Genomic DNA, 111,985 nt, shown 5'->3' on the forward strand with positions numbered 1-111,985 from the left:
AAAGGGGCACCTGAACCCCAGTGTTTATAGCAGCAATATCCATAATAGTCAAACTATGGAAAGAGGTCCATCGACAGATGAATGGATAAAGATGTGGTATATATATACACAATGGAATACTACTCAGCCATCAAAAAAAAAATGAAATCTTGCCATTTGTAATAATATGGATGGAACTAGAGGGTATTATGCTACGCGAAATAAGTCAGACAAAAACAAATACCATTTACTTCACTCGTGGAATTTAAGAAACAAAACAGGATCATGGGGAAGAGAGGAAAAAATAAAATCAGAGAGGGAGACAAACCATAAGAATTTGTCTTAATCATAGGAAACAAACAGGGTTGCTGGAAAGGAGGGGGCGGGGGGGTAGGGGGATGGGGTAACTAGGTGACAGACATTAAGGAGGGCACATGATGTAATGAGCACTGGGTATCCTATAAGACTGATGAGTCACTGACCTGTACCTCTGAAACTAATAATACATTATATGTTAATTAACTGAATTTAAATTAAAAAAAAATAAATGCTCTTGAAGATGCCATATGTTTTCAAAGATACAAAGATAATTTGAAACCTCTGTAAGTCCTGTTTTGTGAAATGGTAGTCATTATAAAAGACCAAACCATAAGAACATTTTGTGCTTTAGGGTAGAAACAATTTGAAAGAGGAGTGAAATAAGCAGAAAAAAAGTAAAACAAACAAACAAACCATTAACTCAGGCAAATGAATATGTTTATTTAAATATTTATACAAAAATGTCCCTAACAGCAGTGGATACACTTTCCCAAATGTGGTTGCTTCCCTTTTGATATTGCACACTAGAAAATATTTACGTTCTTGTTAATTCTCAAAGATAGATTACAATGCTATTTTTTTTAACTATATAACTTGTACTATGTCAACTGTGAATCTTACAAGAATCACAGCATCATCCACCTTATGGCAAGAGAAATTGACAGGTAAGAATGTCATTTTAAAAAGTCAAATAGAGCTTTAAACTAGAATCATTTACATCTTTACCTTATAAAATGTTTCTAACCCATCTTAAAGACTCTTAAAATACATAACTGTATATTTTCTACTTTAAACAAAAATGTTTTGAGTATCAAACAGCATATTGTCTACCTTGTAGATAGCATCCCCATCTAACACTGCCACTGTGTTAGCAACTTGTAAATGACATCAGACTAGAAGCAACACTGCTCCTAAATTGTGTGGGTTTTTTGTTTTGTTTTTATCTTATTAGTTATGACAGCTTTGTCACTAGACTTTTATCTGGAAATAGCATTCATATTATGTAGAAATAATTGTAAAATCTTACCATTTTAGATTCATGAATTACCCTTAGGAAGCAGTTCTTTGGAACATTCCTTAATAATACTAACTTAGTAATATAACTAAATCGGTATAGTTCCTTGACCTGCCTTAATTTGGGGTCATCTGAATTCCGAGTTAAGGAATGATCTATTACCCAAGGCTAGAAATGATTACAAGTAGGACCAAGAGAGGTAACCCTATTTAATTCATAGTAACTACAAATCGTCACTGCAGCCGTTAAAAATAGCCGTATTTTCAACACCGTTCTATTTACAACACTTTATATAATAAATAACTTGCAGCAATATGGTGACACTCCCCAAATTTCTTGAGGTTTCTTGTTACTTTCACTCATGAAGTCCTACCAATTGTGAGTTTACCCAGTGACAAAATGGGATTTGTGAATATTTAGAAATTTTCCATTGTGGCACAAATAGGAAGGCCTGGTCAGCACCGGAGACATGTGGAGCCTGGACGTTTTTTGTTTCCTCACATTAGTACAAAGAACTGTCGGAGTTGAGAAGGCTGAAGGGAGAGGGAAGCTTCTTCTTGACTTGAGGCCTTGCAACCCCAACTGACGGGAGGCACAAGGTGCTGGCCGACTTCTGTCTGTTCTTGTTGGTGCCCCAACTCAAAAAAGAAAGCTTCTTCGAGATTTTCTTGGCTTTATCAGTTTTATCATCATCATCTATGGCTAAACAGATCATGGAGTAGGTTTTCTGCATTCCCACAGAGTATGTTGCACACTTATTATGCTGCACATGGGAAAGACGAAAAACGGTGTTAGAAGTCCTCAAGATAGCTGATAAGTGATTGCAAAGTCTGGGCTCACATTTTGCACTTACAGCATCCTTTTCAAAAGTAAGTTGATATAATTCTGGAACTCAAGTGAATTAACGCTTACCTAGAATTCAGTTCTTAAAAACAAGGACAATTTTTAAGGAATAGACTCAGTAGTAGTAATTTAGGCTAGTAGTAGGACTCGCTTTTTAAGGTTCTTATTCTATTTGTAAAAATAATACTCATGCTCAATAATATGAAAATACATATACTGAAGAGTAGGGCGTCCCTCGCCCTGAAGAGTAGGAAGTCCCTTGACTTCCAAGCCTTTCCCTTGAAGTAAACATGATTTCTATTCCGCTTTTATTTTTTTACTTTAAAAAAAAAATTATTTGAGAGCGAGAGAGAGCATGAGCATGGGGAGAGGGACCAGCAGACTCCCCGCTGAGCACAGACCCTGATGCAGGACTTGATCCCAGGACCCTGGTATTGTGATGGGACCGTGACTGAGCCACCCAGGTGCCCTCTGTTACGCTTTCAGAGATGCTGTTCCTATCCAGGTATTGACGTGTGCATAGGTATACGTCACTGTTTGTCTTTCCCGAAAAGGAAGATGCTCCACACTGGTCTGCCTCTTGCTTTCTTCACTTAATGAACGTACCTTGGATTTCAGTCCATGCCAGTAGGTACAGATCAACTTCATTCTCTTTACAGACAATACGGAATCCGTGGTGAGGATACTAGTAACTTTTTCCCCCTATCTTTTTAAACTGAGGAAATATACATGACCTAAAATTGGCCCTTTTAACCACTGTCAAGGGTACAGTTCAGTGGCATTAAGTACATTCAACTGTTGTACAGCCATCACCACCGTCCACCTCCAGAACTTTCTCATTTTCCCCAGCTGAAACTCTTTGCCCAGTGAGCACTACTATTAACTTTTAAAGGATTGTGTAGGGTTCAAATAGGAAACCTGCAGATACTTGTTTTCTGGAATCTTCCATGTGGGTTACCCCCTGCTTCCAAGGTTTGCCTAACACTGGAGTTGCTTTGTTCACCAAATGTTTACTGAACCAATCTACTATGTTCCAGGCACCAAAACCGGGCCTTTACATATACGTACTATATATCTAAAGTGGTGGGGGACGATAGTCATAATAGAAATCAAGGAATTTGAGAGTTGGGACAATAAAGAAGGGGTATTCACTCTAAACTGTCCCTCTCGAGTCTGGCTCCTTTGGATGAAGATATCCCTTTTCTATAAAACTGCCATTTACTCCCACCATACTCTACAAGACATGCATGCGCACTCCCATTAAAAACAATGATAAATTGTCCTGGATGTAGATTTCATGCCTGCAAACACTTTTCAACCTTAACCTGCTTAAAGTCCATTATAAATCTTTATGACCATTCTCTTATAAATACCCTCGATCCTCTCCCATACTTCAACCAGTGAATGCCAAGTCTAGTTAAACTCCACCCTCTGCCTCCTCCCAGGCCTGTGCCCAAAGGGCTGCACGTTACTGGGGGATATTTACCAAGCTGACTGGTTTCCCTTAAAACGCTAACGCTGACCTCAAACCTCTACTGGGCACCTCATTACCTGGCACTCCTAACGTTACCCTAGTAAATTCATTCCTTCTCTCCTAGATGTCTCCTTGAAGCCCCACACATGTCCTCCTGATAGTACTGTGCTATACTTAATAGCATCTGTCCCTAAAGACAAGTCCTTCTGTGTGCCTGGACCTCACTCCCTCCTCCTGGTATGTCCTCCATCCTGCACGCCTGCCTCCCTGACCTTTACTGTGTTATCGATACCCACACATACCCACACGACTACCACCACCACCCTTGAAAAGCTTCCCTTTTCCCTATGTCCTCCCAGCTCACGCCATGTCTGCTCCCTTCCTGCCACTCCCTTTATTCTTGTCCTCAAGCACCATGTTCCCCACTACCCATTCTCCAAATAATCCAGGCACCCCTCTGACTCACAGCAATAGGGAGCCCGGTTTGAGAGCCGGATACTCATTCCACTTTGTACAAATGAGGACACAATCCTAGGGAGGGTATTAACTTGCTGAAGGCGACACAGCTGGTTTCCAGCAGGCAGGGCCCAATTCCAGGCCTGGGGTCTCTCCACTACATCAGCGATATTCCAAACGTGCCCCATGGAGGAGTGCTGGGGTCCCCCCCACAATCCAAAGACTGTGGTAGCAGATCATCTGTTCAGCTAGGTCCCTGGGCTTTATTCTCATTATCTGGTTTTGTTTGGAGCAAAGGCCCAGCAGTTAAAAACAGTGCTCGGTTGCCACTGTCTCAGCCCTCACTGGGCGACAAGAATAACCCTATCGTGGTTATTATTACACCTCTTGTGAAAGACACGTATCCCATGCTAGGTACCACCTCGCCATCTTCCTGCAGCTCAGAACCAATCCCCGACGCCCATGGTCACCACAGGCGATAAAGCCAGGATTCCTTTTCACGCAATCTGCGTCTAGAAAGTCTTGCTTTCTACCCCTACCTCAGCTCCTTCACGGGTCTGGCTCCAAGTTACTGCAGAACGGAAAGATAAGCCTTTCTCCTTGCACAACCTTGCAAAGCCACACCTTGTGCTGGGCAACACACACACACACACACACACACACACACACACACACACACACACACACCCCACCCCCCACCACGCTTCAGCCCGCTGGTCCTGAGCCCAGCTCTTTTACTTATCCTGCTTTTGGACAAACTTCTTTTGTTTTTGGTTGGGACCCTGATCCCTTGCCCAGCAATTCTATAGATTCTGCCCCTAAAAATTCCATTTCTCAATGATCCCTTCCCCCAAGATGCTCTGTGAGTCCGACTTCATCATCTTTAATTTTTAAATGGAGATATAATTCACATACCTTAAAATTCACCATGTTAATACCACTCCAGAGTTTTGAGTCTATTCGGAGTTGTGCAAGCACCACCACCACCTAATTTCAGAACAATTCTTTCCCCTCCAAAAGGAAACCCTAAACCCATCAGCAGTTAGCCCCCAATTCCCTGACCCCCCAAGGCCCTGGCAACCTCTACTCTACATTGTGCTTCTATGGATTAGCCTGTTCTGAACATTTCTTATCAAAGGACTCACACGATCCATTCACTCTCTAGCCCTCTCTAATCAGAGTTGTTTCCATCTCTCCATGAAAAGTGTCCTTCTGTCCTGCTGTCAAATATAATAAACACAACTCCACCTCTTAACTGTACTTTACACAACCAACTGTTTTCTCTTGGCAGGATTTTCTTCTCTCGATTCCAGAAGCTTCTTTTATCCTCTCTCTCTAAATGCCGCTCCGCAACTTCCTTTGTGCCTACTTCTCTTCTAACTGACCTCCAGTTGCTTGCGGTGTCTCCAGGTTGAGTCCTTGACCCTCAGCCCCTCGTGGGTAATTCCATTTACTCTCTTCACAGTTTTAAATATCTCTGTGTTGGTGATTCTCTGATGTTTATTTCTAGCTCTGACTTCTCCCTTGAACTGAAGATGTGGACATCCGGCTGCCTACTTCACATTACACTTGGGCGTCTAACATCATGTGAAACATTCACGGTACAACTCTGTTTCCTCTCTCCTCTCCCTCCCTTGCCCTCTTCCCCGTCATTACAAAAAATGGTGCCTTCGTTCAAGCCCAAACCCGAGGAGTCATTTTTCTCTCCAGGATGTTTTTTACACAAATCATCTACAAACCTCTGTCAGCTCTACCTCCAAAACTATCTCGGGCGCATGCACCTCTCTCTCCCTCCGCCGTCACCCGCCCTAACGTCAGCTGCTAAGCTCGCTGGCCCGGACACCTGCTCTAGCCAGCTCCTGCTACTGCCGCCCAGCCAGCCTCCAGGCAACAAGACGTAAGACGTCCTTCTGAAATAAACATCATTCCCCTTCTCGAGAGGCTCAATGGCTTCCAAACTCCCACCACTGCCTACGAGGCCCTGCCTCCCTCCCACCTCACTTCCTGTCACTCCCTCCCTGTCACCAGGTTCCAGCTGGAAGGCTTTCTTTCAGATCCTCCCGCAGGAGAATCTTCTTCCTGCTACAGGGACTCTCTGCACCTATTGGTCCCCCTGGCCAGAAGGCTCCTCTTGCGCCTCCTCAAATGGCGGGTTCGTCCCTGTCACTTGTGTCTCAGTACAAGCCCTCTCTAGAGGAGCCTCTCCTGCCTCCAGACGTTCTTTGCTTTTTTGTTTTTTTTTTAAGATTTTATTTATGTATTTGACAGAGAGAGGCAGACACTTAATGACTGAGCCACCCAGACGCCCCCCACCTCCGGACGTTCTGTCACGTTACACGTCGTATTTTCTGTACTGCACTTATCAGAATCACAACCATGTATTTGCGTATTTACTGCCCACTCTATGGGGGCAGGGACCACATCCGACTAGTTGAACCATAGCTCCACCACCGAGGGAGGGCCTGACACACACAGGATGCTCAGTCACTATCTGTTGAATGAATACATGAGTACTGTAATGGAGGAAAGTGTCTAAGGTACCATTCTGTACCATTTCAGTATTTTTTTTTTTTTTACCATGAGTACATATTACTTTTGTAATCAAAAAAGAACTTAATCAGGCAGTGCCTGGGTGGCTCAGTTGGTTGAGCATCTGACTCTTGGTTTCGGCTCAGGTCGTGATCTCAGGGTTGTGAGATCAAGCCCCGTGTCCAGCTCCACGCTCGGCAGGGAGTCTGCTTGGGATTCTCTCCCTCTCCTGCTACTGGTCCCTCTCTCTTTGCCACTCGCTCACTCTCTTGCACTCTCTCTCTCTCTAAAATAAATCTTTAGGGATGCCCGGGTGGCTCAGTCAGTTAAGCATCTGCCTTCAGCTCAGGTCATGATCCCAGAGTCCTGGGATCAAGTTCCGCATCAGGCTCCCTGCTCAGCAGGGAGCCTGCTTCTCCTTCTCCCACTCCCCCTGCTCGTGCTTGCTCTTTCTTTCTCTCTCACTCTCTCAAATAAATAAAGTCTTTAAAAATAAATAAAATCTTTAAAAAACAATCAAAAATATATCAAGTGGTTCTTTCATCTACAGCATTTTTTTTACAGTTTTCGAATGATCGCTGGCCCCAGGTGAGCACATCCCAGCAAGGATGAGCTCAGGAGTCCAGTCGTCAGGTCACCAATGCAGGCATGAGGTGCAGGGCCTGGCACACCCCTGGGGCTGGGCTCACGCCGCCCTCACTCTACACCTCTGTTTTCTGCCGGCCTGTCAGCACTCACCATGGATGAGGTGAAGTCCAGCAGGCTCACGATCTTCATCTCCACGCCATCCCTGCCACAGGCCTTCAGCAGCCTCATGACCTCGCTCACTGTCAGCCACTTGCAATCCACGTCTTGAATGGAAACAATATAATCCCCTTCCTTGGCCCCTGCCAGCTACAAACGTAGGATTTACAGGAAGGTCAGTGTTCTGTTCATTCCATTCCCTGGATCAGTTCCCAAGTACATGAACAAAATCAACAGCACGCGTGAATCCTTTGCTCTTTGGGCAGGTAGCACCCGCAAGAGGCCTTTCAGTCAGACCTTTTACACAAAGGAATCCTAAATTCATTCCTACACCCAGGCAGATTTGTTTGGGTAGCTTTCTTTGTATGTGACGGGTCTGACTGCTTACAAGGCACTGGTGAGTTTTGCTCCTGATCTAGAGAAGCACACGCTTACCGCAGCAGAGCACTGAGGATCCAGGAAGTGAACTTGAACGGGGGAGTTTCCTCTCAAGGTGAACCCCAAGTCTCCTTCTTCTGCAGTGAAGTGAATGCTTCGAGGAGGCGTCCATCTCTTGTTAGCCGAAAACACCGACAGGGGGCCCTTTGGAACAGAGCATCATTACGTGTAGGATCTGAAGGCTGAATCAGGCACTTGAAAGCTACAGGAAATGTCACCTTGTCATCCTTGCAGATCTCACTCGGCCTTGTTCAGAGACCAATGACACCACCAGGGACAATATGTGCTACAGCAGTCATACAAGAACTGCCATTTTCTCTAAAATAGCCAATATATTTTAAAGAAAATGTTTTTTTTTTTTTTTTTAGATTTTTATTTATTTGACAGAAAGAGAGAGAGAGCACAAGCAGAGGGAGTGGGAGAGGGAGAAGCAGATTCCCCACTGAGCAGGGAGCCTGACACGGGGCTCGATCCCAGGACCGTGGGATCATAACCTGAGCTGAAGGCAGACGCTTAACCGACTGGAGCCACCCAGGTGCCCCAAGAAAATATTCTTTAAAAAATCATCTTAGGGGTGCCTGAGTGGCTCAGTTGGTTGAGCATTCAACTCTTAATTTGGGCTCAGGTCATGATCTCAGGGTCCTGGGCTCGAGCCCTGCATCAGGCTGTGCACTCGGCACGAGTCTGCTTCTCCCTCTCCCTCTGCTCCTTCCCCTGCTCCCATGCACGCACTCTCTCTCTCTCAAATAAATAAAATCTTGGGGCACCTGGGTGGCTCAGTCGGTTAAGCGTCTGCCTTCAGCTCAGGTCATGATCCCGCTATCCTGGGATGGAGTCCTGCATCGGGCTCCCTGCTCAGCAGGAAGCCTGCTTCTCCCTTTCCCTCTGTGGCTCCCTCTGCTTGTGCTCTCTCACTCTCTCAAATAAATAAATAAAATCTAAATAAATAAATAAATAAATAAATAAATAAATAAATAAATAAATAAAATCTTTCTTAAAAACCATCTTAATATAAAGTCTCTAATTTAAAAAGTCTAATAATATTATTGGGGTGCCGGGTGACTCAGTCAGTTAAGCGTCTGACTCTTCATCTCTCGGCTCAGGTCTTGATCTCAAAGTCATGTGTTGGGCTCCACAATGGGCATGGAGCCTACTTAAAAAAAAAATCTAAAATGATCTAAAAATAGCCTTTTACATACTTGCAACTTATATGAGCTGTCCCCTTGAGTCACTATGAAATAAGCATTCAACATACCAGCTTCTGGAAGAAGTCTGTCACTGTCACCTTGGAGAACTGTGGCAATATAATTTCAACCTCTTGCTCAGTTTTAGCTGGAAAAGAATATTAAAAGGAAAAGCGTAAATGTTTCTGTAACTGAAAGTGATCCTTGAAAACTTAGGTCTGTCTTCTTTCCGAAGGGAAGAGAAGCAGACCTTTCTCCTGGTCTCTTGGCCTTCCTCTTGGTCTACACAAGTAGTACAGAAGATGGACTGCTGGTCAACCCCCTGGCCCAGTGTCACCTGTACCTTCCATCTGAGTACCTACCATGAGCCATACCTTGCTCTGGGGCTGGGACAGAGTAGTGACAATCAGACACATCCCCTGCCTTCAAGAAGCATACATATATTCTAGCAGACTTCCTTTGGCACTCATGAAACCCGACTAAGAAGTCATCTACATTTCAAGTGTGGCTATTACAGGAGGAAGTACTGTGTCTCTCAGCACAAAGTCCTGCGGGAGAGGAGCTTCCTCTTTTCATCATTCACGTGTGAGATGAGGATTTTAGTGGGGTGTCAGTTTGCCAAGTTGTGTCCACTGAGAGCTTAAATCTCCACCATCCTATTCGTGGGAGGCTCAAGCCAACCCTTACCACGAGGCTAGTCAGCTCCTAACATAGGATCCCAGAAGAGGCTAAGTATACAGGAAGAACAGTATAAAAAGAAAATCTGAGGAAGAAGCCTGATCCTGCCAAGGTAGAACACAGCCCTCTACTTGCAGGATGGCCCTGTGGCTTCTACAAACTGCCGGACACAGTGTTGGGCTCAAACAGGGTGCCCATCCATTCCCAGAGGGGCACCATCAGCCCTGGACAGCCTCGCCAGGAGCCCCGTTCCCCTCCTCCCTCCATGGAAATCGTATCTCTACTTCCTGGCCACAGAGCACACTGTGTGGACAAAGGGGCCAAGGAGGTGCCAGTGTCCATGAAGGAGAATCATGGAGTGCCATTCCTGCCTCCACCTACCAGCCTGGTCACCTGGGGCAAAGAGTCTTGATTTCCCTAAAGCCTGCACTGGCTCATCTCTAAGATGAGGGCAATCCTAGTCCCTCCCTACAGAGTTGGAGGGACAGTTGAATGAGATTCTATCTGTCGTGCTTACTATTGTGCCTGGAAGACCTCAAATGCTCAGTAGATATCCGCCAGCATCACCACAGACAAGCCCAAGGTTCCAGCTTGAGCAGGGCTCTGTTTCTAACAACTGGCCCCTGGAAATTGAGGTGAAACCTCAAGAGACAGGAGAGAGACGTGTAGGAAGTGGGGTGGAAGGAGGTTCCCTTGATTGGGCCACCCCTTCCCCTAACTCCTTAAAAGATCCTAGTCATTCCTTAACTATAAAGTCACCTCTCAGGCCCCCCAACTCCTGCCTCCTGCGGCAGAACCGACAGCCCCCTCCCCAAGGGCAGCAACAACTGTCCCATTCACCTCCATCTTCCTGAACCCCGGATGGTAATTAACATCTTGGAAATGCCTAGGAAGTGCTGGTGGTGCATGATCTCACTGATATGTGGACTCTAAAACAGTCAGGCTCATAGAAGCAGACAGCAGAATGATGGGGTGACAGTGGGGGTGGGGAATGAGGCAATGTTGGTCGAAGGTACAAAGGTTCAGTTGTGCAAGATGAGCACGTTCTAGAGATCTAACACAGCATGGTGACCACAGTTAACAATACTATATCGCCTACTTGAAATCACCAAGAGGATAGATCTTGAGTGTTCTCACCACACACACGCACACATGATAAACTAGGTTTTGAAGGATTTTCACTGCCAAAGTAAAAATTTTCCCCGCACCCCCTGGCTCCACTCTTTCAGCGGAAAATTTACTTCTCATTTCATAATAATAATAATAAAAAAAAATGTTTGTCCTAAAACAAGAAAGAGGGAAAATGTTGGTGCTGAAGGAAGGAGAGAACAGGAATGAGCAAGCATAGGGGAGGGAAGAAGGAAGCATTTGGCTTTAAAACCTTGGAGCTGGAGGTAAAAGGCCGATACAGCTTCAGAATGCATTCCCAGAGGCATAGGGAATCCGGGGGTGGACCAGAGCGGAAGCATCTAGGCAAAGGTAGTTTCTGAGGTCTCCTGACTAGAAGTGATGGCTAGAACCCCAGGAAGGTTATGAAACTTTAAGGAAACCATCCAGAGGAGACAAACCAGCGAGAGCAGACCCCCGAGAATGCCAGGAGGGGGTGGGTGGGATTGGGCGAGAACAGTCAGCCAAGGGGGTGCTGAGGGAGGTGGGGACAGAAACAAGGCGGCAGGGGACACCGAGGGGGGCATGTTGAGGGACAGAGGGGGGGTCACATGCTACCACAAGGTCACTGAGGACAAAGACCATAAAGACGCGCCTGCACTGAGGGAGCAGAGAGAGAACTCAGGGTCTGCCCAAGCCTTCCCAGAGGAGCGGATCAAGGCTGTGCCCCCAGAGAAACGGGGGCGCCCTCTGCACCCGCCACAGGCTCCCAGGTCACTCACAGATAATGTCGGGAGCCTCGATCAAGTTCAGCAGGTCGTCGTCCTCCCGGTGCTGAGCGTCCTTGAGCTGGGAGCGCCGGTGCGCCGCGGACAGCACGTCCTGCAGCACCTCAATGTTGCGGAGCTTCTTACATAGGCTGGCCTCCCTCACGGACTCTTCGTGATGCACCACAGCTCGGCGCACATGCGACTTGCCTGCCCCCAGAAAGCCGACCCCACATGACACGGTGCCCCCACCAACTGCCATGTGAGTACCTCGGGGAGAGCCCAGGTGCCCCAGGACCAGCCCCGAAGGGTGGACCTTCTCTTTTCCGAACGATCTGCTTGGACAGCCTAAGTCCCTCTTAAATCCATGTGCGATATGATCACTCGAGTCTATACAACATTCATTCGGCAAATATTTACCAAGTGTTCTGGGCACTAGAGGTGAAGGAACAAACAAAAACTAGCCTCTGTCGTCATGGAGTTTATGTGCTGGTGGTTGAAGACAGATCATTAACAAGCAAAGAAATCAGCAGTGGATCATGGGGTGATAAGATTAGGGAGAGACATAAAGCCGGGCAGGTAGCAGGTCTAGCAAAAGAAGACTGGGAACAGAAAGTTGTTCTTCCATGACGGGTGATCCAGGAAGGCCTTCCTGAAGGTAACTTTTGAGTAGAGCCCTGAAGGAGGCAAGGGGGAAGCTACAAGGATATCTGACAGAAGGGCTCTCCTGAAAGATGGAACAGCAAGTGGAAAGGCCCTGGGCAGGAGTATGCCTGTGTGTCCCAGGGTTACAAGGAGCTTGGGACTGTGGCCGGAGGGAGTGAGGGCTGGAGCGAAAGGCAGGGAATGAGGCCAGAGAGGAGCAGGGGGCAGACATGTCTCCAGCCTTCTGCCTCGACTCCGGGTGGTATGGGAGCCCATTAGGGTGTGAGGACTGATGTGATGTGACCCATGTGAACTGAGAACAAAGGAATGAAGAAAGAAAGAGGAAAGCCAGGGGGACCAGTTATGAGCTGCGTGACCTCTCTGGGCCTCTGTTTCCTTAACTGTGAAATGGGGATCATATTATGCCTATCTCACAGGGCTGTGTGAGATTGAAGGGAGTCAATATGTGGTAAGTAAGCACTGCATCCGTGTGGCTTGGACCAGGGTGGGGGGTGAGAGGTGGTCGGATCTGGGATGCGCTGTCTAGGTAGAGTCAATGGGATCTGCCAATCATGGGTGGGGTGAGAAAGAAGGCTGAAGGCGGGAGGTGAGTCCTGGGTTCCTGGCCTGCACACCTCTAGGCTGGAGTTGCCATCAGTGAGACTGGGAAGTGCGTGTGGCGGTGAGGAGCAGGTTTGGGTAGTAGAGGAATTCAGGCTCGCACATGGGAAGAGAGATTCTGACACCTGGCAGAGACCAAACCAGGACCACGCATCACCAGCTCTTAGAGGTGTGACAGAAGAACATTAACAAATGTGCCCTTCCACGTTTGGATGACCAAGGGCCATGCCCTGGACCACTAGGGGGTGGGAAGATCGTCAAAGCTCTGGCTCCGCTTTGGGAGGCCCAGGGCCTCAGAGAACCTGCGAGAACAGCCTCAGGAGCCTGTTGAGGCTGCAGACTGTGCCTCACAGTTTCTGATCCAGAGTGGCCAGGATGTCCCAGGATGCCCTACTCTCTGGACCCTGCCCTGGGGACCTGTCTGGGGCTGTCTGTGAGCAGGACCAGCTAGCTGGGCATCGAATGGGGCCTGCAGACAGAGGGAGCGGGACAGCCAAGGCATACCCAGCTGTCGGCGCTGGTGACCATTCTTCAGCGTGGCTAAGGGCGTCAGTCCCTCTGGCATATGGTCGTAAAGCTGGGACAGGCACTTCTCCTGATGATCCTCATCAGCTCCCGGCTTCACTGCAACGAGAGCCACAGGGTAAATCTCTTCTTGTGGACGTGACCACAGACTCTGGAGACAGTGCCTAGGACCCCTCAGAGAGGACACTTGGGATAACAGGTCTCCTTTCAGCCCCTGGACACACCCCCACCATGCAGCTCACAAGTCTTTGTGCACTTGGGGCCAGGCGAACCCTAGGGGCTCGTGGTTTGGCTCTGAGCCCCCACTCTACCTCCTCCAACTCACCCACCTCATGGAACCTCCCAGCATAGCCCAGCCTCAAGCCTCTGGTGGCCTCTGTGCCTGCACCCACCCTCCCTGGCACGCATCCCCTCTCTAGCCTCACCAAACCTCTCCCCGCCACCGCAACACTTCTGGCCTCCCTTCCAGAGTTCGGCTAGTGTTCTTGCTCTAGCTGTCCTTTTCCTCCTTGTTCAGCTGCAAAAGTGCTCCTTAGACTTCAAGGTCCAACTCAAATGTCACCGCCTCTGAGAAGCCTTCCGTGACTACACCAAAGGAGTCCAACTGCTGCCCCATGTGTGTTGCCACCACAACTACTGGTTTATGTGACTTGTCCTGTCTGCTGTGGGGCGACCTTGATTAGAGCTCATGACAACAAGAGTCCCACCTGACCTCAAATCAGAGCCAAGACTAGGGTGAGGAGAGCAAGACACTCACCTAGGGCTGAAAATTTAAGAGGGCACCACCAAACACTCAGCAGTCAGGATACAGGATAGTTTAATACAATTGTCTAAATACCAAAATGTATGCTAAAAAAAAAATGCATGATGAACATCAAAATTCCTCTTTGCTTCAGGCTCTGAGGTGGGTCAGCACAACCTTGTTACTGATTTGCAGTCTTATTTAAAATTTGGATCACCGTGGATTTTTTTCACATTAGCTCTGATTCATTTAAAATATCACATCCAAAGGTTATCTTGAATACTGAGTTTGGGGGCATCCCCTTAGATTCGGTGCCTAGGTGAGTGCCTCACGAGCGCTAGCCCTGGTCCAAGCCGTGGTCTCAATGCCGGGGCGGGGGGAGGGGAGGAAGTCATCTCCTTGGAGATGTCTGCTCCATCCCAGGCAGAATTACACTCCCCCTCATCCTCCATAGCAGGAACGGAGAACCCCTAAATCCTGGGAGCATCTCCAGGGCAGACAGACAGCTGTCACTCAGCTCAGAATGTTCTGGAAGCACAACCCTGACCAAAGCCCCAGAGTCTCCAAGCCCACAAGCCTTACACTGGTGGTCGATGAGAAGGGTGGCCACAAAGTAGTGGGCCAGGGCTCCGTAGTGGTGGGCTTTCACGCAGGCCAAGCTGGCCCAGGAGTAGGGGATGTTCTCCTTCACCGGTGCCTGGCTCATGGCCGTGTGCAGCTGCCGATAGACCTCCCCCACCTGCAACAGAAGGAACGCTGGGGAGGGGGAGCCTGGCCCGGGGATGCTCACGCACCCAGGCTGCAGAAAAAGAGCCCTTTCTTCTATGGAGCAGCCCTGCTGGCGGCCGCTCCACAATCTGGGAGCAGCTCCAAGGCTTCCTAGTTCTTTCAGCATCAGAGTTCACAGCAAGAGTAGGCAACAGTCATGATGCTGGGTTTTCGGCCTAAGCTGCAGATGGAATCAGTGATCCGTATAGGAAACGCCAAAGCTTGCCAAGAAAACGCAAGCTCACACTCGGTCCAGAGCAGGCATGCTGCCCAGGTCACGGGCAAGATGCCGTGGGAAGCCGCTGCTGCTTCCAGGGGGCCCACATCGACACATCCCGCCCACCCCCCAAAAGTCACGGGACCTGGGAGGGCTCACCTTGGCAGCCTCCTGAGCCACCTTCACCAGCATGAAGAACTCGTTCCGGATCCCAGGAAGGCAGATTTTCTCAAATACATTTTCTTGGGCTTGTGCAAGCATCATTTTGACCAGCACGCTGAGCATGGCAGGACTCATGTCGTAACTTGGAGTATGAGTGAACGTCTCCTTCAGGTGATTTAAAACCCCTACAATTGGAAATTTTTTTGCACATTAGTGGGGGGTCATATCGATTTCACCATACTGTTCAAAAGCACAGAGATGGAGAGACGCAAAAATTAAGAACGTGTTCTGGAACGTTGTGAAAAATCTGATTCTCAGTTACCGTAAGATCCAGCAATTCCCTTCCTAGGTATACACCCTGAAGAATTGAAAGCAGACAGAAACCGATGGAAATCGATACTCATACACCCACATTCACGACAGCATTAGTCATAACAGCCCAAATGTCCATCAACGTGTGGTTAAACAATGTGGTGTATACATACAACGGAATCATTTTTCAGCCTTAAAAAGGAAGGAGAGTCTGACACATGCTACAACATGGATGCAGACATTACGCAAAGTGAAATAAGCCAGTCATGTGGGCAAATATTCTGATCTATGAGACAAGGTATCTGAAAGAGTCAAATTCAGGGAGACAAAAAAGTAGCATAGTGGTTGCCAGGGGCAGGGGGCAGGAAGGAATAGTGTTTAATGGGTACAGAGTTTCAGTTTGAAGATTATATTTATTTGAGAGGGAGAGAAAGAGAGAGCACGAGCGTGCATAGGCAGGGGGAGGGGCAGAGGGACAGAGAATCTCAAGCAGACTCCACACTGAGCACGGAGCCTGACACGGGACTCGATCCCACGACCCTGAGAACAGGACCTGACCCGAAACCAAAGGTCGGACGCTGAAGTCGGACGCTGAACCCACTGCACCCCCCAGAGTTTCAGTCCAGGCAGATGACAAAGTTCTGGTGATAAGAGAGTTGCCCGACCACGTGAATGTACTTAATGCCAATGAACTGAACACTCGAATAGGTTACAAACGGTCATTTTCTTTTGTGCATCTTAACAAAAACAAAAACAAAAAAATCAAGATTCTTTTCTAAAACACTTCCATCTGTATCAAGCGAGGAAACCAGCCTGCTCCCTGTTTACTCCTGTCTCACCTGGGCCAACTGTGAGGCATCCCATACATGACCTGGCATTTAATGGAGGTGAAAGCAGAAAGCAGACAGGCTGACGGCGGAAGGGCTCTCCGCGGGACACGCTCCCACTTAACACCTGGGTCATGATGAAATTCAGGGCTTTTCCCCAGGACCTCAGGAAAGACCAACCCAGCTACTCCAATGGAAATTTTCCTGCTGTGGCCCTTAGCTGACTTTTTTATATGTTAGAAAATTAACTGTCACAGTGCTGACTGACAATCAACCAGAGGCTGAAATAAAATCTCTGAGATGAATCCCATCTGACTGGTTCCTCTGGTTTTGTTGCAAAGCCTACACTGCCCCATGGACAGATGGCAGAAGCTGCGGGCTATCTGCTCCTTTCTGGGGTTTGCTCCCGCTCTGTTCTTAAGCTTCATGTTGTCTATGTTGCTGTCATCCTAGAGATGGGTCACCAAGCATGACTGCTTTAGGTTCCTCAGAAAGAAAATGAGCCCAGGAAAGGATGTACGGTAAAAGAAATCCACTCCCACACGGGATCTTAGCATGTTGTTTTATCCCAAGGGATTTTTTTTTTTTTTTAAGATTTTATTTATTTACTTGTCAGAGAGAGCACAAGCAGGGGGAGTGGCAGGCAGAGGGAGAAGCAGGTCCTCCGCTGAGCAGGGAGCCCAGTGTGGGGCTCGATCTCAGGACTCTTAACCGACTGAGACCCCTTGGGCGTCCCCCAAGGGATCAGTCATTTTAACATAAGCTATTTCACAATCAGCCAAAATGACAAATCTCCGGTTCTTCACGGCCTTGCAAAGTGAGACACCCCAAACATCCCCTGCTGGGAGTAACTCCCCAAAGCAGAGTGATGAGGACCAGCACAGAAGGGAACCTGGCGTGCAGCCCGCTCAGGGGATCATGCTGTGGTCTGTGCCGTGTGGCTGCCTTCTCCCACCATTCCCAGTGGCAAGTCGGCCAGCCACAGGCCCTGCTGGAGAGCAATGCAGGACCCTCAGACACCCCCGAGCCAGACCCACCCACTACACCCAGCCTGGCGACCTCCAGTCCTCTATAGGTTGATGCTAAGTGTCACTTGACAGAGGGCTTGGAGGAGAGCCTCAGGCAGGCAAGCTTTCCACAATGAGCACAATATAAACGCAGGATAGTAACATGTAGTGATGAACCAGGCCTGGTGAAAGAGAAAAGAAAGAGCCTACATTTGCACTCTTTGAGAAAAACGTATTCCCCTTCTCCAATACAGTGTTCAAAGGAACAATTCATTCACTGCCATCCCTGGGGCCACTCATTCGGAAAAGATTAATTGTTAACCACGGGGTTCGCTGTGTCCATGGGCCATTAGGGCTTGAGCCGTTAAGCAATTCTCTCGGTGGGAAGGTGCACCAGCACTAGAAACCCGCCTGGCCCTTACAGGCCTGGGAACCCAAGCATGGGCCTGGGGAAAGCCCATGGACCCTCTTCCGCTGCAGAACCCCGTGCCCTGCCCCCCAGTGGGGCCAGGACACTATCCCGACAGCCTTCCTGGAGACACACCTGCGGCTCTCTGAAAGGCGTCCACCGCGCCTTCCAGCCCAGCCTGGGTCCGCCGATTGCATCGGGTCCCAATCTGAGTGTAGAGGGCTCCGATGTTAAACAGAATGCTGGCCTTCTCCAGTAGCAAGTTCTGCTGGCTCACCGGAACCCCGGTGAGCGAGTCATACCTAGTTAAAAGAAATAGGTTTTGAGAACATGAACTATTTGGCTGGTGAAGGCCGCTTTGGGGTGAAAGCGGACAAAATTTACTTCTTGAATAAAATACAAAGATGCACATGCAATGAAGCTTTCATTTCCAAGCAAGCCAATGGGCTGATCACACTAAATAAAGATACCCACAATTTCACACAAAAGGAAGGCTTCTCAACCAACATGTCCTTCCAAAAGTGCATGGACAAAGAAACTGCAACACAACCATACAGTGGAATATCATTTAGCAATAAAAAGAAATGGGTTATAGAGCCGTGAGAAGACATGCAGGAAACTTAAATGCATATTTCTCAGTGAAAGAAGCCACTCCGAAAAAGGCTACATACTTTATGATTCCAACTATCTGGCATTCTGGAAAAGGCAAAACAGTGGAGACAAAAAGAATCAGTAGATGCCAGGGTTGAGGGGAGGAGGAGGGAGAGAGAGGTGGAGAAAAGGGTTGTAGGGCAGTGAAACTACTCTGTGTGATCCTGTAACATGGAAACGGGTCCTTACACATGGTCAAAACCCATCAATGACTACCACCAAGAGTGAACGCCAATGTAAACTATGGACTTTGGGTGATAATGTGTGGGGGTAGGGGATATATGGGAAATCTCTCAATTTTGCTGTGAACCTAAAACTGTTCTAAAAATTAAGGTGTATTAAAAATGTGTTCTCTTGGGGCGTCTGGGTGGCTCAGTCGGTTAAATGTCTCACTCGTGATTTCAGCTCAGGTCATGATCTTGGGGTTGTGAGATTGAGCCCTAAGTCGGGCTCCATGCTAGGCGTGGAGCCTACTTAAGATTCTATTTCTCTCTCTGCCCCCCACCCCACTCTCCCACTCCAAAAATATGTGTGTGTGTGTGTGTGTGTGTGTGTGTGTGTGTGTGTGTCTTCTCCTAAAGGAAACATAGCAATTACGAACCCCTCGTAATTCTTCCTCAAGTCTAAAAGACTCAGGATTTGTTTTAAAGTTCACCCATCAACCAGGAGGTAGACGTGGAGATTCTTCCTAATTCAACACTAAGGAGAAATCACCTTTACCCTTTCGCTCCGAGTAGGCAGCTAAGGCATCTTTAGCAAAAGTCAAGTGCCTATGTTGGCCAAAGCCAAGCATCTGTAGCCACCAGCGGTGGTGAATGTCACTCCGAATATGCCCCTTTCCCCCATGCTAAGTACCCTCAGGGAAGAGGTACCGCATCTCCAAAGTATTTAAACAGCACTAACCTTCGAAAATATCAACTCTGGAGAAGAATCAAATGCCCCGCTTAGGTTTTTAAGAGCTGATCTATTTCTGTTTGCTGCCTTTGTCGTTAGGACAAAACCCGACTCCCACCCCCTGTCCCATCTGGAACAAGAATCTTGCTTCTTGTTAGTTCTACCTCGGAGCCCCCGTGTTTCCCCAACAATAAAATGAGCACACACACAACACACAAAGCCTCTTCTCCTCGGCTCACTTGCTTGGAGAAGCAAGAAGCCACGGTCTGTTGGCGCCTTCTCCCCTTGGATCCCCTTCATACATAAACACCCCTTGATCTATGTGTCTCCAGGCTCTCCTGTAGAAATGGGACCGCTTGAAAGAGGGGGCGGGGTTGCAGAGGAGCCCCAGGGTGCCAGAGGGGAGGGCAGCAGCGGGGGCCTCGAGCACCTACCATGTAAACAAGATCCCCATCTGTCGGGTGGGCGGGAAGAACCGGTTCTCCACAAATCCCAGCTGGATGAAGTAGCTCATAAGCAGTTCAACCCCGGCCTCATCTCGGCTGGGTGTCCGGCAAGCCTGGAGGGAAAGGAACCATGGAAGATGGGGGGGGTGGGGAGTAGGTGAGGATGCAGCTCACGGCCAGCCCAGATGTCACACCTGCTATGTCTGTAGAGCCTGGGCCCCCGCTGCTGCTACCCTGAGCACTAGGAGGGGTGGAGAGGGCTGGGGTAGGCTCAGGAGTCCCTGAATCCAGCCTCAGATGTGCCAGGGGGTGCATCTGTTCCCTGCTGTGGCCAGGCTGAACAGAGGGTTCTGAAAGCACCTCCCCATCGCCTCCAACCACCCTCCATGGCAGCCACCCTCCCCTCCCTCCCCTCCCCTCCCCTGCCCACCACACACAACACCGCACCTGTCTCAGATCCATCAAATCAGCTATCTCGTCTTCATACAGGCAGCTGTCCTCACTGTAATGTTCCAGGATGAAATCCTGTAAGAAAAAGGACATGAGAGGCGTGCCTGGGTGGCTCAGTCGGTTAAGCGGCTGCCTTCGGCTCAGGTCATGATCCCAGGGTCCTGGGATCGAGCCCCGCATTGGGCTCCCTGCTCGGCGGGGAGCCTGCTTCTCCCTCTCCCTCTGCCTGCCTCTCTGCCTACTTGCTCTCTCTCTGTATCTCTCTGCCAAATAAATAAATAAAATCTTTAAAAAAAAAAAAAGAAAAAGGACATGAGATCCTGTAAGGTGTCACTGCAAACCATAAACAGGTAAAACAGGAATGTCTAATGTGCCCCCCTCCCCCTGCTTAAAAAAACATGTAGAGTTCATACAACCAGGAGATTATATGCTACGGTGATTTTCTGGATGGTGGGATTTATTTTCTGAGCTGCATGTATATTTAAAAACGTTCCTTTCGTTGCTTCAGTAAAAAGGAAAAGTTGAAGTTTTTTTTATTTTAAAATGTCTTTGTGGGGGCGCCTGGCTGGCTCGGATGGTAGAGCACATGACTCTTGATCTCAGGGTCATGAGTTCAAGCCCCACGTTGGGCATGGAGCCTACTTTAAAAAAATAAATAAAATATAATGTCTTTGCATCACATTCAAATGACTGTGTAAGTGACAATACGTTGGATAATTGTGGCAAACATCCCAGACACTCAGGAGCTCTGATGTCCATCCTGTGGGCCGCCTTCAGTACCTGGGCACAGGGCCTTCCTAGCAAAGGAAACTACCCTCAGGGACTGCGAGAGGAACCTTTGTGAGAGAAGCTTTGGGCACTTCCACAAATGAAGCACCCGGATCAGACCCCCTAACCGGGTCCCCAGTCCAGCGTTCAATGACGACTCTGTGAGTTCATTCAGGCATATGGCACACACAGATGCGCACCTGCTATGTCCAGGCACTGTTCGTAAGGCCTGGGCTCCATCAGTGAACAAAACAAAGACTTTTCTACAGCTTCTATTCTCACAAGGGAGCACAGACAATAAATGACAGGCATAACAAATAAGTAAATTAGGGACGCCTGGGTGGCTCAGTCGGTTAAGCGTCTGCCTTTGGCTCAGGTTATGATCCCAGAGTCCTGGGATCAAGTCCCCCATCAGGCTCCTTGCTCAATGGGGAGCCTGCTTCTTCCTCTCCCTCTGCCCTCTCCCCCCGCTCATGCTCCGTCTCTCAAATAAAAAAAAACTTAAAAAAAAACCCAAATAAATAAGTAAATTATATTATATATTAGAAGATGGCAAGTATGATGGGGAACAAACAAAAATAAAAATAGCATAAAAGGCATCGAGAGTGGCTTCTTGCATAGCATCTGCCCTAAGTGCTGGCTCTCCCTGGCTACCAGAAAGTGGAGGAAAGACATGTTCAACTGTGTTTTCTCAGGTGTCTGTGCATAGATTCTCATTGCACACTTTCTACACTAAAGCCCCTTCTGTTTTTTGTATGTTCCGTGCATACACACATACACACACACACACACACACACACACAATCACACATCCTTGTCTTATAAAAATGGGGTTCTTTTGGGAATGAATATACACATCTGCTGTGCTTTTCTTTTTAAACTGGCAATGCAGCAAATATTGGCATACGCCATATGACTTTAAAAAATTTTTTTTAAAGATTTATTTTAGAGAAAGAGAGAGCATGTACACACAGGGAGGGGAAGGTGCAGAGGGAGAGGGAGAGAATCTCCAGCAGACTCAGCACTGGGTGCAGAGCCCGACTCGGGGCTCAATACCACCACCTGAGCCAAAATCAAGAGTTGGACGCTTAACCGACTGAGCCACCCAGCCGCCCCTCCATAACACGACTTTTAATGATTATGTAATCCTCTGATGTAATGTGTGTACAACTCATTTATTAAACAAATAAATCGAGCACCTACTATGTGCTAGCCAATATATATCATGATAATCTTTGTTTGAAAATTTTATTTATTTGATAGAGAGAGACATAGCGAGAGAGGGAATACAAGTAGAGGGAGTGGGAGAGGGAGAAGCAGGCTTCCCCCCTCCGCCCCGAGCAGGGAGCCCGAAGCGGGGCTCGATCCCATGACCCTGGGATCATGACCTGAGCCAAAGGCAGATGCTTAATGAATGAGCCACCAAGGCGCCCCTATATCATGATATTCTTAACCTCATCTTGTTAGACATTTAAGTCACTTATATGTTTTCTGTGATTAGAGATTATACCATGATAGTCATCCGCAAGCACACCTCTGATTAGCTCCTCAGCATAAACTCTGAGATGCTTTGCTGGGTCCAAGGATATGCAGAGGCTCCTTCTGTTTTTCAATTTGGTCATTTTACCCAATTTTTCCTTTCATTTTATGATGTTGTCACAGATTTTCTTTACGACTTAAAGTGCTGATGTTTGTAATCAGCTCCTCTACTAATACAAAGATTTGTAAAATTTGAAATGATCTTCCACTAGAATTATGTTATTAGTGATGTTAATAAAGGTGAGAATGATCTGGAGGACAAAGTTCATCTAGGGTTTCTCCGATGACATCCCTGAAAGCAGTGTTAGGGGTCACCACTCAGTTGATGCTCAGGGATGAGAGAAACTGCATCCTTTTCAGGACAGCACATTGTTCTGTCAACTTCTGCTGTGGACACTGGCAAAAATTTTCTTAAAATGAGGAGACAAGTTACACTTAAGGTAAGTTTAAAAAAAACCTTTATGTTAATCTCATAAAAGTCAAAGAGAATTTTAGTAAATTCTAAATGCATTCCTAAGCTAGATTAAACATAAATGTTTAAATATTAAATATGTTATCATACTAAATAGTAGGATAAAAAATGTCTAGCTGAAACCCACTGTAAACATCAGGGATAAGACAAGGATTACATAACATCTATTATATGACACATTTTGAAGTTCTCTAGCCAACAAATTAAGACAAATATTAGAAAGGAATAAACAAAAATAATTTTTTTTGCAAAATAATGGCACATTTACAAAACCTAGAGCACGCCAACTGAAAAACTACTAAAATAATAGGAATTCAGTGAAATGGCCACAAAAGTAATAGATATAAATCAGTAGTCTTCCCCCTTTTTTTTGTTTTAAAGATTTTATTTATTTGACACAGAGAGACACAGCGAGAGAGGGAACACAAGCAAAGCGAGTGGAGAGGGAGAAGCAGGCTTCCCACCAAGCAAGGAGCCCGATGCGGGGCTCAATCCCAGGACCCTGGGATCATGACCTGAGCCAAAGGCAGACGCTTAACGCCTGGGCCATCCAGGTGCCCCAATAGTTCTTCCCTTCTTACATAAGCCATAACCAGTTAGAAAAATATAACTGGGAAACAATAACTTCCCAATTGCACCATCTCAACAAAAGTGCAATATTCCCAGGGATAAAATTAACTGAATTCACTAAGCAGTTAAGTATTAAGCTTTACTGAAAGACATAAATTATTTCATTCTTTCATGTATTCATTAAGGCATTTTTTTTAAATTTCCACTATAGTCAACATACAGTGTTGTATTAGTTTCATTTGTACGGTATAGTGATTCAACAACTCTACACATTACTCAGTGCTCATCATGGTAAGTGTGCTCTTAATCCCCATCACCTGTTTCGCCCCCACCCCCAACCTCCCCTCTGGGAACCAGAAGTTTGTTATCTATGGTTAAGAGTCTGGTATTTCGCTTGTCTCTTTTTTCTTTTCTTTTTCTTTTTTTTTGTTTTCTTTCTTAATTCCGTGTTTCTCTGATTGACTTATCTCACTTAGCATTATAGTCTCCAAATCCACCCAGGTGTTACAAATGGGAAGCATTAAGTCTTTTTTTTTTTTTAATAAGACAGACACAGTCCCTGCCCCGCATAAAACTTGCTATTTGTTGACATATCAACAATTAGAAACATGTTCATAGATGAAAACGTGCAATATGGTAAAGATACAATTTTGTCCTACATAAGCTATGAATCTAATGAAATTTCCATCAAAACCCAAAAGTACTATTTTGGGAAAACTTGACAAAATATGGAAGTAAAAATGTGGGGGAAAAGCCAAGAACATTTGGAAAAGCATGGTCATAAAGGAGCCTTGCCCTAATGTGCTACTAAAACACATAGGGATTAATGAAGGGGAGTAAGTTGGAGGGGGAGACGACCCATGAGAGACGATGGACTCTGAAAAACAAACTGAGGGTTCTGGAGGGGAGGGGGGTGGGGGGATGGGTTAGCCCGGTGATGGGTATTAAAGAGGGCACATTCTGCGTGGAGCACTGGGTGTTATGCACAAACAATGAATCATGGAACACTACATCAAAAACTAATGATGTAATGTATGGTGATTAACATAACAATAAAAATTATTAAAAAAAATAAAACACATAGGGATTAAACAGTGACCAATGGATAGGCAACGAAACCAGGCACGGTTCAGAAACAGATGGAAGTAGACTCGAGAATCAGGTGTCTTAACAAAAGCCAGCATTCTAAAGAAGTGGGAAAGGCCAGAGCACCCAGCAGGTCCAGACAGGAAGAAGGTGGCACCCACAGACACGGCATGCCCGATGTGAATTTAAGGAAAGGACTAATACAGTGGTGTGGTCAGGGTTAAGGGAAACCACAGAGATGGTGCAGAACCTTCGGGGCCATTAGGACCCCAGAGCTAAAGGGTCAAAAAGGAGAAGGAACTTTGAAAACGCGGAGAGATGGCTACCTGAGGTAGGCACCCAAAGTCACCAGGCCCTCCCCTCCAGGAATACAAAAGGAAGCCAGCTGAGCAGCCTGGAGAGTAAATGTCCCTGTCCTCCTAGCTCCTCCAGCCTGTTGTGGCATCCCTGGCACAGAGCAGGATGGACGAGGGTAGATGCGGGGGATGGGGGGAGGCAGTCACAGAGGGAAACGGACACCATCAGCACCACAGATGGCTCCTTTACATAGAGTTCAGGCGAAACTGGCTACCCATTTGGTGAAAATAAAAGATTATAGCCCTATACCTCATATTTTACCCCCAAAACGAACGCCAGATAAATTAAAGATTTGATGCAAAAACATTTGAAACAAGACAGTTGGGAGAAATAATAGCAAAATATTTATGCCATCTTGGCATGCACGGTGCCTTTCTGAACATTGAGGCAGAACTGTAAAGGGAGGGACTAGTAAATTCAACAACATAAAATCTTAGTGGCAAAAATAGATATATTATACTTTTTAAACTGGTTATTGCTTGTATAACAAGTTAAATTAAGGAGAGAATGTACTGAGAGAAATATCTGCAATATATATAACCAAGGAACCAAGGGTTAATATCCTTCACATGTAAAAGAACTCTTATAAGAAATAACAGCAAAACTGTGGAAAAGCAGACGAAGGGCAGAAACAGTCATTCTGAAATCAAGCGAAAGCAGTAAAGGGCAAAGAAACATACACAAGAATGTATCCAACTCTAGTACTGATCAGAGAAATGCAAACCGTAATGTTATTAGTTTGCCTGATTTCACAAAAATCAAAAAGATCCCATAAAAAAGTCCAAATGGTGAATGACAGCCAGCATAACATAAGGTGCAGGAAGACAGGCGGTCACACACAGCGGGTAGGAATGAAGGCAGGACCCCTTCTGGTGGGTAAGTAGGTCATACATATCTCCCACCTACCAAATCCACATCTAGAAATTTATCCAAAGAGAACACTGGGTGAAGTGTGCAGATGCTCAGTGGTGGGCCACGGACGACAACAAGCATTGGGAAGCTGCCGAAAGAATGAGATTAACAGCTACCCTGTTCAGCACCTACCGCCAGCAGATACCACTCAAGCGCTAACAGAGGGCAAGGGATGAGTTACACACCCTCATGAGTCAGGTCCCTGATTAGAGGAAGAGCCCCAGTGTCAAAAGATTAAGTGCTGAGCAGGTTACTGAGCTCAGGAGGGATGGATGGTGGGGCTGGGAGGGATCTTTCCACGTGTTGGTATTTTTCCGAATGTTTTACAATCTTATTCTTAATCAAAATAAATAAATAAATAAAGCTGTCTTTGAAGGCCAAAAAATAAAAAACCTACCCAACCAACTTGAATTCTCTGGAAAGGGAATTTATTTTGATGGTGCCTTTTTTTGAAAAGATGAGAAAGAGAGAGAGAGAGAGAGAGCGAGCGAGCATGTGGGAAAGAATGGAGGGGGCGGGGAGCAGACTCCCTGCTGAGCAGGGAGCACAAAGCAGGGCTCGATCCCAGGACCCCGAGATCATGACCTGAGCTGAAGGCAGACGCTTAACTGACTGAGCCACCCAGGCGCCCCTTGATGGTACCTTTTAATGAAAAAGCACAGCGTGAAGCTTTACTGACCACAAAGTGTCACACGGATGCACAGGGAGGCGCTAGACAAGCCGCACTTGGAGCTGTCCTCACTAAGCTGGCCGAGTTCTCTGGAGCACCTGCCTGGGACTCTCCAGCACACAACGTGGGAAGGAGAAAACAGAACGTCCCCAGATGTTCTCATTTTTGTATGACTGACATTTGAAGAGTCCCTTTTAGGCTAAAATGACATGGTTGGAAGGCTCAGCTGAACAGCACTTGGCCGTGCCCGCAACATGTGATTTTTTTTTTTTTCCACTGAGTTTAATGTGGAATCCAGCACATGACACGTTTGGATCCTTACAGATGCTCATGAAATCTCCAAGCTGCTCCAAGTCTCCCTCTAACACGCATGCACTCTTGCAGCCCTGGCACCAAGCAACAAACGGAATCGTAAAGAAACCACTCCACAGGGGCGCCCAGCTGGCTCACAGTTGGTTAAGCGTCTGCCTTTGGCTCAGGTCATGATCTCGGGGTCCTGGGATTGAGCCCCGTGTTGGGCTCCCTGCTCAGCGGGGAGTCTGCCTCTCCCTCAGCCTGCTGCTCCCCCTACTCGTGCTCTCTCTCTCTGACAAATAAAATCTTTAAAAAAAAAAAAGAAAAGAAAAGAAAAAGAAACCACTCTACAAAAGCCCCTAAAGACGTTTCCACATACGCAAGGACTGTCTTGAGTCTCATAGACATCTGTAAGTTCAGGCAGCCTGGAAATAATCAGCACAAAGCTTGCAGCTCCTGGGTTGTTTTCTACCCAGAAAATCAAATCTCATGTAATCCCGAGTCCTGTGACACTATCAATGTCCCTTCTCAAACTCAAAAAAAACCCCAAATTGACAGGGACCAGGACCTGGATGTAAACAAGGCAGCAGTCAAAAAGGCCCCGAGTGAAAGAGCTTCGGTCAACAGACTTACGGTCTCTGCTCCAGATGGAGGTCAAGTGTAGCAGCTTTGAAAGTACGAACTGATTCCTTTTAAAAGGACTGATTTTATAGTGCCCAACCTGCATGGGGTAATTTTTTTCTTCTCTAAACGAAAAGTAGTCCAAGATGAGTCAACTGACAGGGTTGCTATGCAAAGAAACCTAATACCTGGAAGGAAGCATTTTTCAAGACCCTGGGGTTCCACGCCTGTGCTGGGGGGCTCAGAGTCCAGCGCTACCTCCCACCCCATGTCCCCTTTCTCCTCCTAAATGGATGTTGGAGGTGATTTGTTAAAACTCAGAATGACGGGGCTGGGGAGAGGTGGAAGGGGAGGGCATCCCAGGCACAGGGAGACCTCTCCTGGCCCTGGAGCGGGGGTGAGGTCTCTCTGGGGCCCTGCACCAAAGCACCTGTTCCAATTCCCACCTGAACCCCCCACTGAACTACAGGCCTAGAATGCAGCGCCTGTGACATCGTCAGCATCCAGCCTACAGGCACAGGTGGGCCTACAGGTAGCAGCTGCTTACCAGGGACCCCCACAGTTAAGGAGGCCAGATACTGTAAAAAGCTGTTATTTGGGGGGCACCTGGGTGGCTCAGCCGGTTAAGTGTCTGCCTTTGCCTCAGGTCATGATCCCAGGGTCCTGGGATCGAGCCCCGCATCAGGCTCCCTGCTCGGCAGGGAGTCTGCCTCTCCCTCTGCCTCTGACCCACACCCCTGCTCATGCTCTCGCTCATGCTTGCTCTCTTCTCTCTCAAATAAATAAATGAAATCCTAAAAAAAAAAAAAAAAAGCTGTTATTTTTTTATTTTTATTTATTTATTTTTAAGATTTCATTTATTTATTTGAAATCAACTAACACTCGGCCCACTGAGCCTAAGGCCACTTGCAAGGGACACACAATTCCTAGTTTGTCTTTTTAAACAGTGAGTCTAGTGTCCATTGCTTTGAGATTTACCTTGAGAACGACAGAGAAGTCAACATCCTTGGTTTCCTTCAGGCCAAGCGGAATCAGCGGGACTGTAAATGCCTCCCTATAAGGAACACCGCAAGGTAATGAACATCAGGATCCCGGCCACTCTGCGCCCAGCAGCCCAGCTCAGGGCCCCCCGACCTCCAGACCCCAGTCCCACAAACTCTACTTCATGTTCCATAAAGAGGACTCTGGTTATGTGCCTGTCTCTGTTCTAAGCCCAATCCTAGCACCCTGTGACTTCTGGACTATGCAGCCTAACACATGAGGGCCTACCACCTTGACCTAGGTCCCGATCTCCACCCTTCTTTGAGTAACTATGCTGAGGACTTCCTGTGCCCCAGGGTCTGGGCCTGGGGTGTGCACTGCTCCCCGACCTGGGCACACCCACCCTGCCAGTGGACCTCCTTCATCAGCGCCCATCCCCCACCCTCCTCCCCCATTCCTCACCAGGGCAGGTCCTACCTCTCCTGCGGCCCTCCAATCCTGGGCTCTTGGGGCCCTCCTCTGATGGGGTGTATCCCCCTCTGTGTCCCATCACCTGCACGGGGAAGGCCTTGAGGGCCGGGGCCCCTTTGGACACCTAAATGCACCTAGCTCCACCCGTCATGCCCTGGCCGGCTACTTGCTCCCCACGTGGCTCCCCCCCAACCAACTGACCACTCAATTCCCCCACAGGTCACCCTGGAAGTATGCCCTGAGCCTACATTCTTAGGGACAGGGGCAGGGCCAACAGGGAGTAAAGGGGGCTCGGACTATGTTTTGCAAACAGAGATTTAGCTCCCTGACCTGTAACAGGAGACCTCCTGGGGCCGCTCAGCCCAGCTGGGGAGAAGGCCAGGAATGCTGAGCAGGGTGGCTGGACAATGCAGCTGTAAGCTGAAACTGTCTCTGTGGCCAAGAGAAAACCACGGGCTGCGCTAAAAGCAGGCGAGCTCCAACCGTGGGGGTGCGTGGCTTCCCCAAAGCCTGCAGGGAAAGCTGGACCCTACTGGAAGGGGGAGAGCATGGACCATGCGTCTCTCCTCTGGGCCCCCCAGCACCCTCCTGCCCTCACCCCACTGGGGCTGCAGACAAGGCCTGTTCTCCCCGGGACTGTGGAGAGCAGCCAGGGCACCCCAGCCCCAACCTTGCACTAACGTGAACTCCCTCCATGACCTCCAGCCTCGTGTTTTCTCATCTGCCCAGCCAGACCGTTTCTTCTTGGCCTGCCTCGCAGGAATGTTTAAAGATCAACTGTGCTTAAAAAGAAACAATCTGCTTTGAAAACAGGAAGGGGGCGGAGGCGACCCCAAGGAGTCATTATGAACCTGCACATCTCTCTCCCCACTCTTCCCGATGGCACAGGGGACTGACTGCCCGGCCACCGAGAGCCACTCTGTAATCGCAGAGGAGCATTCGTGCCTGTCTCTGCAGGCTGCCCTCACGACGGACCTCCCCGCACTCCAGGGCGGCAAGTGGGAATATGAAACATCCTCCATTCACCAGCAAAGTTGGGCCCTGCCTCGCTTACTCAAAGAACTTCGACCTTTGGGCAGGACGCTAGAATTTAATACCACAGCGGATATTTGGGGTTCTGATTAGGTGTTCAGAACCACACTGGGAGCCCAAAGGTGAGCGAGCCAGGACACATTGATGTCACAGAAGGAAGAGCAGAGGTTTCATACACTAACGCTTTCCCTCAGGCCTTAAAAAACACCCACGCGCCACACAGAGACTTGGAGACGATCAGGAAAAGCACACTCCAGAGGTGACTCAGGGTTCCCAAACGTCATCCTTTTGTGAATCCACAGGACTGGTTACTGACTGAGTCTCCCCTGGCACTCACGTACCTTTTGAGAAGGCTCACTTCCCCACACAGAGCTTCTCAAAGTTATTTCTCCGTAAAGATGGACTTGTCTTTCAAAGGTAGCTCACCCTGGGGAGGCTTTCTGAGCTTTTCTGAAGGCCCCGCCTCAATACCGTGCCTCCCACAAACACTCCCTAGGGGAGGCTTCTGAATTACGACATTTGTCTCTCAAAGATTTACTGGGGCACGTTTCTGAAGTGTCTCCTCAGGAAACTCGCATGGGTCCCCTTAATATTTGATGTAAACGATCCCTGACGAGCAGTTTATGTGTTTTTGCGTCCTATCCAGAATTCTGGATGACCCAGTCAGGCCCTGTGCATGGTGATGAGGCTGATAGGAAGAAGGGAGGGCAATGTGGGCCCCCACCTGGCAGGCTGGCTCTCCAATCCAACCACAAGGGTGCGTGCAGGGCATCTTTATGATACAGCCATGTGAGAGATGCCGTCTCTTCACCTGGACCCAGTCACACAGCTCTTCCCTAAAACTATGTCGCAAGGGTCCGAGGACAATTGGATACCTTTTTGTCCAACTCCCCAGGTATTTCCAACAAACGTCATCTGTTCATCCCTTGACTCTTGCACCATGCTCAATCCTCAACCTGACAATCCCTCTCTTCCCAAAGCGGGGTTGGCCACATCCTCAGGTCTATCTGAGCACCATCCCCTGATATGGCACGTTTTGAGGCTCAGAAAGTAACTAGAAGAAGCATTGCCCCCACTTACTCTGTGCTCTGGTAGACTCCCACTGAGATGTTGAGCCCCTCCAGCTCTTCCTTGAGCATCTGCAGGTCTGAGTTCACGAAGCTCAGTTCCAGGCGCACCTGCTCCCGTACCTTCTGGTTCGTAGCTACTCTGTTAGAAGAGAAGGGGGGAAAAGTGCCTTCAGCCAAGCTGCCCAGCTGCCAAGGGAGCAAACCTCCCAGGCCCCATAAGGAAGTTCTGAGGGTTCAGTTGCGGATGTGAGGGCCAGATGTGACCAGGTAAGATGTCTCCGAGATGCACCTGGCCTCTCTTGAGCCACTCCTGCCAGTAAATGGACCTCGGATGTAGCTGATAAACTGAGCTGCCAGACATGAATCTTAAGACACCCCTGCAAATGGGGCACCTGGGTGGCTCAGTTGTTAAGCATCTGCCTTCAGCTCAGGTCATGATCCCAGGGTCCTGGGATCAAGCCCCACATGGGGCTCCCTGCTCGGCGGGAAGCCTGCTTCTCCCTCTCCCACTCCCCCTGCTTGTGTTCCCTCTCTCGCTGTGTCTCTCTCTGTCAAATAAATAAATAAAATCTTAAAAAAAAAAAAAAAAAAGACACCCCTGCAAAGAATTAGCTTTGAGAAGAGAAAAGAGAACTGCTCCCAGCCACCCAAAAAGACCGTAAATTATCCCTGGAAAGGAAATGGGTAAGAAAACAGAGGAGGAGGTAATGCTCCTCAGCTCATTTTATGAGGTCTAGTCTTACCCTGACCCAGACCAGAGGAAGACATCACAAGAAAGCAAAACAATAAACCGACATCTTTCATGAATATGTATGCAAAAATCCTCAACAAAATATTAGCAAGCCAAACCCAGCAACATTTAACAAGGATTATATACCACAACCAAGTGGGACTTATCCCAGGATTGCAAGGTTGGTTTAATATCTGAAAATCAATTACTGTAACATACTATATTAATAGGATATAGGATAAAAACCACATGGTCCTCTCAATAGATACAAAAAAAGTCCAACACAGATTCATGATAAAAATTCTCAATAAACTAGGAACAGAAGAGAATTTACAAAACTCCATAAAAAGCATCTACGAAAACCCAAAGCTGGGCACCTGGGTGGCTCAGATGGTTAAGCGTCTGCCTTTGGCTCGGGTTGTGATCCCAGAGTCCTGGGATCGAGTCCCGCATTGGGCTCCCTGCTCCTTGGGAGCCTGCTTCTCCCTCTGCCTCTCTCTCTCTCTCTCTCGCTCATGAATAAATAAATAAAATCTTTAATAAAAAAAAAACCCAAAGCTAACATCATACTAGTGGTGAAAGACATGCTTCTCCATTATGATCAGGAACAAGGCAAAGACATCCATTTTTGCCACTTCTTTTTTTTTTTTTAAAGATTTTATTTATTTATTTGAGAGAGAGAGAATGAGAGAGAGCATGAGAGGGAAGAGGGTCAGAGGGAGAAGCAGACTCCCTGCTGAGCAGGGAGCCCGATGCAGGACTCGATCCCAGGACTCCAGGATCATGACCTGAGCCGAAAGCAGTCGCTTAACCAACTGAGCCACCCATGCGCCCCATTTTTGCCACTTCTAATCACTACTGTACTAGAACTTCAAACCAGTGGCAATAGGTAAACAAAGAAATTAAAGGCATCTGGACTGGAAAGGAAGAAGTAAAACTGTCTTTATTCATAGATGACATAATCTCGTATGTAGAAAATCCCAAGGCATTCACATTCACTAGAACTAATACATTCAGCAAGGTCACAGGATACAATTCAATCCACAAAAATCAATTTTATCTCCACTACCAGCAATGAGCACTCTTAAGACGAAATTAAGAAAACAATTTCACTCACAACAGCATCAAAAAGAGTAAAATATTTTGAAATAAATTTAACAAAAGAAGCATTAGACTTGTACACTGAAAACTACAAAACACTGCATATTAAACAGAGAGACAGTCCGTGTTTACACATTAAACGATTCACTATTGTTAAGGTGTCAATTCTCCCTAATTGATCAATTCAATGCAGTTCCAGTCAAAATCCCACTGAACTTTTTAGTAGAAATTGACAAATTGATCCTAAAATTTATATGGAAATGCAAAGGATCTAGAAGCCAAATAATTTTGAAAAAGAACAAAGTTGGAGGATTTATGCTATCGGATTTTAAAACTTACTATAAATCCACAGCAATCAAGATAATGTAGTACGGACATAAGGATAGGCAATGGAACAGAACAGAATCCAGAAATAAATCCTTACATTTACAGTCAATTGCTTCTGACAAAGGTGACAAGACATTTCAAGGGAGGAAAGACAGTCTTTTCAACAGTGTCCCCAAGATCACCACCACATTCCGTGATCTACTTGGAGGACTCACAGGACTCATAACATAGTTGTACTCATGGCTCTGATTTACTACAGCAAAAGGGAAAGGTACATGGGGTGAGGTCTGGAGGAAACCAGGCACAGGCCGCAAAGGGTCCTCTTTCCCAGGAGAGTCACATGGGATGTGCTGAACTCCTCCAACAGTGTTCTGACAACACATGTAAAATGCTCTCTACTCAGGAAGCTCATTCGAGCCATGGTGGTCTAGGTTTTTACTGGGAACTGGTCAGGTAGGCACTTGTCTCTAGCATGTTCCAAAATTCCAGACTCCCAGAGGGAAAGCAGGTACTCAGCATAAACCACACTGTTTGTGCAAACAGTTCAGGCACAGTGAGCCCCTCTTATCAGTTCTGGAAATGGTGGAAACGATCCTGAAATTAAGTTTCCAGACACCAGCCAAGGGCCAACCTTGCAAGCAGGCTTTCTAAGGATAGCTCTCTCAGGTCTGCTTTGATTAACTCTTTTCTGCACAATCAGCAAAAAACCTCAATCTAAATCTCATCCCATACATAAATATTAAGTCAAAATGGATCAGAGACGGGGCGCCTGGTGGCTCAGTCTGTTGAGCATCTGCCTTTGGCTCAGGTCATGATCTCAGGATCCTGGAATGGAGCTCCGTGTCCAGCTCCCTGCTCACCGGGGAATCTGCTTCTCCCACTCCCTCTGCCCCTCCTCCCCGCCCCGCTGGTGCTCTCTTTCTCATATGAATAAATAAAATCTTTAAAAAAAAATGGATCAGAGACTTCAATATAAGAGCTAAAACTCTACCACTTCTAGAAGAAAATACAGAAGAAAATCTTTACGATCTTGGGCTGGACAAAGTGTTCTTCACTATACACCAAAAGCACAATCCATGAAAGAAAAATCGAATTGGATTCTGTCAAATGTAAAAACTTCTGTGATTCAGAAGACACCATAAAAGAAAAAAAAAAAAAGAAAGAAAGAAAACACAAGCCACAGCCTGGGAGAAAAATATTTGCAAATTATATATCTGATAGAGACTTTGTATCTAGAATATATAAAGAGTTCTGCTGATTAAATAATAAAAAGACATACAATTTTTAACAGGCAAAAGATTTTTTTTTAAATTGAGATGTAACTGACACACATTATATTAGTTTCAGGTATAAAACATAATAATTCCATATTTATATATATTGCAAAATGATCAGCACTATAAATCTAGTTAACAGTCACCACCATAGTTACAGAATTTTTTCTTGCGATAAGACCTTTTAAGACTTACTCTCTTAGCAACTTTAAAATATGCCATACGCTATTATTAACTATAGTCACTATGGAATACATTAAATCCCCACGACTTGTTTATTTTGTAACTGAAAGTTTGTGCCTCTTGACCCCCCTTTACCCATCTTCCAAGCCCCAACTCTGACAAGCATCCATTTGTTCTCTGTATCGATGAGCTTTTTTTTTTTTTAAATAAAGATTCTACATATAAATGGGATCATACGGTATTTCTTTTTCTGACTTATTATCACTTAACACAATGCCCTCGAGGTCCATGCATGTTGTCACAAATGGCAAGACTTCATGCTTCTTTATGGCCAAATAACATTACATGGTATATATACACCGCATCTTCTTTATCACACATTCATCCATGGATGCAGCTTAGGTTGTTTTCCATATCTTGGCCATTGTAAATAATACTTCAATGAACATGGGGGTGTATATAACTTTTCGAGTGAGCGTTTTTGTTTTCCTCAAATAAGGACCCAGAAGTGGAATTGCTGGATCACATGGTAGTTCTAATTTTAGCTTTTTTAAGGGAACTGCATACTGTTTTCCATAGTAGCTGCACCAATTTACATTCCCCACCAACAGTGCACGAGGGTTCCCTTTTCTCCATGTTCTCACCAACACTTATTATTTCTTCTCTTTTTGATAATAGCCATGGTCACAGGTTCAGGTCTCACTGTGGTTTTGATGTGCCGTTCCCACTTGATGAGTGATGTTGAGCATCTTTTCATGTGTCTATTGGCCATCTTTTGTCTTCTTTGGAAAAATGTCTATTCAGATCCTCTGCCCGTTTTTTATTTTTTTAAAAAAGATTTTATTTATTTATTTATTTGAGAGAGAGAATGAGAGGGGTTAGGGTCAGAGGGAGAAGCAGACTCCCCACCAAGCAGGGAGCCCGATGCGGGACTCGATCCCGGGACTCCAGGATCATAATCTGAGCCGAAGGCAGTCGCCCAACCAACTGAGCCACCCAGGTGCCCCTCTGCCCGTTTTTAAATCAGATTATTTTTGTGTTATTGAATTGTACGAGTTCTTTATGTATTTTGATATGAAACCCTCATCAGATAGATGATTTACAAATATTTTCTCCCACTGCCTTTTCATTTTGTTGATGGTCCTCGCTGTGCAGTTTTGCAGTTTGCTGTAGTCCCACGTGTTTATTTTTTTGCTTTTGTTGGTTTTGCTTTTGGTGTCAAATCCAAAAAATCATCACCATGTCCAGGGGCTTACCCCCTGTGTTTCCTTCTAGGACTTTTATGGTTTCGGGTCTCATATTCAAGTCTTTAACCTATTTTGAGTTAATTTTTGTGTGTCATGTAAGACAGTGGCCCAGTTTCATCTTTTATACATGGCTGTCCAGTTTCCCCATCACTAAGACGCTATCCTCTCTCCACTGTATATTCTTGGCTCCTTTGTATTAAGTGATTTGACCATATATGCATGGGTTTATTTCTGTTCTCTCTATTCTGTTTCACTCATCTATGTGTCTGTTTTTATGCCAATACCACACTGTTTTGATTACTATAGCTTGTTATATAGTTTGAAATCAGAAAGCGTGATACCTCCAGCTTTGTTCTTTCTCAAGATTGCTTTGACTATTCAGACTCTTGTGTGGTTCCATGGAAATTTTAGAATTGTTTTATCTATTTTTGAAAAGTGCCATTGGAATTTTGATAGGGATTGCACTGAATTTGTAGACTGCTTTGGCTGTATGGACATTTGAACAATGTTAATTCTTCCGATCCATGAGCATGGGATATCTTTCCATTTATTTGTGCCTTCAATGTCTTTCATCAGTGTCATAGTTTCCAGTGTACAGGTCTTTCATCTCTCTTGTTAAATTTATTCTTAGGTATTTTATTATTTTTGATGCAATTGTAAATGGAATTATTTTAATTTCTCTTTCTGGTAATTTGTTATTGGTATAGAAATAAGACAGATTCCTTATATTGATTGTGTATCCTGCAACTTTCTGAATTCATGAAATGGACAAAGACTTGAATAGACATTTTACTAAAGAATATATATGAATGTCTAATAAGCACACAAAAAGGTATGTCTTGACTCAATATAAGGAAATACAAATTAAAAGCATAATGAGATACCAATACACAACTAGACTGGCTATAATAAAAAAGAAACAGTAACAAGCGTTGGGGAGGATGTAGAGAAACTGGAACTCTCCTCACACACTGCTGAATGAATGTAAATTACACAGCATTTTGGAAAACAGCTGGGTAGTTTCTAAAAATGCTAAATATCCAGGGCACCTGGGTGCCTCTTGATTTTGGCTCAGGTCATGATCTGAGGGTCATGAGACTGAGCCCTGAGTTGGACTCTGTGCTCAGTGGGGAGTCTGCTTGAGGATTCTCCCTCTCCCTCTCCCTCTGCCCCTCCCACCACTTGCTCTCTCTCTCTCTCTAATAAATCTTTTTTAAAAAAATCAATAAAAATGTTACACATAAACTTATCATACAACTGAGTAGCCCACTCCTAGGAATCTGTGACAGAAATGAAAATTTATATCCCAACAAAGGTGTATGTGATGTTTACAGTAGCATTACTCATAATAGGCAAAAAGTGGGGAAAACCCAGATATCCATTAACTGGCAAATTGGATAAGTAAAATGAGATATATCCCTAGAATGGAATGGTGTTAAGCAGTATGAAGGCATGAACTTCACCCAAGTCCTCAAAGCAGAATTTTGGACACCTGCTGGAAGACTTTACAGGTGCTCCCTCATTTTATGGATTAGGAATCATTGCAAAAGTAACACTGGCAATAATAACCAAGTACTGAGCCAGGCCTTGGGGGGCACATGCCCATGAACCATCCCGGCAAGTCCTCAGTCATTCCTCGGACCAGCTACTAGAACTTCCTCCTTTCATGAATGAGGACACCTGAGGTTCATCAGCCAAGAGCTCTAACCAGGGGAAGAAATGGTACATGATCACCTTCCCCGCACCAGCTGATGAAAATCCAGCCACCTGTCACAGGCTCGCTTTTGCTCACCGCCTGTTCACCTTTCCCCCAGAAAGTAAAATGCTAAACCACTTCCCCTACAGTCTGTCCTCTGCACTGGGGCTCTCCTTACCTTGCCACATATTTGAGCTCATCAATTTCTCTCCATGATGTGTTTATATGTATTCTCCCCCTTCTTTCTCTCCTCTGCCCATCACTGAAATCCTTTTCCTTGACCCACAAGCTTATGCCACGCCTCCTCAGAAAAAGCCATGCTTGACCCTGGCTGCAAATAGGACGACACTGGCCCTTTAACTACTCGGTACATCTTCACACATGCACATCTGGGCTTCCCAGCAGGGCAATGAGATATTCGAAGCTCAGTCTGGTGAATATCATTGGTTTGGATTTTGGTGGGGAGGGGCGAAAGCATGATTACCCATAAGAAGTTCATTTTATTTTTACTTTTTTTAAAGATTTTATTTATTTATTTGACAGAGAGAGTGAGAGAGCACAAGCAGGGGGAACAGTAGAGGGAGAGGGAGAAGCAGGCTCCCCGCCAAGCAAGGAACCCGATGCGGGGCTCGATCCCAGGACCCTGAGATCATGACCTGAGCCGAAGGCAGACGCTTAACCATCTGAGCCACCCAGGCGCCCGAAGAAGTTCATTTTATATCACAACACAGTATACACATACACATACATACCCCTAAAACAAAAGTCACACAAACCAAACTTTGCCACACATACAATATATGCCAATATATTTTATTCTACTCTAATAGCGTATTTTTTTAAGAGTAATATATGCAACTCTCCAATTCTGATTCTCTGACACCAACTGGGTGTCCAGCAATTCAATTCAACTCAATTCCTACAGATTAAAGGCTCAGTACCCCAAGACTGCCCCCACGTCAAGTGCCAGTCACAAGGCTGGGGGGGGGGGCACCTGTATTTGTGACCAACCAGCTACAAATCAAGGGTTCCCCCAACACCCTTCTATGATAATTTGCCAGAATGACTCAGAAAACTCAGGAGAACACTTTACTTACATTTACTGTGGTTTATTTTAAAGGACACAACTTAAGAACAGTCAGATGGAATAGATCCACAGGCCAAGGAGGGGTAAAGAGCTTCCATGTTCTCTCCAGGCACATCATCCCCCGCCCCCAGCACCTCGATGTGTTCACCATCCTGGAACCTCCCAAACCTCATTGTGGGGTGTTATATGGAGGTTTCACTATTTCATTATGTAGGCACAATTGATTAAATATTGGCCATTGCCAACTGAACTCAATCTTCAGCCCCCTTCCCCTCCCCGGAAGTCCAGGGGTGGCTCTGTAAGTTCTAATCCTCTCACCACGTTTGGTCTTTCTGGTTAAAAGCCCCATTTTGAAGGCCCTGTCCCCCCATTAGCATACAGAAGACAGGAGATTCCAAGGGTTCTAGGAGCTCTGTGCCAGGAACCAGGCATAGCGTCTTTATTTATTTTTAATTAGGCTCTATGCCCAACGTGGGGCTTCAACTCACAACCCCGAGATTGAGTCCCACACTCTACCAACTGAGCCGGCCAGGCACCCCCAAATATTTATTTTTTATAATACCACAGCAACGCCATGAATTGATTTTATCACACACCACAATCACAATCTGCCGCTTGTAAAATCTGCACCACAGAGATGTTTCTGAGAAGGTGACTGATTCACTAGCTGATAATGTCCACAAGGACACGAGGAAAGAAACTGGGAAAAGCTTCTTCTTTGCAACTGGTTTGCCTTTGTCTGAACCAACAGGTATGAAATGTGTTCCGAGTCACAGTCCCGTCTTCATACTGCCTGCCAGGAAGCTCAGAAACAAACTGTGGCCCATGTCTAACAAAGGATACAGAAGTTACAATGGAGAACAAGACCTTTGCCTTCTATTTCTTTCTCTTTCTCCCGGAAATTGGCATCGTCTTTTCCACATGGTGGGGGCTCAGCAAATTTCAGTTGATGTAAGAACAAATGGCAGTAAAGACCACTCTCTAGAAGCAATGGCGGGGGTTGGGAGGGACTGGTTCTCTGCAACAGAGTGGATTCAACTTAAATATAACAACTTACACCCTTGCCCAAATATCTGTAGAGCCTCCAAATAGACCAACTTGATTTTTCCACCTCTATATATTGATTTGCCACTTCTCTTCCCTCTTGACTTGGCAATTTGAGATTTAGGATTGGCAACAAATCAATGAGCTGCTCTTTGGACATGGACCTCTGTGTGGGTCACTCTGGAAAAAGGTAGTGGCCAGGTGGGGCTTCAGGGTCAGTCTCCACAATGCTAACCTTTGGGTACAAAGACGAATGGGAAACCAACCCTCGAGTGTGAGCTGTTTCTAGTACAGAGAATGATTTTTCACAGACTCACTGGTGGAAGGGGGCTTCTCAAAGAAGGTAAATCAACTGAATATGATGTATGTGCCCAGGCTGGGAGAATAGCCTGGGGTAACATATAAAAATAGAATCAGGTGACCCAAATTAGGAATTAAAACCAGAGCCTCAGTCTCCTCAGTACTGGTGCTCTGCATCTGGGCTGCCTTTCCAAACGACAACAAATTGTTTCTATGGGCCTCCTTGGAAGAACATGGCTTTTTTTCTCATGTTCCCTTGTTTGCAAACCTCCTCCGAGAAGCTTATGGCCCAATGACTGATGTTATAGCCCTTGAGGCCAACCAGGATGAGGGAGAAGGGTGTTTCAGCCCAGAGTCTCCAACTTAGATTCTCCACAGCCTCCCTCTGGCCTGGACCTCCAAGGAAAGGCTTCTTCCCTTGGGTTTTTCACAGAGTATGCACACACTTGCAAATGTCAAGAATGAGAAGGTGTCCCACTGACTCTATGACTGATCAGCCCAACAAGCGTGAATGGGGATGGAAGGCCGCATTCAATTATTTCCTGAGGGTACTGACGCATTCTTTCCCTGAATTTGGAGCTGCTGAGACCTCTTCTACCTTAAGAAGCTCCTACGTGGTAATGGCTTACTTCTTTGCTCCAAGTCCAAAATTTCTTTAACATCCAGTGTTTTGTCTTAAAGATGCAGGTGAATTTTGAATGTTGATGCATATACCTCCATTTGCTTTAGTGTAACTTTTTCCTTCCAAGTCTTTCGGTAAAATTGCCCCCTTCCCCCGCAACCAGGAACAGGCATGTTGAAAAGCACCAAAGACTTGCACCAGCTTCGGAGACCTTATTGGAACAGTTTGACCTTAACCCATCTGACCCCAAATCCTGCAAGTACCACCTGGTGGCCTCCTGTGGTCACCCAGCGAGGGCAGCAGATCAGCCGGTCTGGCAAGACATCTGCTCCCAGTGTAGCCAGTGTAGGAAGGGAGGCCTCAGGGTTGCTGTGAGCCCCAAAGGCCAAGGAGGGCTCACACACCACACAGCACAGACACACACCAGTCTCCCTCAGAACTGACGGTGTGAGCAGCCACTAACCTCGAGTCACTCTTATTACAGCTGACACTACCCTTGGTCACCCCCGGCCCAGAGCTTCATGACCCTCTGGAGCAGAGGTTACAAACTGGAGGTCAAGGGGGGCTTGTTTACTTGGTCCTTAGGGTGTTACTCCCCCCCATTCAACTATGCGCCAATATTTAAAATTCAACTCTCAGAAGATTCAAAAAAAAAAAAGGAGAGAAAAAAGTCAGATCCCTATCTTCTGCTAAAAAAAAAAAATCTGCAGACCTGGCAACCCTCATCCTCCCCTCCATCTGAGGCACACTGCAGGTGGCCCCTCCAGAGAGAGCATGTGCTCTGCACTTCGCCACTGTCCCCACCACTCCCTAATGCCTCACAGCACCAGGCCCAGCCCCTCCGGTCTTTCCCGAGCCCACCCAGCCCCTGTAAGCCTCAGAGGGGGCCAGCCCTGCTCTAAAAGGTACCAGTACAAGAGGGGAACCTGAGCCCAAAGACGTTAAACGCCCTGCCCTTATGCAAAGGCCCAGTTAGTGAAAATGGAACAACATGGCAACACACTTTAAATTTCACAAAGACCATCTCTGTTTCAGAGAAACAGCGGCACGTTTCCACTCCAGCTTTACTCAAGGGAGGGCAGGGTGCTAGGAAAAGAGAATATTGTCCTTGCTTAGCCTGGAAAAGTACATTTAAAATATCTGATCCCTTTCCAGTCAAACTCCAGGAAGCTCACAGACTCTTAGCAGATCTGGCTCAGAGGAGGAGAAGACCTTGAAGGGGTACAAAGCTTGGCTCCTCACAGGGCCTGCCCAGCCCCCTACCAATGCAGGTAAGCACTGGGACCCGGGCACTCTTGCATTTGGGGGACATCTTCCCAAATGCTCTTTTTTTAAAAGATTTTATTTATGTGAGAAAGAGAGAGAATGTGAGTAAGGAGGGGCTGAGGGAGAGATAATCTGAAGCAGATTCCACAATGAGCATGGAGCCCAAAGTGGGGCTCGATCCCACGACTGCGAGACCATGACCCGAGCCGAAACCAAGAGTCGGACGCTGAACCAACCCAGCCACCTAGGCACCCCCCCTCACACGCTCTATCTTTATCTGAGGGCCATGGAGGGACATCCGAGAACCTGAAAGCAGACAGGCGCACAGACCTCGGCAGCAGGGACAGCCACCTAATCAGCCACCCAGCGACAACCACGGGGCCAGAGCCGGACTTGGCTGAACGCCTTATTTGTTTTCGGGAAACCGTTGGTGCTGCTGGAGTCAGATTAATAAATACCTTTAGGGTTGTCTCTCACAACATTCTCCAGAAAGGGCCACTATGAACTTTTAGGTCACTGCGAAAATCATTAACAAGCCCACCCTACCCCTCCCCCCACCACCAGCTCCCTAACGGCCAACCTGACAATGAACTTGAACCACCGGGCCTTGGAGCCTGTTTGCTGCTATCGTTAAAAGAGCAAGACAGAGGGGCGCCTGGGTGGCTCAGTCGTTAAGCGTCTGCCTTCAGCTCAGGTCATGATCCCAGGGTCCTGGGATCGAGCCCTGCATCGGGCTCTCTGCTCCACAGGAAGCCTGCTTCTCCCTCTCCCATCTCCCCCTGCTTGTGTTCCCTCTCTCACTGTGTCTCTGTCAAATAAATAAATAAAATCTTAAAAAAAAAAAAAAAAGCAAGACAGACAAAACCACCCCGGTTCCCGCCTTAGAAACACCAAGGCCCCTGGTCAGAGGGGGCCTCCCTGACTGGCCTGTTTCTAAGGCTGTGCCACGCGGTCACATTTCCCTTTCATCGACACCCTAGAAAACATCACCTCTGACATCACTGGACTTATCTGCTCTGCATTTAAGGTCCCCCCACAGGAGATCAAGCATCCAGAAAGCAGGGCCTGCAGCCTTCTCCTCTTGCACCCCAAACACAGCCTGTCACTTCCTAGGTGCTCAGCAAATCCATTTATGGGGTGAATGAACGGCCCAATCCACTGCAGTCCGCTCCTGGGGAGCCACAGAGGCAAGGCTGCCCGCCTGCCTCCTTAGCCGCACCAAAGTGTCAACCAAAACCAGCCACCACAAATCACACCGGGGGGGGGGGGGGGATATGCCTGCAGCCTTCCCAGCACGGCAAGCTCAGCTGGCCCAGGGCCGCCGATCCCAAAATGGGGGCTTCTCCCAAGCTACACCGGATGCATGAGGTCCACTATACCGTGGATCTGACCGTCCCCAGCTCCAGACTTCTCTGGGGACAAAGACACTGCCAGACATTTTAAATGACCGACTCTTTTTTTTTTTTTTAAACCTGCCAGACAATTTTAAAAGGTGAAATGTCGTGGGGCGTCTGGCTAGTTCAGGCAGGGGAGCTTGTGACTCTTGATCGCAGGGTTCTGAGTCCAAGCCCCACGTTGGGTGTAGAGATTACTTAAAAATAAATAAGTAAATAAACTTAAAAAAAAAATAAAATAAGGGTGAAATGTTATAATGGCTTCGCCGTCCCCTCCAGTCACAACCTAGCTTCTACCCTGTTAAAGAAGTAGCCAGAGAAGAGGTTTCCAGAACCCTGGCCACGCCAGGACTTGTGTTCTCTGCTAGCCCACGTACATCAATGCCGACACAAGGCACTGTTGTTCCTGAGCTGGTGGCAGGTTTAGGTGGTTGGTGATACTATCCTCCAGGCCTTTGCAGGATCTCACAATAAAAATGAATAAAAGTAATTCAGGCACTTCGTAAAAGAACATCCAGACACCAGAGGAAGTAACATGACAAGTAAGAGTCACCTCCACCCCCATCCCTGATCTTGCCCCGCCCCCCCCCCCCCCGAGCTGACTCTAACAGCTTCTTTCTGGAAAAAGTCTCTGCGTGCACAAAAGCAAACATACCAATCCTTTAAACACATATGCAGGGCATGGTGTCCTGCATCTCCCTGTTCCCGCACTTAGTATCTCAGACATCTTTCCTAGGAAGCAGACACAGAAGGATTCACAAATGAAGCTGCCCTAAGTTTATGCCTCCTACCTTTACTGGGTGCTCAGGGGAGCAGCCCCTGTGGCGGAGCTGATCATGCTACTGGGCCGTATCTGACCATCAGAGTATCGCAGCTCTGTTACAAACACCTGGTTTGGTGTATTTGCTTTTCCCAACAGTCTCAGAGCAGCCTCTGGGCTCTCCAGGCCTCCAACGGTGCAGCTGACCCACTGGGAACACCCAGTATCCATATCCTGCCAGGTTTCCGGGTTCCCTCCAGGTTTGTGGGTTCCAGGCCCCTGCGAGCGCCCCATGTCTCTTTCTGAGACTGCAGGAGGCATCTCTCTCACTTGGCCGGGCAGCAGGCACAGTGTTGACCACCCAGTGCAGAAGGCGGCATGCAGCTGACAAGAGTTACCCCCAAACTCTGAAGGAAGAAGAAAAGCTACCCTCTATAAACAAGAGGAAGCTGACACACCTGTCTGGCATTGCACCAAAAGGTGTGGGGAGGGCTTAGAGCTGCCTGTGACACAGGTAAAGCTTCACTGAGTTCTAAGCTTGATAAGTATTTTCCCACCAGAGCCCCAAGGCCATGGGGCTGCACTGGGTCCTCTCTTTAGAGGGATGGACACTGGCAACAGAAATGGCCCATTCCCGAACAAATAATCCTAAAATTTGTATGGAACCAGAAGAGGCCCCGAACAGCCAGAGGAATGTTGAAAAAGAAAAGCAAAGCTGGCGGCATCACAATTCCGGACTTACAGCTCTATTACAAAGCTGTCATCATCAAGACAGTATGGTACTGGCACAAAAACAGACACATAGATCGATGGAACGGAATAGAGAGCCCAGAAATAGACCCTCAACTCTATGGTCAACTAATCTATGACAAAGCAGGAAAGAATGTCCAATGGAAAAAAGACAGTCTCTTCAACAAATGGTGTTGGGAAAATTGGACAGCCACATGCAGAAGAATGAAACTGGACCATTTCCTTACACCACACACAAAAATAGACTCCAAATGGTTGAAAGACCTAAACGGGAGACAGGAGTCCATCAAAATCCTAAAGGAGAACACAGGCAGCAACCTCTTCGACCTCAGCCGCAGCAACGTCTTCCTAGAAACATCGCCAAAGGCAAGGGAAGCAAGGGCAAAAATGAACTATTGGGACTTCATCAAGATGAAAAGCTTTTGCACAGCAAAAGAAACAGTCCACAAAACCAAAGGACAACTGACAGAATGGGAGAAAATATTTGCAAACGACATATCAGATAAAGGGCTAGTATCCAAAATCTATAAAGAACTTACCAAACTCAACACCCAAAGAACAAATAATCCAATCAAGAAATGGGCATATGACATGAACAGACATTTTTTCAAAGAAGACATCCAAATGGCCAACAGACACATGAAGAAGTGCTCAACATCGCTTGGCATCAGGGAAATCCAAATCAAAACCTCAATGAGATACCACCTCACACCCGTCAGAATGGCTCAAATTAACAAGTCAGGAAACGACAGATGTTGGCGGGGATGCGGAGAAAGGGGAACCCTCCTACACTGTTGGTGGGAATGCAAGCTGGTGCAGCCACTCTGGAAAACGGTATGGAGGTTCCTCAAACAGTTGAAAATAGAGCTACCATACGATCCAGCAATTGCACTCCTGGGTATTTACCCCAAAGATACAAATGTAGGGATCCGAAGGGGTACGTGCATCCCGATGTTTATAGCAGCAATGTCCACAATAGCCAAACTGTGGAAAGAGCCAAGATGTCCATCGACAGATGAATGGATAAGGAAGAAGTGGTATATGTACACAATGGAATATTATGCAGCCATCAAAAGGAATGAGATCTTGCCATTTGCAACGACGTGGATGTAACTGGAGGGTGTTACGCTGAGTGAAATAAGTCAGTCAGAGAAAGACATGTATCATATGACCTCACTGATATGAGGAATTCTTAATCTCAGGAAACAAACTGAGGGTTGCTGGAGTGGTGGGGGGTGGGAGGGATGGGGGGGCTGGGTGATAGACATTGGGGAGGGTATGTGCTATGGTGAGCGCTGTGAATTGTGCAAGACTGTTGAATCACAGATCTGTACTTCTGAAACAAATAATGCAATATATGTTAAGAAAAAAAAAAGAAGATAGCAGGAAGGGAAGAATGAAGGGGAGTAAGTCGGAGGAGGAGACGAACCATGAGAGACGATGGACTCTGAAAAACAAACTGAGGTTCTAGAGGGGAGGGGGGTGGGGGGATGGGTTAGCCTGGTGACGGGTATTAAAGAGGGCACGTTCTGCGTGGAGCACTGGGTGTTATGCACAAACAATGAATCATGGAACACTACATCAAAAACTAATGATGTAATGTATGGTGATTAACATAACAATAAAAAATTATAAAAAAAAAAAAAAAAGAAATGTCCCATTCCTTCCCTCCTGCCTTCTTCTCCTTTATACATCCGTTACCAAGCAGTGATTCTAGACCGGGCATAGTTTCTCCACTAGGCAACAGAGAAAACAGACACGTCCCATAGAAAGCAGGGAAAACAAACAGGAATGTGATCATTGGCTTCCCCCATCTCCAATCACACAAACAGGCTGGGTAAAATACTTGTCCTGAACATAATCAAGCTCTAGGCAAGGAAGGGCCTGCTCCAGGCACCAGCAACAAGGAGGGGACCCCCAAAGTTAAAAAAAACCCAAGAGCTAGAGAGGAAGCCGGGCAGGCCTGAGAGTTTCGGGACGGACAGGCCCCAGGAAAGGCTGGCTCCCCACCGAGGCAATGGAGCCAGCAGTCACTCACTTCAGGAGGTTTTCTGCTCCCGTTCTCATCCGCACAGCTTTCAGGATCTGCTGGTTCAAGGCAGCCCTCTGATTCTGCAGTCGGCTCCGGCCAGTTTGTGCAAGAGGATTGCAACCCTAAGGGAAAATGAGAGATGACCCTTCAGAGGTCAGCCACTCTAAACATGACGACAACGTTGAATATAACAGAAATGCTTTAAAAACTAACCTGTTCTGAAAATAAAAGTAACATCAAAATGGGAAATACACAAAATATCGAGAAGTATCAAAAGAAAACAAAAGTCACTCATAACAATGCAACTCCAAAACAGCCACTGTACGGTGGTTTTCTCCCTGCCCGTGTGTTTTACACGCTTATTGTCATTTTTCATATTAGTGCAGTGTTGGGAGTTCCCAAGACCAGCCCCACATTCAGATTCACTAAGACTCACAGGACTCAGCATATAACTGCACTGACAGCTATATGACGGCAACTTCGTAAGGATACAGAGCTGGATCACAAGGGGGAAAGACATGGGTAGGTTCTAGAGCAATCCACCAGCAGCCTCCCTTATGCTTTCCCCCTCCCATGAAGGGTCACACAGAGCATATCCTTCCCCCAGCAACAAAAACGCAGCCACGTGTGTATGATGTCACCGCCCAGGTTGGCCCATTAGAAAATCAACACCCAGGGTTTTTATTGGGGACTGATCACAAAGGCACCCCCTGCCTAGCACGTAACCAAATTCTAGACTCCAAGAAAGCAGGTGTTCCTCATAAACCACGTGGTCTGTGCCATCGGTCTGGGGGCGGTGAGCTAACCTTATCAGTTAGGGGATGAAGGGAACACTCCAAGAGCCAGGTTCCCAGGTGCCAGGGAGAGGCCAACCTTTGCAAGCAGACCTTCCCAAGAATAGCAGCCTCAAGCCTGCTATATTAACCCTTTCCTGCACAGTGGCACGTACAGTATATCAAAATTTCTCACGTAATACTCTAACATTAAACTTTCCTTTATTACGAAATGTTTCTCAAAACCATGATTTTAATGACTGAATACTATGGCCTTTTAAAAAAAAAACGATTTACCATTTCCTTATAGTGGGACATTTAGATTGCTTCCAAGTATCTGCTATTAGATATAATTACTTGATGCATATTTGTAAGCATGAATCTTTATAAACCTCTACTTTTTTCTTTAAGGTCCATATCTAGGGCAAAGGTATAGCCCTAGAAACTTCAAGACCTCCAGGTCACTAGCCTAATTACCCTCCAAGAGAGAAAGGCAATCCCTACCCCTTGTCCTCTCCCCCTTAGCCTTAGGCAACCACAAATCTACTTTGTCTGTATAGATTTGCTTACTCTGGATATTTCATGCAAGTGGAATTATACAAAATATGGTCTTTTGGGATGGGCCTCCTTCACTTAGCATGATTTTTCAAGGTTTATCCATCTTGGAGCAGGTATCAGTAATATACTTCTTTTTGTCCTGGACTAATACCCCATTATAAGTACATACCACATTGGGGCACCTGGGTGGCTCAGTTGGTTAAGTGTCTGCCTTTGGCTCAGGTCATGATCCCAGGACCCTGGGATGGAGTCCCATATTGGGCTCCCTGCTCAGCGGGGAGCCTGCTTCTCCCTCACCCTCTGCTGCTCCCCCTGCTTGTGCTCTCTCATGCTGTCAAATGGATGAATAAAATCTTAAAAAAAAAAAAAGGAATGTAGGACATTAATTTATCCATTCATCAGCTGATGGACATTTGGGAGTGTTTTCACTTTTTGGCTATTATGAATAAGGCTGCTTATCTGTGTACACATTTTTATGTGGATGTTTTTATGTTTTCCTTTCTCTCGGGTATATATCGAGGAGTGGAACTATTGTGCCATATGGTTAATCCTGGGTCTAACCAACTGAGGAACTGTCAAACTATTTTCCAAAGTGGCTATACGATTTTACATTCCCACCAACGGTATATGAGGGTTCCAATTTATCCATATCCTTGACAATACTAGTTATTATTTTTTTTAATAGACAATCTAATGTGTGTGAGATCTCATTATGGTTTGGATTTGCATTTCCCTGATGGTTAATGATGTTTAACATCTTTTCACGTGCTTATTGGCCCTTCGTGTATCTTCCTTGGAGAAATATCGATTCAGATATTGGCCCATTTTAAACCGAGTTGTCTTTATTTTTGAATTGAAAAGTATTCTTTTTATTTATCTTAGAGAGAGAGCAGGGGCGAGGGGCAGAAGGAGAGAGAAACCCAAGCAGACTCCGTGCTGAGCACGGAGCCCCACGCAGGGCTCGATCTCATGACCTGAGCTGAAACCAAGAGTCAGCACTTACCCAACTGCGCCACCCAGGCGCTGCCTGAAAAGTATTATTTTTAATCTTTGCCAAGTTGATATGCAAAAACAGGTATCCTGTTCTTCCAATTTGCATTTATTATTGGTAAACTTTTTTTTTCATAAATTATTGATCACATGAATTTCTTTTTCAGTGAATTGTCTTGTGTCGTCTGTTCATTATTTCCTAGAGCATTTGGACTGCAATGTTTCATTCTGAAAAGTTTAAGAACAGAATGAAAGTTTCATTTTAACCTACCGGTGTGCTTCCCACCGTCAGGTAAGAAGCCATGGGATCTGAGTGAGGGCTCCATTCCTTTGTGAAGCTTATCTTTAGATTCTGCCCACTGAGGGGGGCTGCGGTTACACCCCGGGGGGTGGCTGGTGGGCAGCACTCCGTTTAGAGATGTCCTTTCTCTGCAACTGCATCCCTGCCATTCAACTCGGCCCCACCTCTGCCCAAGCCATGCCCGTGGCCTCCACCCCAAGGAGGGAGAAGTTATTCAGAGCCCTAATCTTCTCAGGGATTCCCCGTATCAGTGGCCTTTGGACCAGTGGGTCAGAAACGAGTTAAGTTCCTCCTTCCACAAAGTTTTCTCATTCTTACTTGCCAGCAGGTCACCACCCACCTGCCCCCAGCAGCATCCCCAAGTTCCAATTACACATATATTCATAATCTGAATTGGAATGGTCTTACAGCTAACATCTTTCCAACCACTCAATGATCTCTGATTTAAAATAAAAATCAGGAAACTATCTTTTTGCAGATAGAAGACTGACATGTCTTTTAATGTGAAGCTAAATGAATATTAAAGTTCTAAAATAATGGCCCTCCTTTTCCTTTATGCTTTCCAAAATTACTATGAAGGGATGGTCTGATCTGACTCAAAATCACATGCTTCAACCCAAGCTGTGTTCCATTTTACAGAAAGGCTTTAATAACAAATTCCTTTATGTACATTCCCGGAGCTAAGATAAGCAGCCATTCCAGCTCACAGGTAAGAACTTTTTCCTGCTCCTATACTTTACCCAACTTCTGGCTGGCCCACAGATGCGGAGTCAGGTTTCTAGATAAGACAGAGGAATGCCTAGGATTAGATATGATTGAGTAATTGGAACCAAAACGACATTACTTCTTACTGACAGGTAGGAATGCTGGGCCAGCTGGAAACACTAGGAGCCCACAAGACTACATGGAAGCTTCTGGGAGCCCCGTGAGGCAAATCTGGGCAAGACTGCTATAAAGACCCCCTGGCATCTCCAGAGGCTGCTAGCTGTCCACTGGCCCCCACCAGTGGTTCTCTGCTGCTGGGAACCCACAGTCCTCACTCATGCCTTCCTTCTTGGTGGGTTCATAACAGGATGTTGAGTGACTGCAAACTGGAGGGGTTGTGCCAGGGCCCCAAGCAGCACCTGTCACACCTGCCTAGCCTGGGAACCAGGAATGGTGTGTTGGCGGGGGGGGGCGTTGCTGAACCATCCTGGCCTCGAGGGTCACAGTCCTACAGTGAAGTGAGTCTTTCCACCACACAGAGTCTGTTGGTTCCCTTCCCAGACTAAGGTGGGGGCAACTCCAACAGGGTTAAAATGCTGGAAGGATGGTCCCACAGCCAACACCCAGAAGAGCAAGTACACTAAGTAAAGCCTCAACTTCATCACATGGTGTGTCCCATGAGTCAGACCGCTGGTGTGGACCCTGGGACATTAGCCGAGATCCCAGTGACACCTCGGCTTCACCATATGGGATGTCCCATGAGTCAGCCTGCCGGTGTGGATGCTGGGACAGCAGCTGCGATCCCCCAGTTCTGAGGCTTGCTGGTCAAGTGAGTTACTCAAGATCCTCCGGGCACGGAGGGCGGGGCCAGGACTGAAGCCCATGTCCCTGCTTGCTGCCACTCTAAGGTGAGCCGTGAAGCAGCCAGCAGCAGGAATACGGGGGGGGGGGGGGGGGTGTGGAGGGGGGTGCCAGGACAGCTTGGCTGCGACCCCCAGACACCCCTCCCATGCTTCCCGGCTGAGCTGCCCAGCAACACTGAGCATCCTTTGGTCACAGTGACCTGTCCCATTCTGCCACTCTCCCACCTCACAGCCCTTGACAGTCAAGGGTGGTAACTCAATGCTCCCCCATCTCCTTTCCAAGAGGAAAAACACTGACTTCATGCCTACTCAGTAGGAAATTGAAGGCCCCTGGCCCCTGAGAGGGAGTGACCCTGACTCAGAGTGAGCACCTGACATAGGATAATCAGAACCCATCAGGAAAACATCTTCATTTTCCCCTACTGGCCTTTACCATCGGTGGGGAGTGTCTCCCCAGAAATGAAAACCAATCCAGGGGAACACAGCTGAGAAATTGTTCGTAGCAGCATTTGAGCCCTAGATCAAGCCAGACCTGGAACGATTCCTCCGGACTGCTGTTACAGGAGCCAATGCATTCCCTTTCGTGCCGAAGCTACTTTTTAAATTGAGGTATAAATTACACATAGTAAAACATACAGATTCTAAATATACAGTTCGATGAGTTTGGACAAATGTATAAACCTCTGTAACCACTACTCCAATCAAAAAGAACATTTTCATCACCCCCCAGGCCACCAACACTCTGGTTTCTATCACCACAGACTTCTGCCTGTCCTAGAACTTCAGATAAATGGAATCATATAGTACAGACTCTTCTGTGTCTGGCTTACTGTGCTTCAATATTATGCTTTGAGATTCACCCATACGGTTGCACTCATCAGTGGCCTGCTCCTTCTCATTGCTAGAATTCCATTGTAGGGATGCGCCACAGTGTGTTTATGTGTCATTTTGGATTGGATTTTTCTGGCATCTGCAATTAATTCTTTCATGAGTCCTAATTAGAATAAGTTCACCTCGAGTGAAAACTCCCTTTGTCAACATCTCCCTGGTGTGCCCTTTGCGCCTAGTCCCATCACTCAGCTGGGAAACAAGTATTTAAAAGCAATACCCAGGCGCAAACTGGAGGCACTTAATTTGCCAGGAAGGAAAAGCTACTCAGCCTACACCTTGCAGAGACAGACCTGAGGAAGGCAGAAAGGCCAGGCCACCCAGACGGCAGATGCAGAGGGAATGGAACCGTCTTTCCCTCCCCACACCCCTCCCCAACCACCCCCCCCACACCCTGCACTCAGGTCAGTGCCTGGCACCTGGCTCCCCTCACCCCAGAAAACCAGCACAGCTCTTCTTCCACACAGCCAAAGAGAAAGCTTACACACGGAGATGTTTCTGCAGCAAACTGAAGGCAGAGTGTGAACCCAGGGTCTCCAGGTCCAGCGTGAGACTGGGGGCAGGGTCGCCTATCTAGAGCTCCCCTCACACAGCATGTGGGAAAGAGGGTGCTTTTTGCCGCTCCTGTAGCACAAAGATACTTTCTCTGCTTCTGTCACTCCTTCCTAGTTATGCAATCCCCACTCAACCACCCAACTCTGGAAAACAGAACTGTCTGTGAGTTAGCCAGAAGCTGTCACCCTGAAAACACTGAAATAGCAGGTAATATCGTGCAATACGCACACACATCTAATTTAACTTTTCACCATGCTGGGATTCGGGGCAGGCTGGATGATGAACAGAATCTAGCTTTTCTGTATCCATAAAAAGTAAAGCGTAAGTCCGGCATTTTTCAAGAGCCCTCCTGCCCTTCCGGGATCTCTGCCGGGCATGGGGGCTGTACATCAAAGAGCACCTGCTCTACTTCGGCATCCCCAACCATTCACACAGGGCGGGGGAGACAAGGGGGGACACAATATGAAATCAACACTTTGCCATAATCTTTAACTAAAGGCTGCCTTCAGTCACTTCTACGAATCTTTACCATCACCTTCTGTGTACCACTCACAGTTGTTTTTCATTGTGTTGAATGAGTAACAAAGCTTTTACAAACCCCAAAATTTCCATGAATCAGATATATTTCCAGTTCCAACTAATGACCTGCTTATTTCAACTGGGAGGATTCACTCAGCCACAGTTAACGGTTCTTGTCTACAGAGCGCGTCTGTGCGGGGTAAGGGCTGGTATATGTGTGTGAATTTGTACACTTCTGTAATTACCTTTTTTTAAAGTTTATTTTAGTAATCGCTACACCCAACGTGGGGCTCGAACGCACGACTCCAAGATAAGAGTCATTCGTTCCTCCGACCCTGAGCCAGCCAGGTGCCCCTGTAATTACTTTTTTCTGGAATTACAATAATTCATGTTACTTTTATAATACAAATAATATCGGAGAAAAAGAAACTACTTCTGAAGTTCTCGATCACCTCTGCCCTTTCCTCTTCTTACAACCCAGTCAAAACCTGGGACTTGCTAAGGGCATACAGCCATAGTGAAGCGTGGATCTGACTGGAAAGGCCAGAAGGACTCACATCTCTCCCCCTGTCCCTGGTGCTGCAGGCAGATCTCGCTCCTGGCCGGTGCCCCTTGCTGCCCACTTTGCCACCCTATCCTGTGGCTGGGCTGCCCCTGCCATCCCACTGTCCCCTGCAGCGACCTCCAATGCAGCCTTTCTGTCACAAGACTCTGGCACCTGACCCAGAGAAGGAAGTGGTGAGGAGGCTAAGGCCAATGCCTCGTATCAACAGGTGGTGTCATGGGATCCATCCAAATAGCCCCACGAAGCAAGGGACATTTACAGTGTCACAGCTAGCCCATCACGCTGACTCTCCTCTGAGTCACCCTGGAAATTCTGTTTCTGCCAGGCAACTCCTCCTGGCCAGGATCCCACAGTGTGAAGAGTTATTTGTCATACACAGCCTCTGGACTGCTAGTGTGCGCCCGTGCAGCCAGGCAGGTGCTCCCCAAGGCCATGATCAACCTGGAGCCAGCCTGGCCTTTAGGACCTGGCTTAGACCATGGTGGTGTACCGGGTAGGGAGAGGGCAGCATCACCAACTTTCACACCCCTCTTCCCTCCCTCCCCATCTGGGAGAGGATTCAGGGCTCCAAGGGGATGGGTCCAGACACCTGGAGGGACGTTATCACTACCCAATAAAACTGAAGCTGATGGAGACCCCAGGACCCACACTGTGCTCTGTGGACCTAGCCCAAAAGGAAGCATCCCCACACACAAGTGTGCTCATAATTATATGATGTGCGTACGTGTCTAACACAGAATTACACTTCACTAAGATGAATGGTGCAGAGCGGGAACTAGGAGTTTCTAGGTAAAAAAAAAAAAAAAAAAAGAATTCTTCCTTCTCTGCTGGAGCCTTGAGGAAGCCCAGAGAAAACGGGTACCATAAACCAGGACACGGTGAACCTTGGGGCCCTGGCCCGCCTGGAGGTTTCTGTGGACAAGAAACAACTTCTCCTCCAGCTCTGGGGTAAAAACAATGGAGCTAAATTCATTTCGGGTCATTAGTATTCCCAAAGGATGAAGAGGCAGAGATAAGGACAGACAATACTGCACTTTGTCCTGATTCAATCCTTCCACACTCTGCTAAGACCTTTCATGGAGGGCCCTTTCAACAGCCCTGGGGAAGGGCTTTCTCGAGTTTTTCTCCAGCTCGTTTTCTCTTGGCCACAGACAGGATTTTCCTGCAGGTTTTAGGACAACAGCAGCCAGAGATCTCTGGAGACAGGACCTGCTCTAAGGATGTGGTGCCCCAGAAACTTACATTCCTCTGCATTAACTAGAACACGCCTTCTTCCATTCTCCCACTCTCTTCCATCAAGACGAGCATGAAAATCTGTTTGGGAAAAAGAAGCTCCCTTTCCACTGGTCTTTCTTTTAAGAAAGTAACGTATGGTTATAGAACTTGTGCCTCTATGTAAAGATATTGATGTAAAGGGAAAAAAGGAAAAACCAGTAAGAAGCCAGAGAAGAGAGAAACACATTGCAATAGACCAGAAAGTTTTCTGTGGGTTTTGTTTGTTTTTAATTCAGAGACCCCCCCCCCCCACTCCACCCCAGCTGCCAGCCCCAGGAGGCCAGAGTCTATACTGGTGGCCTGGGGCCAAGCTGTGTCCGTGTCCTCGGGCTCCATACAGCCAAGAGCTATGTGACCCCAAGAAGACCCTGATTTACTGGGGACCTCCCTTTCTGCCAATGATTGCCTTGTACATTCGGGGTCTAGGCCCTGCCGGCAGAGTGAACTTTTGGGCAATTTGTTTGCATTTTGTATGCAAGTCACACAAAACACAGTTGAAGCTCTGAATATGGACTACGGACCCCCCCCCCCCCGACAAGCCCCTCCCAAACACACTTTTTTGCTCTCTGCTCTAAAGCAAAGAAGCGGATTCCTATTCAAGCCTGGCCTGAGCTATCTATCTGGACAAAGCGCTGACTCCCAGCACTGCCCGCACCCCAGGACATGAGGCCCACCGCGATCAGCCACAGAAGCCAGAAGCCACACTGAGCGAGAGTCGAGTCTGCCCCAGCATCTGACAGGGGTCAGGCTCAGAGCTGTCACTCAATAAATGCTTTTTGAATGAATGGAGCAGAATGCCATTTTTGAGGAAAAAAAGGAAGGAGAGAAAAGACAGAATAAAGAACATTCGGATGAAAGAGAAGCCTGATTTCAGTAGCAATTAATTTGATGCTCTGAGTGTGTACAAAATTTCCCAAGCCCAAAGATGGGATGGAGGAGCTCACCCTGGGGGCATCTCCAGTCTCAGGGGTTCTTGGGTACTGCCCCTGGTTGGCTCATCCACCCCGGATGTGCAGCAGCTGTCTCCAACTTTTCTTTCTTTCTTTCTTTCTCTTTCTTTCTTTCTTTCTTTCCTTCTTTCCTTCCTTCCTTCCCTCCTTTCTCCCCTGAATCTTCAACCGTGCCCTCTGCCCCAAACTTCTTTTCCCACACAGCTTTAAAAAGGCTCTAGACTTCCTCACTCTGAAATGAACTTGCCTTCTCTCTCCTCTAATCTCCCGACTATCACCTTCTCTGCCCTTCTCCCCTCTGCACCCCACTACATTGGCTTTTGCCCCTGACTACCCACTTATTAGCTAACAACCCCCTAAAGAACTAAATCCAGTATTTTCCAGCGCTCCTCTGACTTGTCAACCCCACCTCTCCACGGAAAAGACTCTTCTCTCAGCTTCCTTTTTTTTTTTTTAAGATTTTATTTATTTATTTGATAGAGAAAGACACAGCGAGAGAGGGAACACAAGCAGGGGGAGTGGGAGAGGGAGAAGCAGGCTTCCCGCTGAGCAGGGAGCTCGATGTGGGACTTGATCCCAGGACTCTGAGATCATGACCTGAGCCGAAGGCAGACGCTTAACGACTGAGCCACCCAGGCGCCCTTCTCTCGGCTTCCTTGACACTGCAGCCCTTCTGGCTTGCTTCCCATCCCTCTGCTTGTCCCTTAAGTGGATGTATTATTCCCTTCTGTCTTGGGCCCCCTCACAACACCCCAGATGCCTCCCAACTGGTGCACCCCCAAAGCCGCATCTCCAGCCAGGGTGCTCTCATGCCTGTCAGGTCTGTAGAGTGGACTCCCCCGTGAGACCACCACTTGGATATGTCATGGGGGCCTCAAATCCACCTGCCCTACACCAGGATCCAGGTTCCCCCGCCTGGTGCCTGCGGGGTCAGGTGCCTGCCCATCCACCCAGACATCTCAGGCAGATAGTTTGGATTCCTGTCATCAGCACCTTCCCCACCACATCCCGTCTGTTAGCTCTTCCCATCCCCGCTGACACTGCTGTTGCTCATCATTCTGACCTCCTCACTAGGATCCCTGTCTCGAGGCTGGACCCCCGGTTTGAGTTCAGGGTGCAGGCTGGTGGTTAGGATGGGTGGTGAGGCTGTGTTTACACAGCACTTTATAACTGACTGGAAAGTCCTCGATGGTATCAGAGCAGGCAGGGCAGAGATGATGGAAATTTCAGGGAGCTAAACCCCCATCCTCCCTGGCCTCTCCCCCAGCCCCCATTCACAGATCACTCAGCTTTCTGGGACATGAATCTTTCACATCTGGTCCTTCTTGAAACACTCGAATGGGTCCCTGAGGTTCCCTGGTTCCTTAGCAGGATGCATGGCTCCGAACAGCCTCGTTCCCACTTAAGGCTGCACACCCTCGAGGGTTCCAATTCATGCCCTTGCCCATGCTGTTCCCTCTACCTGAAGCACTCTTCCTACTCTTTTCACCTGTATAACATCTACCTTTCATTCAGGGAGCATTTGTTTTAGGTCAAACTGGCTCAGATCACAAATTGAGAAGGGGTTCAACGTCAACACCTTTTAATATTCTGGTACAAAAAACATTTTGGGGGCTGGTATGATGTAGCACAAAGATCATTACAAGATCTCCTTTTCAAAAGAGATGTTTCTAATTGTAAACCAGTGTTTCATCTTATTTTGCACCCACGATTCTCCTAATGACCACCAGAGAAACTGCATCTAAAAACACCCAACCTTGCATCCTTTCCCAGCTCCCCTGCCAACCAGGCCATCCCCTCTCTTTCAAGCTGTGCTCATCCTCCCCTGGAAAACCTGTTCTGGAAGACTTGGGGATGGAACCCTCACAGGTGTTCCCCTCCCTCTGTCATTTCCCCCAAATGCTGCTGTGGGTCCAGACTTCCACCTGTTGAGAAAAGAAACGATTCGGGGGGGGGGGAAATGAAGTCCCAGGAAGAGACAGCAACTTGCTGAACACTACACAGGAATTTTGTCAGGGTGGCAGTCAGGTTCTGGGGCCTTAGGCCCAAGATCTAGGGATTCCCAGGCCCCACCTCCTTCTGCATTTCCACGGCCTGTGATCCTCTGTCCCAAATGCCACACATAATTAGAAGTTATAATCCTGTAATTCCATGATGACATCTTTAAACTTAAATATACTTTAAAACTACTCTTTTTTTTTAATGCTAAAAGCAATTTAACCAAAAAGTATTTTTCCCACTCTAACCTCACCTGTTTCTAGTTCCCTTCCTGTCCTGCACATCCCGTGGGGCCACTGCTCCTCACCCAAGAGGAAAAGCCCAAAGCCTGTGTCAGGTGAAAGAAGGAAAGATTCCAAGTTCGTTTGCCGACTGGATCGTTAGGCTTTTTAACAATTAAGGATTGTCTCGTGGGAAACAGTTTCACTTCCCTATTTATAATTAGGCACTCCGCCTGCTGTCCTATAAGCTATAAAAACAAAACAAAACAAAAAAAACCACAACAATCTCTCAACCTACCCAGTCAAAGCTGGCCAACCTCCAAAGGCTATTTTTAGACTCGCTAGAACCTCCAAGGAGGCAGGGTGGAAAGTGTCACCGTGTCTCTGGGTTCGAAAGCATCTTTGTACTGCAGGCCTGGCCACCTGCGGGCATCTCCGCGCCCCCACCCTGCGGGCTGTGGTCGCTTTTGAGGGACTGGGCTGCCGGGCTGTTATCCCAGCGGGCGGGTGGCGCGGGGTGTGCCGAGGCGGGCAAGGACGTACCAATCTCCCGCGGAGCCCGCACTCTTTGCAGGTCTCTCCAACAAACAGATAAATCCGCTCTGGCATAAAATGAGCAGGGGCGAGGCCGCGCCCCCAAGTCTGCTGCGCGTACTCCCTCCCAGGCGACTCGGGGCAGAAAAGGGGGCAACGCCCGAGGTCACCTCCCACCGACAAATCTCCCCTGCCTTCTAAAAGGCGAAGAAGCGGACACTTGGAAGCGTCTGGAAGCAAGAGGAGAACGCCAAGCCACCTGGAGTGATCCCACTAACTCCACCCGCGCCCCGACCAGCGCTCGGGTTCAAGGTGGGCTCCGGTCCCAACGTGCCGCAAGGCCGCGGGAGCCCCCAAAACTAGGCATTGATCCCTTCCCCAGTCGCGCGGGATCGCCGGCCGGAGCGGCCACGGGCACCCCTCCTTGCCCCCAGCCTCTGCAGCCACCTGCGCGGGGCAGCCCCAGGCACCCCTCCCCGCCCCCCAGCCCCGGAAGCCACCTGCACTGTGCCTGCGGGTTCTCAGCCGCCCGAGCCCTCACCCGGAGCCTCTGCCCCGCCCGCCCCAGGCCAGTGCGCCCCCTCCCCCTCCGGGCCTGGTCAACCCCGGCCGCGCGCTCCCGCAGCCCCCTCCGCAGCCTGGGGGCAGGAGGTCGGGAGCTCTCCGTAGGCGGCCCGCCCACCCGAGGCCACCCACCTTCCGAAAGTAGCCGTCGCTCTCTTTTTCCAGCGGCTGGGGGCCCGCGGGTAGCAGCGCGTCGGTCATGCTGGCGGTGCGGACGCGGAGGGCGGACTAAGTGAGGCTTTGCAGCGCGTCGTCCCGGGAGGGCGCCGGGATCCGCCCCCGTCCTGCCCCGCCCGCGCGGCCGCCCCTCCAGCCCCGCCCCGGGGCAGGCCCCGAGCCCTGGAGTCCCAGCCGGGTCCGCCGAGACCACGCCCCTGGCCCCGCCCCTGCTCCGGATTGGCCGGGCGGAGCCGCGCCCCAGGTCCGAGGCTCGCCGCGGGGAGAACTGGGGGCCCTGGGCGCCTCACTCGCTTTCTCCGAGCCTCGCGGCCCTAATCTGGGCTTCGATACTGTGTCAGCCCTGCGGCACAGAGGCGGGCCGGGGGTCTCCGAGGCTGCAGCAAGGCTGGAGCTAGGAACCCGGCGCCTTGTCTGGAGCCCCGGGGGTAAACGCGGTGCGCCCGGATGAAGTCGTGGCCCCTCCCTGAAGGAGCACGGACACCGCGGGGACAGTGACCAAACCCGACGCCACGTAGAGGGCGCGGTGGGAGTGCTGGACCCTGAGCCGAGCGATCAGGAACAGCTTCCGCCTCGCGGGGACCCGAGACCGAGTCGGGGACGGGGAGGAAGAGTTCGTTGCGCCCCTGCGGGCCTTAGCTGGGTGACTCAGACCTTTTGGCGTGGCGGTCAACCCCATTATTCCCCCACCCTCGCTGCAGAGACTAGGCAGATTCACTGCGGGTCGCGGACCGCGCTGGGGGATCCCCAGAGTCTTGTGCCGCAGAGACTGGATGTCCTCGAGTGCCTTTAACTACCACTTCAAACCTCAGTTTTCTCAGCTGCAAAATGGGGTCAGATCGTGCTCCCTCGAACTGGCCGAAGGTATTGCGACGAAAGTGCATATTAAAGCCCTTAGGCTGGGGTGTAGACGCGCCTAGTTTAGGAGTGAAAGGGGGACGCCTGGGTTCACACCATCCTCTCACCAGCCCACCCCACGTTGACCCGTGGACTCCAGGGCCAGATGCCTGGCGAACACAGTGCCTAGAACCTGACGCCGGAGCCGGAAGCCCCCCAACCGCCCGCGGGGCCACGCCCCTCCGCGCGGAGTTCTTGCAGTCCCTAACCCCCTCCCCCAACCGAGGGACACTTTTGCGCAGTTGCTACTGTGTTTGGCGGTCGCGGTAGATGCCCGCAGGTAGAACGGAATACAATCTGCTTTCAAAACAAGCCAACCATTTCCTTCTCTTCAAAAAAACGGGGGGGGGGGTGGGGGCGACGGAGAGGAAGGGGGGCGAAGTGTGTGCATCAGGGGTTGTTCAAGAGTTTTAAAGTAAAGAGTGGCAACAACCAAGGACAAACGATCGAGTAAATGTAAAACAAAAGCAAAAAAACAAAAAACAAAACAAAAGAAACCAACCACACAAACAAAAAACCAAAAGAACCCCTGAAACAAAAAACCCTCCTCATCACTGCCTGCAGACTCTGAGATGCAGCACAAGAAAAGGCCTGTCCAGAAAGGACTGTTTTAATTCTAAGAACCTGACCAGCTCAGGGCCAGGACAGGTGTTTGGGAAACTCTGACTGATGCAAAAACTCCCTGTCTCTCTTAAGATCAGAAATTGAGTATTAAACAAAATAGCATATGTTGGTCATCCTGTAATAAATCCATTGCCCTGGAAACACACCAGGCCGGTGCTGGGAGTTTAAAAACAGTCTCTCCTGTTCCCCCCACCCCGGGATCCTAGGGTGGCAGGTCACTCTCTTCTATCTGTGCTATTATTACTACCGATAATAAAGTTAATAACAGAATCTCTGCTCTAGCTGCTGAAAGTTCATAGAGATTGTGTTTCATTCTCATGACCCTTCGGCAAATAAAAGGATTAAATAATCTCCATTTGACCCAGGAGAAGACCAAGTCTCAGAGAGTGAAGTGAGCAAGGGCATAGTCCCCGTTAGTGGCTAAGATCGGTTTTGGTTCAATGACTTCAGTCATTCCCTATCACCTTAGATTTTTGTCATCTCCTACCACCTTGAAGCTCCATTTGCCTTTAGGATTTGTCACATATATGTGCCACTTGCACTATTACTGACTTAATAGTCTTCCTTAAAATTACTCACATTATTTAAACAAATTTTATTTGAAAAGACAACCATGTCGGGACACCTGGGTGGCTCAGTCCGTTAAGCAAGCATCTGACTTCTGTTCAGGTCATGATCTCAGGGTCCTGGGATGGAGCCCCACATGGGCCTCTGTGCGCAGCGGGAAGTCTGCTTCTCCCTCTCCCTCTGCTTCTCCCCCTGCTTTCTTGCTCTTTCTCTCTCAAATAAATAAATAAATAAAATCTTATTAAAAAAAAAAGTGAATCCAGGGGGCGTGGGTGGCTTACTCAGTTAAGCGCTGGACTCTGGGTTTCCGCTCAGGTCCTGATCTGCCCACTCAGGTCATGATCTCCCCACTCAGGTCATGATCTCTAGATCACGGGGAATGAGCCCCAGGTGGGATTACTCGCTGAGGTGGAACCTCCTTGGGATTCTCTCTCTCCCTCTCTCCCCTCCCTCTCCCCTCACAGGTGTGCAGTCTCTAAAAAAAAAAAAGTGAATACAGTGAAAACCAAAATCTGTTATTTAATATAGCCTGACACCATTGCCTTCCTGAGCTGCTTTTTTGATTAAAAAGGAAGAACAAGAGAAAGAGGCATAATGTTAAAAACACACCAGCCCACCCTCACGCTGTCTCCCAGCATCCTCAGAGGAAAAGGAGCACTTTCCTGTGAGTCCCAGCAGGCCACGTGAACCATCTGAGAGTTACTCCTTGGGGCTGTGCACATCAGACATCTCTAGCATTCTCACGGCTCATTGCAGGGGGGCCCATGGCCTGAACCCCATATCTCTGATCCCACTATGATCAGGGAATGAGAACTGTTGTTGCTGACCCAGCAGGAGAGTAACATCTAGCCTTCTATTTGTCACCCCTGCTGGTGGTATGCATCACAAGAACTGCCAAAGAGTCCCTGCGCTCCTAACAAAAAAAGCTGGGGTGAGAATTTCTGAGGTAGGCAAAAGGTTAAAATCTGAACTGCAAACAACTGTTTTTGTCAAGCCAGTGGTTGACTGTCCAGGGACCCAGTTTCTCCAAGTAAAACGCAAATCCCACCACCTAATACCTGCTTGTTGACAAAGGAGCATTAGCTTCTCTGATATATATCTCCTCTTGGAGAATCCTATGAAATTTGCCAAATTTAAAGAAGAAATTACAAGTAATCCTTACATGACTAAAATTCATTGTAAACTATAGACCAGATTTTGCAATTTTTATTCAAAAATTCTTAGAAACTGAAGCCATGTGGTGCGATGGAAGTATACCAACTACAGAGGCTACCTCAGGCTTGGCAGGCTCTGCCACTGAGTCACCTTGGCCAGATCCTTTAACCGCCTTGTGGCTTCAGTTTCCCCAGCTATAAACTATGGTCTTACACACAGCTGTTGTTTATTGCATACTTACACTATCCCAGGCACTGTGTTACGCACTTTGTGTACATGATCTCCATTGGTCCTCCCACAACCCTAGAAATGGGTACTTTACCATCCCCATTTTACAGAGGAAGAAGCTGAGGCTCAGAGGTCATGAGCCTGGTAAGCTAGACTGTCTGGTGCTATATCATACACTGTGCTACATTACACTGTTCCTGTGATTATTTAAAAGGAAGGCTACTTTGGCACACTGAGAAGTGATTAAGGATTAAAATAAATGAGCGACAGATGGCAAAAAATGCCAAATATTCAGATAATGTGGAGCAACCAGAATCTCATACATTGTGGGAGTATAAATCCTTAGGACCACTTTGGAAAACTGGCATTTTTCTAAATATATCTAAAGCAAATATATGCCTAACTTGTGATCCAGCAATTCCAACTCTAGGTAGATAACTCAGAGAAATGCATGCATGTGTTGTGTTCACTGTAAAACATGTACAAAAATGTTCACAGCTGCACTTTTTTGTTTTTAATCTTATTTATTCATGAGAGACAGAGAGAGAGGCAAAGGGAGAAGGAGGCTCCCTGCTCCGATGAGGGACTCAATCCCAGGACCCCGGGATCACGACCTGAGCTGAAGGCAGATGCTCAACCGACTGAGACACCCAGACACCCTGCACTTTTCAAAATAGCCCTTAATTAGAAACTACTTACATGCCCATCAACAGTAGAATGGGTAATTGTGGCATACTCACATAATGAAAAATTTTACACAATGAAAACGAACGTAGTACTATTACAAGCAACAGGTATGTTGTGAGCAACATATTTTGCCCACAAATATATCCTTGAGTAAAAGAAGCCAGAAAATAGTGTATGATTCTACTTTATATGCAATATAAAGCAGACAAAAAGTTCATTCTGGGACTATTGCTTCTGGGACTCAGGAAAATTTCTATTTCTTGATCTGCCTATTGTTACATGGATGTGTTTACTTTGTGAAAATGAATAGAACCATGTGCTTATGATTTGTGCACTTTTCTGTACATATGTGATATTTCTTTTTTTAATGATTTGTTTATTTGAGAGAGAGAGCACACACATGTGCACATGCAATGAGTGTGCACAAATGGGAGGAGTGTGCACGAATGGAAGAGAAGCTTCAAGAAGACTCCCTGCTGAGCATGGAGACCACCATGGGGCTCCATCCCATGACCCATGGGATCATAACCTGAGCTGAAACCAAGAGTCTGACGCTAAACCAACTGAGCCACTCAGGCACCTCTATATGTGATATTTCAATAAGAAAACTCAATGCAGGGGCCCCTGGGTGGCTCAGTTGGTTAAGCGTCTGCCTTTGGCTCAGGTCATGATCTCAGGGTCCTGGGATAGAGCCCTGAGTGGGGCTCCCCGCTCAGCCGGGAGCCTGCTTCTCCCTCTCCCTCTGCCTTCAGCTCCTCTGCTTGTGCTTTCTTTCTCTTTCTCTGTCAAGTAAATACATAAAATCTTAAAAAAAAGAAAAGAAAACTCAATGCAGGAAAATGAATGACGCCGATTCCAAAGCATGTGGAGCAGGTTTCTATGGACCACGAGGAAGAAATTACTTCATACCCAGGTGATTCAGCACATCTTCCTATCTGCAGTTTCCTGATAAGATTCTGAGATTTCTCCCTTTTTGCATGTCTAAGAAAGGAAGGGTCTGTGGTGTTTAGGCTGCTATAGTTTGCATAAAACACATGTTGCCTTTAGGTTCCTGCTGCCAAGAATCAGGAGTATGAGGTTGTAAGGGATCAGGGTCACAGATGGAGCATCCAGTCATCCTAGAAATATCCAGGAGACAACTGAGAGCTACTCTTTGAGGAAGCTACAGGGACCTTGAAGGGCCCTTGTTCCCCTGAACCCCAGCGATCAGGAATCAGAAAGTGGTTATTAACATTTTACCAAATGCTTAGGATTGTCAGGAATCCAATTGAGTAAAACTCTCAATAATGACTTTATTGGGTTTTTCTTGCCTGGTTAAAAGCTATAAACTGTACAAAAATAGGTTTGGGTAATTTAGAAATAAAATCATGGACCTTCACGATTTGTTTGGGTGTATGGATTAGCCGCCAATCTTCTTTACTGTCAATATCTACATTTAGACTCAGAATGACAGTTGATGGGCAGATGATCCTGGGACCCTGCCGGGCTTCAGGAAACAAAAAGATGCCTTTCCCTTAGTACATTGGTACACACTAATACATACATTTAAAATCAAAACCAAGCCACTGACATAAAAATGTTTTGGAAAAAAACCCCAGGGATGTAGTTAAAAGCAAAAACTCAAACGGCACAATGTGGTATACCTGCATCCCTCCTACCCTGGTGTACTTTGATCCGTGGCCTCCATTGTTACTGGTTTCTTCCGGGAGTTTACTGGAGATATGCTATGCATATCTCCGTATGTGTGGATGTATCCACACTGTGGATATAATAGCCACAATAAATTTGGCTATTTGTGTTTTCTTTCAATATTACTGGCAGCACCCCGTGGACTCTGTCTCACCCCTTGTTTTGCTCATTTAACAACACAAATTTGGCTATTTGTGTTTTCTTTCAATATTACTGGCAGCACCCTGTGGACTCTGTCTCACCCCTTGTTTTGTTCATTTAACAACACATGTTGGAGATCATGCCTCACCAGCATTTTTTTTTTTAAAGATTTTATTTATTTATTTGAGAAAGAGAGAATGAGAGATAGAAAGCACGAGAGGGAAGAGGGTGAGAGGGAGAAGCAGACTCCCTGCTGAGCAGGAAGCCCGATGTGGGACTCGATCCCGGGACTCCAGGATCATGACCTGAGCCGAAGGCAGTCGCTTAACCAACTGAGCCACCCAGGCGCCCTCACCAGCATTTTTTTTAATGCCTTAGACTATTCCATCATATAGAAATGTAATTGTATAGTATAGTAATTGTTCCAGCAAATTACCCCAAATCATAATGGCTTAAAAATAAGAACAGTTAGTTTATTATTATCTCTCAGGTTTCCAGGAGGTGGCTGAACTCAGCCAGGAGGCCTTGCATGCAGCTGCAGGAAGTGGAGTCATTTTGAATCTCCCTCATTCAAACATCTGGCAGTGGATGCTGATGGTTAGCTGGGGCGGGGGCTTGGTCACAGACCTACACAAAGCCTCTCTCTGTGGCCTGGGCTTCCTCACAGCAGGGAGGTTGGGTTCCCAGGGCCAGCATCCCAAATTGAATCTGCAAGTTAAAGCTTGGGTATGGGAGATGTAATGTTACCACTTTCGCTGTAACCTTTTGGTCAAGCACTTATGGAGCCTAGATTCAAGGGGAGGGAACATAGACTCTATTCTCAATGGGAGGTGTCAAACAATTCTGTAGCTATTTTTAAAACTTGTTTTAAAACATCTTTTGTTTTGGGGCGCCTGGGTGGCTCGGTTGGTTAAGCGACTGCCTTCGGCTCAGGTCATGATCCCCGATTCCCGGGATCGAGTCCCACATCGGGCTCCCGGCTCAGCGGGGAGGCTGCTTCTCCCTCTGACCCTCTCCCCTCTCATGCTGTTTCTCTCTCTCTCTCTCTCAAATAAAAAAAAAAAATCTTTTGTTTTTAAAGTCATGTACCATGACTTATTTAACTAGCTATCCATTCTTTTTTTTTTTCAAAATTATTTATTCAGTGCTTATTATGTGCCAAGCACTGTTCTAAGTTCTGAGGATACAGCAAAGAAAGTAAGAAAAACTGGTCCAAATCAATGTTCTTGTGGAGTTTACAGTTTTGATGCAGAGAGAAAGACAGTAGACATATATCAAATTATATGGAGTATTAAAGGTGGTAAGTGTTGTGGAAAAATGTAAAGTGGGATAAGGGGAATAGAGAGTGTAGCAAAATGCTTTCTTTTTAATTTTTAAAAGATCTTATTTATTTATTTGAGAGAGAGAGCGGGAGCACGTTCTCCTGCACTACGGGTGGGGGAGGGGCTGAGGGCGAGGGAGAAGCAGACTCCTCACTGAGCACAGAGCAAATAGGGGTTGTTTTAAAAATAGGGTTAGAGAAGACTTCACTGAGAAAGTAACCTTTGAGCAGATAACTGAAGAAGGTGAGGGAATGAGTCATGTGGCATCTGGGAGAAGGACATTCCAACCCAGGGGAACAGTGAACGCAAAGGCCTTGAGATCAGAGGGTGCTTACCGTGAGTGCTCAAGCAACAGCCCCACTCCCAGAGATTCTGATTTCGAAGCCCTGGGGGATGGATAGAGGGAATTTTAACAACATCCTGATGATTCTGACTCATGCCAACTTCTGACCCTCATTTTGAAAACCTGGGCTTCATCTGGATTTCATCTCAACCTCACAGCTTACTAGCTGAGCTTCGTCTTTCCCTTCTGTAAAAAGGTGTTTGGGGGTGGGATAACAGCACCCCATTTGAGAGATGGTTCTTTCTTTTTTTTTTTTTTTTTTTTTAAAGATTTTATTTATTTATTTCAGAGAGAGAGAGAATGAGAGATAGAAAGCACGAGAGGGAAGAGGGTCAGAGGGAGAAGCAGACTCCTTGCTGAGCAGAGAGCCCGATGTGGGACTCGATCCCGGGACTCCAGGATCATGACCTGAGCCGAAGGCAGTCGCTTAACCAACTGAGCCACCCAGGCGCCCGAGATGGTTCTTTCTTTAGGTTCAGTAGGGACGTCCTGAGCGTCCCCACCCCACCTCACAGCAGCCTTTTACAGGTCTGTTGGCTTTTTGTTTCCCTTTTCTCGTCTTCTTTCTCTTTTTAGTATTCTTCCCTGTTTTCTTTTTCCTTTTCCTTCCTTCCTTCCTTCCTTCCTTCCTTCCTTCCTTCCTTCCTTCCTTCCTTCCTTCCTTCCTTCTTTCTTTCCTTCTTTCCTTCTTTCCTCCCACTCTCTCTTTCTCCCGAGTTGCCTTAACCATGGACATCGGAGTTCCAGCGTCTGGAAATCCTTCCAGAGGTTTGGGAGAGGACTCCACCGATACAAACCTCAGAGTGATACTCTATAAAGCGCCTATCTGTGCGTATCTGGAAACAGAGGGCGGGGTGGGAGTGAAGGTGGACGGGAGGTTGCTGGCAGGGAGAGGGGCTCGGGGGCCAATGGGTCGGGGCGGGCAGACAACACCGAGCACCAGCCACGCGGCGGGACTTCTGGGTGGCTCCCAGCTTCTCCCAGGCGCCTCCTCCTGACCGGCTCCATGCGGAGCTAGGATGGGATGTCATGGCTGCCAGAGCCTCCGAGGCAACTCCTGCCGGGTCCGGCTGTCACAGGACGGGTTTGAGAACTCCCAGGCACAGACCTGTGGCGACAGGCAAGCCCGCCTGCACGTTCCTGCACCTGCACTCATAGCTTTGGTTCACGGAGGAGAAAGGGCTGAAGGCTTTCGGCCCTTCGAGGCTTCCGTAGCGAGGGGGCGGGGCCCGGAAGGGGCAGGATGGCGGCGCTGGACAGTGACAGCGATGAGGACTTGGTCAGCTATGGGACAGGCCTGGAGCCGCTGGAAGAAGGTGCGGGCCAGATTGGTCGCTGGGTTCTGTGAGAAACAGGTCCAGGATTCGGGGCAAAAACACTCAACCCTGTGCCGGGCCTCGGGTGGCCCCGGGGGCAAGGCTCTCTCGCTACTGGTGTCGGGAACAGAGACGAGAGAAACGTGCGGTGTGCTTTCGGAGTGCTCACGTTCTGGAGGGATGGATGGGAGACCCTGAGGGTGGGAAACAGAAAGATGACGAAACAGGCTCGTGTGAGAACAGGGGGTGGTCAGGCATTGTCTACCCTAGGAGAGGACGTTTGAGCTCAGACTTGAAACAGGAAGGAACCAACCGTATGAAGATCTGGGTAGGAGAGCATTTCAGTTAGAGGGAGCAGCAAGTGCAAAATTTTCTCGAGTCAGAGCCAGTTTGACAAATTGAGGGACAGGCGGGACTGTGTGGGTGGAGCCGACGGCACCAATGGGAGACTGGTAGAGATGATGTTGGGGGCAGGGGCTGTATCTACTTGGTATGTTAAGGGTGTTTGGATTTTATACTAAGTGTAGAGGAGTCATTGCGGGGTTTTACACAAGGGAGAGTTGTATATTTTAAGATTATTTCGCGCTGGATTTTGAGAATAGGCGGGTTGGGGGGTGGTGGGCAAGACTGAAGGAGGGAGATTAGCAAAAAGAAGTCTGGAGATGAGGATGGCTTGGACTGGGTTGTTAGCACTGGCAGGGATAAGTAATGGTCTGGGTAGAGGTGTAGGCTGAAGGCAGAGCAGACTGGACTTGCTGCTGAAATGTGGGGGTGAGGGCAAGGTGAAGTAAGGTCCTCTCCCATGTTTCTGGTCTGATGGCTTAACGACTCGATATGTTCAGCAATGTATTTGGTGCCCAGTAAGGACTGATGGTAGTGCTAGCCCTGTGGGAAGGACCAAGGAAGCATGGTAGCTAGGAGTTACTTGCAGGCCTTCTGTTGGTGGGATCTTATTTCCCACCCTGACCACATCTTACCAGGTTAGTTGTACTTCTGTACTTTCCACTGATGACCCTTTTTGTTCCCTACAAGTAGTTCTAACCATTAGAAACTTTTGCTGGACACTGGCCCTATTTCTACCCTCTACTTACAAAAGACAGAGGGACACTAGTCTTCTGAAAGCTTCTTTGTGTTTGAAGACAGCTCTTGCATTTCCTCTAAGACATCTCTGTACTACACTCAACATCCTCTAATATATTCAGTTTAAAGTCCTTGAAACCCCAATTTGTCAGAGCCTTTCTCCAAGTATGGGACCAGAATGTGGGTAGAGCAGGGCTACCATTGGTATGTTCTTCATTCTAGACTGTAGTTCTTTATTTTTTAAAAAGATTTTATTTATTCATTTGAGAGAGAGAGGACAAGCTGGGGGAGCAGCAGGCAGAGGGAGAAGCAGACTCCCCACTGAGCAGGGAGCCTGGCGCGGGGCTCCATCCCAGGAACCTGGGATCATGACCTGAGCCGAAGGCAGACACTTAACCGACTGAGGCACCCAGGTGCCCTCTTAGACTGTAGTTCTTTAATACAAGCAAAGATCACATTAGCCTTACTGGCAAACGCATCACCTCATGATCTCAAAGAATTTGTTGACAAAGATCCTGTATTAGAGGAGTTTCAAATCTAGTTGAAAACAAAAGTACAAGGTGTGCAAGTGCTACCTTATCTGATATAGACAGGAAATAGCCTACACAAGCTAGCAGAGAAATCTGAGAGAGCAGGATGGGATCCCTTGAAAACTGGTTAGATTTCACTATGCAGAAAGAGGGCAGGGGTTAAACATGCATGGGTGGAGGTTATTGCAGCCAGATTGGGCAGCTATTTATACATTTCTATATTTCTTGTCTTACACTCATTTCCTTGTGGGTGACACATTGTACCATCAACTATTTGATCTATATTTTTCTAATTCTTCCTCTTCGATCATGCACAGAAACTGAAGTGAAGCCTAATGGCCTAACCATGCTTTTGAAATGGAAGGAAGGGGCTTTGGATTTGTAGATCCTTTTTGCCCCGACTCTAAGATCATTCTTTAACTTCTCAGCACTGGAAGTTTTTGAAGATTGAGTCATTGTTTCCTATGCACTTTGAAGTGTAAATGCACTCTGAGTACATTTTACAGTATAACATACTAGCCAATAATCACTTTCCTTCTGCTTTGAAGTTTTAGTGACAGGTTAGACAAACATTAGTAGAGGAGGAACTCTACCACTTAATTAAAGTTGCTGGCCCTGACAGAAAGGTTTACTGGTTAAGAGACAGGGGCCAAAGTGTCTGTCACACACAGACCCATAGGCACATAGGCTCTCTGGCCTGCAAGGAAGGGGCACCAGCACTTACCTACTCTCATTAGATACTTTTAGTTGGCTCTGGAATTCTCCTCATCTCTGGTTTATCCTGTACTCAGATTAATTTTAGGACGATTTTCCTCTTTGACGTTATGACTTTCCCACTTAACACTATCTGTGGCTCCCATCACCCCCAGGACATACCATAGACCCCTAAGCACTGTGTTCAAGGCCTTCTGCCCTGTCTGCCCTTCCAGTTCCATCTTCTCCTTCCCTGCCTTCTGGTCAGACTAGACTACTTTTTCAAAAATATCTGACATTATCTTTTTAGACTTCCTGTTTACTGATGGAGTTAATGCTTCTGTTGGGAATTGTGTCTCTATCAGTAGCTATCAGATTCTGCTCATGCTGAAGGACACTGTGATGTGGTCCTTGTACATCATCAGAAGAGTTCCTATATATTCAGGTCTCCTCCCCTGGGCTCTGAGGGCCCTGGAGGCAGGGACAGAGTTGTGGTTAGTTTGCCACACCCAGGGTCTAGTACAGGGCTGCTTCCATGGTGAAGGATAGTATGGGTGATATCCCTGGCTTGGAAGTAGAACTGAGATCTGATGCAGCTTTGTACTTACTAGCTGTGGACACTGGGGCAGTTACTGAATCAGAGTGTCCTTATCAGGTATAATAAATGAGATAATATGTGTGAAAAGAAGGGATTAGTTGTTATTAGTAGCAGTAATTATAAGAGGGCCTGGCTAAAATGTCACCTCCTCCCTGGAGTTTTCTCCTGATGTGATTAGAGGTGGCACCTCCTCCTCAGGAGCTCTGTGGGCCCCCGCAGGCCATGCTGGTCGGCCCTCATTATCTGCCGCCACAGTTTCCACTTAGCTGTCTGCAGATCTTATCCCCCCTTCCTGATTAAGAGCACCTTGAGAACCAAGCAAGAATAGCACCTCGCATTGGCAGGCCCTGCCCTCTTACCTTAACCCAGTGGTTCTCAATTGGGGCTGATTTTGCCCCTCAGTGGACATTTGGTAAGGTCTGAAGACATTTTTGGTTGTCATGTCGGAGGGCGGGGCATGCTTACTGCCTGGCATCTGGTGTTCCAGGCCAGGGATGCTGCTAAACATCCAACGGTACACAGGACCGTCCCACAACAAAGAATTATCCAGTACCAACTGCCCATAGTGCTGAAGTTGAGAAACCCCCCTTAGCCAGTAGTCATGCCAGGTGCACACGTGGTAGTGGATCATGCGTAATTCATTTCTAAGAAACAGTGACGATCTTGGATTAGGGGACTCAAGTTGTAATTCAGTTCTTCAGACTGAAATGAAATCGTAGCTGATGTTGACTGAGCTTCGCTATGACTAGACACTGTGCTCAGGCCTGTGTGTGTGCACCAGCCTACCAGGTAGGTTCTGTTTCTTACCCTACTTTTACAGTTGGGGAGGCTGAGACTTGGAGAGTTCGAGTAACTTGGCCAAGTTCACCAAGCTAGCAAGTAGTAGGAGAGGGGGATTTGAACCCAGATCTCCTGGTCTTCAGAACCTGAGCTCTTGACTGCCCTGCTATGGGTTATACTCCAGAAATGACTTAAAGACCTCACAAGCTACTAGGAAGAATTTAGCACTATGAGGCTAGAAGTTCCTCTATTTTTTGTTCCATCTTCCAGAAGGAGTAACTGGCTTAATTATTGAATTAACAGGTACATATGGCCTTTCCTACTGTATATAATAATAATAATAATAATAATAATAATGGCAGCTAGTATTTTTAAAGTGTTTATTGTGTATCTCTTCTTGCTAAGTGCTTTATAGGCATTATCTTATTCAGTTTGCATAACAACTCTATGAAATAGCTATTACTATTTGTGTCACCCCCATTTTACGGATGAGGAAATTGAGGCATAGAGAAGTCAAGATGATGGAAGTCCTGGTGTTGGGAAGGTGGGGTGACAGCGCTGTGACTCTCAACTCCGTGCTTTTAACTGCTCTATAACTTGCTTTCTGTGCTGAATGTTTGAAAATAACTTTATGGTTACTTTTTATTTTTAATAGATTCAGAATTCTGAATTGCAGTTGATAAAATTAGTTAGTAATGTGGGTCATAGCGCCTGAAAGTTGAAACCTAAGGAACTTTTAGACTTTACTAAGTTCCTTTTCGCTTATGTGTTGTAGCAACCCACCCCTGTTCAGCAGAGCAGGAAAAGAATTAAGTCTAAAGAACAGTAACTATGGAATCAGGAGATTGCCAGAAATAAGGAACCTCTTAAGATTTGGGGAGAATGGGCAATACCAAAGGAAAAAATCTGGTCTCAGGTTGCTGTGAAGTTCTAGGAGAGATACAGAATTGTTCCTTCTGTCGCAAACCTCTGCCATGTGCCAGCCCAGCGACTTGCCTCTACCGCTGCCAGTAGGGTTCACCTCCATCTCTTTGAACCTCCCCCCTACCACCACCGTGTAGTTCAGTTTACATGTTAGAATTTTGTGGGAATCGGGCCACTTTTGCTAAAATGTATGTCTAATACAAATAAGAGATATCTATAATTGCCTTAGAACTATAAAGAAGATACCATGTGTTACTTTCTAAACTGTATAAGCAGGTAAAGTCTAAAAATAAAAAACTTAATTGATATTGTTATACCTGAGGGGCGTCCTGGTGGCTCAGTCTGTTGAGCATCGGACTCTTGCTTTCAGCTCAGGTCCTGATCTCAGGGTCGTGGGATCCAGCCCTGCATTGGGCTCTGTGCTCAGTGTGGAATCAGCTTCAGATTCTCTCTCCCTCTCCTACTGTCCCTCCCCACCACTCTCTCTCTCAAATAAATAAACAACTCTTCTTTTTTTTTTTTTAATTTTTTATTAATTTGACAGAGAGAGACACATCGAGAGAGGGAACACAAGCGGGGGGAGTGGGAGAGGGAGAAGCAGGCTTCCCGCCGAGCAGGGAGCCCGATGCGGGGCTCGATCCCAGGACCCCGGGACCATGACCTGAGCCGAAGGCAGACGCTTAACGACTGAGCCACCCAGGTGCCCCAATAAACAACTCTTCTAAAGAAAAATTGTTATATTTGAAATTACAAGAAATAAACAGTTCATTACGTTTAAAAAATGACATTTTCCCTAAATTTTTTCTAATCCACCATCCCTTTCTCTCTCATTCAAAATATTTTTTTCAGGTGAAAGACCAAAGAAACCAATTCCTCTTCAGGATCAGACTGTCAGAGATGAAAAAGGAAGGTATAAACGATTTCATGGAGCCTTCAGTGGAGGTTTCTCTGCTGGGTACTTCAACACCGTTGGCTCAAAGGAAGGTATGATTTTCCTGCTGATAGCTATAATATTGCTGAAGCAAATGACTGAAATACCATGTTTCTTTCCTCTTCCACCTCTCCCTTTTTTTAAATAAAATACTTCTTTAAACATCTTAATACACACACCATAGACTTTTGTGTTCTTTCAGTGTTTGGCATGTTTGCAGAGTCCATTGGTGTGTTGTTCATTACCATCTGTGAGTGAAAGTTTTCCTTCACTTAAAAAAAAAGATACATCCTAACCAGATGGTTAAATGATGATCGTGACTTCTGTTTTGTATCGCGTCTTGCCACACACGAACTGCTGTCACACAGATTCACTCAGATAATCTTTGTTTCACACAACTCAGTGACTGAGGAGGGCAGGTGTCAAAGCTGTTGTGTAGGTGAGGCCACTGAGGGTCAGAGCCACTCCCTCCTGACACTGGGGACCACAGCAGCACTTGTCAGTACCTGCCCTTGACCCGAAGAAAAATCAGTTACAGCTTGCACATTATGCAGTATTTAATAAGTTCTGCATTGTTTAAAGTAATGCATGTTTTTTAAATGTTCTCACATAGAAACTGAAGAAAATGGCTTTTATATGTCAGATATGAGGATGGGATGAACTGAGTAACTCCTGTAGCAGTTGTTAAGAATAAGATGGGGCACGTCTTTTATAGATACGTACAATAACTTGTATAGAACAACAGTACAATAGAGATGAAAAAAGCAGTACAAGAAAGAACCAGCCACGTAAGAGAAATAGTTGGGGTAAATAAGGTGGTTTAAAGTTCAGTATCCAGGATGTATAAAGAGCAGTGAGCAAATGATCAGAGTATTTGAACAGTTTACTCCAGAGGTGATAGAAACGCTGTGGAGTATTCAGCCTTACTATTAGGAAAGGCAAAGTAAGGTAACTAAGGCACTATTAAACTTGCACACTTATTTTTAACATTACAAATGTAAAAACTGGCAGTAGGATTATGAAGAAAGAAGGACACTAAGAGACAACTGAGTGTTGCAGGTTTAGGTGTGCCGCCTACCGTAATAAGACCAGCCCAAACGATTGTCAGGTAGACTGTGATAGGTTAATACACTGGAGTATCTCTTTACCATGAGGAGGACGGTACAGAAATCGGGCAGAGACTACAGAACTCCAGTAGTCCAGGCAGTAGCCTGGGAAAGCTGACCCTCACTCCTGGATAGCTGGGGCTGTCTCCCAGGCCTGCCCAGAAATCTGCTCTACCCACTAACCAAGAGTAGATCTGCCTCATACTCCTCAGGTCCACAAGACTCTTGTAGGAAATCAGAGAGGAGGTGTGTCAGTCTTAGAGAAAACTAAAAAAGTGTATCTTAGAAGGTTACAGATACATTTGACCTCCAGACCATTCTCATGCTGTAGGCATGGCACATGCTTGGTGACCGTGGACAGGGAGCAGGGGTGGTGTTATAGGACTCAGGAGTGTGATGGAACAGGGGGCCTGGGGTGGGCACAGCCTGCCCTTAGACTAGCCAGGTTGAGTCCTTGTCCTCGGGCCAGGGCCCCCTGAATGTTCCCATTGCTTCTGTGCCTTGCTTCTGTGACTCTGGTTCTAGCCACCCTTTCACGGCTGACTCATGCACCCTGACCTAGTATTTCTGTGATTTGTTAATAAGTTGGTGTCTGTTGTTACCCTGCTGGTCTCCAGAGTGGTCCTGCCTTTTAAGGTGACCTTGCATCTTTTGCTCATATGCCACTTTCAATGTAATAATTTGATTTCTCTTGGTTCCAAATTCTTAGGGGGAAACCTCACAGTATTCCCTAAGTTCTGACTACAGGAGATGTGGGCATTAATATGTTTATGTCATGTAATTATGTCTATATGAGCAGGGAAGGAGCTAAGAGTTTGTAGGTATTGGGAGTTTCAAGCCCATAATTGCACTGTTACTGAATTATTTAGTTATAAACCAAAATTGTAATATTCTAAATGCTTTTCTTTCAAGGATGGACACCCTCTTCCTTTGTGTCTTCACGACAGAACAGAGCAGACAAATCTGTTCTTGGTCCGGAAGACTTTATGGATGAAGAGGTGGGTAGGCACAACTTTAATTGCCACGTAGCCGGTGGAATGTGTGCGGTTGGCTGTTACAGCACCTTTACTCTCTCCAGAAGGTTCAGTGAACGATGCCTTCTTTGTTTGCAAAGCTTTATCTTTTAGGTATTTGGATTAGTGTGCTCTGTACATCAATGGATTCTTGTTCACTGGGATAATGTCTTATGCTGGGGCCAGTTTCTAAAGTTAAGAGTGGAGAGGAAAGTCATTTATAGGCAAATTTCCTTGAAAAGGCCCCAGTTGCCCCAAAAGTGCAGTACCCACGGAGCTGAGCCTGCAGCCTTCCTTCCATAGTGACTGCTGTACACACTGCAGTTGAAGGAACAGTGAACGACTAGACCAGGAAGGAGTGAAAGGGAGCCACGTGCAGGCATCTGGGTCCATCATTAAAGCAATGAAGACCGCCACCTTCTTAGGGGCAAATGGGGGCTGGGGGGGGGGTCCTACTGGCCTGCAGGATGGGCTCCAGTTTGTTTTAAAATTAATCCTCTGTTGCCTTGAAACCTAGTCGTGGATTCATTTGTGATAAAGATGAACTCAAACACTCTATTAACACGCTTTAGGCTGCAGGTAACAGGCAAGCAGAGGTCCCCTTCCTATTTGACTAGCGTAATCTATAAGGAAGCGTGACTCACACAACAAGACGTCTAGATGTCAATGAGGCCCCAGGTCCTCTCCTCCCTGCCATCTTCTGCATTCAGCTTGTCCTCATACCAGCCTTCCCTGTGGTCCCATGGTGGCTGCAGGAGTTCCAGATGGCACATCCAGGATGACAATATCCAGTGGAAGGAGGACTTTTTTTCTTGGTATCTTTTCTTGAGAGCAAGGAAACCATTCACATGAGTCCTGCTGTGGATTTTCCCTCACGTCTGCTTGGGCAGATTGTGGTTTTGTTTTGTTTTGTTTTTTAAGATTGATTTATTTATTTTGAGAGAGAGAGAGCGCGCGTGTGCATGTGGGGGAGGGAAGAGAGGGAGAGAGAAAATCTCCAGCAGACTCCCCGCTGAGCGGGAGCCCAATATGGGGCTCCACCTCACGACCCCAAGATCATGCCCTGAGCCCAAACCAAGAGTCGGGCCCTGACTGAGCCACCCAGGTGCCCTAGGCAGATTGTTTTTTTATTTTTATTTTATTTTTTTTAAAGATTTTATTTATATTTATTTGAGAGAGAGAGAATGAGAGATAGAGAGCACAAGAGGGAAGAGGGTCAGAGGGAGAAGCAGACTTCCTGCTGAGCAGGGACCCTGATGCAGGACTCGATCCCGGGACTCCAGGATCATGACCTGAGCCAAAGGCAGTCGCTTAACCAATTGAGCCACCCAGGCGCCCCAGATTGTTTTACGTGCTCATTCTCGAAGCAGTCGTTGGCAAAGGAAATGGGCTCAAAGGACTGGCTTAGAAAAGACATGAACTCCCATTCGCTAACCCTCCTCTGGTCCCAGCATACACACCAGGACACCATTGGGGGAGTGCATGGTGGCACAGAGGAAGGCAGGCGCCTGCACACTTCAGAGCTCTGTGAGGACCCAGGGAGAGGCACAGGCTGTTGGAAAGGCAGCCAACAGGAAATGCAAAAACACTTAAAGTTATCACGTAGACGCTCAGGAATGCTTGCTGGCTGTGACTCTAAGATTTGCCCCCTGCACTCTGACCCTTGAAATATTGTCCAAGAGGAACACACTTACTTACTGTAAAAGTCATTAGTGTATTTTAATTACTTCCTGTCTTCGTAGCTTGGCTGGGCCTCTTGTGGCCTCGCTGAGTGGCCATCGTCATGCCCTGTCCTCTGCCATCAGCCTTAGCTTATGTGCAGGGGCCAAAGTCAAATGTAAAGTCAGCTGCTGCATTGATCCCTAACTCAGCTGGGTAGTTTTTGTTTGTGTGGTGTTTGTTTTTTAAAGTTTGTATTTATTCATTTAAGTAATCTCTACCCTCAACACGGGGCTTGAACTCACGACCCTGAGATCAAGAGTCACATGCTTTTCTGACTGAGCCAGCCAGGCACCCCATCAGTTGTGTAGTTTTAACTGTTTTTAAGAAATAAAGCTATCTGATGTATTACAGTTAATCACTTACCAAATGATGTAAGTAATTCTGTTTGAATGTTTTTTTAAGGATCTTAGTGAATTTGGGATAGCACCTAAAGCGATTGTTACCACGGATGATTTTGCTTCCAAAACCAAAGATAGAATACGAGAAAAGGCCAGGCAATTAGCAGCTGCTACTGCCCCCATTCCTGGAGCTACTCTGCTTGATGACCTCATAACACCAGCAAAGTGAGAATTTAATTCTAACTTTTCCGATCTTGGCATCACTGCCTTGCAAATGTATAATGATCTTAATTACGAGTAGTTTTGTTACAAGTAGGAGAAGCCTAGCTTGAGTGAAAAAGGGGGTTTTGCCAAAAGGATCTTGCACTGTTATTGCATGGCGTGTTCTAGAGCTCCAGTGACTAGCTGTGCTGCTGGGAATCATTGAGGCTGGTGAGCTATTAGGAACAAGGGTGCCTTCCCTCCCACCCTTTCCCTCAAGCCTTAAGGGCTCTCTCCTGTCTGCCTCATTCTACCCTCTCTTTCTGCATATCTCCTTTTTCTGCTCCTGGGCGTGTAGCCTGATGTGGCCGCCTCAGACTCATGGTTTCCCAGACCACAGACTTGACAAGGACCATATAGAGTCCCTAGGTGTCCATTCCAAAGGCCCAGCAGAGAGGGCTTCGGATCGACTTCCTCAGGCTGGGTGTGCACCCAAATCCAGTCAGCTGTGGCCAGCACGGCAGGGCCATGCACTGCTGATGTGGAGGGGGGTGGGCTGTATTTAAGGGCTCAGGCACGACAAGGGTGTGAGCTGGACAGGGACTCAAAGGCTGCTTATTTCCTACTGTCCTCTAGTATTATAAAAGGAAGTTCACATTCAGTGCCTTGATATCCTAGATTATCTATTGGTTTTGAATTGTTGAGAAAAATGGGTTGGAAGGAAGGACAAGGAATCGGCCCTCGAGTAAAGAGAAAACCACGCCGACAGAAACCTGGTATGTATGCCGATTGTCACCCATTCTGTAGCATACTTTTTTTTTTTTTTGAGAGAGTAAGAGCGAGAGAGGGAGCATGAGTGGTGGTGGGGGGCAGGGTGGGGAGCAGAGGGAGAGGGAGAAGTAGACTCCCTGCTGAGCAGGGAGCCTGACACAGGGCTCAGTCTGAGAACCCTGGAATCATGACTTGGGCCAAAGTCAGACACTTAACTGATTGAGCCCCCCAGGCGCCCCTGTAGCATACTTTCTAATGGCTACATATTTCTAGAAATAAAATTGCTGGGTCGGGTAGTGTGCATGTACAGTTGACTGTTGAACAGGGGGGTTAGAGGCGCTAACCCTCGGGTAGTTGAAAATCCACATAAAATATTTATTTGTTTGTTCATTTGTTTGTTTTCAAGTATAATTAACATACAGTGTTATATTTCCACATGTTTCTTTTGACTCCCCCAAAGCTTAACTGCTAATAGCCTCCTGTTGACCAGGAGCCTTACCGATAACATAAACAGTCTATTAGCACGTGTTTTATATGTTATATGTATCCTATACTCTATTCTTAGAATAAAGTAAGCTATAAAAAAATTGATTAAGGAAATCAGAAGGAAGAGAAAATATATTTACATTAACGATACTATAAAAAGTCTGTGTATAAGTGGGCCCGTACAGTTCGAACCTGTGTTGTTCAAAGGTCAACTGTATTTTTAAAAAAATTTAATTTTGAGTATAGTTGACACACAGTGTTCCATTAGTTTCAGGTGTACGTCCTAGTGGTTTGACAAGCCTATACGTTCTGCTGTGCTCACCACCAGTGTAACTGCCATCTGTCACCATACAACACTGTTATAATACCACTGACTGTTCTTTGTGCTGGGCCTCTTATTCCCATGACTTATTCATTCCATAACTGGAGGCCTGTATCGCCCGCTTGCCTTCACCCATTTTGCCTCCTTCCCTCTAGCAATCATCAGTTTGTTCTCTGTATTTGTAAATCTGATTCTGCTATTTGTTTGTTCATGTATTTTTTTAGATTCCACATATGAGTGAAATCATATGATATTTATCTTTCTCAGTCTGACTTATCTCACTTAGCATAATACCCTCCAGGTCTGTTCATGTCACAAATGGCATGATCTCATCCTTTTTTATGGCTGCGTAATATCCCATTGCATATTTAGATGTACCCCATCTTTCTTATCCATTCGTTTATTGATGGATGCTTAGGCTGCTTCCATATCTTGACTGTTGTAAATAATGCTGCAGTAAACGTAGGGGTGCATGTATCTTTTCAAATCAGTGTTTTTGTTTTCTTTGGCTAAATACCCAGTAGTGGAATTACTGGATCGTATGGTATTTCTATTTTTAAGTTTTTGAGGCACCTCCATACTGTTTTCCATAGTGGCTTATCAATTTACATTCCCAAAAGGTCAACCATATTTTAAGGCTTTTTGTGTGTCATGCATAACAGCCTTCTGGAAGAATTTTACTAGTTTATATTCCTGCTAGCACTGCGTGAAACTGTTTCCTACTCTTGTCAAAACTGTGTCACAGCTTAACAGGGTTATTTTCCGTTTATTTCTTGCCCTTGGTCTCCCTAGCCAGGTGACAAACTCATGGTGCTGGGGCAATAGCAGTCAGTCATTAAGCACATTATTGCCAGAGTGTGGGCAGGGCAGGGGCTGGTGGAAAACAATTCTTCAGTGATCAGTCTCTGACCCTAAAGCCAGAGCACCTTTCATAACGGCTGTCGTGAATCTCTAAAGAGTGTCAGCAATTCCAGTTTCTATATTTTCAGTTGCTTATGACCAATGTATCTGAAATCTCTTTTATAGATCCTGGAGTAAAAATCTATGGCTGTGCATTACCCCCTGGAGGCTCTGAAGGATCTGAGGTATTATATGGGATAACTGACCTTGAGTTTGGTATGGAAACATCTGTTTCTTTATGAACGTGAAATTTTAGGGTCAAACGATTTTAGAAATCCGTCGGATCCCATTACAGTGAAATACTCCTACCCTAAAACTACCTTCACGTCAGAGAATGTAATTAGCAAAATGCCAGCACCATAGATATCCAAGTCTGTTCAGATTCTTAAAACGGCACTGTTTGTGTTAGTATCAAGAACTTGATTTAGTGATTTGTGATAGAGGAAAGGAAAGTTTGGTCAATGTTCTGTTTGGAGATAATCATTTGAAAATAGTATTTTATAGGACTTTGCACCAGGCAGTGAGTCACCTTCATTCCACTTTTTCATCATTGTGAGCAGGAGGAAGATGATGACTATGTGCCTGAAAATGTGACCTTTGCCCCCAAAGATGTCACACCTGTGGATTTCACACCTAAAGATAATGTGCATGGACTGGCTTACAAGGGTCTGGATCCCCACCAAGCATTGTTTGGAACTTCGGGAGAGCATTTTAATCTTTTCGGTGGGGGGCCCCAGGGGACCAGCAGTCTTCTTGGAGAGGTTGGAGTAAATAAAGGAAGAAAATTGGGAATCTCAGGCCAGGTAAAAGTTTCTGTTTCGTGAACATGGAAGCGTTGACAAATGAGAATGCTTTCCATATGTTATATATATGGTAGGCACTCATTATTCATTGACTAACCTGAAGACTTTGAAGTGGTTCTTTTTTCCGTACAGTCTTTTCTGAAGACATGTAAAGCACACCTTCCTGATTTTACTGCTGACATCCTGTGACCTAATGTTTTTGGTGGAGTTTGTGTGTTGCCAGGACTGAGGACTGCTTTCTCACACCCTTGTGGGACTGAGCAGAAAAACCACGCTTACCCCTTTGATTTAGTTAATAGTTGAATTGTAATCTGCCTCTCAAGTTCAAGTCCAAGTTTTACTACCTCTCAGACTGTTTCCTAGCGCTGCAAGCCCCAAGTTAGGAACATGAGTGTACGTTTCACTTGGGAGCCTTGCTTTTTACCGTTGAGGAGATGGAGAGCTTTCCCTGATTGCCTGTGCTCTCAAATTGATTTAGAAGCTCTTTCTTAAATTACATTTAGCAAATTTTGTCATTACCTTTTCTTTCCTATACATGTTCTTTCCCAATTTTTTTTAAACAAAAAGTGATACTTGTTGGAGGCCGTGTCCCACAATGATTAGGAGTTCTTACAGTAGCTGTTTCAGTAGTGGTAGCCTTCAGATCCTGGTCATCAGCCCTGGCTACACTGAACAGTAGATGAATATTCTGCCTTTCTCCTTTTGGAGGCCCTGTTCTTCTCCTGCCTTGCTGCTTGGGTGTGTTCTCCACACCTTCCTGTGTTAGGACCCAGACCTGTAGCTGCTCCTGGGCCCAGAGGACAGCTCCAGCACTGAAGGCAGGGCATTTACTTCTGGCCATGGTTTCCAAGACAACTTGAGTCTGTGTGTCAATCTGGTCTCCCACTTCCCTTGCCTCTTGGTGATCTTGCGGTGCTAATGTGGGCTATTCGGTCACATCCTTAAAGTAGCTTTATCCTTCAATGAGACACACCCTAAAACCTGTAATTGCTCAGTTCAAAACCTTGTTTTTGAAGGCTTTTGGTGTTGGTGCCCTGGAAGAGGAAGATGATGACATCTATGCCACGGAAACTTTATCCAAATATGACACCATTTTGAAGGATGAAGAGCCTGGAGATGGACTGTATGGCTGGACAGCCCCCAGGCAATATAAAAGTCAGAAAGGTAATTCCATAGGTCCACAACCGATGGTAGGACCACATGTCAGGGTATTATAGGAAGAAGGGGTTGCAAAATTGATAATGGAGTTGGGGGTTGTGGGTGAAAGATGTAGGGTGAGAAACAAAGTGGGGAGAAGAGAGGCCCAGTGTGGAGAGTAAGGCAGAAGCTAGATGTAGACCGGGGGGAGCCAGAGCCAGCTGTTGAGACGAGGCCGAGGTGGGGAGGGGGAAGAGGTCTGGAATCAGGCAAGGAGCGAGTACGAGGGCAGGTGCTTGTGCTGCAGGGTAGAAGTAGCATGGGGTCAGAGGGAAGCCCGAGGACCTGGGCAGCTGGCCAAGGTAGGCCAGCTCAGGCAGCGGGTCGGAGGCCAGGTGTGGGGGTCTGCAGCAAGGGGAACACGGCACCCAGCTGGTCTCCTCACTTGAGTCCCTGGCTCTTAGGAGGCTCTTGTTGGGCTAGGAGATGGATACCTCTCAACGCAACTTGGATTTCAAGTCAGAGTCTGTAGGGATTCAGATCCTATGGTTCTAAGTAGAAGGTCTGTGTTTCTTTCCAGAAAAGGTACAGGGAGGAGACAGTGTGGAGCAGGCGTGAGTAGCCTGTGATTTGGAGTCACGTGACTGGATTTGGATTGCTGCAGGACCTTGGGCGAGACTCATAACCTTTCTGGGTGTCATTTGTAAAGTGATGATCAAATCCACTCTGAGGGTCATTGTGAGGATTAAGTGGCATAACTCCATGTTGGGCACAGTACCTGTCCAAAGACTGAATAAATAGCACCCACTCTTCTTTGGTTATAATAGTAAGAAGCTCCAAGGTGAAGTAAGGAGGTGATTGCTGAGAGAAAACATCTACAGAGACATTTCTAGCTGTCCTTAAATCTGATTGAACTCCTGTAAAATACATCTGAAACACACATGTTGAAATAATCTAAGTAATCCAAGCGTAACTTCCCAAAAGGATGCCTATTTTGCATGTCTGGAAGAAAAAAAGGGGCAAAACAATTTTTAGAGGTGTTTGCTTGATGACTGTGAACACATGTTCTGAAGACAGACTGCCTCTGCTCCAGCCCTGGCTCTGCCCAGTTGTCAGCTGTGGCCTCAGGCAGGCTGCTTCATCTTCCTGTGCCTCAGTGTCCTTGCCTGGACCGTGGGCACGACCAGGGCCCACCCATAGGGCTGTTCGCGGCCGGAAAAGGCTTAAGACATGCCGGGCACACGGCAGGCACTCTGTAAGTGTCAGGGGCCTCTGTCCTCATCACCAAAAAAAGAATCTAGGGTTTTACACAAGATGCTGGGAGAGTGTGCACCCAAATGTTAGTTTGGTGTTACCGTTTCCTTTTGGTTGCCTGTATTTTCAAAATTTTCTACTAAGACTATGTATTTTTATAACTTAAAAGAAAATGTATGGGGCACCTGGGTGGCTCAGTCCGTTAACTATGTGTCTCTTGATTTTGGCTCAGATCATGATCTTAGGGATGGGGCCCCACATCAGGCCCTGTGCTGGGTGTGGAGCCTGCTTAAGATTTTCTCTCTCTCCCTCTCCCCGTGTCCTTCCCCAGGCCCTCTCTCTAAGAAAAAAAAAAAAAAGGAAAAGAAAAAAATATCAATATGTTATAATAGTATTATAGATTATACTAACATGTATTAACATGTTATTAACATGTTAATAAATAATTAACATTAATTATATTGAATATGTTAATATGTTAATATAATACTGTATCATATTAAGATGTATTAATTATATAATACGAATATCCATATATATTGATTATATAGTAATTACTAATCTATAATAGATATACATTTTTTTTTAAAGATTTTATTTATTTGAGAGAGAGAATGAGAGACAGAAAGCATGAGAGGGAGGAGGGTGAGAAGGAGAAGCAGACTCCCCGCTGAGCAGGGAGCCCAATGCGGGACTCGATCCCGGGACTCCAGGATCATGACCCGAGCCGAAGGCAGTCGCTTAACCAACTGAGCCACCCAGGCGCCCTAGATATACATATTTAAATCTGCCTCCTGGGCCAAATCTTTGGCTTTTCCTTTATGCAACACCTTTGTGCCTGTTGACTGAATTCCACCCTTCTCCTCATCAAGCCTGAGCTGGTGACTTTCCCTGACCTCCCTAGGCTCCTCATATCCCCTCTCTGCTATGGCTCCCTCTCCTCTCCACCCCAGGCACAGCTTCTGTAGTTTTGACCTTAAGGTTTTTCATTGAGTGAATCTAAATTTAGCCAATCTTCATGGTTGATTTTTAAACTATTATTTTTTTTTCATGATCCATGTGGCTATAATAAATATTCTGTGGCTCTGTCTTTATGCACATTTGTTTCTTATTTCTTCAGAATAAATTCACAAAAGTAAAATTGCTGGGCTTTAAACGAATACAAAATTCTAAGAGTATGAAAGATTTCTAAATTTTTTTTTAATTTTAATTTAATTTAATTTTAATTCCAGTTTAGTTAACGTACAGTATAATATTAGCTTCAGGTGTACAATATAGTGATTCAACAGTTCCATACATCACCCGCTGCTTATTATGACAGGTGCACTCCTTAAGCCCCATCACCTGTTTGTTTGTTTGTTTTTTTAAGATTTATTTATTTATTTGAGAGAGAGAGCGAACTTGTGGGTGCATGCAAGTGAGTATGCTCAAGTGGGGGAGGGGAAGAGGGAGAGAATCTTCAAGCATTCTCCCCTCTGAGTGCCGAGCCTGACATGAGGCTCAATCCTACAGCCAATGAGATCGTGACCCGAGTTGAAATGAAGAGTTGGAGGCTTAACCAGCTGAGCCACCCAGGTGCCTCAGTCCCCATCACCTATTTCACCCATCCTCCCACGCACCTCCCCTCTGGTAACCACTAGTTTGTTCTCTATAGTTAAGAGTCTGTTTCTTGGTTTGTCTCTTTCCCTCTTTTTTCCCTTTGCTTATTTCTTTGGTTTCTTAAATTCCACATATGAGTGAAATCATACGGTATTTGTCTTTGACTTATTTTGCTTAGCATTATGCTCTCTAGCTGTATCCACGTCATTGCAAATGGCAGGATTTCATGCTTTTTGATGGTTGAGTAATATTCAATGGTGTATATATACCACATCTTCTTTATCCATTCATCTGTCAATGGACACTTGGGCTGCTTCCATAATTTGGCTCTTGTAAATAATGCTGCTATAAACATAGGGGTGCCAAGAGTGAAAATTAATCCCAAATTATCCCACAGAATTTTAGGAACTTCAGAAGCTGATACAAAAGTTCAACATGAGTTGAAGTGCAAAGAATGCTTTTGAGGGGGGAAGGATAGTTACAGGGCTGGGCTGCATTATAAGTGGCTGCAGACTTCAGTCCTGCCTGCAGACTTCAGTCCTGCCTGCACCGTGGGTGGTCATGTCTACTTCAGGACCAGATAGCCAGCTTGTGTACATGCTCATGGTGGTCATGCAGAAGGAGCTTATGGCTACAGAAAATGCATTTCGTGCATATGGATTTTTTTTTAAAGATTTTATTTATTTATTTGACACAGAGAGAGAGAGCACAAGCAGGGGAAGCAGCAGAGGGAGAGGGAGAAGCAGGCTCCCTGCTCAGCGGGGAGCCCGATGTGGGGCTTGATCCCAGGACCCCAGGATCATGACCTGAGCCGAAGGCAGATGTTAGTAACTGACTGAGCCACCCAGGTACCCCTGCATATGGATTTTTGACATAACCACTACGCTCAGGAAATCCTTGAGAATCAAAGAGCCCTGTCCATTAGGTTGTCTCCACAACCAATGGCCAATCCCTGGCTCCAAGTCAAGAGGGCACTGGTCATTCTGTTTCCTGAGTGATCTTTAGTGATCTTTATCTCTTGTTAGAATTTGGTTTGGGGAAGAAAAACAAAAGTACCTTTTAATTTGAACTGAGATTAGATTACTGGCTGACCTGGTTATATTGTCTTCTCTGCTTTATTTGGATAGTTGCTAAGGAAATTGGGGGGTTAGTCTCCCCCTGGTTCTTCACCTGGTTTTAGAAATGACTTTCTCATGGTTATGATTTTATTTTTAACCACACTTGTCCTCTTGATGTTTTTTCTTGAGATCTTTTACTCCACAGAGTCTATTCTTTGGTGCCCCTAGGCTTAGCTTAGGACCTAAGATACTTTTTCTAAAAACAGTATTGAGGTACTTGTCTGGGAGAGCCATAGCCTCACATCCGGGGCAACCTAATCAGCTGAGGGTGCTGTGGGCCAGGCTGCCAGTCACTGAGTCAACAGAGGTGTGAAGGCTTTACGTACCATTCTTCCCTCCTCTTTACTGCTATCTCTGTGAGATAATCATGTGTGGTTTGTGGTATTTATGTTCTTGGAGATAAAAAAACTGACGTCTTTTGTCTTATTCTAACCTTCTCTGCTTCTGAAATTAATCAATGACATCATTTTATAGAATCAGAGAAAGATCTTCGATACATTGGCAAAATTTTGGATGGATTTTCCTTGGCTTCTAAACCTTTATCGTCTAAGAAAGTAAGGAAAGCATTTATTTATTTCTTTATTTTACTGGTTTAGTACTTAAAATCTTTGCTGCTATGTAATCTGAATTATTATATTAACAATTGAAAATTAAGTAAATTCTGTTTTCTAAAAGCAACAGTATAATCACTAGTGATTGTCCAGGTAAACATATTCTGCATTAGAAATGTCAGTCGGTAATCACAATGTATCCAAAATACCTAATAGCTGATCTTTTATTAATTTTTTAAAAATTTTATTATGTTATGTTAGTCACCATACAGTACATCATTAGTTTTTGTTGTAGCGTTCCATGATTCATTGTTTGCATATTTTAATTGCTAATCTTTTAAATCCAAGCTCCAAGTAAGTGGTTATTTCCATTAAAAAAAGAATTACTTTAGAAACTGGGGGTGGGGTGGGGAATGGAATTGATATAATTCCAAGGGCAGTGTAACTTAAGGAAACGTAGAAAATTTCAAGAAGTCATAAAACGCCCCTGTCCTGCTTCCTTCTGAACGCCATAAAAAGTGTTGGCTGGTGTGGACAGGGTTCCCTGGACTCCTTGCCTGGGCAAACAGAAGGGAGGGAGGCCATGTGCCTGCAGGTCAAGCCCCATGGAGAGCTCCGCATGCATTTCCAGAGAGTCCTGTTTTTGTGAGATCGTTGTACAGCTTAGGCCAAGTGGTACTCTCGCCACCCATCAGAGCCATGTGCTCACAGGCAGGCGTCACTGGGTTACAGGTGCTGGTGGCTCAGGTGGGGTTCCTGGCCATTTGCCTTGTTGGCATCCCGTTTTAGATGGTTCCATACTTTAATTTGCTCTTTGTTTCTGTATTCAGCAAATATTTGTTAAGTACCTCTGTGGCTTGGCCTGTGGTCCCTCAGAACAGGGGAGGTCAGGGGCAATGCAGCCTAAAAAACATTTGGGGTTACAGTAGCTTTGATTTGTTTTGTTGTGATAGTGTGTTGGAACAGCGAGCAGAACATATTCAGAACAGCGTTGGGCACATCATAAGCTGCTGTTATTACCAGAAATGTCAAGTAACGTCAAAGGAGAATGGAGGTTTTTTATGTGTCTGAAAGGAGAGCAGAAAAGTGGCTGAGAAGTACTCACTTGTCTCAGGGCTCAAGGACTCCCTCCCTCCAGGGCTCAGTAGGACTAAGTCCTGGCCCCCAAGAGCAGCCCTCCCCCAGCAGGGGCACCAGAAGCACGAATTCACTCTAGCAGGGCCGAGGGCCATGACCCGGGTGACAGGCATTGGGACGCTGTTTGCTGGAGTAGTGCTTTGGGCGGAATGACTCAGAAGAGGGCTGTGTTCCCCTAGCCTTTCACACACAGGCCAGTTTTCTACATGTGTGGCCAAAAACCCAGCCTCTGCATCCAGACGCCAAACAGATCAGTGATTTCGCAGAGGTGCCTGCAAAATTTGAGTCCACTGGAGGGTATTAAGAAGAGTCATGGCTGCGCACTGCCCCCCCCCGCGCCCTTGCTGTCATGCTCCTCTGGATTTTTGTGTCATGGCCATAAAGGAGGGTTTGCCAGCTGACCTGGGAGCCCACGTGTTTAGAGAAGGCAGTCAAGCTGAGATGATAAAGAAATGAGACCTCCTGGCAGTGATGCCAGCTCTCTTCATGGGCTGTCACAGTGCTGGGTGCTTACTGTGGTGCGTCTCAGCCACCTGGGGGCCCCACCTGGCACCAGCTGTGTGCTATGGGACGCGGGCATCAGTGTCGTTAAACCCTCAGGGGAGCCCTGTGTGCAGCCGGGCCCCAGAACCATAGCCAGAGAGCATTCGGGATGGCCCTGGTTGCAGAGCTCAGTCAGGGTTTCAGGTAGCTGAAAACTCTAGAAAATGGCTTATATAAGACTATCCATAAATACATGTTTGTTAGACTCAGAGCAAGGGAGACCATTTAGCACAGTAATTTAAAAGTACCTAATACTTTTCTTTTAATACTTTTCTGTTCTGTCATCATCAGTGCCTGAATTCCTCAAATATATTTCAATTTCAATCCGGTTAGCTTTTGAATTAAAACTACCTCAGATCAAAAAATAAGTCCCGAAGCTCTAACTTGGAACTGAAACATAACCAGAAAAAGAATTCTGAATTTAAAAGCAACTTATTTAAAGTTATTACTTTTTTTTTCTAAGTCTCAAATCATACTTTTCTAAATGTTCTGATTTTCAGTAGGCCAGTTCTGCGTGTGAGCCAGTACGTTGTGTTAACTATTGCCACCTTTCTTATCACATAAAATATGCATATTCACATCTCTCTGTAGAAGTGGGCAGGGGTAATATTAAAAATGTGTGGTCCTGGTGGCTCTCCAGATCCAGAATGGATGTTGGCTGGACACCTGGAGGGGCTGTGCTCAGTGCAACCTCCCTGCTGGAAGCTGGCCTGGCGAGGGCAGGGTTAACAACACTCAATGGGATACAGTTTTCTTGATTAAGTCAAACATGGTCATCTCACAGCCTGTCTTTTCTGAGTTTTTTTTTTTTTTTTAAGACTTACCCACCACCTGAATTGCCAAGAGACTATCGGCCGGTGCATTACTTCAGACCTGTGGTAGTTGCAACCTCAGAGAACTCCCGCTTACTCCAGGTATTGTCCGAGTCAGCTGGAAAGTCAGTGCCTGACCCAGGGACACTCAGTAGGCACCAACTGAATGCCTCCAAACGGGGGGAGTTGCTGGGAGAAACACCTGTTCAAGGTAGGTGCCATGAAGAAGATTAAGAACGTTACGTTGATAATAATTGGAGTTACCAAAATCAAAATGGAGAGTTGTTTTCTCAATGACACCTTTTAGGTGGTTTAGTATTCCCTCACGGGGAGAACAAAATTGTGTATTGTGAATGGCACACATAGCAGTGTATGGATCCCTTACTTTTTTTTTTTTTAAGATTTTTTATTTATTTATTAGAGAGAGCACAAGCAGGGGGAGCAGCAGACAGAGGAAGAGGGAGAAGTGGGCTACATGCTGAGCAAGGAGTCTGATGTGGGACTCGATCCTAGGACCCTGTGATCATGACCTGAGCTGAAAGCAGACGCTTAACCGACTGAGCCACCCTGGCACCCCCATATCCCTTACTTTTTTTTTTTTTTTAAGATTTTTTATTTATTTATTTGAGACAGAGAATGAGATAGAGAGAGAGCACGAGAGGGGAGAGGGTCAGAGGGAGAAGCAGACTCCCTGCCGAGCAGGGAGCCCGATGCGGGACCCGATCCTGGGACTCCGGGATCATGACCTGAGCCGAAGGCAGTCGCTTAACCAACTGAGCCACCCAGGCGCCCCCCATATCCCTTACTTTTTAAGACTTGTTGTCTTCTAACATAAGTTTGGGTTGTGCCATTGAAATCACAACCCTGGTCTTAAACTCAGCAGTTTTCAGACTTGGAATAATTGCCAGGAATGTGGTGCAGACCAGGACACGGGTGCCTTCGCTGTCCCTACAGAGCCTGGGAAAGTGTGATTTTTTTTTCTCAGGGGAAAGGGTACTGTAGCTAAAAGGAACAAGTGCATCTGAAAGTGTGGACAAGTGTGGAGAATCTCTTGTAGGTTGGTGCAGAAAGACCCACGGTGAGAGGTGACCTTGGACTTGGCAGTTGGGAGCCTGATAGGTATCTCAAATATAATAGACCACAGCAGAAGTTGTGGTTCCCCACTTCCTATTCCAGACTTGCTATTCCCCTGGTTTTCCCTTTGTCAGTGACCCACTGCTTAGATCAGAATGTAGGAATCCTAATTCCTGCCCCCGCTCCAAGTCCATCAGCAAGTCCTTTCAGCGCTGCCCCCAACACGCTGGGAACCCCATCCTGTGTTTCCGCTGCTTCCACCTGGGAGTAAGCGCCCATCCTCCCTCACCTGGACCATTGTGGGGCCTCGTTATTGGCCTCCTTACTTTCCCACCTTCCTCTCTGCTGATGAACCAAATCATATCACTGCCTCTCTTAAAACACTCCAGTCCTTCTTACACTGAAGACAAGTCCAGGCTCCCCAGCAGGCTGCGTGATCCAGCCCTGGCTCCTTTTCCGGCCATGTCTTATCCCACTCTCCCACAACCCTCTGTGCTGCAGCCTTGTGATCCTGCTTTCTGCCCTCTGACCGCGCCCACCATGACATGCCCGCTGCAGGGGCCTTGACATTCACTGTCTCCTCTGCCTCTGCTCTTCCCTCACACTTCGGCTCCTTTTACTCAACTCACAACAACTACGATCTCTTTGGAGGGAACTTCCGGCCTTTCCCTGCCCCCGCCAACACGTGCTAGAGATTCTCCGCACCCCACTCCCAGCCCTCGTCTGTCAGTCTCCTTCAGTGGTGTCACCCTGTTTCCTTTATGGTCCTCCTCTCATAGCCATCCTCGGGGGTTGACTTTGGGCTTCTCTTAAGCCCATGCCCCCAGCTAGTGAGAGCGGGGCCTTGTCTGCGGTGTCCTCACGGCCCAGGCCAGTGCTCCGGGGCCGCTGTGACAGGAGTGAACGCTGCAGGGGCAGCTGGCTCTGAACCGGGGTTTGTGCCAGGCAGGACTGTCGGGTGGTGGCCCCTCAGGCTGGGGGTCCCGAGCCGGGGATGTCAGCTCCGTCATTCTAGGACCACTCGCTCACCTGATAAACACCCGTGTATTGGCCTGCACTTCTGCCCGCTGTAAAGCACGAGTCTTGTTATTTCATCACTGTCTAGTTCACAGGGCTGTTACGAATAGAGATGGAAAATCTACGTGTGACATGCTCCAGCGACATACATTTGTGATACTGAACATGTATGCACCACAGAAATGTCAATATAGTTGTCTTAGGTTACTTCTCATCTCTTCCTGTTATTGTTTTTATTTAGGTTCGGCTACTTCAGTGTTAGAGTTTCTGTCCCAAAAAGATAAAGAGAGGATCAAAGAAATGAAGCAGGCAACTGACCTGAAAGCAGCTCAACTCAAGGCCAGGAGTCTGGCCCAGAATGCCTCCAGCAGCAGAGCCCAGCCCTCCTCCTCAGACGTCGGGCACTGCTCGTGGCGCGTGGCACTGAGTGGTGGGACAGCCCCCACAAGAGCCAGCAACTTCAAACCTTTTGCAAAAGATCCAGAAAAGCAAAAACGATATGAAGAGTTTTTAGTAAATATGAAACGGGGTCAGAAAGGTGGGTGCTAGGCCTGGATCTCCTACCTCTCGGCCGGAGGGAAGTGCTCTTGCTCTTCTGGCCCTCGTCCCAGATTTGGATTTGAAGCATCCCACTCTGCCAGTGTTTTGCTTTGTCCAGCTGCAAACAGTGCAGATTGTAGTCCCTGGCTCTTGACCTTAGAAAGTAAGAACAAGTAGCTTGTGTTTCTCCATATCTCAGGACCCAAAGATAGCTGTTATAAGTAGAGGGAACACGCCTTGGCGGTGGCTAATGTGCTAAACCACAGACCGTTTACTATTTGCAAATGCTTGCCTTCTGTAAGTGTTGTATTTCACACCAAGAGAACAAGGTCATCCCCACTTTATCTTAAAATCCTAATCAACCAGCCCTAAACTGTGGTCTAAAATTTGATTTAAAAGGGTAGTTGGCTTTGAACCATTACAAGGGGGAAAAATCACTCTCTAGTCTATGGAGTAAATTTGGGCAGACTGAGGAGAGGGATTGGTGTCATTCACGGTAGTGGTTGTGAGAGTCGACAGCAAATCTGAGGTATTGGTTTTCTTTTTTTTTTTTTTTTAAGATTTTATTTATTTATTTGAGAGAGAGAGAGAGGACAAATGGTGGGGAGGGGCAGAGGGAGAGAGGGAGAGAAGCACACTCCCTGCTGAGCAGGGAGCCTGATGTGGGGCTCCATCCCAGGACCCTGAGATCATAACCTGAGCCAAAGGCAGACACTTAACCGACTGAGCCACCCAGGCGCCCCTGAGGCATCAGTTTTCAAAAGCAGAGGGCGGTCTATTGTGTCTTCACTCCCTACTAAGAACCCACACGCTGATGTTTATTTGTTGAATTTAAAAAAAGTTAGAGAAAGGAGTGTTTTTTTGCCAAAACTAGGAATATAGTTGGGATGAGCTTATCACTATCTAGGAGCGGTAGCAAGTTCCTGGCTTCGAAGATTTAATAAGCAAAATGTTTTTCTCTGTTCTGTGAGGTAGACAGAATTCAATAAAAGAATCATGCTGAGGGGGAGAGCACTATTACCTGACAAGTACTCCCCACCATGCTCTTAGAAACCAGGGTAAGGATTGGCGTCCCCTCTGGTAAAATCTATAGGGAGACAGTGGGACCCACTTGATATTCTCCTTTAAGCCCTATGTTTTTCCTAAGAGTGAAGCAATTTGTTTTTCCTTGTCCCATAGATGCCCTGGAACGTTGTCTGGACCCCAGCATGACAGAGTGGGAGCGAGGCCGCGAGCGGGATGAGTTTGCTCGGGCTGCTCTACTCTATGTGTCTTCCCGTTCAACCTTGTCCTCCAGGTTCACGCATGCCAAGGAGGAGGACGATTCGGATCAGGTGGAAGTCCCTCGAGACCAAGAGGTCTGTCGCCATCATGTCCCTAGCTGATGAATTTTAAAATTAAAACAAATATTTTAGGTCCCTCAATGGAATGATCACCAGAGACACAGTATTATAGAATAAGAAATGATTTTATGCTTTTAGCTTCCAATATAGTTTAGCAAAAAATGTTGCAGCATGACAGCTGTTTTGTAATTTTGGACGATTGCTTGAAAACTTTTCAGTGGAAGAGCAGTCAGGTCAATGGTGTGACCACTTGATGAAAGAGAATAAATGTCTTTTCCCAGAATGATGTCAATGACAAGCAGTCAGCTGTGAAGATGAAGATGTTCGGGAAGCTCACCCGAGACACATTTGAGTGGCACCCTGACAAGCTTCTATGTAAGAGGTTTAATGTCCCTGACCCTTATCCAGAGTAAGTGGATAAATCTGCCCTTACATCAGTGCTCACTTTCCCGTATTAAAGCTATCTTTCCCTCTCAGCTACTCATGTAAATTCCCTTTTTCTAGATGAATTTACTTGTAAATGCTTAGAGTTGCAGATTTAACTTCCATTGATTTGTTACTAAAAAAATAAGCAAACGTCCAGGAAGCAAACTTTGTTCCGTATCGAAGATATGAAACTCAGATATGTCAAGTTACAAAAAGATAATGCTCGTCTAATTTGCCGCCTTTTTAACAATGTGCATACAGTTTACATTTAAAATGTTACTTATGCTAATTCTTTATAAAAGTTTGACACTTACTTGATTATAAACACTACAAAAAAGCATATATAGTTGAATCAGAGGTTTTGTCAAAAATTTAGGTATATTTTTAGCAGTGGAACTTTTCCGTAATGGAAATACATTCTCTATTTCTTTTTCTTTTTAAGTAGGCTCCACGGAGCCTAACATGGGGCTTGAGCTCACAGCCCTGAGATCAAGAATTGAGCTGAGATCAAGAGTCGGACACCTAACTGACTGAGCCACTCAGGCACCCTAGAAATACATTTTCTAATTTTCAAAGTTAAATTCTAGATCTTACTATGATAGGGAAAACCTCATGGGCTCTAAAGTCAGCCATTCCAAATTCTTAAACTTGCTTTGAGAAGCAAAATTACCCTCAGGGACCTCTTAGCAAGTAGAAGAGCTAGTGGTGAAAAACACAAGATGTTATCTAATAACACGAATTGTTATTAAAATTACACATATATGTTTTCTTTTCAACCCACAGTTCAACTTTGGTTGGCTTACCAAGAGTAAAACGTGACAAATACTCAGTCTTCAACTTTCTGACGCTCCCAGAGACAGCATCCTTGCCTCCAACTCAAGCATCGAGTGAAAAAGTACCACAGCACCAAGGTCCCGACAGTGAGTGGGGCTTCCTCGGGTCCATGCGCTGACCATGGTCTCAACCCCTAACCCATGGGGAAAACAGAATAAAGTCTTAAGGGTACACATAGTGCAAGCTCTCCCTCCATTAAGAGACTTGTTCATGTGAATACATTAGCTCATGTTGTAAGAGTCCAGATGTCTACTGTTTGGGGTTGGGGCTCTGCCTCACCATCTGCCACATTCCCAACACCTTACACCGTGCCTGGCCCATAGTAGGTTTGCTGATGTTCTGGAATGAATTAAAGAGCCACAGTGGAGAGCTTGCCTTTTGCTCACTAATTCTGATATTATGTCTCTGTCCTACCTTTCAGAACCAAGAAAGCCATCCAGATGGGATACATCTAAACAAGAAAAGAAAGAAGATTCCATTAGTGAATTTTTAAGTTTGGCTAGATCAAAAGTTGGTCCACCTAAACAAGAGTCCAGTCCATTAGTAATCAAAGAGGAAGAGCATGTGACGGAATCACTCTCAAATAAGGTATCTGGGGCTTCCAGGTTCTCTTTGCAGGCTGACTATGGCATTTGTCCTCTGTGATGGTGCTTTTTCATCACTCAATAGGAGGGTTCCACAAACTTTCTGTGAAGGGCCAGATATTAAATATATTAGGCTTTGTGGGCCATATAGTGTCTGTCACAACCACTCAACTCTACTGTTGAATGTGAAAGAAATCATAGGCAATATGAAAAAAATTGGGTTCATCTATGTTCCAATAAAATTTTATTTACAAAGCAGACAGTGGGTTGGATTTTGCCCATAGGCTGTAGTTACCAACACCTGCTCTATATTACAATAGTTTCAATCATATGTTTGATCATGAGGAAAGATTATAAACTGCTCTGCCAAGAATGGCTTTTACTTAGCATCAACCATTGAAATAAAATTCAATGTGTTTTCTTTTGTGGAGAATATAAACAAAATATACATTGTGTTTTTAAAAAAATTACTGCTTTAATAGTTAAAACTTGAATTTAATAAAAAGTTACTTTTATTTATAATAGCCTCATTTTTAAATGAACATGCATTAAAAGGTATAGTTCAGTGAGTTTTTATACATACATAGATTTGTGGAGGGGCACCTGGGTGGCTCAGCCAGTAAAGCGTCTGCCTTTGGTTCAGGTCATGATCCCAGGGTCCTGGGATCGAGCCCCGCATTGAGCTTTCTGCTCAGCGGGGAGCCTTCTTCTCCCTCTCCCTTTGCCTGCCGCTCCCCCTGCTTCTGTGCTCTCTCCCTCTGTCAAATAAATAAATAAATAAATAAAAATCTTAAAAAAAAAAAAAAAAGATTTGTGGAACCACCACCACAATCAGGATGCAAGATGGTACTATCACCCCAAAAAACTCCCTCCTGCTCTCATACCCCCGCCTCCTGCAAAGGCCTACCAATCATTGATCTATTCTGTCTCTATAGTTTTGTTCTTTCCAAAATATTATATAAATGGAATCAGACAATATACGTATATAACTTTTTGAGACTGGGTTCTTCCACTCAGTATCAAACCTTTGAGATTCACCAGTAATGTATTATCAATAGTTCATTCCTTTTTATTGCTAAATAATATTTTGTTGTGTGGGTGAGCCACAGTTTGTTGGTTGTTCACCCTTTAAGGACGTATGGTGGTTTCCGGCTTTTGGCTCTCATAAATAAAGCTGCTAATGGCATTCATGTGCAGAGTTTTGTGTGAATATAAGTTTTCATTTCTCTAGGGTAAATACCCAATAGTGGGATTGCTGGGTAATATATACATGTAGATTTAACTTTATAAGAAACTGCCAAACTTTATACCAAAGTGCTTGCTTTGTGTATTTTGAAACTCTCTTGTTAGGTGCATACAGATTTAGTATTGTTTTATCTTTTTGCTGAATCAAACCTTTTATCATTAGGTAATATTACTCTTTATTTCTGACAATTTGCACAGTATGTATTTTTTCATCTTTTTACTTTTAGCCTATTTATTTCATTGTGTTTAAAGTGGATTTTTGATAAAAAGTATGTCATTGTGTGTCCTTTTTTAATAATACATTTAGATAATCTGTATGTTTTACTTTGTGTGTTTTAGCCATTAGCATTTATTGTAATTTGTTGACATATTTGGATTTAGGTCTACAGTTTTGTTTCCTGTCTGTTCCCACTCTTTTTGTTGCTCTCTTTCTCCTTTCTTACTTTGTTTTGTATTACTTGAATAATTACCAGTATACTATTTTTAATTTATCTATTACATTTTTAACTCTATTTTTTTAATGATTGCTCTACAATATACATGTTTACTTTTTCACAGTTTACTTAGAATTGATATTGTACCATCCTAAGAGGAATGTGGAATCTTTACCTCTCTCTAGGTCCCTTTACTCTCCTGGCTTTATGATGTCGCCTTATGTATTACGTGCACACACACTAAAAACCTCATAAGAGTTTTTTAATTTTTGCTTTCAGTTGTTAATACATGTTTAAAGAACCGATGAGCTGACAATCCGTTTTATTTACTTGGATATTTACCATTGCTGTTGCAATGGTAACAGCTTTCTCACCTATCAGTTCCTCTGTTTGAGGAACTCCCTGTATTGAGCATTTCTTTTAGAGCAGGTGCAACAAGTTCTTCTCTTAATTTTTCCTTCGTCTGAGAATGTCCATGTTTTATCTTCATTCCTGAAGGATGTTTTTGCTGGATATAGAATTCTGGGTCAACAGGTCTTTCCTTTAGCCCTTTTAAGAATGTTGTGCCACTTTCCTCTGGCCTTCCTGATTGCCGATAAGAAATCTAGTTGTTCAGCTTGTTGTTCCTTTCCTTAGGATGACGTGACTTTTCCTCTGGCTGATCTCAAGATTTTCACTTCATCTTTGGTTTTTTACTGTTTGACTATGATGTGTCTGAGCGTGGATTTCTTTGAGATTCTTTTGTTTGGGGTTTGCTGAGCTTCCTGAATCTTGTCTTTCACCAAATCTGGGACATTTTCAGCCATTATTTTTTCAAATATATTTTCTGCTGCACACTCTCACACCTCTCCTGGGACTCTGGTGACATAAACGTTAGACCTTTTGATATTGTCCCCCAATTCTCTTTTCAATCTGTTTTCTCTCTCTGTTCAAATCAGATAATTTCTATTGATCTGTCATCAAGTTCGCTGACTCTTTCTTCTGTCATCTCCATTCTGCTAGAGAACCCATTCGGTGAATTTCTTACTTTGGTTATTGTATTTTTCATTTCTAAAGTTCTCATTTGGTTCATCTTTATATCTTTTATTTCTTTGCTGAGACCCTTTTATCTTTCCATTTGTTTAACCTTATTCTTGAACCACGTAATAGTGGCTTTAAAGTCTGCCACATAATTCTAACACTTTTGTCATTTGGGGTTAGTGTCTATTGATTGTCTTTTGCAAGTTGAGTTTTTCCTGGTTGGTTGTATACCAAGTAATTTTGGATTACATCCTAGCCATTTTGGACATTATGTTATGGGACCTTAGGTTTGTTTAAATTATAGGGAGAATGGTGAAGTTTTGTTTTGTTTTAGCAGACAGCTGACCTAATTAGGTTCAGGCTACATCCCTGTTCCAACCCACCTGGGTTCAAATGTCATTCCAGTTTTCAGAGTCTTTATAGCTATGCTATTCAGATCTTTCCTGCGGGTGTACTTCCCAGTGGCTGGTCTGGGACCTGGCTGGTAGTTAATCCCCTAGATCTGTTATCAAAACCTTTCGTTTGCTTTTTAGAGTCAGATTTACCCTTGCACAGCTCAGATGTGAGCCAGGAGCTCACAAACTTTCTATGGTATCACTCTCTTACGAGCTCCTCATCATGATCTTCCTGATGCTGTCTGACTTTCAGGCTCCCTGTCACACCCTCCATTCAGAAGGCTGGAACTTAGTTTCCCTGCTCTGGGTTGCACTTCCTATGACTTTATCTGTGGCTGGAGTCAAGTGGCAAGAGGGCAAGAAGGGGGAAAAAGCAGTAGGATTTGCTTCAGATTGTTGAGACCACCGCTTCTCTGGTCAGAGAAAAGGGTTCCCATCCATCAAAGCCTGGCAGCTGCTGCCAGCGTGGATTTGGAACCTCTCCATGAGGTTTCTACTGTTATTATTTATTTTTATTTTTTTGAAGATTTTTATTTATTTATTATTTGATAGAGAGAGAGAGTGAGAGAGGGAACACAAGCGGGGGAGTGGGAGAGGGAGAAGCGGGCTTCCCGCTGAGCAGGGAGCCCGACTCAGAACTCAATCCCAGGACCCTGGGATCATGACCTAAGCCAAAGGCAGATGCTTAACAACTGAGCCACCCAGGCGCCCCTCTACTGTTATTTCTTAAATGGCATAAAACCTTACTCAGGGATTCTGGCTCTGTGCTATGGTCATTGGGTTAGGAGGACTTCTAGATTTTCCCAGAAATCATGTTGAGATAGTATTTAGATAATTTTGCCTGGAAAAAGTCTTGGTTCTTGCTTTTTCACTTATTAGCCAGGTGACTGTAGGAATCTCACTTGCATTCTCTGGGTTATTTAATTTCTTTCTTTGAAAGCTTTTTCTGAGTTGGCATAGTGTGAATGGCCAGAAGTGTCTGTGAAGACGGATATGGGCCAGTTGCCATTCAGTTGCAGCCTGTGCATGTGACGCTGATACCTGTGGTTTGCCGTAAAGACATCAGATTCATGACTTTTCTGGGGAATTGTTGCCATGAGCTCCTGTGCTTCCCTGTCAGCCTCTCTCTCCTGACTTCTTGTATAATTTTTAAAAAAGATTTTATTTATTTATTTGAGAGAGAGAGCAGGAGTGGGGGGACGTGGCAGAGGGAGAAGAAGCAGCAGACTTACTGCTGAACAGGGAGCCCTACTCAGGGCTCGATCCCAGAATCCTGAGATCATGACCTGAGCTGAAGGGCAGACTCCTTCTTGTATAATTTTGAACAATTTTGAAGCGGTGTCAGAAGTTTAAATGTAATTTAGATACTTTTGTTCCCTGAACCACTTGAGCATAAGTTGCCAACCAGGTGCCCGGCTCTGCTGTGTTTCCTTCAAGGAAGGGTGTTCCCCTGTAGAACCGAAGTACATCCATCAAGGTCTGGGAATCAGCACTGATGCATTCCTGCTGTGTCTAATCCTTGGACCCATTCAGGTTCCACCAGTTGTCCTAATAATGACCTTTATAGCAGAAAATGCTGCTTGGGGTCACTCATTGCATTTAGTATCAGAGCCCCTTTAGACTCGTTCAGTCTGGTACAATTCCTGTCTTTCAGAATCTTGAGGCTTGAAGATTGCAGGCCAGTATTCTGTAGAGTGTCCTCAGTTTGGGCCTCTCTGATGTTTCCTCAGGATTAGATTCAGGTTCTGCCCTTTCGGCAGGACTACCTCAGTGGGGCTACGGCTGGGCTCTCGCTGCATGCTGTCAGGCGGTGCACGGCGTCCACTTGTCCCGTTGCTGGTGTTCACTTTGGTCACTTGAGTAAGGTGGTATCTGCCAGTCTTTTCTGTTGTGAAGTTAGTTTTTTTGCCCTCTGTACTTAGTAAGTACTTTTATTTATTAATTTATCACTAATTTTTACTTAATTATTTTATTTTATTTTTTATTTATTTATTTTTTAAAGATTTTATTTATTTATTTGACAGAGAGATAGCGAGAGCAGGAACACAAGCAGGGGGAGAGGGAGTGGGAGAAGCAGGCTTCCCGCAGAGCAGGGAGCCCAGTGTGGGGCTTGATCCCAGGACCCTGGGATCATGACCTGAGCCGAAGGCAGATGCTTAACGACTGAGCCACCCAGGCGCCCCATACTTAATTATTTTAATGACTATCAAGGAGCTCTGAAATATATACATATCTTGTTCCTCATCAAACTGTGGACCCATGGTTTCCTGTTTTATTTAAGGACTAACTCAGTATTACCCTTATTTATTTTAATGTTCAAATGGTCTTAGTTTGGCTGGCTGGAGCTCCTTCAGGAGGTTGGCTTCTGTGTTTTTTTGGGATGTTCCTCTTACTCTGTAAGCTTGTCTTTGCTCTCTGGGCACAGTGATGTCCGGGCGTATCTTTGTGTTTATTCAGCCCCAGCTCTGGAATCAGTCCTTTCTCCAAGGTGCCCCAGTTATTTTTAGTAGGGAATGGTGTACTTTACTTCTTTAATTTTTTTCTGTGAAGAGAGTTTACTTTAAAACTACAAATGTCACTGTCTTGTACCAGTTTTCCTCCTGTGGGTATTTGTAACTCTGCTCCAGAAACTGGAGGTGATAGGGTATGGGGAGTGACCCCGCTGAGAGTGAGGAGAACCAGTGGTAGAGTCCAGACCCACCTCCTTGGCACGAATTCGAATTCGCACCGTGAGTGCATCCTCGTGTCTCTGACCCGGGTTCTTCAGGGGTACAGTGGAAGGACCGGAGTGGATTCTGATCGAGGCCAGTCCCGGGGCTCTCTGTCTCATCATGGCTGTTTGCACTTAGCACATCAGATTACCCCACGCCCATCTGGGGAGAAGCTGCTGGTGGGGAGGAGTCGTGTCTTCTTCATGCCTTTGCTCCTTGTTTATTTAATTGAGTCTGTACAACGTTACTGCCTGTCTGTTCGGCGAATCTGGTTGTCCACAGCTGGGCTTCCTGTAGGACTAGCGACGTGTAGTTGTGAAGGGAAGTTCCTTGACCATGGAATGCACGGGCTCCCTGCGCCCTCCCCTCCGTGCGGAGCCCCTGTTTTCTCCGCAGCATTTTATATGAGTAGGCTGCCTTCATTAACCTCTCATCTTGGTCCTCTGAAGGCTCGATAGACTCTTGAGAACAGGACAGAGGTACTGTGCTAGTTCCCACTGCATTTTTGTGGTTCCTTTGCCATTCTGATGAATGACCCGTCTCCAGGAGAGTCTTTGGCTGCTTCTACCAGTTGGCTCGTTCTGCAGTGGTTGAATCAGAAACATCAGAAGAATAAATGCCATGTGAGCGGTCATTGTTTAGCTAGGCAGCGCGTGGGTGGGGAACCCATGTACCTGAGCATAAACGTGTGTGTCTCTGTCTTTCTAGAACGTCTGGCTCCCCTCACCTTTACTTCTTCATTCCTGACTCTTATTTCATTGTTAATACAGAATATAAGCAAAGGTGAGGATTCACAGACTGAAGGAGAAGGCAGCCGTCCATCCATGGACTTGTTTAAGGCCATCTTTGCCAGTTCGTCTGATGAGAAGTCCTCATCCTCTGAGGATGAGCAAGGTGACAGCGAGGATGATCAGGCAGGTCCTGGGGAGGCTGGCTTCAAAAGCTCCCAAGAGACTGACTCAGTGGAAACCTCATCTGTGGCACACAGTACGTGGATACTTTAGATTTGGGGATCTAAAGAAGAAAATGAGGATGTCTCTAGAGAAGCTGCTTCTTTGTTTAGTGTGCAGTTCTTTTTTTTTTTTTTTTTTTAATTTAAGTTCAGTTAGCCAACATGGTACATCATTACTCTCAGGTAGCGTCAACAATTTCTCAGTTGCGTGTAACACCCAGTGCTCATCACATCACGTTAGTGTGCAGTTCTAACCCAGGATAATTAGCAAGCAATGATGTTTTAATCTTTTATATTTTTAATTGTGGCATCAGATATAAATTTCTGGTGTATTTTTAGGATAGCTGTGTTTGATAATATTGATTTTCCTTGCCCTAGTTGAGAAGAATTTAAAACTAGTAAATTTATTGTTTAAAAAATAGATTTTTTTTTTTTTTTTTGACCTGGTTGATGATGAGGTGCTAGGATTATTGGCAACATTTGGTCCTGGGTATACAGGGGCTCTTCCCCGAGCCAGGAGTTTTGGCACAGAAAAGGAGGCCCTTCGGCGCTTGCAAGCGTCAGAGACTTTTCAGATGCTTGGGTGGGTGGACAGAATTTTCCATCTCAGCCTTTGGGTGGTCTGTGATCCCTGTCAGTCTGTGGTGGACTTGGGTATAATATTTTTAGTGTCTTTAGCCAAAAAAATGCAAAGAGATATAAAATATTGTTTATTCTTAGATGATTCATAAATGCCTATTTCCTATTTCTGTGGGGAAAAAAGCCACCCAACTTATTTTTTATTTCAAAGTGATATATACTTGAATTGTTAAAGTTTAAAAATATAGAAATGTAGAAAGCTTAAGTCCCTTGGAATCCCACTTCCCTGAGATAAACATTGTTAATATTTTGATGCATATTTTTCCATACTTTTTGCATTTTTCTTTCCACTCTCTGAAGACATAGTCCTCTCTTTAAAAAACGAGATTATTACTGTGAATATGGTAATTTGTTTATATTCAGCTTTTCCCTTCTTTGATAATTTATTTAGAGTGAAATTAGACTTTCTGAGCTGGGACATAGTCTTAGATCCCTGTTGTTAAGTTTTTCTTCTTCTCAGAGGATATCTTTCCTTGAAGACATCTTTCAACCCTTCAGGTCTCAGTGAGGTGATCCCGAGCGCGTGCTATACACACCCCTCTGTGTTGCAGCCCTTGGTGCACTTGGTTGCAGATACCCCGTGTGACTGACTTCCCAGCTCAGATGTCCACGAGGTTGGAGGTCAGGTTTACATGCTCACTGCTGTATCCTTAGCGCCTGGCGTGAGCTAGTTAAGCAAAGTGGTGAAGAAAAGCACGCATTATCTGGTGGCAACAGGTATTAATTAAAGAATCAAACACGTTAGTATTAGTATAATATTATTTACTATTAATATAAATAGAATTAATACTCTGGTGTTTTTCAGCTAGCGAGCCGGCACCCCAGGAGCCCGTACCTTCATTCCCGATACAAAAGCTGCAGATAGATGAAAGAGAACCCTTCGGCCCACGGCTGCCTCCTGTCTTCTGCCCTAGTGAGTTGAGAGCTCGTTGGTTCACCCATTTGCATCAGCACCAGTGTCTCCCCTGAGCTGTGACAACTCTAACCGTCTTATCACCTCTACCTGTCTAATGCAACACGAGGTCAACCACATACATACAGTTGACCCTTGAGCAAGGCAGGAGTTAGGGGTGCCAACACCATGCACAGTCGAAAATCTGCATATAACTTTTGACTTCCCCCAAAACTTAATTACTAATAGCCTACTGTGGACCAGATTCCTTACCCATCACATACACAATTGGTTAACACTTCTTACGTATGTTATATGTATTATGTACTGTATTCTTACAGTAAAGTAAGCTAGAGAAAAGCAAATGTTGTTAAGAAAATCACAAGGAAGTGAAAATACATGTACAGTACTGTGCTTATTGAAAAAAATTCACACATAGTGGCTCTGTGTAGACTCGTGTTGTTCAGGGGTCGCTGTATATACATCTGTTTCTGGTTTATTTGTTCTTAGCCACATTGTGAATCTCATCGCTTTCCACAGAGTGCCTAAATGATAGTTGTTGCTTTATAGCCTCCGAGACCTTGCAACTTCTTTTTCTTTCTAACACTTAGATACGTACAGTAGAGTCCTGAGCGTCTCAGATGTCACTTTGAGAAATAAAAAAATTAAAAAATCTAGGACACCGGGTTGGGTGAGGAATTGCAGGGAGAAAGGTATTCGGAGACTTTTTTATAGTTTGGCTAATGTAGCAAATAAAGTAAAAGTAATTCTTTCAGAAGTAAACGCAGTCCATCCTCCCCCAGTGTCAGTCAGCAACATCTCAAACTGACATCTCGTTAAAATGTTTAGACTGGCCTATCCTCTCCTTGAAGGCCAGGTTAGCAAACACCTGATAACCTGGCCCAGGTACATAGATGACATAATTCTATTATTTCCCTGATAGTTTCCTATAGCACCCACATAAAAATATTGTTTTGGTTAGTGAAGCCAGTCTTCAAAGAGGTGATAAAAAAAGTGTGAGGTTTTGAAAAATTGCAGTGAATATATTTCTGATTTGCTTTAGTTGTTCAGATCTTCAGCTTAAAATAAGTATTTCAACATCTAAAAGCGAAGTTATTTATGCCCATTTCTCAGACCATCTTTGATAGCCTTGTAATAGTTAATTACTTAATTTTGTCTATGGGTTATCAAGGGGAGATGGTTTTTCAAAAACGAGCATTAAAAAAAAAAGTTGGGGGGGGTCAGATTTTAAAATACCTGACCAAATGATGGGACTGGAGAGTTACAGGCACCTGTTCCCTGGGTTTGGAAATATCCATGCTTCTGAAACACCTCTCCCTTAGGTGGAAAAAGCTGATGATCTACCCTGCTTCTACTGTTGTTAATTTTTGCTGATTTGGTTACCTGGAAGTTAATGCCCTATGAAAACATTTTGTTCAGCATTTGGAGGTGGAGAATTCAGGCATATGCCACTTGTTTGGTCATTTTTAATGGCGACATACATTGTGTTGTTTTGATGCTAGTTTTCTAGGGTTTCAGTTTATAAGACAAATTCATGTATAATGTGCTTTCATAAAGGGAGGAGTTGACATTTATGTGCCAGATTCTAGGCTATGGGATTCACGTGCCTGGTTCCATCCAGTCCTCTATGGCCCTGAGAGAACAGGGAGTCTTACTGTCTCTATTCATAGATGTGGGGACTGAGGCTTGGAGAAGTTGAGCAATGAACCCCTGCTGGCAACCTCAGCTGAGGTTCAGACTCTGGTCCGTCTCTGAGCTTGCCCGAGGATATTAAATTGCAAAAGGCTTGTGCAATCTGGTCCACTTTTATCTTCATCTGACTCATCTAGCCGATAAGGCAGTGGCAAGATACTGGCTGGATCACACAGGTCCAGTATTGAGGTTTCTGGCAGTTTCTAAATATAGAGCTACCAGGTGACATGCTAATCTGCTTATCAGTGAGGCAGGGCAGGAGTTCCACCCTAATGTTAAACATTCCACCTACATCAACAGTTCCCAGTTCAGTAATTTAGTCTTCCTTTAACCTAGCAGTTCACGTGTGTGTTACGTGTGTGTTACATTTGCGTTACATTTGCCTTTCAGATCTTCGTCAGACACTTGAGGCACCTCACAAAGAGAAACATAAAAAGAACAAAGAAAAACACAAGACCAAGAAGGAGCACAGACGGAGGAAAGAGAAGGTGAGTACCTTCTAGGTGTCCCGGGACCGGATGCAGGCTCTGGTGTCCTTGCTTCTGTCCTGCAGACAAGCCCCGCCCCCCCTCGGGGCACGTGGGCCTCTGCACACCTTGGCAGAAATGTTGACATTCATATAAGCCTTCAATTTTCAAGAACTTTCAGACAGAATATTTTAATTACTCAGTTGTACTTAGAACAGTTTTTATTTGTGAACATTAAAAAGTAGGCAAAAAGGACATTGAAATACTTTAGAGTAATGGTTGAATATTAAATAATAGAATAGTATTAATTGGCTATTCATTCAATATTAGATGAAGATACTGTTTTGAACATTTTTTCTCTACAACTTTTGTCATCATTACAAACACAGATTTGGGTCCATAGCTTGCTACTTGAGGTAAGGGAAACTTGAAGGAGTAGTGTGTGCTCTCACCCTGACAGCCCCAATCTCATGATCCGTGTGTATCCAGTGATGGCACAAGCTTTTAATTCGGTTAATGAGTGTGTTGGGTCCCAGAGTGCTCTGGGCAGTGGTGGAATGGATGACAAACAGCTCCATAATTGGCTACCTGAAAGAAAGGATTCATGAGCTTGGAAGGTGTACCTGAAAGAAAGGATTCCTGAGCTTGGAAGATGATGAAAGTTCTGTTGTGGTGACAGGGAAAAAATGTGCTGCCAGGTTGAAAACCAAATTCATTTGTTTCTCACCAATGTATCTGCTCTTCTCGGATCTTCTACTTGTTTCTTTGTTGTGCTTTTCCACCGTCCTTGTCATCCTGATAGGTAGTTGATCACATATGCCTAACGACATGGACCTTTGAGCTCATGGGAGGTGGCAGGCCTCACCTGGCTTAAGATGGGGGCTAAGTGGCAAGATGGCATGCTGCCCGCATCTGCCTGGTTCTGCTGTGTCTGCGCGGGAGGAGTCCTCAGTGTGTGGGGCGGAGAGTGTGCACAGCTGTGTGCCCTGGGCTGTCCCATAGGAGGCTCGTTCCAAATGAGGTGTTTTGTCTTTGTGTTTGAATGAGCCCAGCAACCAAATGCTTCCTTAGCCTGTCATCATAGGAATCGGGAAGGGAAACGCCCATTGGCCCCCCCCACACCCCGCCTCGCCTCACTATTCTTTTTCAGAAAAGGAAGCACCGGAAGCACAAACACAAAGGCAAGCAAAAGAATAAAAAATCGGAGAAGAGTAGTAGTTCTGAGAATGCAGACAGCAGCGACAGCCAGAGCGATGACGAGGGGCCTGCAGACCTGTCACCCCAGGAGCTGCTCAGAAGGTAGGGGGTGGGGCACGGTGGTTTCCGGACGCCCTCCAGAGGCTTGTGGGAATCTTGATGTAGTTGCTGAGAGGCAGATGTCAGAAGTGATAAATGTATATATTGACTAGGCTTTTTAGAAGTTCATTTTTTACTACACAAGTAATATGTGAATATATTATCATTGTGAAAATTCAAACCTTACAGAGAAAGCTTCAAGTGGTCCTCGAGCAGTTTCCAAACCTCTCTCTCCAGCAACCTCTGCCGTCAGCTTCGTGTGTAACTTTTAAGACTTTTTTGTTCAGTCTTTCTTATACACACACACACATACCATATGTACACACACGTTTTGTTGCACATTTTAAAAATAAATACTACAATTTTATGTAGCATAAATCTATGGATTATGAACATGTAGAATGAAGAAATACTGCCAAATTATTTCTGGAAGTGTCTGTATCCATTTCACCTTGTTACTACATCAGCTACAAACAGTTCAGAAATGTTTGTCAGCATGATGGGCGAAGAATGGCATCTCACTTTTAATTTGTATTTCTCGGACTAGTAATGAGGTTGAGTGGCTGGAGGACAGCCTTTGCCTATGTGCTCGCTTCTGAGTAGCTTGCTCACATTCTTTGTACAGTGTTCTGTTTTCTGTTACATTGTTTGTTTTACTTGTTTCAGTCAAGTAAGGTAGTATTTTGCTGATTTTTAGGAATTAAAAAAGGATAATTCTGGATATGAATCCCTTGTGTTTTAGTGTGTTACCTATCATGTGACTTTTAATTATCTTTGTTGTACAGAAGCTCTAATTTTTGGTGCCCTCAGTTTTACTAATGGTTGGGCAGGGTATGTTTTATAATTTTGTCTCCTAAAGGTCTTCCCTAACCCAAGAGTTTATATATGTTTATGAGCTATTCTGCTTTTATAGTTTTGTTTTTGTTTAATCTGTTTGGATTTTTTGGTGAGTTTGAGCCCCATGTTGGGTGTAGAGAGTACTTAAAATAAATTAATATTTTAAATTAAAATGAATAAATAAATTAATTAGAAAAAAGAAAAGAAAATCAAGAAAGGTACTCAGGACCCCAGTTTGTTCTGCTTCAGTGCACGGCCCTCCTAGGAGGGGATGGGTGGAGGATGGCATCGGGGGTGGTTGTGGTCCTGCCTGGATGTCACGGTCTTCACTGCTGCCATGGCCTGGTCACCACGGGGCTGGGAAGGGGAAGTCCAGCTGCGGGCTCAGGATGAAGGGGGAGAGGCAGGGGTGAGCCCTTTATGTCAGCCCTACGCGCCGAACTGGCTCATTAAAGGTAGAGTAGCTTGGTCATGTCCACAGTCCCTGTGCGGGCCTGCTCCTCCATTCTTCACTCTGGTTTCTTTTCTTTTCTTTTCTTTTTAATATTATTTATTTATTTATTTATTTGAGAGAGAGAATGAGAGAGAGAGAGCATGGGGGGGAGAGTCAGAGGGAGAAGCAGACTCCCTGCTGAGCAGGGAGCCCGACACGGGACTCGATCCCGGGACTCCAGGATCATGACCTGAGCCGAAGGCAGTCGCCCAACCAACTGAGCCACCCAGGCGCCCCTTCACTCTGGTTTCTTTCTTTCTTTCTTTTTATTTATTTTTTTTGAGAAAGAGCATGAGAGAGCATGAGTAGGGGGAGGAGCAGAGGGAGAGGGAGAAGCTGACTCCCTGCTAAGCATGGAGCCCAATGCAAGGTTCAATCCCAGGACTCCGGGATCATGACCTGAGCTGAAGGCAGACACTTAACCCACTGAGCCACCCCAGGCGCCCCTCTTTGGTTTCTTAGCCATTTGGTACTGTTCTGTCCACCCTGTTTTAATTACTCTGGCCTTGTAAGCATATCTTGCCATCTGGAAATACAAGTGCCACCCCTTATTCTTTTCCATTTACTTCTTCAGAATGGACAATACATCTCATGATTCAAAAATACAAAGGAGTTGAGCATTTCAGTTTCATCCCGAGCCTCCTGAAGTGGCTGTGCCCACTCCTGTTTCCCTGTCCTCCTGCACACCAGTATGATGGGGGGGGCGGGGGAGGAGCATACCCCAGGCATGGCTCATTTCATCCACATGCACCCCTGTGAGGCAGACACCTGGGGCCCCTCGTCTTTATAGGTGGGACAGGGAAGTTAGGTCACGTGGCCAGGCCCACAGAACCTCACCAACACCTGAGGCCCTCACCCTTGAGCATTTGGGGCCATCTGATGAGTCGTTCCTGCTGGGGAAGCCCGTCAGTGCCCATTTGGAGGGCGCGGTGGGAGGGCTGGAGCAGGGGCTTGCTGTGGGCACCGTGCAGCAGTCGGAAAACATGGGCACACAGCTGTGCACTGATTGGATCTAAAACTTACCATCAAGAGACCCAAAGCTGCAGAACAGTGTATACAGGTGGTGCTGTTGATGTTAAAATGTTGTCCTCAGGCCTTTGGGTTTCCCTGCGTGCACACGTATGTACATCCTTGCCTAGGAAGAGGGCTGGAGGGGTTCTTGCACCCACGAGAGCACCTCTCTTCAAGGAAGGGAGGGTCAGAAGTGTGGAGTGCCCTTATCTGACACTTGTGGTTGCTACAGGTGTAGTCCCACCGCTCCTCACCCCGAGTCTCCTAGGTTCTCCTCTGGGAGCCTGGAGGGCCCTCCATCCTCTGTGTCTCGCTCCCCTCTGTGCATTGCCTGTCTGCACCCATCTCCTAGGAGGGGTGGCAGGAGGCTCACGACCACAGGGGCTCGTTTGCATTCCCAGCACCTGGCTTGGAATGTCACTCTTGGTAAGGGCCCTGGTACTTTTCTTCTGGGACCATGCAGTTTGGTTCTGGTGCAATCGCAGTCAGCTGCCTCCACCCCCTTCTCCCGAGACACCGGTCTACCTCCTGTCTCTATCAGTTTGTCTTGCCCATTCTAGAATTTCATAGACAAAGAATCATATGGTTTAGTAAACGCTGTAGTGCACACACGTATGTATATGCACACAGACCATAAGCTTCCAGCTCCGTGCATTCTTGCTGCCCGATCAAGGGATACCCCAGCACCCCACAGCCACTCGTGTCTCCTCCCACTTAGCCTGGCTACCCCCATTCCCACAGGTAACCCCTCTGCTGGCCTCTGTCACCATTGATTAGCGCTTGGGCTTTACTTAAAGGAACCATGGAGAAGGACTCTCACATCGGCCACATGATTCTGGCAGCAGCAGCTGGCTTGCCCTCATTGCTGTGGAGTAACCCTTTATGGGACCACAGAGTATTCATCTCTTCTGTTGTTGGGGACATCTGGTTTTCCACTTTGGGGCTGTTGAGCAAGGATCTAGAGGCAGTGTGGCCCAGCTCTACTCGATGAATGCCCTTGTGCCCTTGAAGCCGAGATTTAAGACTGTCAGCTTAGGAGCTTTTGGCCCTGGAACAAACATGTTTGTTTTGTTTTGTTTTCAGTTCCTTCCCAGTGCTCCTACATGAGATAGGTGAAACCAGGATTAGAACTTGCTTTTATAAACAGGTCCTAATATGAGGTGTGGAGTGTGAGTCTCCCGGTAGGGGCCACAGAAAAGCATATTAAGAAGGCAGATTAAATGATGCTTTCATAGTTTGCAGTCATCCTCTGTGCTCTGTGGGTACACGTGTGCCCCTGGGACTTGGGGAGGTCTGGCATACTCGGCTCCCACGGAGCTGTCTGGCTTTCCAGTTCTTACCTAATTGTCCTTCTTTCTCCTTTATTTCCTTTTCCAGGCTGAAAAGTCTTCCACTAAGGAGGCAGTAATTGAATTCTACCCTGGCCTTTCCCAGTCCCAGGTCTCCTCCATGATGGAAGCTCATCGACTGCTCGCTTAATACCTTGTACAGATTGTATTTATATGTAAATTCATGCTGTAAAATAATTTTTAAAACCTTGACATTTCAAAGGCTGCCTTGGAAGGTTGTAGGAATTGATTTCTCTTTTTAACTTCGGTTAGTGTCAGAGGAAACAATTCAGACTGTACAGTTTAATTAAAATGGAATTTTTCTATTTTCTTCTTGATTTTTTATTTCCTGAAACTTTTGAAAAGAAATGAAAAGTGAAATGTTTTCTCTGATTTTGCTCATGAAGAAAGCCGAGGCCAGATAAGGACAATTGGACTTAATTAAGGACTTGTAAGAGTGAAGGAAGTGGTTGTTTCCCCATTCCTCAGGCACTGGGCTCCTGCCTCTCCTGGTGCATGGTGGTGGCCAGGAGCCCAATGGGCGGTCCAGTGCCAGGATCCTAGCAGGTGGCCTCAGCCTTTTAGGGTGGATGTCACCAAAGTGTCCCAGACAGTTTCTGAGACCAAGCGCCGGAGAGTGTGCACCCACAGCCCAGGTCACACAGGCTCCAGGTCCTTGCTCTGCAGCCCTGGTTCCCCGCTCAGGAGCTGCATCATCATCACTGATGAGACCTTTGAGAAAAGTTGCAGGGGTTCAGAGTGACAGCATAGAAAGATCAGAAGGATTTCCAAAGTAGAAATAAGGAAGAAAACCACTTCTACTTCTACCATCCAGAGATGATAACCCTTAGTATTTGGGAATATCCACCCATCTTTTTTTTTTTTTTTTAAGATTTTATTTATTAGAGCGAGCGAGAGAGAGCACAGGCAGGGAGAGCTACAGAGGGAGAGGGAGAAGCAGGCTCCCTGCTGAGCAGGGAGCCCGACTGGGGACTCATCCTAGGACCCTGGGATCATAACCGGAGCCGAAGGCAGACGCTTAACCGACTGAGCCACCCAGGCGTCCCCCCACCCAGTCTTTTTCTATCGGTGGGGCTGCTTCCCGACTAGAGGTGA

General features: G+C 46.2%; 2 protein-coding genes across 2 annotated transcripts; one reads left to right on the plus strand and one right to left on the minus strand.

Moving 5' to 3' along the window:
* Window positions 1-718: 718 nt before the first annotated feature.
* Window positions 719-59,382, minus strand: RHPN2 (rhophilin Rho GTPase binding protein 2). The gene is made up of 15 exons (XM_027619729.2): window positions 59,256-59,382; window positions 46,871-46,986; window positions 31,062-31,190; window positions 28,476-28,551; window positions 20,206-20,283; window positions 19,747-19,871; window positions 17,903-18,069; window positions 15,210-15,397; window positions 14,648-14,804; window positions 13,303-13,422; window positions 11,548-11,742; window positions 9,052-9,128; window positions 7,794-7,940; window positions 7,353-7,508; window positions 719-2,075 (listed from the first exon to the last, which is right to left on the minus strand). The coding sequence occupies exons 1-15, from the start codon at window positions 59,322-59,324 to the stop codon at window positions 1,815-1,817; spliced, it is 2,061 nt and encodes a 686-aa protein (XP_027475530.1). The 5' UTR covers window positions 59,325-59,382; the 3' UTR covers window positions 719-1,814.
* Window positions 59,383-68,066: 8,684 nt separating this feature from the next.
* On the plus strand, window positions 68,067-111,201 carry GPATCH1 (G-patch domain containing 1). The gene is made up of 20 exons (XM_027620071.1): window positions 68,067-68,269; window positions 73,724-73,858; window positions 75,824-75,909; window positions 78,049-78,209; window positions 78,864-78,961; window positions 80,791-80,849; window positions 81,225-81,467; window positions 82,484-82,631; window positions 87,050-87,129; window positions 89,625-89,829; window positions 91,951-92,247; window positions 93,429-93,607; window positions 93,874-94,001; window positions 94,802-94,938; window positions 95,274-95,440; window positions 102,012-102,228; window positions 103,638-103,745; window positions 105,828-105,925; window positions 107,055-107,203; window positions 110,919-111,201. Exons 1-20 carry the CDS (start codon window positions 68,197-68,199, stop codon window positions 110,947-110,949), a joined length of 2,799 nt encoding a protein of 932 aa, XP_027475872.1. The 5' UTR covers window positions 68,067-68,196; the 3' UTR covers window positions 110,950-111,201.
* Window positions 111,202-111,985: the final 784 nt, after the last annotated feature.

This window comes from Zalophus californianus, chromosome 17 (genome assembly GCF_009762305.2).
Source record: "Zalophus californianus isolate mZalCal1 chromosome 17, mZalCal1.pri.v2, whole genome shotgun sequence".
In the NCBI taxonomy this organism is placed as follows: Eukaryota; Metazoa; Chordata; class Mammalia; order Carnivora; family Otariidae; genus Zalophus; species Zalophus californianus.

Coding starts and splice junctions, on each gene's coding strand:
- RHPN2 (XM_027619729.2), bottom strand. CDS start 59,324: ATGACCGACGCGCTGCTACCCGCGGGCCCCCAGCCGCTGGAAAAAGAG. Junction 18,070..19,746: donor ATGGGGATCTTGTTTACATG/GTAGGTGCTCGA, acceptor TCTTTTAACTAG/GTATGACTCGCTCACCGGGG. Junction 11,743..13,302: donor TCACCAGCGCCGACAGCTGG/GTATGCCTTGGC, acceptor TTCTGGGGGCAG/GCAAGTCGCATGTGCGCCGA.
- GPATCH1 (XM_027620071.1), top strand. CDS start 68,197: ATGGCGGCGCTGGACAGTGACAGCGATGAGGACTTGGTCAGCTATGGG. Junction 93,608..93,873: donor AAGTCCCTCGAGACCAAGAG/GTCTGTCGCCAT, acceptor GTCTTTTCCCAG/AATGATGTCAATGACAAGCA. Junction 102,229..103,637: donor AACCTCATCTGTGGCACACA/GTACGTGGATAC, acceptor GGTGTTTTTCAG/CTAGCGAGCCGGCACCCCAG.